The following is a 144,179-nucleotide window of genomic DNA, read 5'->3' as shown; positions in this document are numbered from 1 at the left end:
GCATGTTTTTGAGGTTTATGATCACCCGCTTAGCACCTTTAGAACATAGCGAGCTCTAGAGCTCCTCGATTCTGGAGGAGTCGGATGATGAACAACATATTCCCGAGCCGAGTGGATCGGTGCCAGATAAGGAAATGGGAGAAGACACTGCTGACACGAGCCAGGAGGCCCCTAGCTTGGATGATAATTCCAATGATGACTCTGATTCATCATCTTCTGATAGCGCTTCCATTGACTCGGCGCAGGCGCGCTAAAACTTGAACTCTTCTAGGGAATATTTGTCAATGGACAGGGGGAAGGATGAATGGAGCCGTCTGCTTTGCGCCAGCTGGAACATTCTCCTTATTATTTAATTTGCATGTTCCCAAAGGCATGCGGGAGAAAATGGCGGAGGACTTTGGGAAGTTCATTTCCAACCATGTCATGGGACATAAGTTTTTTCTCTCTGTGCCGGACGCTGAGGATACAATCGTCTAGCCAGAGAAGGCCAACTATGGTGACCAATACTTCGGCTGCTATGTGGCATCCATTCAAGCTGGTCTGCGCTTCCCTTTCCATTTGGCCATGGAGAGGATTCTAGACGGATACCAAATGGGTATCTGGAAACTATTCCTCAACTATTGGGTCAACATCATGGGCTATGTTGCCACCTGTAAAATGTTGGGAGTAACTCCCAGTTTTGAGGCATTTTCCTATATGCACTACTTGAGTAAAATGCCTAAATCAAGTAGTGACAGACGATTCACCTTGACCAGCCACAAGGGCTATATGATAACGTTGGGAAAGGAGAACAAATGGAAGTACTGGAGGAAGAAATTTTACATAGTATCCTCCCCTGACCGCCTGCTGAACAAGAGATATAATAAGTAGAACTAGAACCCTCCTCTCCTTGCAGGAAAGAAAGCCCTACCACTTGTCCCGAGGACGGCGTAGGTGGAGATACTAGATCAAGGCCTTACCGTGGCTGTTCGAACCAATGAGGAGACGGGGGAAAAGGAGGTTACCCCAAAGAGCTACATTCCCCGTCATGTGTGGCTATCTGACGAGACATAGTTGGTCGCTTGTTATATTTTACTTCGTTGATCTTGATTTTTTCTTTAGTTTCTAACTTTTTTTACTTTTTGTACCACTAGTAGAAAAATACAAAAAGGCAACCCCCAAATGGCACCGGTTCTGACCAAACCGGTGGAAAAAACCGCCCTAAAAATTGGTGGGATTTTAGACCAAGAGTAATTGCATCGGTTCAGCTCAAACCGGTGCCAAAAATACAAAAGACACCGTTTTGAATTGGTGCCACTAAACCCATACAACCTTTAAAAAAAAGGATCATTTATACCCTAAACCCCCTAATAACTTGGTTCTCTCCGCCTCCATTCCCTATTTCCTCTCCTCTCCTTCTCTCTCCTCTCCCTTCTCTCTCATCTCTCTCTCTTCGTTCTTCGTTCTTCTTTCTTCTTTCTTCTTCATCTTCTTCTTCTTTCATCTCCCTTTGATCTCCTCTCTCTCTCTCTTCGTTCTTCTTTCATCTCCCTTTGATCTCCTCTCCCCTTAGATCTGCAGCAACCAAAGCCGCAACCGCAACAACAGCCGCAACCACCACCACAAGGTTCGAGCACCACCACCGGCATCAACATCAACAACAATTTCTGGGATTTTTTTTCAAATTCTGGTTTTTTTTTTCGATTTTAATTGTTTTATTTTCGATTTAATTTTTTTGATTTTGGTTTTTTTTTCGTATTTAGTTTTTTTGTTCAATCTTGGTTTTCAAGGTTTTAATTTTGATTTTGGTTTTTATTTATTTTTTAACTTTTTTTCGATTTTTGGGATTTTGTTTTTGATTTTTATTTTTTAGGTATCAATTTAGATTTTGATTTTGATTTTTTATTTTGGTTTTTGTTTTCGATTTCTGGGATTTTGTTTTTGATTTTGCTTTTTTGGGTTTCAATTTTAATTGTTTTTTTTTTCGGTTTTGATTTTTTTTTCGATTTTTGGTTTTTTTTCGATTTCAATTTTGGTTTTTTTTTCCGATTTTGATATTTTTTAATTTTGATTTCAACATCTGTTTTTTTCCTTGGTTTAAATTAATGCTTTTTTTTTTCTGGGTTTGAATGGTTTGGATTGAATTTCTGGGTTTTTTTTATTTATTCTTAAGCTTATTTTAACAAGTTGATTTTTTTTTCAGTTTTAATTGGTGCAAGTACAGATTATACAAGAATATTGATGTATTCATATTGTTATTTTCTTTTTGATTCACGAGTATATTGTAATTTTTTTATGATTTATAATGTAATTTTTTAAATTTATTTATATGTTAGTTGTAATTGTTGTATATTTTAATTTTGGATTTGATTATATATTGTAAATTTTGGATTATATTGAAACCAATTCGATTTATATTGTGATGTTATTTTTTTTAGTTGATTTAATTGTAAAGTGAATACATTTTTGGCACCGGTTAACTGGTGCCAAAAGCAGGGATAAAATGTTTTTTTGAGTATTTTTGGCACCGGATAAAAAAGGGGGTAATTGGCACCCCCCTCATTGGCACCGGTTTAAACCGGTGCCTTAGGCCGGGTTTGAACCGGTGCCAATTTTATTTTTTCACGTAGTGTACAGACCAAGCAATGAAGAAGCTCTCGGCCGCAAAGAAGTCGGCCGCACATACTACAGCCTATTACCGTTCGTTGATTTTAGGCAAATGGACTAATGAGGAGCAGCCGACAGGCGGAACTCCTAAGGTGAGATACTTTCCCACTATACTCGGATGGAGACTCCTTGAGATCACAGGTATACTAACTTTTGTATTCTATGCATGGTGGTTCGTCCAAACCTTCTCCCTCCAAACAGCCGAATCCGAAGTTTCAAAAGCAGTCGGGTGGTGATGTTAGCACTTTTAGGAAGCCTAGGAAGCACATTTCCTATAAGCCTAAGATGGCCCATGACGGCTTCACCCCCATCAAGACAACCCTGAAGCTGGGTGCCCCTAGGGTATCAAAGTGTGGCAAGCCACTCAATACTGTTGTCGGCTCGACAGCAGGTAGATGCAAAACCTCCCGAGAGGAGGTGGCGGAAGATATAATCACTAACCTTCTACCTTAGGCTGTTGAGTAAAGTAAATAGGTGCCTGGTACATTAAAAAGCTCCAAACCCTTTGACTAATTTACTTACAATGTTTGATTATGCAGAGAGCCCCCAAAGGACGACTATCCTACAAATGGCCAAGAAGATGCTGGGGGCGCTTGATCTTGAGGATAAGGCGTCCGTGAGAAGAGTCGACACCCTTAACCTTGACATTATCTTGACGCTTCTCTATGAGGTAAGATGGTTGTGATTATTGTTTGTAATTTTTCTCCTTGGGTGATGCTTATGGCCGTTTAATGTTGACCATTCTTAATGTTGGTCGAATTTAGGCTACGCTGCGCGTAAGTGGGCTTAGAAAGCCACTCAACAACAAGTCCAAAAAGGTAAAGGCTGCTAAAGCCCAGGCCGCCTCCTCCTTAGACATTTCTTAGTTTGAGATTGCCCAAAATGAACTACTAACAATTGATATGATGTATTTTCCAAGGTGTTGTCCTATTTGCAGGCCAACTTGAATGCAACGAGGGGGCGGAATTCTGAGCTTTAGAAGGAGTTTCAGGGCCTCAATGACAAACTATAGCCCCTCTAAGTGGCAAAAAAGAAGGTCGACCACCTACTGGGGCAGGTTGATAAGCTCAAGGGGCAGCTGCATAACTAAGAGACCCAACTCAAGTCTAAATACATGTCCTTAGCCGAGGAAGAGAAAAAGGCCCTAGTTAAACGAATGATAGAGGGCTATTAATCTATTAGGCGGGTGGCTTGGGATTCATTACAGTTGGGCTCTGACTACCAAATTTGGAAAGCCAAGTTTGAGGTAGCTAGTGATGAGTTTAACAACCGGCTCATGAAGGAGGTGGAAGATGAGGCGGCTAGGGGCATTGAGGAATCTGACTCCTCACACGAGTCGTCCTCAGGGGATGATGAGGATCAGGAAGAGGATGGGTACGACAATGAGCAGCCGCAAAGGAACAACAAGGATGATGCGACCATTAATGCTGAAGACCTCCCCTGATCCTTTTAAGCTTGTTAGGTATCCTTTTGCGACCGGATGGCTAAATTTTTCAATTTTCGGCCTGCGTGCTGAGTATCCATGTATCTTTACTGACCAAGGATTGGGTAAATCAACAACTTCTTCTGATTTTACCGGCTAAATTTTCTAGTCGTCCACAGGGATGGCTGTTTTTCATTTTTCACTACTACAAAAATGGCCAAAGAGACCTGTCCAAATTAGCCAAAGAGACTGCCTTAGAGGCGCTCTATGGCTAAGCAGTCTCTTTGTCTAAGAGACTACTTGTAAAGAGGCAGTCTTAAGTTGCTATACCAGAGACCTATTATCTAAGAAAAACGGTCTCTTTAGCTAGGTTATATTTTAAAATTGTAGAAGCATAAGAGATCGTTTTTGTCAGTAAAGCGGTCTTTCGTATACCAAACTAAGACCACTTTTTTAACTTAGGCGGTCTCTATTTTTGAAATAACTAAGACCACTTTCATAGTTTGGCAGTTTATGTTAATTTTTATTTAAAAATTACAACATATGTGTAGAGACCTGCATGTATGATAACCGGTCTCACAATAGGTGTTTTTTTTATAATTTTATATTTTTTTTGGAATAATCAAATTTTTAAATCCTTCTGCATTAAATATTTGCGCCAAACATATAAAGTTCCTATATAAATCCTTTTTTTTTATCCAACATGTAATCACCAAAAATAATCTTGTATATATATATCCTACTCAATGTTATTAAATTGCACCAAAAATAATCCTTGAACCTGCTAATATATTATATACAAATAGCATTCAAAATATATATATATATATATATATATATATATATATATATATATATATACAAATAAATGTGTACTCCGAAATAGAAGGCATATATATGTGTGTATATATATATATGTATATATATATTTATATATATATATATATATATATATATTTATATGTATATATATATATGTATGTATATCCAACGCAGTACTAATATATGTACACAATACTAGCTAATTGCCAATGTATCAAAATACAAAATGTAGAGATTTTTCAAGTATCAAGACTAAAAACAATCATGCTATAATCACCAATCACTAAGGTTCTTCCGGCTCCTTATGATCAAGAACTTATTAAATCCATAAGTCTCTAATCTCGTCAATATCTTCTGAAGAATATGTGCAAGGATCTTTGGGAAATATCTACAACATATGCCATTACTTAATGAGTAAAGAAAGATATATAATTAAATAAAAGTTATGAAATAACAACAAATTAGATTACAAAATTAGTTTCAACACCGTTATTAGTTGCAACATGAACAAGGGCCTTTAATCAAGTTTTTTTTTTTTTTTTTTATTATTTTTTATTTGTTATTTTTTTTTTATAGACAAGGATCATCAATACAATGTTATCTTTTGGCACACTTAATTCTCTTTTTACTTGAAAGATATATTCAGGGTCTGCCGAGTTAATCTTTTTGGTATGCATAGATTTTACTATTTGGTAACTAAATGCCAGATCAGAAGCAAGAAAAGGGCAGGAAACTAGTGATTTTGGGGATCTCTTAGCTGCTTCTCCCTTAGGTTCTTTTGATGTGAGACTACGGTGGATGGCATCAAATGTGAACAAGGGTCGATTGGGTGTGTTTTCTTCTCTTACTTGGGCAATTTGGCATTGTAGGAATAACTGTATTTTCAAGGGTGAAAACAGTGTTGATGCTGTGCGTGTGGGGGTCGGGTTTGTGAAGCTTTTCTTTGACTATTGTACTTATAATGCTAAGGTGTGTGCTCCTGGTAGGGGGACAAGACCTATACTGAGAGCTTCGTGGCGTCCTCCATTTGATGGTAAGGTGAAAATCAATGTTGATGGCCGTATAATGCATACTCGTGGGGTAAAATTTGGTGTTGTTATCTGTGGGTCTTAGGGGCAAATTCTGGTGGCAGTAGTGAAGCACAAGGCTGTTAGATGGACACCCTTGATGGAAAAAGCAAGAGCTGCTAGATATGGCTTGAAGCTGGATCGAAGGCTGAGATTTTATGTTGTTTTCCTTGAGTATGACGCATTGCAAGTTTTTTGAACAATTCAGACAAAATAGAATGGCCGTGCACCAGTAATCCTTTTTTATGAAGACATTTCTTCAATTAGCTTCTCTCTTAGCTTTTTCCAATGTAAGCTTATTAAACATAGTGGTAATTCCTTGGTGCACCTAGTTGCTAGATGGGTTACGGAACCTGACTCGGAAGTTGTTTGTACGGATTCCTTTCCCCAAAGCCTTATAACTTTGGCGGAAATCGATTTGATATAAGTATGCTTACTTAGCCTAAAAAAAAGGCCAGCAAATGCTATTTAAGATTCAACAAGAGAAGGAAGAGCTTAACCTACCTCACTGAGTAAGACTATTGGTCCAAAGCAACTACCTGCCCAAAGCAACTACCTAGCTCGGTTGCTTTTTTGAAAAAAAACTAACTGGAGAAATCAGAGCATTTGCGTCTCTAACCTAAATTATAGTGAGAGATATATGATCACAGATTGCAGAAGCAATATTTGTTAATGGAAACTGCTGAGTTGAAACAGAACGAATGGCATTTGAGCAATTTGAAACAGAACAGATGGCATTTCAGATCAGATTCGAAAGATAGGAGTTGTATTGTCAGTTTACACTAATCTTCAATACAATTTATCAGTTTTGGGTGACAATTTTATCCCCTTTTCTGCTTAAAATTCAATGCTTTATACTGATTTCTAACAATTTGTTTAAGGAAGAATAGCACAGGGAAAGGATAAAGAGAATAACAACCATTTAGACCAGTTTCAACTTTTCTATCAAGAAAACAACCTAATAAGTTAAGTTTCCATATTCCATAGTGAATGCAGGATTTATATCCTTATATATAAATTATAATTAAAGCTTCTAAGAAAAAAAAAAAATTTAATGTCAATATTTGGTGTAACCAATCCAGTAGTGCAACCCCAAGGCTTCATCACTTACCAAAGGAAATGCAAGAAGAGGGAGAAGATAGAGGGGTTAACATATGCATGCATAAATAATACCAAGTTAAATGACATGTATGTTGAATATACCTGCTCAAAAATCCATAATACTCTGTTCTGTGTAATGTCCAGCATAAAGCGACATACAAAGTAACCACAATGCTTTTTGAATGCAGATTGTAGAGGGCACTGATACAAAAAAGTAACCATCAACACAGTTTTGGATCTGATTTTACACTACTAAGTATGAAATATGCTAAAAATAATAATGACTTACACGTGATTGCTTCCACCCTATTTTTGGATTCTTTTTTATTTTCTTGATATATTTTCGATGATCCATATTGAATTTAACTATTCCCCTACAAAATCATTTCAAGATGGCACGGTTGCATTATTTTTTATTAGACATTAAGAAAAGCACAAGAAGTTAACCATGTGAATATTTTAGTAGTAAATACTCATTGATGATTTTTTGTGCAAATGAGTTGATTTTGTTTTCCAGCTCCAAGTGGATCTAACCAATACACCAACCCATTCCATGGACTAATCACCGCTAACGTCCAATGCAAACTAGACATATTGTAAAATAAATACTTAGTAATGGAATCAATTAAAATTTGTGGATTTAACATAACTCAGATCTGTAAAAATAAATAAAAAGAAACTACACTTACTTGTCATTATAAGGAGCAAAGAATAATTGATTAACATTTTTCCCCACATTAGTTCAAAAAACATGGGCTAAGTAGTCAGATTGAACTTGCTCATCCGTTGTCGGTGTCAATGGTGAAAGAACATTACAGTAACAGAACCCATACATTGCTGAGATACCTTCTTTTTACAACGTTCTTTTAGGTGCCTTGTCCTATGAAAAGTCATATGAATATTAGTTAATGGGCCAAAAAAAAAAACATTAAAATTAGAACCTATACTATATGGAAACTTACTTCATGAAGACATTCATTTGCGATTCTCCGACCTCCCTTTGGAAACACCAATCAAGCAAGTCTTCAAAGTCAAGTGAAACATCACCCATTTTTGTTAAGAAACACGCTTTCCGGGATAGTTATGGAGATGGTATCACCCGTCTTTTGCAATCCTTAGCTTTTTTTCTCATAACACGCATCCAAGTAGACGTTAACTTCTCACTATCCTTGTCGGTAATAACATAGCTACGAGTGGTTGATCCTTGGGAAGATGTTGATCATGGGGATCATATTCAACTCCTTATCAAGTTGCATGTCCGCCTTAATAATATGGTTTCACACAAAAATAACACGCATGTAAGCTTTAGAAGAAGAAAACTTGCACATGAATCTAAAAGGGAAGACAAAAACAAAAGTTATGGCTGCTTCCCTTGCTAGCATAATCTATGCGTTGTTATCTACCTAGGACAACTACAACACAACAGAAGAACAATAACATACTAGCAGAATATGAAAAGAAAAACTAAAACTATAATAATGCACTACTTGAATAGGAAATGCAATCAGCTAGTGTACAACTTACTTTCTCAATAATAGATGATTTAACAGCATATAGCCTGCTGGTATAACTTACTGTCTCAATTTACATAAACCTAAATATTAAATTTTCATTTTGTTGAAACTACTTAACCTAATAAGTCTAAAAGAACAAGATCTCGCAATCAACATCCTTATGACAATAGGGCCAAGTACAAATAATGGCCAAGTTATCAAGTTTGTTTACATTAGAAGCATAAAATGAAGTTTTAAAAAAAGTGAAATGTTATGTAGTAAGGGACTAGGGTCGCATATAAGAATATCGAGTCTCGATGCTAAGAAGTAAGAAGGGACCAAGTTGTAAAGATAAAAGGAATGTCTGAACAAGGCATTTTTATTACTCACTTGATCAGCTAACAAGTATATATTTCTTGGGATCATATAAATTTTAGTCCAACCATTGTTTAAAAAAAAAGCACTTCTTTCGTAAGAGTGTAAAGTGCTTGTGTATAATGGTATGCATGGCACTGAAAAAGCTATTTTAGCTTCAATTCCTTTTTTTATTTTTTTGGTTGTGTAATTAGCTTAGTTAGCATCTTGAGTCTTGACTCGATTCTTTTTTCTATTGGCTAATTTTGCAGAATGAATTTTTCTTTCGAAAAAGTGACATAAGTTGATGGACGAATCATAAGTATGGACAAATTTTTGGCTCTTGATCTTATGCTATTTCACTGTTTCTATCTTTCTTTTTCATTCACTAACTTACATGCAAATTGTCTTGTTGTAGATTTTGCTTTTTTAAGGCTATTAGGGCATGCTAGTAATTTAAATGTACGACAACCGGTTATACTATCATGAGCAGCTTTCCTATGCACATCGCGCACATCTTAAACATTCAATGGCAAGCAGATGTGTGTTACAATTGTTACTTTAATACAACAATTCACAGAAATGTAATCTAAGGAATCAATTAAAATCTAGAAAAATTCATGTTTAACACACACACACATTTGAAACTTTCATAATTGGCAACCCTTACAGACCTTCCTCCAAAACGTCATGGTTTTACATGTCTACCTAAAAGTATGCACCAGATGCTTCCTTTTGCAATTCCTTGTTGTGACTCTTAATGTTGATGAGGGTAGACAAGAGTGTCAGCAAAAATTTTCAGCTGTCCCAGAGCTGACTTTACCAGATTGAGGTAGTTCTTGTCCATAACATTAAATAAACATGAAAAAAACCTACTCATGTCTATGCTAACAAGAAAGGGTAGCAGCAGAATGTAGAATCCAAATGCAGAATGCAGAAGCAGAATGTAGAATGCAGAAGCAACATGGAGCATTTCAAGGACTCTAGGGAAGATTCTATGATTACCATAATGCAGAATGCAGAAGCAGTATCAACATCATAGTAGCAAAAGAATGTAGATTTGCATCTTTACTTGCGGGGGGAGTTTCAAACGATTTGGCTAAGCTGTTAAAGCCATCTTAGCTTGACAAACAAATATTAATTCATCGTTGGGACATGGCAAGGGAGCAGAAGGCATTAAATCTTTTTTAATGGTTACTCGACGATGACCACGAGGCAACGATATGGTATGATTACCAAGAACTTCCGTGTTGTTTTCTATGTAGACTTTTCCGTTAGCAACAATTTGTAGCTCTTTGTCGCTTTCCTCAATTGCCAAGCGACAATCACTCCATCCCTGAAAACAAAAGGCTCAACCAGATATCAAACATGAAATCTCGCTTAAATGACCTTAGCATTATATGAGACTTGAAAACAAAGCCCATAATTCAAGCAGGTAATACCTCGGGAAATGTATAATTGCTTTTGGTATTCACAACATGACTTTGATTTGGGGGATTGGAGTATGCTCAACTGGATTCATATGGTTCACCTCAGGCTAAGGAACATGGTATGCCTCTACCTCTGCCGCTGTCTCGAGGTTCTGAAGTTGAGGATGGACCACGATTGTGGTTTTTATGTACTGAGGTTCTAAGTTTGTCGCAATTCTTTGCTCATTATAGGCTTGTTCGTAAGATTTATCCACAGGTGAATCATGTCCAAAGTGATACCCTTCAATGTCATGCCTTTCCATACCTCCCATCAAGAGATGTGTAAGAGGGACACCATTACCAAATGAGCTGTCTAAATGAGCAGCATCCAACCCATTTTCAGCTGCCCCTTGGCTACCAGAACCACTTATGTCACCAGAACCAAAATGGTTCCAAAAAGCACCAAGGAAACCACCCAAACCTGCTGCCTCCCCACCAAGCAGCCCACCTAAATTTGCAAGATCTCCACCAAAAACACCTTGCTGAGCACCACCAGCCATGAATGCTCCTAATTGCTCTTGGGTTAAGCATGACATCATGAAGGAAATTATAAAGTTTTGCTGCTTCCTCATTGTTGCCATCCTTGAGTTCATTGCATTCATTCTAGCATGTAATTCGCTAGGTGCGGTTGGTTTGTTGTATCCAAAGTACTCCTTGTTAGTTAGGCTTGATCCAACAGCCTTAACAGAACCTCCATGCTGTGGTTTGTTTAAAGCTCTTGACAAGATATCATCTCGACTTGTAGAAACTATTTCACCTTTTTGTACTTGGGCCTCCAATCTAATCTGTAAAACGAGGCCAAGGTCATAAAGGGTTAGTATCTATTTTTAGCCAAAAAGAACTTATATTACATTAGGGTGTTTACCAAAACACCAAGAAATTGCATCAGATTGTTGCTAACTTACTACTGCATCATGGATTTCTTTATTAGCGGGATTGTCAATAGTTGGAACTCCATTCTTGACGTGAGAATGAGCTTTAATCCAAGTAAAATGTCGAGGCACGTTTGAGACATGTATTCTTTGCTTTTCGAGATCTTTCTCCTACATTGTGAAAATACAAAATCATAAAATAATTTACTTTGAAAAATGTTTATACCTAACACAAACATGCAATAATCACTAAAGCAGAAAATATCAGAGTAATCCCCCTTCTCATACAATTCCAGTTTATTTACTTGAACTATATTGTTTCTTTGATGCATTTCATGGAGATACTGTTGGAAAGGATCTGAGAAATCCAAAGTTAAGAGGTAAGAGGCATTCTTTCACATCTTGTCTACTGGCTATGAAGATGTTGTGTGCATAACTTGATTCCTTAGTTTGATGAATTAAAACTGTTGAGAGAAAGCAAAATTTGCTGCTTTTTTAGTACTATGTTGCTCATTGGTAAGCACTCTGATGGAAGAAAGATGCTAGAAACCTTTTCAAATTTTACATCTGAGTAACCAAAATTTTACTAGCCATATCGACAATCATATAGGGACATTACCTTCTACAATTCAATGTGGGAACACAAAATTCACATGCTGCATAATGGTAGAGATGCAGGTATAAATCTAGCAACACCTAATCTCCAAACTAGAGATCCTAGTGACATAAAAACTTAGCCTACTTCATATTTCTCTACTGATCCTATTTCATACATTCGGGGAAGGGGGAATTCACCAATAGTGCAAGTTTATCATTCTATCATATTTTGTTCAACAAAATTTGATTAAAAGCAGTAAAGGATTCTACTAATGAGTTTACGATAGATATACTCCTATTTTCCTTCAGTCACATGAAGTTGCTTTTGAAGCTATACTTTAGATTTTACTTTTTTAAAAAAAAATTTAGATATATGAAGCAAGCACCATTAGAACCTACTTTTGAGGTTGAACAAAATAGCATATATTCAAGTTCCACTACTTCAGCTACAGGACCAGACCAGGACACTTTTTTTACAATGGACACTAATGAACTAAAGCAAACTAGAAAAAATGGCAGATATCATCAGTAGGAGTATGCATCATCTAACAAAATCAGTAGTGATATACATGTTAATTATCAACCTCGTTAAATTAAAATAGCAATACTATAGTTTCTACTTTGGAGTTAAATCAGAGTATACTTACAGCAGCAATAAGCAACTTGTACTTTTCATGAAGGAGTTAATATTAAGGGTTGTGTGTTGTCATGATAGATAATGCCAATAATAACCTAATGCGAATCAGAATCTAATGCCAATATTAACAAGCATAAAATCTAAACAAAGATGATTACCAGGTATAATGGAGAAAAACATGAGGCATATGAACTCAGGCATATCAAAGACTCACACTCAGCAGAGGCTTGATATTATACATATCACGCCTTATCAAAGATTTTAAGAAACAAAGTCTCTCTAGCTTTAGGGGGAACAAAAGAGCTATCCATATGCTTCTAACCTTAACAATATTAGCTAAACTTTCATGACCAAGATCAAGACACCTCCTATATGCTATGAAACTCTCATATATGATAATGCAACTCAATCAACCACATACAAAACAGGACAACAGGTGGCTGCAAATGTTAGTGACAACACGATAGCAAAACGATAGAATAAAAGCAAATTTTAGTGAGAGCAGGACAACAGAAATGTAGAAGGCTTAGTGACAGAAGGACACCAACAAGACAGAGGGGAAGTATAGCAAAAAGACAAAACAATCAAAATCACAACAGGCACTTTAGTATAGATTATATCAAGGGCAAAATAAAAGCAACATATACTTACAATTTCTTCTTCAAAATATTGATAGCCAAGTCTCCCACCTCGATATTTTGAGGTCTTCTTTTCAGAACTTTCACAATTACTTTCACTCAATTTATGCAATTAAGTTCACATTCAAAGTTATTTTACACAAACATTAAATTTCTAAAGGCATACAAAAAATAAAATAGAAAGGTAATGCCCCCCAATCATCTGGAGTTATAAAAGGATATTTCAAATGTGGTATTTTTAATTGATCCATCTTTGAGATACAACCACCTAATTCTTAGTATAGTCTTGAAAGCCCTCCATCGAACACAAGCTCGATTTAGTATCCATCGTTTGCGGCCTTCAAGGACATGAAACCCCCTTTACAATCATATAATGTCATATATATATATGTGTGTGTGTGTGTGTATGTATATATATACATATATATATGTATATATATGTGTATGTATATATGTATATATATATATATATATATATATATATATATATATATATATATATATGTGTCTATATATATACATACACACACACACACACACATATATATATATATATGTATGTATATGTATATAAGATTTTAATTTTTCAATTTTATTTGATATGCACATATTTTAGCTAAGTATTTAACTTGCCTGTATACTATGAAATTGTTTGTTTTACCTGATGTCCTTGCCCCTAACCGGATGTTTGCTTGGTTTCAAAAACGGGTTGATTGACTTAGAAATTATTAATACTTTAAAGAGTATGATTGGTTTCATAGTCAATCAATCACTATGGTGATTGCCCCTAACCAAGCGATAGACGGCCATCTTGAGCAAACAGGTAGGCACTTGAGAGTATCCGACCAAAGGCCTCAATCAGACATTTAGACACTATTAAGCCGCTATGTCCTTGAACATAGCTTTTTTTTAAAAGCATAATTTGTCAGCTTGTATTGCCCCAAAGTAATAATAGGCGGTGATACGTAAATAGTGTAGCCTTTAAAATGAAACAGTAGCCGCTTTCCGTCTGTATTAAAACAGTTGGAAAAACTAACACTTTTTAGATTTCAAATAAGATTACGTCAAACGGCTACAAGCGTCATCTTAATCCAAGTAGTCGGTAGGGCCGTTCGTTTTCGATTTATAGAGCAATGTACCAACCCAAATCGATGATGCTCTTGAATGTAAAAAGTAGGCATAATTTTTGAAAGAAGGCAGATTTTTTAATTAATGAGTTTGAATAAAAAAATTACAAAATTTCAGAAGTAGTACATTTTCAAGTTATCTACATTCCAAGTATTGGGTAGCTTCCTTCCGTCTTGTGTTTCCAAACTCTATGCCACCTCTTACTTCTTCATATATAGATTTGGTAGGGGCCTTTCCAATTTAGGGTTATCTTCCCTTGCTCATTCGACCTACCAAATGCCTCCATTTTTTGTAGCACAAAGTCCCCAACCTTAAGGGGCCGCTTGTGCACTCTCTTGTTGTAGGCTCTATTAATTCTCTGTTGGTAGATCTCATGGCGCAAGGGAGCATTGCCCCTGCGCTTTGGAAGCGAGTAAAATGCTAGCCGCATGGCCTCGTAATTGCCTCTTTGTCATACAACATGTCTCGAAGAGTCGGCTCCTAGTGTTCGATGGACAAGACGACCTTCCACCGTACACCATGAGGAATGGGGTCACTCAAATTGCCCCTTTTGTTGTTGTTCTGATGGCCCATAGGACGTGTGATAGTTCATTCGCCCATAGGCTGCCAGCTCTTTCGAATTTTTTTTTATGCTTTCTAAGATTAACTTGTTGAAGGCTTCACCCTTGTCGTTTGCTTTGGGTCGGCCGACTAATGCAAAGTAACTTAAGATCCCTTGATCTCCCAACCAAGTCTTGAGTGGAGGTGTCTCAAACTGAGGACCGCTTCTGCCTCTACCCATTTGGTGAAATAATCTATGGCAACAAAGATATACCGCCGTCCGCTTAACGCAGAAGTGTATGGCCCAAGGATGTCCATGCCCCACTTGGCGAATGGAACTGGGCTGTGAATAGTCGTCAGATCCATGGCAGGATGGTGTATAAGTTCGCCGAATTTCTGGCATTTGTCACACTTTTTCACCAATTTCATGGCGTCTTTCTCCAAGGTAGGCCAAAAATAGCCTTGCCTTTGGTCCTTTCAGCTAGAGACATGCCGCCTATATTTAAGGCACAAAAGCCCGCATGTAGGTCTTCCAGAATTTCCTACCCTTTTCGGGGGTGATGCATTTTAAGAGTAGTTGTATAGTAGGAACCCTTTCTTAAAAAGCTCTCTTTTACGAATTTTGAAATTAGCCGCACGTTTTTTCAGTGCGGCTTCTTTTGGAGTTGAATTCGTCAGCGTGTCGTCTAGCAAGTACGCCTGGATACTGTCCATTCAAGGAGAATTAAGTCAAGTACTCCAATGGGATCTTCTTAAATACCTTGTTTTTCCATTACTTCCCAGAAGACTAACCGATGTGTATCACATGAGGCGGATGATGCCATCTTAGATAGAGAATCCGCCTGGTTGTTTTTGGACCGAGGCACTTGACTTAGTTTGAAATCTTCAAGTGTCTCGCCTTAGCTTTGACAGCCTGCAAGTATTTGATCATTGTCGGACGGGTGGCTTCAATCACCATGGTATTAGCTCACGACCAACTGAGAGTCAAAGCAGGCGTCAATCATAGTTGCCCCTGCCACCTTGCACATGCGGATGCCGGCGACCAGGGCTTCATACTCTGCCTCATTTTTTTAAATTTCTATAACATTAGTGCATGCTCGTACTTATCCCCCTTAAGGGAATGATATATAACTCCTACACCAAAGTAGTTCATAGGTGAGCTCACGTCCACATATACTTTCCATACCTGATAAGTGTTATCCGGCGCAACCGGCCTTCTCATTTCCACAATAAAGTCGGTAAATGCATGCCCCATTATTGTCTTCCTTGGTTCGTAAGTGATTTTAAGACCATGTAATTCAATATACCACTTGAGCATTCGGCCTGATAATTCTAGGGTCATCATTTGACGCTTGATCGGTTGGTCCGTGTGGACAACTGACGGATGTGCTAAGAAGTAAGATTTTAACTTCTTGACAGCCATGTAAAGAACAAGGCCAAAATTTTCAACCGTGGGGTACAGAAGCTCCGCGTTTCGAGAACGTGGCTAATGAAATAGACTTGGAGCTGGGTGTCCTCTCTTTCAGCAAGGAGAACGACACTGAGGGCATGATTTGAGATAATCAAGTACATGTAGATCATCCCTTTGGGCATAGGGCTGACCAGCCTTTGCAAAAAGTGCAAATGTTGCTTCAATTTTTTGGAAGGCCGCCTCATCATCATCCCCCCATTTAAACATAGTCTTCTTTCTTGTCGCCTGGAAGAAGTAGAGGAACTTGTCACCTAACCGGCTATGGAATCTCCCCAGGGCCGCTAGAGAACCTGTTAGTTTTTGTACTTCTTTGATAGTGTGGGGTGGCTACATGTCAATGACCACCTGTATATTTTCAAGGTTGGCCTCTATCCCCCTTTGATCAATTAGGAATCCGAGAAACTTCCCAAGCTTAACACCAAGATTGAGCATGACCATGTGCTGCCTAAGTGTGGAAAATTTTTCATGGAGGACAGTGTAGACACATACTTTTGGCCTCTTGTCCCGAAAGGAAGTACGATGATGTTACAAAAACCCGTTCTTCATGCTAGATCAAAGTTGAAGTGTTTATGGTCAATGAAAAGCATTATGAAGTAAGTTAAAACCCATATTTGAGACCAATTTATCTTAGAGCCTTGTTTTATTACTAATTAGGCCTAAAACGTTTTCATACATGTTTAAAAATGATTAATAACGGACCCAAATGCGTCAAATGAAGTGATTAGATTCAACGGAACCTACATTGTTGAAAATTGAGCCAAATAGATAAATCAACCATCAAATTCCCATGAAAGGCCTATACATATGGATATCCATTTTAAAGGGATTTCCAACAGTATATTATAAGCCTAATTCCGAGCCAAAATGAAGAAGTTAGTATCAAAAAACTAAACCGGGCCCTAAAATCGACACCCTTTCACTCCAAGGACCATAACGCTTGATCCATAATATAATTGGAATGGCACTGGAAAGTAGACATTCAGAGCTTTCCAATAATATCTCACACTCCTTAATCCAACTCCACAATCAAAAGTTATGGAAGTTTGAAAAACGCGCTTTCGTAAAAGGCAAACCGCAAACCAGCGCAACTCAATCAATTGCGCGCGTCTGGCTTGCGCGACTCTGTTAGATGCGCGCGGCATCCAACACGACTCAGAGAGTTGCGCACGCCATCTGACGGCGCGGCTCGAAAACCGTAAAACTATATCCCTACGCCTATATATAGGGGTATTCGTTCAGCATTACGGGGACCGAAAAAATCATAATTAAAACCCTATTACTCTCAAAACCCAAATCTCTCTACTTCTCTTACTATCATACTACTTTTCCCTCTTTCTTCCCAACTACTCTTCAACCCTAATCCATCCATTGAAGCTCTTGAAGGTACGAAGAAGAAAGAAATTCCATAAACACATTAAACGGAGATTTAACATAAAAGTAGAACGGTTAGTTTCCTAAGCACTTAGATAAATCACTTTTCCTTTATTTTTCAAATAACTTTAATTGAATAAATGGTGTTGTTTGACCACTTTAAAAAAAATTTAATTAATTAATTCACATGGTATTCTTTTGTTAATTAAGCATAAAATTTGATAATTAATTGTTGTTTTATCACTTAAGACAAGGCGAATATTGTTTATTTTGTTCTTTTTAAGAATATTGATTAAACAAAGAAAAACGACTTTTGCAATGTAATTCCTACGTGATTAATGCTTGTAAATAAAATCAATTAACTTAGTCTTTAGGTGTCACATTACATATATTATTTGGTAATGAAATTGTGAAAAAGGAAGAGCTAGTAGAGGTCGTACTAGGGCTAGAATAGCGATTCCTCTCTAAAAGGAACGTTATTTTAGTACCCTCGCTCCCAAACTCATTTCTAGTTTGTGTAGACTGATTTGGGCATGGGTGAACTTACGTTTCGTGCTAATTATTCCATGAAATCCACATGGAAGAAAGGCATGAACGAGGTTTATGAGTTTTCCTAAAACTCATTGGCGACTCCTACTTGTTTCTTACAAAAAAGCGTAATGAGAGTATCATTTTTAATTCAAGTCTCCCAAAAAGTCAGGAATTCAAATCCTAATACACCATAACAAGTGTAAAGTCCTAGGCTTTTAAATGGCCATGGGCATACAAGGAAGGACCCCCCTACGATGGGATCACCGTCCTTATAGTGGTGACTTTACTAGGGACTTAGAGGTTACAAGATTAGTTCGTAGTTATGGTTCAAGGTTTCCAACACTAGGTTTCCTATGGATTGTAATGAGAACTAACTTGGATAATCAATAATTAGAGAGCGAGACTCGAACGCATAATATCTTCCTTTTTCACAAAAGTAAAAATCAAACAAGCAACATTGCATCATGCATAATCATAGCACAATTTAACCTTTGGGGATTAGCTCATTGACTAGGGGCTGCCAACACTAGGCTTCTATCCCAAAATCATGGACTAGAACCTACCAGGTGGCACGCGCATCTGTCAAAGTTGCGCGCACCCTCCAGGCGCAAGTTCAGAAGTTGCGTGCAGCACCTCCGCGCACCACTGTGTCTTGTATGCGCACACTGATATTAATGATTGTTCGTGATTTTTTTGACTTTGGTTCCATTAATGATTGTTTGTGAATTTTTTGACATTCTTCATCAACAAACTTCTTAAAGTGAATTCGTATTACAATGATTAAAAAAAAGAAATAAAACAATCATTTTGACTTTGGTTCATTGTTTAAATGCTTGGCAGAAAAGGTTTAAGTGAACACGCTCAATTTCTCGTGATACACATTACTAGATCATCTTCCACATTCGCATACTAGTCCAATTATGGGTGACAAAGAAGCATTGGAGAAACTTAGAGAGGAACTCCAAAACCTAAAGGCCTTATGAGAAGAAAAGCCCAAATGAAGGCTAATAAAAAAGCAAAAAAAGGCTAATATAAAAGCAGAAAAAGAAAAAGAAAACATTCTACAAGAAAAAGCAAGAGCCGAAAGAGTAGAGGCCTTGGAGAAACTTTTCCTTCGAGCTAACTCAGGGAATATGTACTTCAATTATGAGCTTGCACCACAACCTAGTGGCAAGACTCTCTCAAAAAAGTTCTTGACTACGGATTTTCCAACTTTTAAGGTTACAGACAATCTTAGGACTCACTTAATGAGCTTTATTAGAATTATGGCATTAAAAGGGGTTGAGCCAAGCTTATATGCCTGTACTTTTCCTCTTTCATTGGACCCAACTGCTAGATCATGGTTTTATAACCTCGATGCAAAACACACTTCCACTTGAAGTGACGTTGTAAAACCGTTTTTTACCCATTATGGAGATAACATCGAGCTCACAACTACCTTGCGCGATCTCGAATTGCTTAAGAGAGGGGAAGAAGAAGGCTTCATTGACTTCTTTTCTAGGGGGCGATCAAAGGTTGCTCTTATTCTACAAAGAACTCCGGATCCTGAACTCGTCCCAAAGTTCATAGACAATATATCTCCACCATACAAGTTCCATTTAAAATACCTTGGTTTACACACATTTCAAAAAGTCTATATTGTGGAAATATTAATTGAAAGGGACTTGATAAATTAAACCATGAATCATATAGATTATAGGGAATATTCAATCATTATCCCTAGGTTGAACCCCATTGTGATCATACACTTAATTATGGTGGCGTCCAAAGGGAAAGAAGCTAGAGCAAAAGAGTCGCCAACAAGCTTTAGGAATTTGTAAATCGTTCACGGGGTGAAGGTTACACCCCTTAACGATCTAGGAGATCTTCCACTCTAATAGGTCTAGAACCATGACTGGTAGTTTAGGGATGAAGGTACAAATCCAACCTAAAAGATATTGAACCACCCTAATAATAGGCCTCTACTTTATTCTGATCGTATTCATGTGCGCTTTCTGACTAACATGAAATAAATAGGTTTACCCTAAACCTGTTTATCTATGTTGGTTGAATATCATGCATAAATAAACTATTATTGCCGATCACTTGAATTATAATCAGATTAACCCTAAACAAGATTATTAATTATCATATTAAGCGTGATTACAAGTATAAAATCCCTTTAAACATGGATAAAAGGTGTGATCAAGCAATAACAATAAATATATAAAGAAACATAATAATAATCATCATAGATATAATAATCATGTTAAAGCATAATATTAATAGCAAGATCCTAGGCATGACACTAACAAGATTAATAACAAAACCCTAGCATGTCACTAATAAAAATCAAGGGTTTAACACTAACATGATACTAACATGCTATTAGGAAAGACAATAAAAGGCATCTTAGAAAGAAAAACATCCTAACATGATACTAGCAATCAAAATAACAACCTAGACATGATTTCCATATCATAATTACAATAAATCAATTAAGGCATTTACTTGGATGCCTCGTACCCCTTTCTAATAACAAAATACACGCATTAATAACTTCAAGGAAAATAATAAACAAATAATTAAATTAAATAATTGAAATAGAGATTTGGGACCAAACCCTAAGAAATTAAAACATTTCACGTCTAAGGCGAAGGCAACTTCGAACTTGGCTAGGTATTTCTAGATCTTGTGAATGCGGAATTTTGTGTGATAAAAGCTAGTTTAGAATAAGAGAGAGAGAGAGAGAGAATATCGATAAAAAAAAACAAAGTAGAGTTTCGACGACAATAAAACAGGTTAGCGTTAGACGCTAGACTTTAACGTCAGGCGCTAAGGCTAGCGCTAGACGCCAAGCATTAGCGCCAGGCGCTAATCCCTGTCGTCAGTCGCTAGTAATTAATTTCACGCGTTTTCTTAGTTTTGAAAAAATTTAGCCGTACAGAAGGGCAAAATCGTATTTTCCTCAAAAACAGTGTTTTATTCTGATTAAAACTCTAAAAATTCAACCAAAGTCAATTTATCAATGCTAATTGAATTAGGAATGAAATGAACCTTCTAGAAGAATCTAGAAGAATAAAATCAATTCTAATTGTATTAGGAATGATAAATCAATATTAGGCCATCCTCTAGATCATTGGGCCGCATATAAAAATCAAACCGGGCCCAGTTTAGTAATTTGGCCTTAACTTCCTTATTATTCATCCAAATTGGGCTAATAATATATCGTTGAAAAGATCATTTCAAGCCCCATCAAACTATTCCATTATTGGACCCTTTCCATGGATCAAACCAAATTAGATTGGTTGTTTTCTTAAAATAGGTTTTCAAAAAATAGAGAGAAAGAAAAGAAATAAAAAACTAATCGCAACACTAGACTTTGACTGATTTTTATGAAACGCAAGTTTCGAAAACAAAAAGCAAAGTATCGATAGGGACGGAGAATGATTTAGAATGTTTTGCGATCCTAAATCTCTCTTGTAATGTCAATACCTGCAAACTAACGTTATTTAAAACAAATAAAAGAGTTAAGAAACGCGTATCTTGCACCGCCGAGCACACGTCTCTAGAGGTAACCGATTTGTTGCTGCATTGTTGTTGTATTTGTGATAACCTTCCAAAATCTGTAGAACGCCATCTTGCTATTTTGATGTTCACTCGTTTCTGAACAATAGATCTTCTTTTGAGGATTGTTCACTCGTCTCTGAACAAAAGCTTTGAATAATATGCCCACGCGTCTCTGAGTAAAGAGCTTTAACGATATGCCCATGCGTCTCTGAACAAAAGAGCTTTTGATGATATGTCCACGCGTCTCTGAACAAAAGAGGTTTGATTATATTTCCGCGCATCTCTGAACAAAAGAGCTTTTGATGATATGTCCACGCGTCTCTGAACAAAAGAGCTTTGATGATATGTCCACGCGTCTCTAAATAATGGAGCTTTGATACTTGAATGTTTGTTGCGATAATATTCCGAAGAAAACTTCTGAAGACCAACGCTTGTTGATCTTTAAAGCTCGCTTGAACTTTGCTTCCGCTATGCCAGTACGTCGACGCTTTTGCTGCTTGTAAATTATGAACTAGTATGTCGGTTCTTTTGCTGTTTTTTGAACCAGTATGTCAGTGTCTTACGATGAGCCAATGTTTAGGTACTATAAGCTAAGTGAGAAGATCTTTTGTCAGGTCGATCACTTTATGCAATTGTAATCAAGCCGACCACTTAATCATGTCAAATTTCTTAGACGGGATAACTGGCGTACCAAGGAACCCGAAATTGTTGAAAGAGGTTGAAAAAAACTGCTCTGAGTGGTTGAGCGTTATGTCGCCGCTGCAATGCTTCTGGCGCCGCGATTTGGTTCTGTCGCCAGACGCTGGGATCTAGCACCAGGCGCTGAAATCTATTAGTAGACGCTAAATGTTGTCGTCTGCCGCTGGAGTAGGGTCTTCCCTACTCTACTCTTGCTGTTGCTGGGATGCACCTGTATTTATCTTTGACTATCGGACTTTGCTAATCTCTTAGCTGACCTAAGGTTTAATGTCTCTTGACTCATTAACTTGACACAACTCAAGGTATAAACTTGACTCGCTGTGATTGCCTCGAGGTTGACTCTACGCGACTGATTGACTTGAGGTTGACCCAAGGTGAATTGACACGTGTGACTCATGGCCCATGTATGCATTGTATTGTGATCGTGCGACTAGAAAATGCAAAAAAGTAAAAAATTTCCGTCATTTTTGTGGAGGGTACCGACTTTCTCCCGAAAAAGAAAGACACAAAAAAGAATTCAAGTGATGTTTTTGGAGGTGCATTTTGAATGAGCTTAACTCGTTAATGTTGTCTCTCACGGTATAAGGATTGCAACATCTTAGAATATCCTTATTGTTTCGATAATGAAAGTATTTAGGTTACTTAGGCGCGGAGGCTAAGCACTTCATACTTTGTGATGCAATGATGATTGATTGACGAGTGATGTTGATATGACAAGGCATGCTTCAGCGTTGTGTTAAGATTTGATGACAAAGGGTTCCTAAGGGAAATTATATTTGGTCATGCATCTGTGCGGTGTGTGAAAGTGACCCTGAAATTAGGCCGCAAAGGCTATGTGTGTGGGAAAATGTTATTTCAAGAAGAGTCAAATGATAGTGACTCTTTAGGCTAGGTAAGCTAATGTTGTAAGGATCAAGCCCCTAAGTCTAGCTTTAAGTAGATAGGGATGAGCATAGGAGATACCTAGATATCGTCAAGGTGTGTGAATGTGAATATGAATGCATTTTTATTACGGCCGCACCTCGATGTGAGGTTGCATACGTATCCGTTAAGAATCAGGCCGATCGTAGCTCTAGCCGAACCTCGCACAAGTGTGTGTATACCTCAAAAAGGTCTTTTTAAGGGTTGTAACGTGGTTAGGATAAAGGTTGAAGAAGAAAGGGATAAAGACTCAAGACCCTAGATAAGCCCCCAAGGTGTGCAACCTTGCTTTTGAATTTTTATCTTTTTACGCTTGAGGGTTTTAACACTTTTTTAGCTCTTTTTATTTTATTTTTGCTCTCTTGTTTTTTTTTGCTTTTGCATTTTTTTTACTTTTATAAGTGTGCGCAATCCCGATCATGTGGCTTATCACTCACTTGGCATTCATGTTTCTCAGGCACGGTACCGAGCACTCGATAAGAGACGCAATCTGAGACGTGTTCATATCGAAGACATTTTCATATCAAAGACATTGGAACACTTACCCTTTTGTACAATTTTATTATTTTTATTATTATTATTTGCTTATTTTTTGCTATTTTAATATTTTGAAGTCACTCAAGCCTTTTGAAGTTACATAAGTTACGCACCATCCCATCCCAAGGTTAGGTAGATGTAGGTTGAAAACTAAAAGGTCTATCGTTAGACAAGGCTTAAAGTGGTTTATGAAGAAAGGATTGTAAATTAGAAAGGTGAAAGGCAATATGATGTGGCTACAAGGGGTGCCTCAAATCATTGGAATACCTTGTGCTTAGTTTGACATGGAATTATTTTTTTTTTTTGCAATGCGATCAAATAAAATGCTCATTTTATTAAAAGGGTAAATAGAAAGAATCTTCAAAATTAATTTAAGGGAAAAGACAGGTGTCTATGCTAAACATATGGGGAAATGTTAAATAAAAAATAGAAAAAGACCATGAAATCTTGTCGTTGAAGCTTGCCTCTCGTCCCTTGGCTTATAATCACTTGGTTTTCTTGCCGCTAAAGATATTGGAAGCATGTTATTGTCGATCAAATATTGGATTGCTTCCTTTAGCTTCCACTAGCTCTCAGTAGTATGACCCCTACTTTGATGGTACTTGCAGCGTACATTTGGGTTCCAACTAGGCAATCTCCTCTCAAGTGGGGGATCTTGAATGGTTCCAATAGGAGTAATGAGTCCCTTTGCATGGAGTCGATCGAAAGCATTATCGTAGCTAATTCTAATAGGGTGAAATCCTTTCTTAGTTGCTTTCTAAATCCTAGATTATCCATGGCTAAGATTTCATTAAGGTCTAAAGTACCAACACTGTTACTAGAGTAGGTGTTTTCGAAAAAAGAAGGATAGTCGTTCTTCTTTCCTTTATAGCCACTGTTGTTATCGTTACTAATCTTGGCCTTCTTGTCACGCGGAGGAACATGAAGGAGATTTGAATCAATGAGGTCTTGAACACGATCTTTGAGAGGAAGACATACCTCGACAGTGTGACCACGACCTCTATGATCTCGACAATAAGATTTTGGGTTCCAATTGGGATACCGTTTTTTAGGCAGAGGGTCTTGACTAGGACAAACGAGGTGAATGAGACCTTGATCGTGAAGACAGTCAAAAGCTTCATTGTAAGTCATTCCTATTGGTGTGTATTCGTCAATGGTCTGTTTTGCTCGTGGCTTAGGAGCATTGAGTTCTTAATTTTGTTCAATAACTATCAACCGATTTGCTAATCCTTCTACCACATTCAAGAGCATGGTAATGACATCTTGAAGTTTTTTAACGTCCTCTTTTAGACTTGACGAGTCTTCCTTAGTATTATCTAAGAAAAGACTTTCATCCTCTTCAATCATGGCCACTTCATCAAGAGAGGTTATATAAGTTGTCTCGATCATGGGCTCACCTACAAGTGTGATAAGGAGTGAAGGATTGAAGGATGTTTGATCTTCTGCGATGGCTAGAATTCCGGAAGTTTTATTGTCATCAATCAGATCTTGAATAGCTTCTTTGAGTTTCCAACACTCCTCAGTGTTGTGACCCTTTCCTTGGTGATATTTTCAGTGCTTTTTAGGATCCCACTTGGGTGGTCTGGCTGCTGGAACTGGATCCTTGATGGGTCCTAAGGGCATTACTAGACCTTTGTGGTGTAGTTTTTCGAAAGCTGTTTCATAACTTATACCAAGTGGGTGAACACTCTTTTCAACCTTTGGATTTATGATTTAGAGGCGTTCGTAGCATGTACTTCATTAATGGGAGAGGAAGAAGAAGGTTGGTCGTTCTTCTTTTCTCTAGCACTATATTATACACATCCTTGAAAGTATTTAGGTTGTGTTGATATTTTAAATTCTTTGCATATTTTTCATGAAGGTTTTTGATGAACATCCTTAACCATATTAGCAGAAGTTTACCTCCATTTGTTAAAGAAAGAAATGAACCCTTCGTTTTTTTTTTAACATCTCAAGTTCTCTGGGGTCTATTTCGTCTTGAATGTTACACTTATATCTATCTATGAAAGCGTTTGTTATTGAATCCCAAGAAGAGATTTTCTCTTTGTCAAGAGAAAAGAACCATTGTTGACAAATGGTCTTGGGAGATAAAGAAAATAAGGAATGAAAGACCTCCCTAGCGATCCCCTTAATGTTCATTAATGTTTCAAAGGCTCGTAAGTGAAAGTAAGGATTATCTGTTGCCTTGAACTTAGGGATGTCATTGGCATTGAAATTATGCGGAAGACGTTCCTTGTCCAGCGAGACCTCTTGTGAACTAATGCCCTGAAATTTATAGTTACTAGATATCTTACTCAAGCTTTCTTGCATGAGCTCCATTTGTTGTTGCTTCATAGGGTCATTGATTTTGAGAGTTAAAGCCTTCAATGACTCAGTTACGTTAGTCAACTGATTCCTAAGTTCATTGACTTCTTCTTGACTTGCCATTATCTTCTTAGCTTCCCTCTTTTGACCAATCAATGTATCAAAAAGTAAGACTTGAACAAAGAGGTTGTCCTTGAATAATCGCCCTTCTTTCCTTGACTAAGTACTATGGAAAGGGAAATTAGGGATGTCGACTGTTAATTATTTGACTCAAACTCTATTCAACACGCATAGATGGGAGAAGGTAAGAAGAATGAAGGTTGTGATGTGAAGAAAGATTATGTAGATAGAGAGATATGAAGAAATTAGGAATAAACTGTACCCCCAACTTAAATGACGGAAAAAACCGACTCATGCATGAACCTAAGACATGGTCATGGTGACATATACTCAAAGTGTGTCTAAGACCAATGATTGTAATGAGTGTAGGTAAAATATTAAGACTCTTGTGTGAGACCATGTGGCTAGATTATGTGACTAGACTGAATTAAGGACTTAACGAGGAATAAAAATAATCGAATTGATTAGCAAATTGTTTAATTAGACACAAAGTGATGACTCAAGCATAATTCCGAACTGTCGCCAGAGTAACAGGATTGGCGCCACACTGTGTAGTGTAGCGCCAGACGACAGAGCTGTCGCCAGGCGCTAAACTCCACAGGGTGGCGCTACAGTCCAAATCGTGGCGCCATTGCTAGAACGTTGATCTGGAACTGCTTTTGATATTATTCCTTTACAGGGTATGCCTAAAGTTGTACTAAGTCAACTCTGATTAAATGATTAGACTTTAATTACTAAAAATTAATAAATTAAATAATTAATTAAACATAGTCCTTTTAGCCATTAAGCGGTTTATTTAATCTTAGCACAAGTCAAAAAAACTGTTACGAAAAACATATAGAGTATGCACAACAAATAATGCACAATTAGTTAAGTAGTCACAATATGATGCAATGAGTTTGCAACCTAACCATGGCTCTAGTTCTCTAAAGTTCGGGATATGGATTAGTCAAGGAGGGTCCATGGTTACTTGTCTTTATGCACCGCGCGGAAGCCTAACCGTGAAGGGTTGGCGCGAGTGGATGGGACACCGCAAGTTAAAAACTCGCTTCCATGGTTTGGTGAATTCAACATTCTCGGATTACGCTTTGTTGCATAGAGCGTTCAATCAGGTAGATAGAGCATGAATTCCTAGAGTGTTATGTCCATATGTAGAACACATATGGGTTTCAGAAAAGTGAGAAAAACTCAATCAGGTAGTAGGATCGAGAAAACAGTGCAAAAAACTGGTCAAAATTAGAACGCATATTTCTGGCTAGGTATTGGAAAAACTTAGCACCAGCAAACAGAGGCCGGCACAAAGATTAGGCTTTGGAGCGCCAGAGTCAAATCAGCGGCGTTAGACTCTGTTTTCTAATGCTAGTTCCTACATGCCTCAACAGCTTTCTGTGCTCGATAAAATTTTCCAGTTTCGCGCAGCATTATTCCGATTGTAGTTGAGAAAGATATTCCTTAAATTTCTTGCGTGTAAAAATCCTATTATTTTAACTCATTACGAACGGTCTTTCCATGCATATGACAATAATGTTAATCAAAATTTCGCACATGAAATACTTAGAACTTTTCAAGTCTCATCCACTCATTCTAAATCATTGCCGAAATAAATTTCAGGAATTAAAATAGAAATCATCCCCAGCGGAATTGCCTAAAACTGTAGGGAATATTTCAAGCATTATCCCTGGCTTTACCTTCACTGTGATCATACACTTAAGTACGGTGGCGTCCAAAGGGAAATAAGCTAGAGCAAAAGAGTGGCCAATAAGTTTGAAGAACTTATAAACTGTTCACGAGGTGAAGGTTACACTCCTTAACGATCTAGGAAATATTCAACTCCAATAGGTCTGGAACCATGGCTGGTGATCGGGGATAGATGAATGTACAAATCCAACCTAAAAGATATTGAACCTGCCCTAATAATCGGCCTCTACTTTATTCAGATCATATTCATGTGCGCTTTCAGACTAACATGCAATCAATAGGTTACCCTAAACTTGTTTATCTATGTTGGTTGAATATAATGCACAAATAAACTATTATTGGCGATAACTTGATTATAATCATATTAACCCTAAACAAGATTATTAATTATCTTATTAAGCGTGATTACAAGTACAAATTCCTTTTAAACATGCATAAAAGGTGTGATCAAGCAATAACAATAAACATATAGAGCAACATAATAATAATCATAAGAATAATCATCATAATTATAATAATCATGTTAAAGCATAATATTAATAGCAAGATCCTAGGCATGATACTAAAAATATTAATAACAAACGCTAGCATGTCACTAATAAAAATAAAAGCTTTAGCCCTAATATGATACTAACATGCTATTAGAAAAGACAATAAAAGGCATCATAGAAATCATAATTGACATTATTATTCTTTAGCCTAAACATGATACTAGGAACTTATTGTTGTCATTCTAAACACCGAAATAAGAAAAACATCCTAACATGATACTAGGAATCAAAATAACAATCTAGACATGATTTCCATATCATAATAACAATAAATCAATTAAGGCATTACTTGGATGCCTCGTACTCCTTCCTAATAACGAAATACACGCGTTAGTAACTTCAAGGAAAATAATAAGCAAAAAATTAAATTAAATAATTGAAATAGAGATTCGGGACCAAACCCTCATAAATTAAAACCTTTCATGTCTAGGGCGAAGGCAACTTCGAACTTGGCTAGGTGTTTCTAGATCTTGTAAATGCGGAATTTTGTGTGAGAAAATCTTGTTTAGAATAAGAGAGAGAGAGAGAGAATATCAAGAATTTTGTTGGTAAGAGTTGGTGATTGAAATCGGAGGTTTTAGGAGGCTATTTATAGAGAAAATCAGCCAGACGGATAAAAGAACAAAGCAGAGTTTCGACTAGAATAAAACTGGTTAAAACTCAATTTATCAATACTAATTGAATTAGAAATGAAAAGAACCGTCTAGAAGAATCGTCTACCAAAGTCAATTTATCAATACTAATTGAATTAGAAAAGAACCGTCTAGAAGAATCTAGAAGAATCTAGAAGACTAAAATCAATTCTAATTTCATTACGAATGATAAATCCATATTAGGCCCTCCTCTAGATCAATGGGTCGCATATAAAAATCAAATCGGGCCCAAAATAGTAATTTGGCCATAACTTCCTCATTATTCATCGGAATTGGGCTTATAATAAATCGTTGGAAAGATCTTTTCAAGCTTCATCAACCTATACAATTATTGGACCCTTGCCATGGACCAAACAAAAATAGATTGGCTGGTTTCTTAAAATAGGTTTTTAAAAAACAGAGAGAAAGAAAAAAAATAAAAAACTAACCGCAACACTAGACTTTCCACACTTTTACTTCATTCGATTAGGATTCGACGTGAGAGGTACTCATCACTGGGTTTGGTTTTGGGGAGACACAAATGGGTGTCTACATAGATGAACTTGAATTTTATAGAGGATTTCACCTACGTCGAAAACGGACAAAGCTCGAAGTTGTGATCTCAAGAAGTTGTCAACAATTCAAGATGTAGCACCCTGGGTCTTTTTTTGTTTCTTTCCTTTGTTTTTTTTATAGACTAAGTAATTCATGCTGTCGAATCTACTTATTTTGTACTCTCATTAATTAATGAATAAAAAATATATTTTCAAGTATGTTTATCCTGTTCTCCATTCAATCTCTTTATTGTTATTGGCTCACATTAAATAAAACGTATACTTACAAACATGCAATATCAAAAGGCATACATACTCAACACTTTAAGAATCTAGATAAGCTTTGGCTTACTAGATTTATCGAATGAAAAAAGGCCCGTCTTTAGCCCACAAAGAAAGGATATGATGATTTCACCAACACAGGAGGCAACTTGAAACTCCACAAATATAATTTCATGTTCTTAACCTTAGAGAAAATCCATCTTCTTGGCAGCCCTTTTCAGCCTCGTCAATTGAGCCTTTGTTATTCAACCTACATTATTCCATACCTTGGGATGGGAATGATGCAAAGATAAAAATAGGATGTTGGGGGAACGAGACATAAGAGGGGGACACAAAGTTAGTCTAAACCCAAAAGGAAAGATCAAATGAAAAAGAAAAAAGAAAAATCGTTCTAAAACCAAAACAAAACTTGTTGGAAAAAAAAACAAAAAAAAATTAAAACAAAAGAGATATGACAAGGAAAAGGCACCTAATGTAGGAAGTTGCCACACAAAGAAGAAAAGTGTAAATTTGAGAAGCACCAAAAGTAAGGGATTTTGGGAGTATACTTGAGCATGTCTATTGTTCGTAACCCCAAGCCTAGCAACCTTCGAAAGGCCCTCCTTGAGGTAGACCATAACCATATACCAAAATCATCATTCCATGAAAATATGGTCAATCTTAGGCCTTTGTATATATGAACCTACTTTTGAGTATTCATGCCCATATATAAAATGCATGAAGTGTTGAGTTACGATTTCAAGATCATATAAAAAAATTCAAATGATTTGGATGATTTGATAGTCATTGGCTTGATTACATCATGTTAGTAAAGCAATCGAATCAAACTAAATTTGATGTTTTCCATATCTTTTGCCAAAGAAAAATGAGATGATTATCACTTTAAAAAAAAAAAGAATCATCTTATTTTCTTTTAATAATAGGGATATTTATAACCAAGGTAATTCAAGATCTAAATACATTGCCTAGAAAGAAAAAGAATTAACACAATAAATTGATTTGATATATCGACAGCCTTGACGTCAACTTTAGATGTCTTTTACAACTCTTGAGCATTGGTCTTCTCACTTATCATGACCAATTAATATGTCCGCCTGCGTGGGATATCTCCATCTTCTCTAAGGGAGGAACATTGATTGAACATGATTGCTACATGGAAAAAAAGATAGTTATTGTTATCGCTATCACACGTATACCTCACTGCCAAGTCATCATGATGATTCAAATATTAAGTCAATAATCCTTGCTTTTCGAAAAACATGTTTAATTTTCTTTCTTTATTCTTCTAAGGGAAATTTGGATTCCCCTTCCTTTTTATACAAATCCGTTTTTTTTGTTCATTTCTTTTTTAGGGGGTAAGTCGGGATGATCCCTCCCATTTGGCAAGTAAAATACTCAAAAATAGTATGATTTTTCCGCACTTTGCCTCAAATTGGGGGCTTAAAAAAGCCAGGACTTCCCCACTTCTCTTTATTTACAGATTTGAACACGCAATTTATGCTGCGAAGTCAATGTCATGCAAAGCTTATTAAGAACCATCTTAATAACTTTAAATGGCAAAGGGAAGAATACAACTTCCTATTATTTGACAAAGATAATTAATTATGTTACTTGATTAAACAATTTATGATAAACATATGCAGTATTTCGCAAATCGAAAATACAAATCTTGGGGCCTTAAGTAAACATGAGGAACACCCCCCAGCATATGTATACATGAATTCTAAAAGCCATGTAAAGTCTACGCTAGGGGGCTTCAAATTAAAATATAGGTCTCACCTTAACTTTCATTTTAAAATGAGACCATATTTTAGAAAGTGATTTGAATGATTTTATAAATTATTCTAACACTTCACCAAACCTAGGTTTGATAACCATTCATTTTCAAACTACGGTACTTATTTAATTAAAAGAACTTCACTTTTAATTAGAAAAATACGGCAATGATGACAATAAAAAAAACATAAACAAAATTAGATATACGAATGTTTTTGTCACATTTTCATATCTTTGTTGAAATAAGTTGTAAATTACAACATACCTTCATAAATCCTAGACAAAAAAGTCATACTAAATTACGAGCTAGACTTTTCTTTCCATTTTGGGTCCAGTTTTGAAAATAATATGATTATGATTTTTTCCTACTAGAGAAAGTTGCTTTTTAAAACAAACTTTCGTTGGACCCTTTTCAAATTTTGAATTCTAATTCAAAACAACATGTTTTAATAAAAATAATATTCAAACTTTCCTTTCTGAATTTTTGTTTTCTCAAATAAATTTTCAAATTCTCAATAACCGATTGGATAATACATGTATGTACATAAATATTTAAAAAATGAATGAAATAAGATTCGACTTCTTCTTGACTCAAACTTGTTCTCTCTTAGTTATCCCATGAATATTGGCTAAGGGATGGTAAATGAACCACCTACAAGACCAAAATCAAATATTTATAAAAACAAAGAAAATATTTGATGTTCTAAAACAACTTTGAGAATAAAATCACCACAATGATCTTTATAAACTTTTAGACATTAGGTATGATATAATAAACCTTAAAAACAATTGTTTTGGTTTATAAACAAGCAAAGAACTAACTTTCTTACTCAAACATGACTTTAACTAAAATGTGAAAGCCATGTCATTGTCCTAAATATCTCAAAACAAAAATAGGACGTATACATATTTCCATCTCAATATCATGACTATATGAATGGCATATACAATAGCAAGTCATTAGAACTACCCAAAATTGGGGGTTCCAAGACTTGGGAAATATTAAGAATGCGCATAACCCGACACATGGGGACTTCAATATCCACAAAGGAATAAAATGAGATATATATGCCATTCGAGCTACTTCCGACAAACGCCTAAATAGTTGTAGATCTCGAGCCTTATAATTTTCAAATGCATCACAATGATTCTGTTCCTTTGAAAACTAAGTTTTCAACTGAACTTGGCCATGAAACAAGTTACATATTTGAGCCATTTTCAAGTTAAACTTCAAGAACTAATCTTAGTACATAATTGTTGTTTCAATACTTCAATTTACTCTAAAGATTAGAGAGTATGACTAGTATAGAGCAACAAAGTCATGATACTTGATCATATGAAAGTTTAGTACTCAATCATTCATCATGAAAATTATATCAAGACACATTATTAACATAAGACAAATAATTTCATAAGTTCGAATGTAAACAAAAGACTCCTAAATTCGAAATTAAGGAGTCTTCATTTAAAATTATTCTCCATTATTGCACACATTGGAATTTCGCAATAATTATTGCACACATTGGAATTTTGAAATAAGGATAACATCTACTTCCCCGAGCTTCGAAACATTGACAAAATTTGAAATCTAAAGAAAGAATTCAAAATTAGCAAGAATAGACGAAAAATATGAAAGACATTTCATTTTTCTCCTTTACTTGTTCTAATGAATAACCAATATTATTAGACTTGGAAACTTTCTTTGTTAAAACTATGAATGGTAAAAAAAACGTTTTAAACACACTAGCTTAATCGTTTCCAAGATCCTAGTTGTTATCATAATAAGACGAAACACGGGGTTTATAGACCCATTTTAAGCAACATGAAAGGGTCTAATTACTGACAACAAGCAAATCATCTAAGTCACCCTACACTGGGGGCTAGAATAACCGAAAATGTAAAATGGGAGCTTACGAACCCGAGATATAACCAAGCTACACCAGTTTGATGATTTGTTCAAGAATTTACTAAACTAACTAGTTTTGTGCAAATCTTGAAATCACGGTTTTATAAGTGAATAATAATAACCATCGGTTATTTTTATCATTGATAAAGCCAATTTTGCATCTTACGCATGAAAAAAATATATATGAGTCGCAAGAACAAATTCATGCTATTATTAAAGTTTAAAATTCCAATTATAAATTTAATGAATAATTGTTGTTACAAACACTTCAATTTACTTTAAAATTAACAAGTATAGTCTATGCGAGAAAAAAAAGAGTGAAATAAAGATCAAACACAAAGTCAAAATTAGAACGATAAAAAAAACACATATATGCTTGACATGCTCATACAGGATCAATACCTTATCACTTCACATGAAATTTGTTGCAATATATTTCTTAAACATGTGACAACTATAAACAAACAAATTCATGACAACAAATCGAATTGAAAACCCAAAAGTTGTCCAATTAAGCCAAAATCAAACGAAATTTAACAAAAAAACTTACATTTAATTATGGCAAATATGAATAAGGGACGAGATCTACTTCCTTTAGCTTAAATAAACAATAAAATCCGAGTTCTTTAGAGAGAGAAAGAGGCAAAATTCGTTAAGGAAGGAGAAAGAGAGAGCGAAATGAAGAATCGCGCTCTACGATTTTCTTTTTGCTGAAGTAAGTGTCGCGTGCAACTGAATCAGTTGTGCATGAAAGACCAGCGCCGCTCAGAATGATGTGCGTGACAGACCAGCGCCGCTCAGAATGATGCGCGCGCCTGGCCAGCGCGACCTACAGAGTTGCACGCGCATACTAGTCACTAAATGACTAGTATCTAGATTTTGATCCGTTTAATCATTTTCTAACGAACTTTGCTCGTTATTAGACTTAATGGCGCACAAATTATCAAAAAATTTTAAATTGCTTTGCATTTTGTAGTTTGTTTTTTTTTGGTTAGTTTTTTGCATCATTCTTGCATGCACACCGTGCTTTGTGCCTTCCTAAGCATACGTTTTGAACGTTTTTCGAAAGAGCGTCTTAAGACATTCCGTGGTGGTGCTTTACGTAAAAGCACCCATAGACAGGTTTGTCATTTTACTGAACTAACGTTATAAATGTAAAGATTTTCTTCTTTTTTCACGTCCGAAGCAAAAAGGAAGGCGTTGTTGTAGACACCCATTTGTGTCTCCCAAAAACAAAACCCAGTGATGAGTACCATTCACGTCGAATCATAATTCAATGAAGTGAAAGTGTGGAAAGTCTAGTATTGCGGTTAGTTTTTATTTCTTTTCTTTCTCTCTGTTTTTGAAAACCTATGTTTAAGAAAATAGCCAATCCAGTTTGGTTTGGTCTATGGCAACGGTCCAATAATAGTGTAGTTGGGTCGGGTTCAAAACGATCTTTCCAACGATATACTATAAGCCCATTTTCGATGAACAACGAGCAAGTTATGGCCAAAATACTAAACTAGGCCCGTTTTGATATTTATATGCGACCCAATGATCTAGAGGAGGGCCTAATATTGATTTATCATTCCTAATGCAATTAGAATTGATTATAGTCTTCTAGATGCTTTTAGAAGATTCTTTCCATTCCTAATTTAATTAGCATTGATAAATAGACTTTAGTTGCTTTTTAGAGTTTTAATCAGAATAAAAGAAGTGTTTTTAAGGAAAATACGATTTTGCCATCCTGTACGGCTAAATTTTATCAAATTAAGAAAACGAGTAGAAACTGTTTTCCAGCGCCTGACGACAGGACCAGCGCCTAGCGCCATGATTGGCGTCTTGCGCTAGACCTGGCGTCTGGCGCTAGGGTCTAGCGTTTGGCGCCAAGTTGTTTTTTTCTTTTCGAAACTTTGATTTGTTTTTTTTATCCATCCGGCTGATTTTCTCTATAAATAGCCTTCTAAAACCTCCGTTTTCAATCATCAACAACTATCAATTCTCATTAATCCTTTTCATCTAATTCTTCTCATCAACTCTCATCAAGAATTTCTTGATTCTCTCTCTCTTTCTAAACCAACCCTTTTACAAACACAATTCCTCATATATTAGCGCTAGACACACCTAGCCAAGTTCGAAGTTGCCTTCGCGCTAGATGTGAATGGTTTAACTTCTCAGGGTTTGGTCCCAAATCTCTATATCAATTATTTTTTAATTGTTTGTTTTTTTTTTCTTGAAGTTACTAACGCGTGTATTTTGTTATTAGAACGAGATAAGAGGCATCCAAGTAAGTGATTTAATTGGTTTATTGATATTATGATTTAAAAATCATGTCGAGATTGTTATTTTGATTCCTAGTATCATGTTAGGGCCTTTTGATCTTCCTAGTGTCATGTTTAGGGTAAAGAATAAGTTCCTTTGTCCAATTATGATTTGTATAATGCCTTTTATTGTCTTTCCTAATATCATGTTAGTATCATGTTAGGGTTAAAGCTTTGATTTTTATTGTTTAGTGACATGCTAGGGTTTGTTATTAATCTTGTTAGTATCATGCCTAGGATCTTGCTATTATTATTCTTTAACATGATTTTGATAATTATGATTATGATTGTTTTTATAATTGTTTTAATTATTGTTATGATGATTTTTATTATGTTGCTTGATATTTATTGTTATTGCTTGATCACACCTTTTATGCATGTTTAAAGGGAATTGGTACTTGTAATCACGCTTATTAAGATAATTAATAATCTTGTTTAGGTTAATTTGATTATAATTCAAGTGATCGCCAATAATAGTTTTATTTGTGCATTAATATTCAACCAACATAGATTAGACAAGTTTAGGGTTAATCCTATTGATTACATGTAGGCAGAAAGCGCCCATGAATACGATCATAATAAAGTAGAGACCTATTATTAGGGGAGGTTCAATCTCTTTTAGGTTGGATTTGTACCTTCATCCCCAAACTACCAGTCATGGTTCCAGATCTATTGGAGTTGACGATCTCCTGGGTCGTTAAGGGGTGTAACCTTCACCCCGTGAATGGTTTACAAGTTCCAAAAACTTGTTGGCGACTCTTTTGTTCTATCTTCTTTCCCTTTGGACGCCACTGTACTTTAGTGTATGATCATAGTGGGGTTCAAGTTTGGGGTAATGCTTGAAATATTACCTACAGTTTTTGGCAACTCACTTGGGGAGGATATATATTTTAATTCCTAAAATTTATTTTTGCAATGATTTAGAATGAGTGGATGAGACTCGAAAAGTTCTAAGTATTTCATGTGTGTAATTTTAATTAACATTATTGTCATATGCATAAAAAAGATCTCATTGGAAAGACCATCCGTAATGAGTTAAAAACGTAGGATTTTTACATGTAGGAAATTTGAGGAATATCTTTCACAACTAGAATCGAAATAATGTTGCGCAAAACTGGAAAATTTTATCGAGCACAGAAAGCTGCTGAGGCAAGTAGGAACTAGAGTCAGAAAACAGAGTCTAGCATTGAATATTTAACTCTGGCGCCAGGCGAAACTCCTGTCTCCAGTTGCCAGAGCCAAATTGCGGTGTTGGCCTCTATTTGCTTGCGCTAAGTTCTTCCAATACCGAGCCAGAAATATGCGTTCTATCTTTGACCAGTTTTTAGCACTATTTTCTCGATTCTACTTCCTGATTAAGTTTTTCTCACTTTTCTGAAACCCATATGTGTTCTACATATGGACATAACCCTCTTGGAATTCATGCTCCATCTACCTGATTGAACGCTCTATGCAACAAAGGGTACATCCGAGAATGGTGAATTCACAAAACCATGGAAGCGAGTTTTTTTTAACTTGCGGTGTCCCATCCACTCACGCCAACTCTTTAAAGGTAAGGCCTTCGCACGGTGCATCCGGACAATTAACCATGGACCCTCTTTGACTAACCCATATTCCGAACTTTAGATAACAAGAGCCATGGTTAGGTTGCGTACTCATTGCATCATATTGTGCCTACTTGACTAACTGTGCATTATTTGTTGTGCATACTCTATGTGTTTATCCTAATCGTTTGCTTGACTTGTGTTAAGACTAAATAAACTTATTAATTACTAAAATAATTTTTCATGATTAATTAATTAATTAATTAGAGTAATTAAAGTCTAATAATTTAATCAGAATCGACTTAGTACGACTTTAGGCATACCCTATAGAGTAATAATACCGTAAGCAGTCCCAGATTAACGTTCCAGCAATGGCGCCGAGATTTGGACTGCAGCTCCACAATGTGGAGTGTAGCGCCGGCGACCACTCTATCGTCTGGCGCTACACTGCAAAGTGCGATGCCAGTCTTGTCGTTTTCGCAACAGTTAGGTATGTTGCTCGAGTCATCACTTTGTGTCTAATTAAACAGTTTGCTAATCAATTCGATTGCTTTATTAATAGTAATACTTTGTTAAGTCCCTAATCGAGTCTAGGCACAAGTTCCATGGTCTTACACAAGAGTCAATGCATGTCACTTGCACTCACCATATAAAGCACACACTAATATGTATGTACACTTTGACCCATGTCTAAGAAAGTCTTGTATGCTTCTGTTTTCCGTCACTTTTTTAGGGGGTAAATTCGGATATTAATCCTCCAATAAAACTACTTGTTTGAACCCTATACTTGATTTCCGAAAATATACACCCTATTCTTGCTTTTTTCTTTTTCATTATAAACCCGTAAAGTCAAAGACAATTTGAGTCAAGTCATTAAAAACAAAAATGATTTAATTTACAGCGTGTGGTCAAGAAAGGAAGGGCGTTTGATCAAAGACAATCTTTTCATTCAAGTTCAACTTTTCGACAAACTAATCGCTCGAAAAAAGGAAATCTAAGAAGATAATGGCAACTCAAGAGGAAGTTAATGAACTTAGGAACCAATTGACTGATGTGACTGAGGCGTTTAAGGCTTTAACCCTCAAAATCAATGACCCTATGAAGCAACAATAGATGGACCTCATGCAAGAAAGTTCGAGCAAGCTATCTAGTGACTACAAGTTTCAAGCCATTAGGTCACAAAGGGTCTCGGTGGATAAGGAGCTTCTTCTGCAGAAGTTCAATGCCAACGACATCCCGAAATTCAAAGCAACTGACAACCCTTATTTTTATCTAAGAGCTTTTGAAACAATAATGAGTATTAAGGGTATTGATAAGAAAGTGTTTCCCTCTTTGTTTTTTCTATCTCTTAAAACCGTTTGCCAACAATGGTTCTTCTCCCTTGAAAAAGAGAGAATATCTACTTGGGAATCAATAGTGCAACATTAAAGTTGAAAGTGATTACAGAAAACTTGAAATACTCAAGCAGAAAGAGAATGAAGGCTTCACTTCTTTCTTACACAAATGGAGAGAAACCTCTGTTAGGATTATTGAAGTACCTGGCGTGAAATAATCTGTGAGGTTGTTCATCAATAACCTTCAAGAGAAGTACTCCCAGCATCTGAAGTATCAAAACAATCTACATACCTTCAAGGTCGTCTATGACATTGGAATTAATATTGAAGACGACCTGGCTAAGTTGAAAGCTGCTAACAGTAACTCCAACAGTGGCTGGAAAGGAAAGAAGAACAACAATCCTTCTTCTTCCAAAACCACCCACTCAAACAATGTTAGCACCTTTAATTTGAGTGAATTCCTTTCTATGAACAACCAAGGACAAAAGAAACCATTTAGGAAGAACTTTACTCCTATATGTATGAGTTATGACACCACATCTGACCGACTAAATGCAAATGGTCTTATAACTCCTATTAGACCATTTGGGAACCCACCAGTTGTGAAGAGGATGGCAAATTGGAACCCTAATGCACACTGCAAATATCACCAAGGTAGGGGCCATCTCATCGAAAATTGTTGGAAGCTTAAGGAAGCTATCCAAGATTTAATTAATAATAACAAACTACCATTGCCCCCTACCAACAAGAATCCAAGCATTGACAATGCACCTCTTGATCATTCCTTGACCATCTCTGATGAGGAAAATGAGGTTGATCCCTCATCTCTCATCGAGCCTATTAAAGAAACTCATGCTATCAAAGAAGAGGAGGAGATCTTTTTCGATGCCATTGATGACTTTCCTGAATCAGCAACCAAGGAAGATGTACGAATGCTTATATAGTCCATGTGGGAGGGAAAAGATTTGCTACGTGAGGCTCTCGAATTCGAAAAGAAACAAGCAGAGGAGCTTCAGAAAAATATTGATAAAATTCCACCCACAAAGAAGAAAGCATTCTCTCTACAAGTAATTGACGGACCCAAGAAGAGTATTAGACTCTATACTCCAATTGGGACTTAGTATGCTAAAATGTGCAAAATGCTCTCCGAGAATGGTAAGGTCAAACCTCTCGAACCGAGACCATTTGAATCGCTAAAAAGGACAGATAGATTATACTGTCAATACCATTAATCAGGGGGACACACTATTGAAAACTGTTTTAAATTTAAAGATTTAATTCAGAAAATGATTTATGATAAGAAGCTATTTCAAATCCCACAACAAGAAGACATAAGCATTAATGGGGTTTGGGATAGTGATGAAGAAGACGTGTATCTAAAAGACATGGAAGGACCTCCACCTTCAGTGTCATATTCAATAGATGATTTCTGGGTTGAAGAGGATTCACCTATAGACGTCCTCACAAGCTCAGGGAGAACACAACCTCCCATCTCAACACAACCTATGCCGACTAGCAAGTTCCCATACCTATCATAGAAGACAATGATATTGTCAAACAATTCAAGAAGACCAAGGTCGAGATGAACGTATGGAAGCTTCTAGCTACATCTTTTGAACATAGGTTGGAAGTGATGAATAACTTGAATAAGATAGGGATAGATTCTGACACAATTCCTAAAGGGTTGGCTAACTTCCTTATGAGTGATCTCCCTAGTCCTATCAACATGATAACCTTTTCTGACAAAGATTTACCTCCAAAAGGTGACAAGAATTATAAGGCACTAAACCTCACAGTAGATTGCAAGAGAATGAACGTCCCAATGACTCTTGTAGACAATGGATCGACAATTAATGTCTGTCCACTCAGAACTGCGAGAATATTAGGCATAAAGGATGAAGACTTAACCCCTTTAACACAAGGAATAAGAGCTTATGACAACACTCGTCTCTAAGCTCTTGGTAAGACTACCATGAATATAACGACAGGGGCAATAGAATATGCTATTACTTTTCAAGTGGTAGACATTAAGGCTTCATTCAACTTATTGTTGGGACGCCCTTGGCTTTATGACCTAAAGGTCGTCCCTTCATCTCTCCACCAACAAGTAAGATCTATAGTTGAAGGAATTCCTATCACGTTCGATGCTTCACCCATGAGGATTAAAGCTATAGAAAATCCAATCATTAACGTGGAGCACGATAAAGACGATTAAGATTTGTAGGGCTTTAATAAAGAGGTTTCCTTAGTTGAGGAGGATGAAAGGACCCCTCTCTGCCACAACCCCCACTGTAATATGACGATAAATGATATTCTTAAGAAACAAGGTCATTTTCCTGGAATGACTCTAGGAAAGAAGAAGGGAATACAAATCAGCTGGAATTACCTAGCCTGCCTAAGTTAGACACTTTCGGACTTGGTTTCAAACCGACTCAGGAAGATCTTAAGCAAGCCCAGGAAAGGTCTAAGGCGCGTAGGAACCCTCGCATCCAAAAGAAAGCAATCCTAATGGATCGATATCCTCTTACTCTCAATGGACAATTCATAAAAGAAGGAGAGGACTATCCATGATATGAATTTCCCGAACCTTTGGTTGTAAATGGCATAAGGCAACCGGGATTCGAAATTTTCTTAGATTGCTACTTTCTGGATAAAATCCCAACTCCTATCCACAAGGAGAAAGCACCCACATGCTTTGACTTTTATGTCATGGGATTACTATTTGGGCGAGAAAAATATGAGCCTAAGTACATAGAGGATAACTCTATGCTCATCCAAACGGTCTTACAAAGCGAGAACTTTGACCCCTCAAAGCTCATCACTCCAGCAGAAGGATTAGTACAAGGGTGGCGCAAGACAATCAAGGTGACTACTCTTTGTGGAAGGAAAATCTCCATAACGACAGGGCAAGGACCGATGTTTGAAGAGTCGTCTGAGTCAGAGTCAGATTCAGAGTCTTTTCCTGTAGAGTCATCCAAGTCCTTAGTTGTATCACCCCCTCTTTCTTCTATTTCATATCCTAGGATAGTTAGTAATCCAGTCCCTAAGGACATCTCCCTTTTTGATGTAATGATTTTCGAATTCAATAATCTATCTTCTTCTGCTTACTCCTCGTGTTTTTCTTTAACCCAAGATGATGAGAATTGCTTAACTAACAATGAAAATTTCAAAGAAATTATTAAAGTAATGGAAACACTTGAAAAGAAAACACCGATAATTGAGGAAAAAGAGACGGTTGATATCTCAAATGATTTAACCATTAAAAGAGAGGTTAAAATCAGATTAACACTTAATGAACAAGAAAGAACCGGTTTAATTCATCTACTTAAAGAATTTATCAATGTATTTGCTTGGTGATATGAAGATATGCCAGGTATTAATAGAGAAATAGCTCAAAGCGCTATACCACTAACTCCAGGAATGAAACTTGTAAAACAAAAGTTGCGTCGAATGAAATCCGACGTCGCTCTTAAAATAAAAGAAGAAGTTCAAAAACAAATAACAGTAGGTTTTATCAGGGTATCAAAATACCCCGAATGGGTGGCAAACGTCGTTCCAGTTCCGAAGAAAGATTGAAGGGTAAGAATGTGTGTCAACCATCGATACTTAAATAAGGCAAGTCCAAAGGACGACTTCCCTTTACCACACATCGATATTCTGGTAGATAATACAGCGAACCATGCACTTCTCTCATTCATGGATGGATACGCATAATACAATCAGATTCTCATGGCAGAAGAAGACATGAAGAAAACAACTTTCATAACACCATGGGGTACTTACTGTTACACGATAATGCCATTCAGGTTGAAAAACGTGGGTGCTACTTACCAACGAGCAACGACTGCCTTACTCCATGAAATGATGCACAAAGAAGTTGAAGTATATGTGGACGATATGATTGTAAAGTCAAAAGATTGTCCAGACCATCAAGCAGCCTTGAGAAAATTCTTTGAAAGCATAAGGAAATACAACTTGAGGTTGAATCAAACCAAGTGTGCTTTTGGAGTCACCTCAGGCAAGCTTTTGGGATATGTCATAACCTCTAGAGGAATAGAGATAGACCCAACCAAGATCAAGGCAATCATGTCAATGCCACCGCCCAAACCCGAGAAATAAATTCGAGGATTTATTGGCCGGTTGCAATATATAAGTAGGTTCATATCCAAATTAACAACAATATGTGAACCAATATTTAAAAAGCTCAAAAAGAGTGTGCCAGTAATATGGGACGATGAGTGTCAAAAAGCCTTTGAAAAGAACAAAGTTTATCTCGCAAATCCTCCCGTATTAGCACCAGCAGTTCCGGGAATACCTCTTAGGTTGTATCTAACAGTCACCAAGGAGACAATGGGATCCATGCTTGCACAAGAAGTAGAAGGTAAAGAAAATGCAATCTACTATCTAAGAAAAAAGATACTCGAGTATGAAGTACGCTATACACCGCTTGAGAAATTGTGCCTCGCATTGGTGTGGGCCACAACCAAGTTAAGACATTACATGCTCGTGCATACAGTCTTTGTAGTCTCTTGAATGGATCCACTTAAGTATTTATTCGAGAAGTCTACACTCAATGGGCACATATCAAGATGGATAGTTAACTTAGCCTAGTTCGATGAAAGATTCATGCCTCAAAAGGCTATTAAAGGATCTGTGGTCTCGGATTTCCTAGTAGATTTTCCACTAGAAGATTCAACGCCCAATACACGACAATGAATTTCCAAACGAAGACTTGGTGGTCACAGAAGACGATACTTGGACATTATACTTCGATGGGGCCTCAAACCAAAAGGGATGTGCCGTTGGAGTATTATTAGTATCACCCAAAGAGAAGCATGTTCCAATTTCCATAAAGCTAGATTTCGACGTTACCAACAACGCTGCTGAATATGAATCATGTGTGGTAGGCCTTCAAACAGCTTTGGCACTGGGAGTGAAAAAATTACGAATATTCGGGGACTCTTCATTGATCATCAACCAGATTTCTAAAAGATGGAAAGTAAGGAGCGAAAATCTAGCCACTTACCAAACTTATCTAGAAACTCTCACCAATTATTTAGAAAAGGTAGAATACACATATCTACCTAGAGAGGAAACCCAATTTTCCAATGCCTTGGCAAGACTGGCCTCAATGGTTAGGACTCCTACGGAAATCGAGAAAATGCCTCTAACTATAGAGAAAAGACAGAAATAGGCTTATATTCAAGCTATAGAAGACGATGAAGTAATCCAAGATAAAGAAGAAGAAGAAGAAGAAGAAGAAGAACCGTGGTACATAGATATACTTAACTATGTCACCAAAGGAGAATACCCTCCTCATGCCAAAAAAAGAACAAACGAGCATTAAGACTTTTGGCTTCCCAATACGTACTCATAGACAGCGATTTACATAAAAGGGTACCTAAGGGTCGAGCTCTCTTATGTGTAGGGAAAAAGGATGCTCAAATAGCTATGAGGATAGTCCACGAAGGCATTTGTGGAACCCATGTTAATGGCAAGATGCTAGTCCAAAAGATAATGCGAGAAGGATACTATTGGACTACCATGAATAGGGATTATCATCAATATGTAAAAAGATGCCCTAAATGCCAAATCTACGCTAATTTACAACATGTTGCTCCATCTCTACTCTACACCTACACTTCACCATGGCCATTCTGTACATGGGGAATTGATATTATTGATAAAATTACTCCTCCAGGAACAGGCGGTCACGAATACATCCTAGTAGCAATTGATTACTTCACAAAGTGGGTTGAAGCACAATCATATGCTAAACTCACTGCAAAACATGTAGCGCTCTTTATCAAAAGGAATATTATTTGTCGATATGGAGTCCCACGTGAAATGATAAGTGACAATGGAACTCACTTCCAAGCTGTGTGTGAAGAATTGTTACAAAAATATGGCATTCAACACCATCATCTTCTCCTTATAGACCTCAAGCAAATGGAGCGGTTGAAGCAGCTAATAAAAATCTAAAGACTATCATCCAGAAAATGACAGAAAATTACAAGGATTGGCCTGACAAACTCTATTCCGCACTTTGGAGTTATCGCACGTCAATTCGCACATCAACAAGAAATACCCCATTCTTCTTGGTTTATGGAATGGATATCGTACAACCTGTGGAGAAAGAGATACCATCTCTACGCATTGCACTAGAAAGTAAACTCGATGAAGTCGAATGGACTAGAGCGAGATATGAAGAGCTAATTCGTATGGCTAGGCATTTTAATAAGAAGGTGAAGACAATGAACATCAAAGTAGGAGACTTGGTGTTAAAAGCATTAAGGACAAATGTTTTGGATCCAAGAGGCTAATTTAGGCCTAAATTGTCCGAACCTTATATTGTCAAAACAATCCTATTAGGAGGTGCAGCAAAATTAACTGATATGGATGGCAAAGAGTTCTCGAACATGACAAATCTTGACCAACTTAAAAATTACTGACCATAATTACGTGAGTAAGATACTCAAGAGAGCTACGTTTGGCTTGATTCCTTAAGAAAGGATACATAGGCAACCCTTTACGGGTGCAACCACTTTAATTTTCGCAAACCTCGCATCCCAGGTATAAAAAGAAATTTGACAAAAATTCGACGAAACATCGGCGTCACACAAAAGACCTTGTTTTCGGACGATGGATTGCAGTGTCGGGCGACGGAGCCTGTCGCCAGACAACAAACACCAGTAGCCGGCACCATTCGTACAGTAGCGACGCCGTACTTCTGGGAGTAGCTAGGCATATTTCAATGTTTTTCGGAAAATTTTCGTCTTTCGTACTCGAAAAATTTTCTGGAATAATAAATTTTTTTGTTTTCATTGCTTTAATAAATTAAATTCAAAGAAGTTTATTTAATTAAAAAGCTGAAATTTCTTTAATAAACTAAAAATTACATTATTAATGGAATTTAAATAAATCTTAACAAAACAAATTAACTTTAAATTTAAAACTAAGTCTAATAAATTGAAAGTTAAGCGATGCTTCAATCTTTTTTCTCTTTCTTGGCTTTCTTCCAATTTTTTCTGCATCCTCTTCATCGTCCATGGCTTTAGCTAGTAGGCATCTTTTAGAGAACCTACATTCAATTTTGGAGTAAATAGTTTCTCCCTTAGCTAGGACTCCATGTTTCTTCTCTACCCAAGCCTTCTTCTCTGAAGTGTCAGCTTTTCTTTTCCCTTTATCTTTTGTAGAGCTCTTCTTCTTAGGCATCATAGGTGTTTTGAATACAATCTATTCACCCAAGCGTTCCTTAATAGCAATCTCCTTGTCACCTAGACGACTCTTCACATTAGTTTTACTCTGATTTTTCTTCATGTCCTTTGAAGGTTTTTTGAGAAGCCACCTCTTTTCATTGGGCAAGGAAGGAGGAACTTTTTGGGAAATCACTTCCCATAAAGGTCTAGCTCTCCAATATGTATCAAATTTTTCTATTTCTTGTGACATAGGGAATTCATAGGGACGACAAAGATTCCCAGAAGGAATTGTTTGAAGTAGGCCGTACTGTCTTTTTACCCTACATGGATAATAAAAAGTCATCTTGGTTAAGCTTGGAAAACGATAGAAAGGTTGCAAGGTTGGGCCACATCTGCAAAATTTCAATGCAAATAAATTAATATTACTATACAAAAATATGTTTTTGATTTCTGTAACTAAAAATATTATTATTCTACCTGTAATAAAATTGGAGAGCCCCGAAAAGATGCTTTTGGATTTCTCTTCAATTCATCAAGACTAAGCATAGTCCCTCCAACAATTAATGGCATTGGGTTTCTCCCAGATTCGATCTGCTCCAAAACAGTTAAGCATGAAAAAGAGAAAAGCCCTTCTTCTATAAACATAAAAAGATTCAGAATAAGGTCTATCAAGGTAATGGCATGCAAATTCTTTCAAATTAACTATGCTACCATCTACAATATTTGTTAGAACTTTGTCTCTAAAATTAAAGAAGCGCTCAAAATCTTTATAATAATATTCATTTATTCTAGGGATTACTACAAGATCCGATCCAGGGAAGCCTAAGATAGCACCGAATTCTTCCGGTAAAGGGCTAATTTCATCATACCCTAGTTTAAAACAATGAGAATTCGTATCCCAATATTCTAAGGCGGTATGAATGAAGTTTATATTAAGATCTACCCCCTTAACACCATGGATACCTCCAATATGAAAATGTCTAATTCTTTTCTCTCTTTGGTAGTTAAAGATCGACACCATTCATGAGTGAAGTTGGTAAAACTCTTAGTAATTAAAGACATGATTATTTTTTCAAAAACTAAGACTATGTTTAACCTGTTGAAATTATGAAGAAAATCGGCAGACCAGGGGGCTATTTATACATAACATCGATATAGTTTCAATCTGGAAAGGATTCGGAGTCGGCGCTCTCCAGCGCCAAACCACGGTTCTGTCATCTAGCGCCAGAGTCTGGCGCCAAGCGAGCTATTTTAAAACCGCATTTTTTCGGCTACGATTCAAACCTTTACGATGGCTTTACGATTTTATCCCTTCTTATACCCTTATAAATTAATTCCATATATTAAATTCAATTTTTTCCTTTTACGGATTTTATTCAGACTTAATTTTAAGTTTGTTGTAATTCCAATTTTTATTTTTCATTTTTTTCGTTTTTGGGGGAGAAAGTCGGATACCCTCCATCAATAATAAGTTGACGAAATTTTTGCGCAAAAATAATTAATTATCACAATTCTTTGCACACACAAATATGCACATAAAAATGAAAAATAAATGCAGGCTAAATAAATAAAGTCATAATAAATAGATAATGATATGTATATACAAATATGTCTAAATAAATGAATCAATTAGACAAAGTTCTATACAAGTCAAGAAAAAACAAAACACAGGTATAAACTACGGCGCTGGAGGACGCAACTGATGAGAGACGCCCATCATATCATAGAACTGCGCAGTACGAGGAGTATGCTCTCCACCAGCTCCATCTCCAATCTCCCCGGGAGGAGGAAAACTCAGCACAGGACCCGTCCACCCAAGGTCGCCCTGAGGCTCAAACTGCGGAGGCTGCTGCAATAACGAGCCGACCTCATACATCCCACCACCTCTAGAAGCTGAGGTAGCCTCTACCTGGACTACCGACTCAGCACGTGCGCCCTCAGATGAAGAGCCCGAGCCCTCCACTGCCTAAGTCCGGGCAGCCTCATAACGACCACCCCGAACGCCATAACCAGTACGACGACGTCTCGAGCTAGACCTCGCCGAATCTCTCCGGACCTCAGGTCTCGTCCGGGTACGAGAAGGAACGGGCTGACCTTGCAAGAAGAAACCAAGTCAAAGACAATCAAAATAGAAGCATAACAATACAGAAATAAGGAGAAAAGGCTACCTCCTGAATAGCGTCTTTGAGACGACACGTAGCCACATTCCTCATTCGGACGAGCTGGCTTCGAAAGGCATCTATACGCCGTGCCATCGCCATGACCACCTCGCGTGAGAAATGTCAATGAAATAAAGTCAATAACAATGCATAACAGATATGAACAAATTGCAAATAAATGAACTTACCTGATTCTGCTGGCGAGGAATCGACCGCTCCACGAAGCGCTGATCTTTAGGAGCAGGAGGAATCATCTCCTCGATAGGCCTGTATGTCCCCTGGTAATGGATGGACATACGAGGTCGCACGAACTCAATAGGCCCAGCCTAACCAAAATAAATCAAAGTTAGTAAAATATCACTTGGGGGCTACTTAGCAAAAGGTAAAAGATGAAAATCATACCGTTGCCTCCTCACACAAAACAAGGGTTTGAGCTAACAATGGCCGCATCTCCTCCTCATAGCACTGCCCTAGGACCGCATGAGATCGCCAAGGGGTACCAGCCCTCTCCGACATGCTTAGTAGCCTCGCGTCATTGAACATATGACACGGCTGAGGAGTAGCAACAACAAAAGCATATGAGGATTGCTAAATAGAAACCCCCTCTCCAAGGTATGCAACAACTCCATACGTCCCTAAGAAGTAGCGACACTCAGCAGTGTACTACGTGGCTAACCCCGGGACAACCAAGTCGTTCCACGGCCAGTACTACACATCAGGCTCCTACGAACAATGCCTATGGGATGAGAATCTACCAAAGTAATAAAAAAGTTTTTAACTATGCAAGAAACCATACCGAGAGGATCTGCTCTCGAACATAGGCGGTAGACATCCGAACATGGCGGCCTCCCCAGCAGGCGCTCACGGGAAACCCGCGAGGCGAAGGTATCGTCGGCGCGACTTAAGGTAAATACTTGTAGAACTAGATCTACAAAGGATAAAAAAGTATCATCAAATTCTAACAAAAGCTTAGAGCTAACTTTATAGGAGATAAAGTATACCTCTACGACTCTCCAGAGGTGGATAGAGCGACATTCCCCGTGTAGGACCGATGTCGACACGAGTGTCGCAACGCCCGAACAAAATCAGCATAAGCCCGATCACGTAAAGATCACAGACTGCAGGCAGGTAGTAAAGCAGCACTCTACGACCCTTGTTAGGGGAAAACATCCCTGACAACAAGATAAGCGCAAAGATGCACACCCACTGCTCTCGGGTGGTCGCATCATCCTCAAAACTGCCGCCAGAGTTGACCGGGGAATACCCTTGGCACTGAAATGCGCTGACTCCACCTTAGCACGATCCCGAACATCAATCGGACCCAGCAGCTCCTCAACCTCAGGAGAGTAGACGCTGATGTTGTTGTCGAACGACAGCGTAGTAGATCTCATCTCCAGCCCCGTAATGATACTGAAATCGGTTGGGGTGACCATCATCTTAACCCAAGGAAAGTGAAAGCGTTGGTTGTGTCCTAGAAGTACTGCACTAGGGCGCGAGCCATGCGGTGACCCCCGTAAGAAGAACTCATGGCCTCTGTAGCCTCAAACAGCACAGTCAGCCCATAAGACTCCCAGAGAAGTCTCAACTCTCCGTCGACGCTGATGTACATCCTATACAGGTCGCCCAGAGTATCGTTGCCCGAACCATGGCAACGCGTCCTACCATGTAATTCCACGACGCACCCTCTCAGAAATGTGGTGGTCAGGGGAAAAGTACAAAGTCCGCTCATCCCACTCAAGGAGGGGACGAGAGAAGTTGATGGGTCGGTGTCTTCCTCTACGGGCTCGTGCTCCCGTCGTGTGTCTCGAGACCGTGAACCCAAACCTTGCTGTCTAGCCATACTACATTGTGCAAAATCAAAATAAATTAAGGTTTTATAGTATCTAAGGTTCGCCTAGCCGCATGATACTATGTTAAAAAAAGAAGAGTACAAGTACTAAAACATAGCACAATTTCAATATGAGCATATACGGCATTTTTCAAGCATCCAAACAATTTCTTGCAATACTATGGTAATTATTCTGATAAATTGGAAAAGATTTGCTAGCAAAAACATCAAGAACAAGCCACATTGTCTTCCCGAACTTAAGAGGTCTAACAATTGTGATTTGTTCGTTTCTTCACCAAATTGAGTTAAACAAGTCTCAAAATACTCCCAAGGCAATATATTAACATAATCAAGCAATTTCATGGCATAAAATTTGACAAACAAAGCGAATTAAGAAATTTAAGGTTTGAATTTTTCAAAAATAATGAACAAGAATGTCAAATTCATCAAAAACTGGAGTGAGTTTGAAGAAAACTTACATAGATCGGGAAAGTAGATGAGAAAAGCTTCGATTTGCAACATATTTGGGAAAATTTGGTTGAGAAACGAGCAAGAACGACTAAAGAGAAGTTTCGCGGCGATTTTACGAAGAAGAGCAACAGTAGCGGCGAAATGAGGAAGAAAGGGGATAAATACGGAAATCCCAACACTGGAGCCAAACGACAACTTCGGCGCCAGACGCTAGAGTTCGGCGCCTGGTGCTAGATCCAGCGTCTGGTGCCAGAGTCAAATCATGGCGCCAGCAACTTTTCAGTGGAGACAGAACAGAACGGTTATTTCGACCTCTTATAGCAATTTTGGGTTCTTTGGTATGCCAGTTAGCCTCTCTAAGAAATTTGACATGATCTAGTAATCGGCTAGATTACAATTGCATTAAGTGATCAACCTGATGAATGATTGTCTCACTTAGCTTAAAGCGCCTAATCATTGGCTCCTCAGAGGCACCGACCTATTGGTTCATAAACATTAGAGGCACCGACGTAATGGTTCATAAACAGCGGAAGCACCGACGTAATGGTTCACAAGAAGTAAAAGCGTCGACGTACTTGATAACGGAAGCAAAGCTCAAGCGAGCTTTTAAAACATCGACAGGCATTGGTCTTCGGTAATTTTCTTCGGAATATTTTCGCAACAAATGAGGATGACTTCAGGCGAGGATATCTTTAACAGCATTTCCTAGCTTGCGGGGGTTGTCAAAAACAACTAGAGGTTAGTTTCAGGCGAAGCAATCTTCGATCGTGTTCCCTGGCTTGCGAAAAATGGTCACAAAGCGCTAGAAGGTCGTTTCAGGCGAAGCAATCTTCTATGGGGTTCTCTAGCTTGCAGAATTTTATCACAACGGAATTGGAGGCAATTACAAGCGTAGCAGTCTTCAAGCAGTATTCTCTAGCTTGCCGAAGATCGTCAAACCAAGCAGCAGGATGGCGTTACCTAGCTTGCGGAAGGTTGTCACAACAACAGCAAATGCAACAATCGGTTACCCCCAGAGACGTGTGCTCGACGATGCAAGATACGGGTTTCTTAAACTCTCTTACCTGTTTAACTAATGCTAGATATGCAGGTATCGGCGTTACAAGAATGATTTAGCATCGTCGAACGTTTTGAATCATTCTCCGTCCCTATCGATACTTTGACTTTTGTTTTCGAAACTTGCGTTTCTCCAAACTCAGTCAAAGTGGGGGCTTCTATAGACACCCATTTGTGTCTCCCCAAAAACAAACCTAGTGATGAGTACCTTTCACGTTGAATCATAATAGAATGAAGTGAAAGTGTGGAAAGTCTAGTGTTGCGATTAGTTTTTATTTCTTTTATTTCTCTTTGTTATTAAAAACCAATTTTTAAGAAAACAGTCAATCCAGTTTGGTTTAGTCCATGGAAAGGGTCCAATAATAGTGTATTTGGGTCGGGTTCGAAAAGAGCTTTCCAACGATATATTATAAGTCCAATTCTGATGAATAATGAGGAAGTTATGGCCAAAATACTAAACTAGGTTCGGTTTGATATTTAAATACGGCCCAATCATCTAGAAGAGGATCTAATATTGATTTATCATTCCTAATGCAATTAGAATTGATTATAGTCTTCTAGATGCTTCTAGAAGATTCTTTTCATTCCTAATGTCATTAGCATTGATAAATTGACTTTAGGTTGACTTGTTAGGGTTTTAATCAGAATAAAAGAAGTATTTTTAAGGAAAATACGATTTTACCCTCCTGTACGGCTATATTTTATCAAATTAAGAAAATGCATGGAAATTGTTTTCCGGTGCCTGACGACAAGACCACCGCCTGCCGCCAGGATTGGCGTGTGGCGCTAGACCTGGCATGGCGTCTGGCGCTAGGGTCCAACGTTTGGCGCCAAGCCATTTTATTCTATTCGAAACTCTGATTCGTTTTTTTAACCATCCGGCTGATTTTTTCTATAAATAGCTTCCTAAATCCTCCGTTTTCAATCATCAACAACTATCAATTCTCATCAATCCTTTTCATCTAATTCTTCTCATCAACTTTCATCAAGAATTTCTTGATTCTCTCTCTCTTTCTAAACCAATCATTTTACAAATACAATTCCTCATACATTAGCACTAGACACACCTAGCCAAGTTCAAAGTTGTCTTCGCCCTAGACATGAAAGGTTTAATTTCTCAGGGTTTGGTCCCAAATCTCTATTTCAATTATTTAATTAAATTGTTTGTTTTTTTTATTTTCCATGAACTTACTAAATTGTGTATTTTGTTATTAAAAAGATATACGAGGCATCCAAGTAAGTGCTTTAATTGGTTTATTGATATTATGTTTTAGAAATCATGTCTAGATTGTTATTTTGATTCCTAGTATCATGTTAGGGAGTTTTGATCTTCCTAGTATCATGTTTAGGGTAAAGAATAAGTTCCTTATATCAATTATGATTTCTATGATGCCTTTTATTGTCTTTCCTAATATCATGTTAGTATCATGTTAGGGTTAAAGCTTTAATTTTTTTTTTATTTAGTGACATGCTAGGGTTTGTTATTAATCTTGTTAGTATCATGCTTAGGATCTTGCTATTATTATGCTTTAACATCATTATGATAATTATGATTATGATTATTTTTATAATTGTCATAATTATTGTTATGATCATTGTTATTATGATTATTATTGATTATTATTATGTTGCTTAATATTTATTGTTATTGCTTGATCACACCTTTTATGCATGTTTAAAGGGAATTGGTACTTGTAATCACGCTTAATGAGATAATTAATAATCTTGTTTAGGATAATTTGATTATAATTCAAGTGATCGCCAATAATAGTTTTATTTGTGCATTAATATTTAACCAACATAGATTAAACAGGTTTAGGGTTAATCCTATTGATTGCATGTTAGTCAGAAAAATACAATCTGAATAAAGTAAAAGCTATTATTAGGGAAGGTTCAGTCTCTTTTAGGTTGGATTTGTACCTTGATCCCCGAACTACCAGTCATGGTTCCAAACCTATTAGAGTTTACGATCTCCTAGGTCGTTAAGGGGTGCAACCTTCATCTCGTGAACGGTTTACAAGTTCCTAAAACTTGTTGGTGACTCTGTTTCTCTATCTTCTTTCCCTTTGGACGCCACCGTACTTTAGTGTATGATCACAGTGGGGTTCAAGTTTGAGGTAATGCTTGAAATATTCCCTACAGTTGTCATGCAACGTAAAAATGCAAAAGGTGTATCGTACGGCACAAAATTGTATGGCGTAGGTGTTGCGTAAAATTTCCCTTCAGCCTAAGATTTACGAGATCTACCTCTCGGAACTAAAAGGTAGAAGATTACTTTAGGCAGTAGCTCACGAGTCGACAGCCGCGGCGAACCATCAGGAACAAGCACTTCTTGATTGGAAGCGAATAATGTAGTTAGTGAGCTTATTAGCTTACCGGACACTTATGGTGTCCGTTCACCCCCTGTATAAACAAGCAACGAGACGATGTCGCGCCTATGTAGTCACGTGCCCCCATTCCTAAGGCACGTGTACTCATCTTGTGGACAAAACTACTAAGAGAGTTGTTGACTTTTTTCCCTTTCACTATATTTGGATATATGCCTCCAGTCCTGAGACATGTATATCTATCTTGTGGACATCCGGCTCGAATACCGGACCATTTCGACTCGAACACCAAAAACACCTTTTTCATCTTTTTACTTGTTAAAGTTAGGCTAAAGTTTCAATGACATATCGAGGGACTTTAGACCAACGATGACACGATTGAGAGGAAATAATCCTCTTTTATTCTTTTTTATAACTGATCTCTTCTCATGACTTGACATCACCCAGAACACCTTTACTTATAAAATTGTTCTACAATTGCAAAGGATCAATCTAGATTCTTTAGCGCGTTAAAACAAGGAAAAAACTTTTCCTAACCTTAATAGCTACTTGTTTCGAACACTTAGCGAACAAAGGATTGATTCCACATCCTTAACATGTCTAAAAGATTCTCTATTGTTTGAGATCTTCGCGGAATGAGTCTCGTATTTATTTCCTTGACTACTTTGATAATTTTCTATTCTAGACTTGATCAAAGTGGGCGATAAATGTAGACATCTACTTTTGGCCTCTAGTCCCGAAAGGAAGTGTGATGATGTTACAAAAACCCGTTCTTCATGCTAGATCAAAGTTGAAGTGTTTATGGACTATGATAAAGAATTTTGAAGTAATTTAAAACCCATATTTGAGACAAATTTATCTTAGCGCCTTGTCTGATTAATAATTAGGCGTAAAACGTTATCATACATGTTTAAACTTGATTAATAACGGACCCAACTGCGTCAAATGCAGTGATTGGATCCAATGGAACCTACATTGTTGGAAAACGAGCCAAATAGATAAACTAACCATCAAATTCCCATAAGAGGCCTATACAAATGGATATCCGTTTTAAAGATCTTTCCAACGATATATTATAAGCCCAATTCCGAGCCAAAATGAAGAAGTTATGATCAAAACACTAAACCGGGCCCTAAAACCGAAACCTTTCACTCCAACGTCCATAAAATTAAATCCATAACATATTTTAACCTAATTGCAACGGCCTTGGAAAGTAAACATTTAGAGCTTTCCAATGATATCTCACACGCCTTAATTCGACCCCACAATCAAAAGTTATGGAAGTTTGAAAAACGCGCTTTAGCATAAGGCCAACCGCAAACCAGCGCAACTCAATCAATTGTGCGAGCCACGACTCATTAAGATGCGCGCGACACCCAGCGCGACTCAGAGATTTAAAACCCTATCAGGTGCGTGCGGCAAACCAGCGCAACTCAATCAGTTTCCTGAACATTTAGATAAATCACTTTTCCTTTATTGTTTTAATAACTTTAATTGAATAAATAGTGTTGTTTGACCACTTTAAACAAACTTTAAATTAATTAATTTACATAGTATTATTTAATTTTTTTTTTTGGTTATTAAGAGATTTTATTGCCAAAAAACTTTGAACACTTTACAACCAAGTTCCAAAGAGGAACAAAACTAGACTAGGAAAACCTAGTAACAACAAAGCTAAATTAGTATTGTTTTGTTAATTAAGAATAGAATTTGATAATAAATTGTTGTTTTATCACTTAAGATAAGGCGAATATTGTTTATTTTGTTCTTTACACGAATATTGATTAAACAAAGAATAACGACTTTTGCAATGTAATTCCTACGTGATTAATGCTTGTAAATAAAATCAACTAACTTAGTCTTTAGGTATCACGTTACATATATTGCTTGTAATGAAATTTTAAAAAAGGAAGAACTAGTAGAGGCCGTACTAGGGCTAGAATAGCGATTCCTCTCTAAAAGGAACGTTATTTTAGTACCCTCGCTCCCGAACTCATTTCTGGTTTATGTAGACCAATTTGGGCATGGGTAAACTTACGATTCGTGCTAATTATTCCATGAACTCCACATGGAAGAAAGGCATGAACGAGGTTTATGAGTTTTCCTAAAACTCATTAGCGACTCCTACTTGTTTCTTACAAAAAGTGTGATGAGAGTATCATTTCTAATTCAAGGTCTCACAAACAGCCAGGAATTCAAATCCTAATACACCATAACAAGTGTATAGTCCTAGACTTTTAAATGGCCATGGGGATACAAGTAAGGACCCCCCTACGATGGGATCACTCACCTTACAGTGGTGACTTTACTGGGGACTTAGAGGTTACAAGATTAGTTCGTAGTTATGGTTCAAGGTTTCCAACACTAGGTTGCCTATGGATTGTAACGAGAACTAACTCTGATACTCTCTAGTTAGAGAGCGAGACTGGAACGCATAATATCTTCCTTTTTCACAAAAGAAAAAATCAAAAAAGAAACATTGCATCATGCATAATCATAGCACAGTTTAACCATTGGGGATTGGCTCATTGACTAGAGGTTGTCAACACTAGGCTTCTATCCCAAAATCAACAACAATCATCTCACCCTTATCGCTAACAAAATGTTGGAAGGGCTATATCGTGGGACAACACGTTGAGAGATTGATTCTTGCATCGTCCCTTAAGATATGGTACCGTTGGACACCCAAGCCTTGACCTTAGAATGACATTGTATGCTTTGACGGTTCCTTTTATGTGCTGATGTGACTACATGAATATGTGCTTCATGTCTAATCTAACTAATTCCAACTTGTTACCTAGAGATATAATAAAAATAAAATCGCAAAAATTATGGTTCGAAAAAAAAGGTTTTTTTTTTATCGTTCTTTTTGCGTTTTGATAAAAAAAAATGTCGAATCTACCACGTGGCACGCGCAACTGTCAAAGTTGTGCGCACCCTCCTAACGCAAGTTCAAAAGTTGCGCGCGGCACCTCCGCTCAACACTGTGTCTTGCGCGCGCCAACTGTTCAACGTTGACTTTGACTCGTTACGAGCAATATCATATGGAGAAAACGATACTACCACTTCAAGGTTAATCGTTAAGTAGGTTTTAAAAATATCTCTTTGGCTAACAATGTTGTCTAACTTTTACTATGATCGTCTTTTTTCGAAAAAACACGTTTTTTTTTATCTTTCTTATTGCGTTTTCGAAAAAACAAAATATATATTATCGTTCTTTTTGCGTGTTCGCAAAAAATAAATAAAAAAAAAACGTATGTGGCAGATGCTACTCTTGAAGTTGCACTTTCCACCTTAGCGCAAGATGGAAAAATGCGTGCGATACTATTTTTTATTATGATGATTCATTTAGGTACTTTATAATCGAGCTAATGACATTACTTATTATGAGGTTCGTCATTAGAAGTTCGCATCTCTTAATAAGACGTCATCAATATGTTTATTCTTAAACGTGCCTATTTTCGTGTTCATCATTTTTTTTAAGTTGTAGTTGGTCAACCTTTATTTAAGAGTATAATTTATTTACCTCTTCTATGGTTTAAAAAGAAAATCCCGAGAACTTTACTTGGGGTGATTGCCTCACACAAAAAAAAAGAGAGAAATAGAACGGAAAAAAAAAAGAAATGATTTATTTATTTCTTGGATTTCACATTCGGAGGTCGTCATTCTTTTTAAGCAAATAGTAAAATATTACCCTTTAAAGATGAGAAATATGAGAATCATAATTAAAAAAAAATGATCTAGATCTCTATTACAATCTAAGTGATCAACAAATAGCATAGTATATTTGATCATTTTAAGGAGTATGTTCGGGTTGATTAAAATTCCTAAAATTTGATGAGCATTTTCAGTCCAACTTTTTTAACTTTCTCTTCTACCTTAGATGACTACCTTGTTGAAAGCAACAAAAATCATGACATTCCATTAATGATTGTTCGTGAATTTTTTGACATTCTTCATCAACAAACTTCTTAAAGTGAATTCGTATTACAAGGATTAAAAAAAAAGAAATAAAACAATTATTTTGAATTTGGTTCATTGTTTGAATGCTTGGCAGAAAAGGTTTAAGTGAACGCGCTCAATTTCTTGTGATACACATTACTATATCATCTTCCACATTCGCATACTAGTCTAATCATGGGTGACAAAGCATTATTGGAGAAACATAGAGAGGAACTCCAAAACCTAAAGGCCCTACGAGAAGAAGAAGCTCAAATGAAGGATCATAAAAAAGCAGAAAAAGGCTAAAATAAAAGCAGAAAAAGAAAAAGAAAACATTCAGCAAGAAAAAGCAAGAGCCGAAAGAGTAGAGGTCCTTGGAGAAACTTGTCCTTCGAGCTAACTTAGGGAATAAGTACTTTAATTATGAGCTTGCACCACAACCTAGTGGCAAGACTCTCCCAAAAAAGTTCTTGACTACGGATTTGCCAACCTTTAAGATTACAGACAATCTTAGGACTCACTTAATGAGCTTTACTGGAATTATGGAATTGAAAGGGGTAGAGCCAAGCTTATATGCATGTACTTTTCCTTTTTTATTAGACCCAGCTGCTAGATCATGGTTTTATAACCTTGATGCAAAACAAACTTCCACTTGGAGTGACGTTGTAAAACCGTTTTTAACACAATATGGAGATAACATCGAGCTCACAACTACCTTGCGCGATCTCAAATTGCTTAAGCAAGGGGAAGAAGAAGGCTTCATTGACTTCTTTTCTAGAGGGCGATCAAAGGTTTCTCTTATTCCACAAAGACCTCCGGATCATGAACTCGTCCCAAAGTTCATAGACAATATGTCTCAACCATACAAGTGCCATTTACAATACCTTGGTTTAGAATAATTTCAAAAAGTCTATAATGCGGGAATATTAATTGAAAGGGACTTGATAAATGAAACCATAAATCATATAGATGGACTTGATTTTTAGAGAGGATTTCACCTACGTCGGAAACGGACAAAGCTCGAAGACGCGATCTCAAGAACTTGTCAACAATTAAAGATGTAGCACCCTAGGTCTTGTTTTGTTTCTTTCCTTTGTTTTTTATGGTAGACTAAGAAATTCATGTTGTCGAATCTACTTATTTTGTACTCTCATTAATTAATGAATAAAAATATATATTTCCAAGTACGTCTATCTTGTTCTCCTTTCAATCTCTTTATTGTTATTGGCTCACATTAAATAAAACGTATACATACAAACATGCAATATCATAAGGCATACATACTCAACACTTTCAGAATCTTGATAAACTTTGGCTTACTAGATTTATTGAACAAAAAGAGGCCCGTCTTTAGCCTACAAGGAAAGGATATGATGATTTCACCAACACAGGAGGCAACTTGAAACTCCACAAATATAATCCCATGTTCTTAACCTTAGAGAAAATCCATCTTTTTGGCAGCCCTTTTAAGCCTCATCAACTGAGCCTTAGTTATTCAACCTACATTATTCCATAACTTGGGATGGGAATGGTGCAAAGATACAAATAGGAAGTTGGGGGAACGAAACATAAGAGGGGGACACAAAGTTAGTCTAAACTCAAAAGGAAAGATCAAATGAAAAAGAAAAAAGAAAAATTGTTCTAAAACCAAAACAAAACTTGTTGGAAAAAAAAACAAAAAAAAAATTAAAACAAAAGAGAGATGACAAGGAAAAGGCACCTAATGTAGGAAGTTTCCACACAAAGAAGAAAAGTGTAAATTTGAGAAGCACCAAAAGTAAGGGATTTTGGGAGTATACTTGAGCATGTCCATTGGTCATAACCCCAAGCCTAGCAACCTGGGAAAGGCCCTCCTTGAGGTAGACCATAACCATATACCAAAATCATCATTCCATGAAAATATGGCCAATCTTAGGCCTTTGAATATATGAACCTACTATTGAGTATTCATGCCCATATATAAAATGCATGAAGTGTTGAGTTACGATTTCAAGATCATATAAAAAAAAAAATTCAAATGATTTGGATGATTTAATAGTCATTGGCTTGATTATATCATGTTAGTAAAGCAATCGAATCAAACTAAATTTGATGTTTTCCATATCTTTTGCCAAAGAAAAATGAGATGATTATCACTTTTTTTAAAAAAATCATCTTATTTTCTTTTAATAATAGGGATATTTATTACCAAGGCAATTCAGGTTCTATATACATTGCCTAGAAAGAAAAAGAGTTAACACAATAAATTGATTTGATATATCGACAGCCTTGACGTCAACTTTAGATGTCTTTCACAACTCTTGAGCATTGGTCTTCTCAAAAATCATGAGCAACTAATATGTCCGCCTGCATGGGATATCTCCATCTTCTTTAAGCGAGGAACATTGATTGAACATGACAGCTACATGAAAAAAATTATCGTTATCGCTATCACACGTATACCTCATTGCCAAGTCATCACGATGATTAAAATATTAAGTCAATAATCCTTGTTTTTCGAAAACATGTCTAATTTTCTTTCTTTATTCTTCTATAGGAAAGTTGGATTCCCCTTCCTTTTTATACAAATCCGTCATTTTTGTTCATTTCTTTTTTAGGGGGTAAGTCGGGATGATCCCTCCCATTTGGAAACTAAAATACTCGAAAATAGTATAATTTTTCCGCTCTTTGCCTGAAATTGGGGGCTTAAAATAGCCAAGACATCCCCACTTCTCTTTATTTACAGATTTGAACACGCTATTTATGCTGCGAAATCAATGTCAAGCAAAGCTTATTACGAACCATCTTAATAAATTTAAATGACAAAGGGAAGAATACAACTTCCTATTATTTTACGAAGATAATTAATTATGTTACTTGATCAAACAATTTATGATAAACATATGCAGTATTCCGCAAATCAAAAATACAAATCTTTGGGCCTTAAGTAAACATGAGGAACATTCCCCAGCATATGTATACATGAATTCCAAAAGCCACCTAAAGTCTACGCTAAGGGGCTTCAAATTAAAAGTATAGGTCTCACCTTCACTTTCATTTTAAAATGAGACCATATTTTAGAAAGTGATTCGAATGATTTTATAAATTATTCTAACAATTCACCAAACCTAGGTATGATAAACATTCATTTTCAAACTACGGTGCTTATTTAATTTAAAGAACTTCACTTTTAATTAGAAAAATATTGCAATGATGACAAGCAAAAAAACATAAATAAAATCAGATATACGAAAGTTTGCTCACATTTTCATATCTTTGTTGAAATAAGTTGCAAATTACAACTTACCTTCATCAATCTTGGACAAAAAAAGTCATACTCAATTACGAGTTAGACTTTTCTTTCCATTTTGGGTCCAGTTTTGAAAATAATATGATTATGATTTTTTCCTACTAGAAAAAGTTGCTTTTTTAAACAAACTTTCATTTGACCCTTTTCAAATTTTAAATTCTAATTCGAAACAACATGTTCCTAAAAAAATGGTATTCAAAATTTCCTTTCTGAATTTTTGTTTCTCAAAAATAAATTTTCAGATTCTTAATAACCAATTGGATAATACATGTATATACATAAATATTTCTAAAATGAATGAAATAAGATTCGACTTCTTCTTAACTCGAACTTGTTCTCTCTTAGTTCTCCCGCGAATATTGGCTAAGGGATGGTAAACAAACCACCTACAAGACCAAAATCAAAGATTGATAAGAACACAGAAAATATTTGATGTTCTAAATCAACTTTGAGAATAAAATCACCACAATGATCTTTACAAACGTTTAGACATTAGGTATGATATAATAAACCTTAAACACAATTGTTTTGGTTTATAAACAAGCAAAGAAATAACTTGCTTTCTGAAACATGACTTTAACTAAAATGTGAAAGCCATGTATGTCATTGTCCTAAATATCTCAAAACAAAAATAGGACGTATACATATTTCCATCTCAATATCATGACTATATGAATGGAATATACAATAGCAAGTCATTAGAACTACCCAAAATTGGGGGCTCCAAGACTTGAGAAATATTAAGAATGCGCATAACCCGACACATGGGGACTTCAATATCCACAAAGAAATAAAATGAGATATATATGCCATTCGAGCTACTTCCGAGAATTGCCTAAATAGTTGTAGATCTCGAGCCTTATAATTTTCAAATGCATCACAATGATTTTGTTCCTTTGAAAACTAAGTTTGCAACTGAACTTAGCCATGAAACTAGATACATATTCGAGCCATTTTCAAGTTCAACTTCAAGAACTAATCTTAGTGCATAATTGTTGTTTCAATACTTCAATTTACTCTAGAAATTAGAGAGTATGACTAGTATAGATCAACAAAGTCATGATACTTGCCCATACGAAAGTTTAGTACTCAATCATTCATCATGAAAATTTTATCAAGACACATTATTAACATAAGACAAACAATTTCATGATTTAGAATGTAAGACTCCTAAATTCGAAATTAAGGAGTCTTCATTTAAAATTATTCTCCATTATTGCACACATTGGAGTTTCGTAATGAGGATAACATCTACTTCCCCGAGCTTCAAAACAGTGACAAAATTTGAACTCAAAAGAAAGAATTCAAAATTAGCAAGAATAGATGAAAAATTTGAACATTTCATTTTTCCCCTTGTTCTAATGAATGACCAATATTACTAGACTTGGCAAATTTCTTTGTTAAAACTATATGGTCACAAAACGGTTTAAACACACTAGTTTAATTGTTTCCAAGATCCTAGTTGTTATTATAATAAGACGAAACACAGGGTTTATAGACCCATTTTAAGCAACATGAAAGGGTCTAATTATTGACAACAAGCAAATCATCAAAGTCACCCAACAATGGGGGCTACAACATTCAAAAATGTAAAATGGGGGCTTACGAACCCGAGATATAACCAAGCTACACACCAGTTCGATGATCTCTTCAAGAATTTCCTAAACTAACTAGTTTTGTGCAAATCTTGAAATCACAGCTTTATAAGTGAATAATAATAACAATCGGTTATTTTTATCATTGATAAAGCCAATTTTGCAACTTACACATGAAAAAAAATATATATGAGTCGCAAGAACAAATTCATGCTATTATAAAAGTTCAAAATTCCATTTATAATTTTAATGCATAATTGTTGCTCTAAACACTTCAATATACATTAAAATTAACAAGTATAGTCTATGCGAGAAAAAAAAAGAGAAATAAAGATCAAGCACAAAGTCAAAATTAGAATGTACCAAAAAAAAAAAAAAAAAAAAAAAAACACATATAAGCTTGACATGCTCATACAGGATCAATACTTTATCACTTCACATGAAATTTTTTGCAATATATTTCTTAAACATGTCACAACAACAAACAAACATATTCATGATGACAAATCGAATCGAAAACCCCCAAATTCAAAATTTGCGGTATAACGATTCGAAAATCGTCCAATTAAGCCAAAATCAAACGAAATTTAACAAAAGACTTACATTAAAGTATGGAAAATATGAATAAGGGACGACATCTACTTCCTTTAGCTTCAAAAAACAAGAAAATACGAGTTCTTTAGAGACAGAAAGAGACGAAAACCATGAAGGAAGGAGAAAGAGAGAGCGAAATGAAGAATCGCGCTCTGCGATTTTCTTTTTGCTGAACTAAGTGTCGCGTGCAACTGAATTAGTTGTGCGTGACACACCAGCACAACTCAAAATGATGCGCGCGACTGGCCAGCGCGACCTACTGAGTTGCGCGCGGATACTGGTCACTAAATGACTAGTATCCAGATTTTTGATCCGTTTGATCAATTTCTAACGGATTTTGCTCGGTATTAGACGTAATGGAGCGCAAATTATCAAAATCTTTTAAATTGCATTGCATTTTGTAGTTTGTTTTTTTCTTTCTTAGTTTTTTGAATCATTCTTGCATGCACACCGTGCTTTGTGCCTTCCCTAAGCATAAGTTTTGAACGTTTTTCGTAAAAGTGTCTTAAGACGTTACGTGGTGGTGCTTTACGTAAAAGTACCCATTGACATTTTGTCATTTTACTATACTAACGTTATAAATGTCCAACTTTTCTTCTTTTTTCACGTCCAAAGCAAAAAGGAAGGCGTTGTCATGCAGCGTAGAAATGCAAAAGGTGTATCGTACGACGCAAAATTGTACGGCGTAGGTGTTGCGTAAAATTTCACTTCAGCCTAAGCTTTGCGTGATTTACCTCTCGGAACTTTAGGCGTTAGCTCACAAGTAGACAGGCGCGCCAAACCATCAGGAATAGACACTTTTTTATTGGAAGCAAATACGGTAGTTAGTGAGCTTAGTAGCTTACCGGACAGTTAGGGTGTTTGTCCACCCCCTGTATAAAGAAGCGACGATACGATGTCGCGCCTATGTAGTCCCGTGCCCCTAGTTCAAAGACACGTGTATTCATCTTATGGACAAAACTGCTAAGAGAGTTTCTGACTTTCTTCCCTTTCACTAGATTTGGATGTATGCCTCCAGACCTGAGACATGTATTTATATCGTGTAGACATCCGGCTTGAATACCGAACCATTTCGGTTTGAATACCAAAAACACCTTTTTCATCTTTTTACTTTGATAAAGTCAGGCTAAAGTTTCAATGAAATATCGAGGGACTTTAGACCAACAATGACACGATTGAGAGGAAATCATCCCCTTTTATTCTTTTTTAAAACCGATCTCTTCTCATGACTTGACATCACCCAGAACACCATTACTTGTAAAAGCGTTCTACAATTGCAAAGGATCAATCTAGATTCTTTTGCATGTTAATAATAGGGAAAAAAATTTCCTAGCCTTAATAGCTACTTGTTTCGAACAGTTAGCGAACCAAGGATTTTTTCCACATCCTTAACATTTCTAAAAGATTCTCTATTCTTTGAGAAATTCGCGGACTGAGTCTCTGATTTATATATTTGACTAGTTTAATCATTGTTTTTTCTAGACTCAATCAAAATGTGGGCTAACTGTAGACACCTAATTTTGGCCTCTTGTCCCGAAAAGAGGTGCGATGATGTTACAAAAACCCGTTCTTTTTGCTAGATCAAAATTGAAGTGTTTATGGACTATGAAAAGCATTATGAAGTAAGTTAAAACCTATATTTGAGACCAATTTATCTTAGAGCCTTATTTTAATACTAATTAGGCCTAAAATATGTTCATACATGTTTAAACTTGATTAATAACGAACCTAAATGCGTCAAATGCAGTGATTGGATCCAATGGAACCTACATTGTTGAAAATCGAGACAAATAGATAAACCAACCATAACATTCCCGTACAAGGCCTATACGGATGGATATCCCTTTTAAAGAGCTTTCCAACGGTATATTATATGCCCAATTACGAGAAAAAAATGAAGAAGTTTTGATCAAAACACTAAATCGGGCCCTAAAACTGAAACCCTTTCACTTTAACGGCCAAAACTTTTGATTCATAACATATTTTAACATAACTACAACGACATTAGAAAGTAGACATTCAGACTTTCCAATGATATCTCACACGCCTTAATCCGACTCCGCAATCAAAAAGTTATGGAAGTTTTTAAAACGCGCTTTCGTATAAGGCGAACCGCAAACTAGCGTAACTCATAACATATTCATTAAGATACGCGCGGAACCAAGCGCGACTCAAAGAGTGTCGCGCGCCACCTGACGGCGCGGCTCTAAAACCCTAAACCTAGATCCCTACGCCTACAAATAGGGGTCTTCGTTTGGCATTACGTGGACCTGAAAAATCAGAATTAAAACCCTATTATTTTCAAAACCCTAATCTCTCTACTTCTCTTACTATCATACTACTTTTCCCTCTTTCTTCCCAACTACTCTTCAACCCTAATCCATCCATTGAAGCTCTTGAAGGTACGAAGAAGAAAGAAAGTCCATAAACACATTAAATGGTGATTTAGCATAAAAGAATAACGGTTAGTTTCCTGAGCACTTAGATAAATCACTTTTCCTTTATTGTTTAATTTACTTTAATTGAATAAATAGTGTTGTTTGACCACTTTAAAAAAAATTAATTAATTAATTCACATAGTATTCTTTTGTTAATTAAGAATAGAATTTGATAATTAATTGTTGTTTTATCACTTAAGACAAGCCGAATATTGTTTATTTTGTTCTTTTCACGAATATTGATTAAACAAAGAATAACGACTTTTGCAATGTAATTCCTACGTGATTAATGCTTGTAAATAAAATCAACTAACTTAGTATTTAGGTATCACGTTACATATATTGTTTGGTTATGAAATTGTGAAAAGGGAAGAGCTAGTAGAGGTCGTGCTAGGGCTAGAATAGCGATTCCTCTCTAAAAGGAACGTTATTATAATACCCTCGCTCCCGAACTCATTTCTGGTTTATGTAGACCAATTTGGGCATGGGTAAACTTATGATTCGTGCTAATTATTTAATGAACTCCACATGGAAGAAAGGCATGAACGAGGTTTATGAGTTTTCCTAAAACTCATTGGCGACTCCTACTTATTTCTTACAAAAAGCGTGATGAGAGTATCATTTCTAATTTAAGGTCTCCCAAACAATCAGGAATTCAAATCCTAATACACATAACAAGTGTAAAGTCCTAGGCTTTTAAATTTCCATGGGCATACAAGGAAGGACCCCCCATACGATGGAATCACCCCCCATCTGATTAATGATGACTGTATTAATCATTTGTTGGAAAGTAGCAGGCGCATTCTTCAAGCCAAACGACATCACAGTGTAATAGAATAACCCCTGATCGGTGATGACTGCCGTCTCTTCTTGATCCTTTTTCCACAGGGGAATCTAGTGGAAGCCTGAGTAAGTGTCCATAAAGCTCATTAGGGCATGTCCGGCTGTAGAGTCGACTAGAATGTCAATCTTTGGAAGTGGATAACTATCCTTCGAACATGCTCTGTCCAAGTCACTGTAGTCAACGCATATGGGTAAGGTACCATTCGGCTTCTTCACGAGCACAACATTCGCAACCCATTCAGGGAAATTACATGAAAAAATGAACTCAGCGTCTAATAGCTTTTTCACCTCGGCGGCTGCTGCCTATCTTCTCTCCTCGGCGTGATTTCTTTTCATTTGCCAGATGGGCTTCTTTTTTAGATCCACAACGAGTTTGTGGACAACAAGATCCGGGCTGATGCTAGGCATCTCTTCCACTTCAAATGCAAAAATGTTTTTGAATTCTTTCATTAGATGGTGCAAGTCTACACCCATCTTTACAAAGGCAATCGTCCCCGCCTTAACAGTTTATTCTGGACGGTTGTCGTCTAGAGGAATATCAATGTACTCACCAGCCGATTGGGGACGGAGGTCATCTGGTTGTTCCCCGATTAGTAATTGCTATTGCTTTTCTTTTTTGACCACCACCAGCTGATCTGTCTTCCTTTCTTTGAGGCTAGTGGGGCCGGATGGTCATCCTTGATGTATCAAGGTCTATTCGATCCTTCCCCTGTCCGGCTCCAGCAGCCGTAGGCTTGATGTCCGAGAGATACACTCTCTAGTCGTCTTCTAATCCCTGTTCAGGGAGCCAATAGTGTTATCATCCCTCTCATACTTAACCAGCTTCGGATGATGACGGCCTTGCACTCGTTTAGAGTGGGTTGATGAGCGTCATTTATGGCGCCCAAAAGAATCAGATTTAGGTTCATTTTCTATATTTTCTTTTATTATTTTCATATAATTTTCTTATTTTTTTTATTTTCCGTTTTAATAGCTCTTTTTCGGTTTTCGATTAGTTTTTACGAATTTTTCATCTTTTTAGTTCTTAATCCGTCGTTTTAGTTTAGTTTTATTTAATTAGCGTCTTTTGTAGGTGATTGTTCGGGGGTCGAGTTGTGTGTTTCAAGTCTATTTGCAAGTTCAAGTCGTCGCGCTCTCATGATTGCGCTCTCGTTGATTTTGGTGATGAACACGCAAATTTTTTGATATTGGGGCTGCCTTGCTCGTGAGAATCACATGAGCCCAACAGTCGAGAGCGCAGACAAGCCACACCAACTCTCATTGACGCAATTCCCCTGCTCCTGCAATTGACACCAAACGTCATGCCAAAAAAGGGGACTATAGAGTCGACACTCGGGTTGTGCTAAAAGATGTGTGGGAGTTTTGGTTGCCACAAGATTGAATAGGTCCTCCTATGTTAGATAGGATGGGTTTCTTGGCCTCTTGAAGAATGAGAATTGAAAATGCATGGCCGTGCTCAAATGGATCATAAGACGATAATTTGTTTAACAATTCAAACTCGGATTACAAGAAATAATTTGAACGCTGGTATGGATAACATAGAGATGTGATCATACTATCAAATTAGACTCTAAGAGACTTAAGGAATTTGAATATTGCATACTTGTCTCGGACAAGTGGGAGATTGAAGGAAATGTGTCCTCGACTTTAGTGCAATTACTTAATATAATTAAGGATCGTATTATGGAGATAGTAATTCGTTTATTTGGGTCGTCTATATGTCTTGCTAGAGAATGCTATAGAACATTGGGTTAGTAAGTAACAAACCCGTAGCCCACCTAAACGGATCCTACAAGGTCACACATTAGGATTGGATCAATAAAGAAACCCGAAGCCCAAAGTGGGCCTTAGGGTGACCGGCCAAATAGGGAAAGGGGAGAGAAAACCCTAACCTAATTAATAATAATAAGATTATATATTAATTAGTTAGGGATAATTAAAATACACATTATTCAGTTTTCTGAAAAACAACGTAAGTTTTCTCTCAATATTTTCTCTCTAAAATTGTTTCTCAACTCCAAGAAAGGTGAAAGGTTTTTCCCGTCCAACTAGCATTGGTGGAGTGTTGATTCAATCCGGTGCACCAAATAGAGGAGTTGCAATTGAGGCTCTTTATCTCCGGTAGAGAAGAAGATTGCTAAGAGAATTCACGCTTCAAAGGTTAATTCTAAACTATTATGTGATCTTTATTTGTATATGTATGAGATCCTATTTAGGTGCGTATGAATGTGATTCATGAAATTCCGCTTAGACTACCTAAAACCCTACATTGGTATCAGTTAGCCCCTTGCATATAATTTACTGATCACAATAATATGATTATTTTGATGTGTGAATTAGGCTAATTTTAATTTGATTAAGGGGAGGAATTGTATTGTAGATTAAAATAACCTTATTAAAATATGATTTTAATTGATTGGAATTGATTAAATTGTGAATTTAATTGCTCAAATAGCCTCTAACCATATTTTTTTTAAAGAACCCTAAAGCCCCAAAATTTCGAATTTGATGGTTATAAACTCTAATTTTCGATTTTTATTGTTAAATTCATATAATATAATCTATTTTTCATATTTAAAATTGTTTAGATATGATTAATTAATTCATGTAAAATTGGTTTTATTTGAATTGGGGATTATTTTATATAAAAAGCCCTAATTAATTAAAATGGAGATTTTGATTAATTTTTCTGAAATTATGCATAAAGGAGTTTGTGTTTAATTATAATTAGAGCACCAAAATTAATTTTGCAAAAGTTGTGAAATTAATTTAACTCAAACAAAAAAAAAAGGAATTAAATTAAAGCTTGAAGGAGCAGCCACGGCTGGGTGGCAGAACAGCCACAGTGGCTGCTCCGGTGGTCGGAAAGGGCGTAGGGGCAGCGGCAGATGAACGGTGAGGGCAGGAGCAGAGCTGAACCTGCAACTGTTGCACGGTTTCAGCTTTGCTCGAGCTCATAGGGGTGCTGGGCAGCAGCCTGGTGCGCCGCTGTGGATGGGCGGTTGCCTGGCTGCGGCGGGCAGCTGCTGCGGTGGCTGGGCTCCGGCCTGACTGCTGCAGTGGCTGTGACGTGGCTGGGCAGCAGCTCAGTCATGCAGCCTGTTTTTCATTCTTAAAAAAAATTGATAAAAAAAAATTAAAAAACAAAATTCTGATTTTATTTATTTTGGATAGTATTGAAAAACTGATTTTAAGGGGATATTGAGCAATTCCAATTAAGGTTGTTTTGAATTGATTATAAGATAATTACATAATTTTATTTTTTAATCTAATTAAAATTAGTTGGTTAGCTTATTTTTAGGATAAAATCTTTTAAGGTTGTTAGGATTTCAGTTTATCAAATATGATTTATATTCTAGGATTTCCTAATTAATTGATTTATCCACTTGACATAATTAAGAATATCTGATATTTTAATTATTGGCAAGTATAATATGTGATATTATTATGTGGCATTTTAATATATATGATATATTATTTCTATAAATGACTAGTGTGGCCCTAGATTTAAATTATAAATACGATCTGCGTATCGTTATGTATTTTTGTAATTTAAATACGATCTGTGTATCGTTAAGTATTTTTGTAATTGTATTTAAATATGAATTAGTTTAATTATTTAAATTCTTAATTAATCCAAAGAAGAGCCCAGATGAGAAGGCCCATGATGAAGGTGGATGGAGATCCATGAAGAGTCCAAGGAGGTGCCCATTAAGGCATAGTTCTTAGGATTAGGGGCCATACTAGCTCATATTTAATTTTGCATTTTATTATTATTCTTAAAATTCTTATAAGTTTATTGTATGTAAGTTATCAATGCGCTAGAGTTTACTAATTAATAACGACATAATAAACTTAGGTCCCGCAAATATTGAGGTTTGCTTTTCCAAATATAAAGTACTTATTAACCCTTAATTAATAGTAATAGGTCATGCCTCTGCAGGGTATTGTTATTAATTTTGGGAGGTGAGGTGAAATTGCGAATTTTGCACACTTAATTTGGTTAACCTCAACAAAATCATCAAAAGCGTTTTGGATTTTGAAGCAAAGGGACATATAAGCATGAGATGTTTTTCTGTCTAACCAAGAATTATAAATGTTGTAATTAGTAAAGAGTTTACTTACCTTGAAAATGAAATTTTAAGAAAAGGCCTTCGTCTGCTTAACGTTGCATGTTGATAGGATCTTGGAATCACTTATTCAAATAGGGACATTAAAATTGAATAGAGTGCTAAGTAACCTAGAAACTATTGCATGTTTTAGGTGCTTTTATAAACATAAATTGAACTTTGCCTTTTTCTGTTTGTAGATATCATGACTAATAACAACAACAACTCGATTTTTAGCGTCCGTCCCTTCCTTGAGAAGGACAGGCTGAACGGAGAAAACTTCATCACTTGGGAAAGGACCCTAAGACTTCTTTTAAAGTCAGAGGGTAAAGAAGATATCTTAGAAAACCCACTTCCAGTAGTGACTAATGAATCATCTGATGCTGATAAACGTCGTGCTAAGTAGGCTAATGATAGGTCTACTCCAATCACTTGCTTCATGGTGGCGGCTATGGAACCGAACCTCCAAAGAAGGTTTGAGACCAAAGATGCTTACACCATTATGCAAGAGCTTAAGGCCATGTTTCAGAAACAGGCCGGGATTGAGAGATATGAGATCAATAAGGAGATTTTGGAATGCAAGATGGAAAATGGTGAATCTGTTTGCCAACATGCTTTCAAAATGATAGGTCTTTTTGAAAGCATGGAACGTCTTGGATTCCCTTATAGCCAACAATTGGCTACTGATATCATTCTCCATTCATTGCCTGACAGCTTTAATCAGTTCAGGATGACTTTCAACATGAATGAGTCTGAAAAGACTTTGACTCAATTGCATAAGATGCTTGTCAATGCTGAAAGGAACATTCCCAAAGAACCAAAGAAAGAGGTTTTGATGTTTCAAAAGGGAAAGGGTTTCAAAAAGAAGGGGGCAGGGAAGAAAAACAAAGGCAAGAAAGTTGTCAAAAATTCTGAAAAGCCAAAGCAGACCGCTAAACCAAAAGTTGCTGCGGAAAGCAAATGTTTCTACTGTGAAAAGATAGGTCACTGGAAGAGAAACTTCCCCAAGTACTTGGAGGATAAGAAGTCAGATGCTTCTACTTCAGGTATTTATGTTATAGAAGTTAATTTGACTTCTACTTCTTTATGGGTATTTGATACCGGTTGTGGTTCTCACATAGTTAATGATGTACAGGGACTAAAAAGAAGTAGAAAACTAGAAAAAGGCAAGGTGGAGCTTCGCGTCGGAAATGAAGCAAGAGTTGCTGCACTTGCCGTCGGAAGTTATAGTCTGCATTTACCGTCTGGATTAATTTTAGAACTTAATAATTGTTATTTCGTTCCGTCAATTACTAAGAACATTATTTCTGTTTCAGTTTTGGATAATGAAGGTTTTTGTTTTGAGATTAAGAACAAATGTTGTTCCATTTCTTACAATAACATGTTCTATGCTAGTGCAAAATTGATTAATGGATTATATGTACTTGATAGGACAGTACAAGTTTATAACATAAATAGCAAGAAACAAAAGTCAAATGATTTAAACCCAACATATCTATGGCATTTCCGGATGGGTCATATAAACCAAAAGCGTATCCAAAAGTTACAAAAGGATGGAATCCTTACATCATTCGATTATGAATCATTTGATGTATGTGAATCATGCTTGTTGGGGAAAATGACAAAGTCACCTTTCACTGGAAAGGGTGAAAGAGCCAATGATCTCTTGGCACTTATACATACAGATGTTTGTGGGCCTATGAGTTCAAAGGAAAGAGGTGAGTTTAGTTACTTCATCACTTTTTCTGATGATTTAAGTCGATATGGGTATATCTACTTAATGAAGCATAAGTCGGAATCATTTGAAAAGTTCAAAGAATTCCAAAATGAAGTACAGAATCAACTTGGCAAAACAATAAAAGCATTACGATTTGATCATGGTGGCAAATATTTGACCCAAGAATTTGATGATCATCTAAAGGATTGTGGAATAGTTTCACAGTTGACTCCACAAGGGACGCCACAGTTAAACGGTGTGTCTGAAAGGAGGAATCGAACTTTACTGGATATGGTTCGATCAATGATGAGTCTTGCTGATCTTCTAATTTCTTTTGGGGATATGCTCTACAAAGAGCTGCACACACACTAAATAGAAGCCCGTTAAAGGCTGTAGAAAAGACTCCATATGAGATGTTGAATGGAAAAGTTCCAAACTTATCTTTTCTTAAAATCTGGGGTTGTGAGGTCTATGTAAAACGTTTACTGTCAGACAAACTTGCACCCAAATCAGATAAATGTCTCTTTGTGGGATACCCAAAGAAGACAAGGGGTTACTACTTCTATAACCGTCAACAAAACAGAGTGTTTGTTGCTCGTGATGGTGTCTTTCTTGAAAAGGAGTTTATTTCCAGAAAGACAAGTGGGAGTAAAATAGTTCTCGAAGAAATTCAACATGAGAAACAAATGGATATGGATCAAACCACATCAAAGGCGAGGGCGCATGAATCTGCTATGACAGGTCAGATGTCGGAGCAAGCTAATTCATTAGGCGAGACTCTTGTCGTCCCACTTGAATCTAATTCATGCGAAAATATTCAAGATGTTGAAGAGAATATTTCTATTGATGCTCAAGCCCCACCTAGGTCGAGTAGAACAAGGATCCCAAACAAGCAGTTGGTCGAGCCCAGACTCTGAGAAATGGCTTGAGGGCATGAAATCTGAAATGGACTCCATGTCTGAGAACAAAGTTTGGACCCTAGTCGACTTGCCTGATGAGGTCAAACCTATTGGATGCAAGTGGGTGTTCAAAATAAAAACAGACAAGAATGGAAATTTCTATATCTATAAAGCAAGACTGGTTGCAAAAGGATTCAAACAAATACATGGTATAGACTATGATGAAACCTTTTCTCCAGTTGCAAAGATTAAGTCAATTCGGATACTTTTGGCGATTGCTGCACATTACAATTATGAAATTTGGCAGATGGATGTCAAAACCGCCTTCTTGAATGGGTTCTTGATGGAGGATGTGTACATGACACAACCTGAGGATTTTGAGGATCCAGAAAATCCCAAAAGAGTTTGCAAGCTTCAGATATCCATTTATGGATTGAAGCAAGCGTCTCGGAGCTGGAATCTTCGATTTGATAAGGCAATCAAACAGTTTGGTTTTCTCAAGAGTGAAGAAGAATCTTGTGTTTACAAGAAATATAGTGAGAGTAGCTTAGTCTTCTTGGTTTTGTATGTAGATGACATACTACTCATCGAAAATGACATACCAATGCTTGAGTCAGTCAAGGAATGGTTGAGAAGTTGTTTTTCCATGAAAGACCTTGGAGAAGCTGAGTACATTTTGGGAATCAAAATCCATAGAGATAGGTCTCGAAGGATGCTTGGACTGAACCAAGAGACTTATATTGAAAAGGTTCTTGCAAGGTTCAATATGGAAAACTCTAAGAGAGGATTCATTCCCATGTCACATGGCATTTCGCTTAGCAAAAGTCAGTGCCCATCGAAGCCTGATGAGTTGAAGCGAATGAGTAGCATACCTTACACCTCGGCTATAGGTTCTATCATGTATGCCATGATATGCACTCGACCGGATGTTACATTTTCTTTGAGCTTATGCAGCTGATTCCAAGCAAATCCAGGTGAAGCACACTGGACTGCGGCTAAGAACATCCTAAAGTACTTGAGAAGGACTAAAGGAATGTTTTTGGTCTATGGAGGAGTAAATGAGGTGGTTGTTAAAGGTTATACTGATGCAGGTTTCCAGACCGACAGAGGTGATTACCGCTCGCAATGAGGGTACATCTTTTGTCTGAATGGAGGAGCAGTGAGCTAGAAGAGTTCAAAGCAAGGCACTGTAGCAGACTCTACGACAAAATCAGAATATTTAGCGGCGGTAGAAGCGGCTAAGGAAGTTGTTTGGATAAAGAAGTTCCTAATAGAGCTAGGGATCGTACCTAGTGTTCTAGAAGGAATTGAGTTTTTTTTTGTGATAATAATGGAGCTATTGCGCAAGAAAAAGAACCAAGATTAAACGACAAATCCAAGCATGTAATGAGGAAGTATTATCTCACTCGCGAGATTGTAGACAGGAATGATGTCAAGATCTGCAAAGTTCACACGGATCAGAATGTTGCTAATCCACTCACTAAATCTCTCCCTCAACCCAAGCATGAACGTCACGCTAGGGCTGTAGGGTTGAAGCAAGTGTTAGAGTGGCTTTAAATTGTTTTTGTTTAGAGAAACTTGTTACAAGTTAAAGACATGATTTCATGTTTTATGTTTATATAATATGAATTTTTCATTTTATTTTATTTTGGTTTAGTATTAAATAAAATGTCCAACATATTTATTGAATTTAATGGGCTTGTCAAATACGTGATTTGATGAATGAAACCCCATAAGTGAACTGGATTCATAAAATATTTAAGTTCCTAATCTGAGTTGTTAATTTGGAAATAAATGACTCAATAAAAGGATTAGCATATAAGATTTATTGATGGTGTCGTTTCATGCGCTATGGAAACATGGAGATGTTTAGTCAAATCATATGGATATGTATAGTCGATACATGATCGAACAGACCTATTTAGAAGTTCTAAAACTTCACAAATTATATTAGCGGATTCCTTAGACATGAGTGGAACACTACTCAATTTAATGATTAGTGTAACCTTGATGTTGTCAAACGTCATGCCGTAAAAGGGGACTATAGAGTTGACACTCGGGCTGTGCTAAAAGTTGAGTGGGAGTTTTGGTTGCCACAAGATTGAATAGGTCCTCCTATGTTACATAGGATGGGTGTCTTGGCCTCTTGAAGAGTAAGAATTGAAAATGCATGGCCGTGCTCAAATGGATCATAAGATGATCATTTGTTTAGCAATTCAAACTCGGATTACAAGAAATAATTTGAACGCTGGTATGGATAACATAGAGATGTGATCATACTATCAAATTAGACACTAAGAGACTTAAGGAATTTGAATATTGCATACTTGTCTCGGACAAGTGGGAGATTGAAGGAAATGTATCCTCGATTTTAGTGCAATTACTTAATATAATTATGGATCGTATTATGGAGATAGTAATTCGTTTATTTGGGTCGTCTATACGTCTTGCTAGAGAATGCTATAGAACTTTGGGTTAGTAAGTAACAAACGCGAAGCCCGCCTAAACGAATCCTACAAGGTCACACATTAGGATTGAATCAATAAAGAAACCCGAAGCCCAAAGTGGGCCTTAGGGTGACCGGCCAAATAGGGAAAGGGGAGAGAAAACCCTAACCTAATTAATAATAATATGATTATATATTAATTAGTTAGGGATAATTAAAATACACATTATTCAGTTTTCTGAAAAACAACGTAAGTTTTCTCTTAATATTTTCTCTCTAAATTTGGTTCTCAACTCCAAGAAAGGTGAAAGGTTTTTCCCGTCCAACTAGCATTGGTGGAGTGTTGATTCAATCCGGTGGACCAAATAGAGGAGTTGCAATTGAGGCTCTTTATCTCCGGTAGAGAAGAAGATTGCTAAGAGAATTCACGCTTCAAAGGTTAATTCTAAACTATTATGTGATCTTTATTTGTATATGTATGAGATCCTATTTAGGTGCGTATGAATGTGATTCATGAAATTCCGCTTAGAGTACCTAAAACCCTACAACCACTTCAGTAGTTCGCCACCCACAACAACCACCAATCAGCCACAAGCTATACCCCCGTAATTACCAGATTTACCACCTTCTACCGCAACACAAACACCTCCAACAACAACAGATTCTCCACCGCAACCAGCCAAGACCCGCATCAAAACCGCCGGCAGCCCACTCATCTCCAACAACAACCGTATCTTCGGCTTGCAGCCCCGCAAACACCGCCGTGACCAACACTAGCAATGCTTCTAATACCCACTGACGCACGCGCGAAGATTCTTCGTTGTGTGTGCACAAATTGGGTCATTGATCTTGATTAATCTAGGCGATCGAATGGCGATGACGATGGTGATTTGGTTGATGTGCGAAACAGGGGATAAAACCCCTTATAAGAGCAGCCCAAATCGAAAGTCCACTAACTTTCAATTTTTAATTAATTTTCTTTTTTATTTTCCTTTTATTTTCTATTTTCTTTTTACTCTCTTTTTGTTTTGTTTTGTTATTTTATTTTATTTTCATTCTCCTTTTATTTTATTTTTCTTTTCTCTTTTATTTTCTTTTAACCTTGTAAATATAAATACCCATTTTGGGGTAGAATTAGAGAAAAAAAATTTAGGACAATTAGAATCCAATTTTAGATCATATTTCTTAGCTTAGGTTAGGTGCTTCTCTCTATCTGGGTTAGTTTAGGAGTAGTTTTAGAGAGAGAAAGTGAGGGATATCAATGGTTATTTGAGAGATTGAAAATTCATGATGACAATTGTATTGAAGATCTCCATTATCAATCAATGAGGATTTTTCACTCTCTCTCCTCTTTATTGGTTTGTTTAATTTCATGTTTGTTTGGTTTGATTTTAATGTTTGATTCTTGATTAGTGTATTTATTCTTAATCTTTTGTTTATTCTTGATTTTTATTGTTGATTATTTATAGATGCTGATTCTTGAGTAGTTGTTTGGCTAAGAATTGGGTGAGACTTGTATGATTGATTGATTGTGATTAATTTGGGAATTGTGTTGATTGTTGAGATTAAAGTGATTAATGAAGGTTTGCATGTGTGTAATTGGATTGGCCTTGAGAATTATGCTATATTGCATTGTAATTCCTAATGACACGACCAATTGATTTAGGAATTGCAATTATCGATTGGTTTGGATTGTGATTCCCTTAGTTTATTATTCATAGTGAACCCTAGCTTAACTATTAAGAGATAGCTCTTTGATTCCGATTGATAGCTCTTATCATTAGTCTTCAAAACATTCGATTATCATGATCTTCCCAAGTTGTCGCAATTGTCATGATCACTTGTTAATCCTCATTCCTAGTTTTATTATTTATTTGTTTGGTTCTTTGTTTGTTAGTAGTTAGTGTTTCTTCTTCACCTCCGACTTTGGCCTAGCTTAGGGGTATAATTGAGAGTGCTTGAACATGACCTTTCCTTTGGGTTTGACCCTTGACTTACCTTTGTACTCTTATTTAGGTTTGTTAAGTGTTTATAAATTTGTTTGGCTCTAGCAAAGATTAGATAACGGCCTACTCTCTATGTCATGGGTTGGCCGAGAATGAGATTGTAGGCGGTCAGCTCTTCGACCACTAGGAATCAGATAGTCATGTTCCTACCGTTGCCCTTTTATCCTAGTGAGACAAGAAGATCTATCCGTCCGATTGGGTGCACCACGCCTTCCCTAAATCCAACAAGCGGATGGGAGACATCATGCATGCTATCGGGCCTATATTTGAGGTTGGATAGGCATTTGCGACTGATGATATCGGAGGAGCTACCTATGTCAGTCAGGATGCGGCCAACCTTTTGGTTGGCCACTTTGCATTCTATGACCATAGGGACATAATGCAGCCGATGCATTTTGCCCCAGTCCTTCTCCGTGATGAAGACTTCAAGGAAGACGGATGTGCCAGCCGCCTGTCCCTCTTCAATGGAATGGACCCTCTTTCTCAGATGGTCCTTGGTGCCCCGAATTGTTAAACCACCTCGGCGGATCTGCCTACTATAGTGTAGACAAGCTCCTCATCAGTTTTGAAAGTATCAATAGGCTGGGAGTCTTTTTGGAGGACTGCCCCGGATTTGCTTTTAGAAGTTACTTTTGACTTCACGTAGGATTTCAGCACTCATTTGTCAGTCAGACGGTCAAGTGTTCGCTTAAGGCTGAAAAAGTCATTGGTGTCATGGCCGACGTCCTCATGGTAATGGCAATATTTGTTTTTGTTCCGATTTTCAGCGGAACCTTTCATTGGAGTTTGCTTCTCTAGGGTCAGCTGATCCTTTATCTCCATGAGGATGGAGTAGATGTCCTTATGGAACTCGTACCTCGAAATGTACGGTTTTCATTATTTTTTCTTATTTTGGGTCGGCGGATCGGACTTATCAACCGCCCAAATCTCTTTTTTCTTCTTGCTCTCTTCAGGTATTAGAGCCGGTTGAGCAGGCCGACTCCCCTTCTGCCTGTCAGACTTTTTAGTTACTGGCTGCTTATTTAAGGAGCATAGTTCGGTCATGGTAGAACTTGAAAGTCGACCCGTTCTTCAGACCCTTGCAGAAGTATATATAGGCTACCTCGTTAGACAGCCCTTAAATCTGGATTATCACCAGATTGAACCGCCTAACGTAGGAGCGCAGTCCTTCTCTATCTCCCTGCTGCACATTGCTCAGGTCGAGACTTGTTTTCTTTGCGGGGATGCTCATAGAGAAGTTGGAAACAAACAAGAACGCAAGGGTCTTGAAGCTATTTATGCATCCAACCGGCAGGTTGCCGAATCACTGTTGGGCAATTCCCTTCAGGGTAGCTGGGAAGCAGTCACACCATGCAGCATCATCCAACCCCTGTAGATACATGATGTGGGTGTATGCTAAAAGGTGATTTTCGTGGTTGGAGGTACCATCATAGGTCCCTACAAACACATTCTTCACCTTGCCCGACTGTTCGGCCTCAGATTTTTCCCTAGAGAACGCAGAGCGTAGTTCTCCAAGGTTTTGTAGCCAAAGCTGCCAGTTCATAGGCTGGTAATTGTATGCCGCTTGTCCTCCGAAGAAGGCAGGCTTGATGTAGGGCAAAGCAGGCGGCCTGTATAATGGCTTGGCCACATACTGTTCCGAGTTGATTACATCGGGATCCGTATGAACATATTGCAGATTTCTCACTAAGTTATTCTTGAAGCTATCAGGATAGGTCAACGTGGATGCCAACTCAGAAAGCTGTTGGTTATTCTTCTACTCAATATAATGTCGAGCATAAAAGAATGTCTTTTTTCTTCCGTCCGACTGCACATGCCGAATGGCCTTTCTCGTTGTCGTTTTAGGGAAACGAAATTTGGAGAGATCAATTTGGGGCCGAGCCTTCTCCATCATATTAGGGTAAGGAGTAGGTTGTCGGTCCCTAACTGGCCGATTTTGCATTCTCAGCTTGAGCTGGTTTTTTGGCTATTCGTTCCTTCCTAGGATCAGCTGTCCTATAAGTGATTAATTCATTGATTTCATCCTTGAAACTCGTCATGAATTTCATGAGCTCGTCTTGGGGGACTAGGGCTGATCATGCCGCCTTAGTTGGATCAGACGGCTGCCTAGGAGGCTTGCTTGTCTGCCCATGGGGCTTGCTTGTACCCGCCTGGTTAATGTTCCGCTTTCGTCTCTTTTTGTGACAAATGCGCTTAGAGATCAATAACCCATCATAAGCCACATATGTTTCTACTTCACGGTTATCACTAGAGTCATGGTCCAAATGGACCTCTCCATCAACCGGAGGTTGTCGGTCTCTAGAGGTCGTACAGGTTCTTGTGAATCCATCTTTGAGGTACTCTCCGCATAGACGGCGCCAAATGTTAAGTTAGTAGGATTCAGACCTGGAAAAGAATGAACCTCTTGATGTTCGAAGGCCCGCCTCCGAATATTAAGTTAGTACGGATTCAGGGTAAAGCATGCGAAAAGTAAATATATTCTTGGATTCCGAGATCATGTGTTCTCTGTTTTTTAGAACAATAAATGATGTAATGATTAAGGTGTGCCCCAATAAATGGGGGAATCTCCCTATTTATAGGGTCCTTAAAAGGTGTGCCTTGTCCTAGGGTTTGATGACCAAGGATTTAGGGCAGAGTCGTTTTACGGCTCCTTGTGATTTGGGCCTTGAAGGCCATCACTCCCAGGGGCCATATCTGCGTGACATGTGTCATCATCTAGGAAGTCCATTTAAACGCCTCTTTTTGTTACACGTGTCGTACTCTTATTGGGCCACTTGGCGGGGTAGAAATACCCAAATCAGGTCTTGGTTGGGTTTTGGTTTTTGCATGGTGTTTGGAACATCGTAAAAACCTATAGGTATAATCTTTAGCTGGAGTAAAGTATGTAATGTGATTAATGGTTTGAATTATACATGGACCTAGCGTAGGGTTTCTTTTAGCATTTGTAATTTTTTTTGATAAGTAACAAATTTTATAAATTTCCAAAATCAGAAATACACCTTAACCCCTAAGGCAAAATAATGCAGGCTAAAATAGCACAAATAGCTATACAATAAGAAAAACTATACACTTAAGACCTCAACCATCTATTCTTTACATTTAACTTTCTTCCATTCTATAGCTAAGCATTTATGCCTGACCGTATATTTAAAAATCTATACAATAACTAGGATATCTACAATTTTCTTCTCCTAAAAGGCTATATTCCTAACTCTCTAAATCTTATATATAACATACAAGCTGTCATCAAAGACATCTGAAAGCTATGCTTCAGTATGCTGCAAGTTCTGACCAGGATGTCTAGTTTAAGGGCCTGTTCACTTCAGCTTAATTTCATTTCTTTTCACTTCAGTTCAGCTCCAATTAGTTCATTTCATTTCAATTTAGTCCAGTTTAACTCCTAATTTCTTTTTCTCGTAAAATATTAATTTGAGCTCTAATCAGTTCAGCTCAGGTCCAATCAATTCAGTTCATTTTAGCTCGGTTTAGTAAATGTGAACAACCCCTAAGTTTTTTTGGACCTACCCTAATCCAGTCTCTGATTCCTTCCTAAATTTTTCTGTTGTACTTGTAATAAAAAAAAAAAAACAAGTGCTTGTGTGATTCCTCAACATCATCACACAGAAGACACTTCTTTTCACTCTGTTGCACTTGAAGATGAATTCTATCTTTTATCCTTAATCTTTGTTAAACAACAAGCCAAGCAATGAATTCATGCTTAGGCTAAGATATCCTCTCCCGTACCATCTTATTCCATTTGAAATTTTATCTTTCTTCCTAGAATAGTTCATAAAACTTCTTTATCTTATATGGACACTGCCTTAAAGAACCAGGAGAAATAACACTTTTCAGTCTATATTTTACCCTACACAATTGCTTCCAATGCTAGCTACTATTGGCATTAGGTTCATAAGTCCACCAATTTCTACCTTTTAAGTATAAGGAATTCACCCATCAAAACCCAAAGGTTATCTTGCTTCTGTGTAATAGCCCAAACATGCTTCCCCATAGCTGCAAAGTTCTAGATACCAGCATTAATAATGCCTAAACCTCCTTTCATTTTCCTATAACAGACTTTTTCCCATGGTATATAACATGGTTTATCTCTTATATCACCATGCCACAAAAACCTTCTACAAATCATGTTTATTTTCTCTAGTAAAACTTTTGGCAGCAGCATGATTTGTGCCCAATAAATCTGTATGCTCATAAGCACAGAGTTGGCTAAAGTTGACCTAGCTATAAAACACAAATTCCTTGAACCCCATATTTTTATTATAGCACATATTTTTCCAATAGTTGATCATACTCAACATTGGATATTTTCACGGAGCAAATAGGCACTCCCAGGTATTTGAAAGGCATATTACCCTTTTATAAAGTCTATGACAAACAAAATATCATGCACAATCTACTCAATCTTCCTAGAGCAGTATATAGATTTTTTTTTTATTTTTTGGATTTTAAACTAGTAGCTTCAGAGAAAGCTTGGAAACCTCTCGCCATCAATTTTACATAATTAATTAATCTCACCTTTACAATAGAGGATCAGATCATCTGCAAAACACGGGTGAGTCAACCCAATAACACTACATCTTGGGTGGAATTTGAAACCCTAAGTTTCACTAACAACCTTTAATATTCTAGAGAGGTACTCAATACAGAGAACAAAAAGAAAGAGAAAGAGGGGGCTCCCCTTTCTTAAACCTCTCTTAGAACTAAAAAATCCATGGAGAGTTCCATTGCCCATAATGGAGAATTTAGGAGTTATCACACATATCATCAATAAATCAATGAAATTCCTAGGAAATTAGAGAGCTTTAGGCATTTCCCCAATAAAATCCCATTCAACAGTACTACATGCCTTCTTAAGATCCAACTTCATCAAACATCCAACTGGTGTAGTAGACCTTCCATGTTTCCTCACAAGGTCCTGGCATACCATGATATTATGCCCTATGTATCTACTATGCACAAAGGCACTTTTATTTTAAAAGATAACTTCAAGGAGTACATTATTCCTTAGCCTCTCATAAATCACTTTAGAAATGCACTTATATGTGACATTGTAACATGGAAATAGGCTTGAAATCTGTCACACTCCCCAGACATTTGCTTTTGGGCACCAAAGTGATGGAGGTGTTCTTTATTTCCCTTAGAATCTTATGCTTCTAGAGAAAGTCAAGTTCAAAATTACTCAATAATAGCTCCTTAATACTGTAGAACAAGATAGGTATTTGACTTGTTGGTAAAGAACAATATCTACCTCAACACATGACAAATGTGTCGTATTATGACTCAATTGGCGTATCATTGTAAATCATCAATTTTTTCTGCTTTTTTTAATCATAATGTTTGATTTTAAACTCGGGATAAGGAACATACTATACCATTGGGAAACTCTAGTTATCTACTTTGTAACTCATTTATAATTTGTTAATTATATTTTTTAGATATTATGATATGGAAAAAATAGTGCAAGTGTATTGGTTTTGGGCCAAGTTTAGTATTTTACTAGTATGTAAACATGCACTAGTACTTAACCATGTCCCTATATTGGGTTATGCCCTCTCTTGAATGCTTTTATGGCTAGCTGATATTCTTTATGGACACCTTCTCCTTGATTGTTAAATTTGGACCATATGCACTTATGGTCTCTTTTGGTACTTTCATGATGTATTAAAGTTCGCCGATTTGCTTGTCAAAATATCTACTACTTTCAAAATGGGAATGAAATTTCAACAATGGGAAACTAGTAAGGTTACTTAGATATACTTTTTCGAGCCATTTAAGGGCTGGTCATAACAAGGTTGCTTTGAATAGATTGCACATGCATTCCTCATAGAATTCAAAGGGGATTGACGCCTGTTACATCCATATCTTATAATACTCAACAAGATATTTTGGACATGTGGTCCTTTACAACATCATGATGGTCGACAATGTTAGTCTTCTCGGGATCCTGATATGGCACTCATAGGATAGATTTCTTCCTAGATTTATGCTTGTTCTTAGCCTTTTTACTCGTGTTTTCATGAAATAAAAATTGATTTGCGTGCTTGTGTGTGAGTTTAGAGAAAGGCATTCTTTTAGTGGTTTTCTTATTATTTTATGCATTTCTCGACTATTCTCTTGCTTCTCCGTTTCTTTGACTTGTTTTGTAGGTGTATCGGGTTTTTCGGTATTCAAATATATCGTGGAGGAAGCTCAAATGCAACCAAGTTTGGGAAACCAAGCAAGCAAGAAATCAAAACCAAACAGTCCCCTTTTGCCCGAGCAGCCTTTATCATCGAGCAGTAGTATCTGCACCAAGAAGCAAGTAGCACAGCAGTAGCATAAGGCTTAGTAAAGCCAACTGTGGCGCGGCATAGACATCGTGGTGCGGTAGACACTGCCATGGTGCAGTGGTTATTGTCGTGGTGCGGTGTTCAACATCGTGTCATGGTGGGAAACGGTGTGTCACGGTAGTGTTTGCTGTGGCGCGGTGTACAGTGCCATGTTGCAGCTTTATCCTCGCAGGCGCGGCGACTTTGTCCGCATCCGCCACCTTTGTTCTTGTCATTTGTGCAACTTTCGATCAAGAACGAACTCCCCGATATTTTGCAAGCGCGGTCGATGTTTCCCTGAGCGTGGGATATTGTTCCCGCAGACGCGGCTCTTGCGAAGACATCCCGCGACGTCTGTTACTTTCCCCATACCCATTTTTTCGCGCCCGTGCAACTTTAAAGAGAGGGCGTAACTGTCTGCTTTTTCTTCTTTGGTTATTTATACTCTTGTAATTCCTTTGGGAAAGCCACTTTTAGACTAGCTTAGAATTTCTCTCTCATATTCTTAGCTTAAGTTGAGAACTTCTCTCTCTAGAATAGGTTAGTTTCGGAGTAGGTTTAGAGAGAGAAATTGAGAGAGTTCATTGGTGATTTAAGTGATTGAAAATTCAAGATGACAATTGTATTGAATATCTCCATAATAAATCAATGAGGATTTCTAATTCTATCACATTTCATTGTTTTGTTTAAATTCATGTTTGTTTTGTTTGGTTTTAATGATTGGTTCTTGATCAGTGTAGTTGTTCTTCAATATTTTGTTAATCCTTGATTTCTATTACTTAGCTTTCTTGTTGATTATATGATGATTTTTAAGTAGTTGGTTTGCTAGGGATTGGGTAAACATGTATGATTGATTAATTGAGATTGATTTGAGAATTTTAGTAGTTCTTGTGTTGTAATTAAATTGATTAATAGAGGTTTGCATGTTGTCTAGTTTGATTGGAGTAGCTAACCATGATGCTAAACTTGATTGCATGATTGAATTGATTGACATGACCACTTGATATCGATTTGATCATAATTGGTTGAGAATGTAATTATGTTTATTCTTATTATTTAGCACTAGAAAAATCTAGGTTAGAGAGTATGAAAATGATTGATTAGATGCTCCTAATTGCTCCTACTATTTATCTTTATATTGCTTGCATTACTTGATTACCTAATTAGCTTGATTATCATGAATGCATGATGATCCTCCCTCTCTAGTGTTTCATTGTTTGTTTCTCGTTTCGTTAGTATATTAGTGTTACCTCTTCTCCTCTTGACTTCCACCTAGCTTAGGCATTGATTGCAAATACTTGAACATAACCCTTCGTAGTGGTTCGACCCTTGACTTACCTCTTTACTTGTATCTAGGTTTGTTAAGTGATTATAAATTTGTTTGACTCTAGGGAGGATTAGTCAACGACCTTCTTTTCCCCACGTCAGATCCAAGTCTTGGCAATTGTTGGGGTAGTATGTATATGCATACATCTTAATATGAAACTTACACACAACTCTTGAAATAAACATTTGATGATATAAAAATGAATATTTGTTGTAACACGAATAAACAAAAATGGACATTCGATGACGCAATACTCATAACAAAAATGATTTGAACGTAGTAATCCTAATAAATAAATTTGCTCTCATTTTTTTTAATAGAAAATTCTTAAAATTCAATTCAAAATATAAATTAATTTGAACAAAAAGCTCCTTGTTATAAAAATGAACATTCTTATGATATACAAAAGAACATTTACCAATACATAAATAAACATTTTATAAAAATTTGCAGAAAATTCGTAAATAAAAAGGTGAGGGAAGAACACGCGTAGAGGGTGGAGAGGGGGGAGGGGGAAGAGCAGGCAGTGCTCCCTACCGTAGGGTTGGGTAAAAATTTGTAGAGTAATTTATGATTCAACAATCTGCTTAAAACTAAGAGGAAAACAAGTAGAAGGATCTTTGACCCATTGATTGAACAACATAGAAAATGCAGCTTCTGTTGGATGATAACCGTCCCAAAAGATGTATTTGCTGGGGTCCGGACAAGGTGATTGTTCCGGAACACATGTGAGCATGTCATTCCACCATGTCGTGCAGCATGAGTTGCTTCTATCACTAAACCCTGTATTAAATTAACTTTTATGATAATATCCTAGTTACAAACTTAAAGGTTTTTTTTTTTGAAAAATTACCTTATGTACTTTAAATTTTTTGAAAAACTATCTTATAAAAACTAAATATTGTAAGTTATTGTCATGTACACGATTTAACAATGAAAGAGAAGGGCACTTAGGGGTTATAAAGGGGCTATGGGGAAATTAGTGGGAAAAGGAGAATAAAAATGATTGAAGTTGAGTCAATAACCGTCCTTTATTCAATGCAATAATCCGACAAAAGATAGTATTTTTATAATATTAAGTGTTTTATAATGTAATTTCTTACAAAAAAAAATTTATCAAGGTATTTTTTAACAAAAACATAAATATAGGAAATTTTGACATTTGCTACCGGGGAATCTACCTTGCTTTACATTTGCTACCGGGGAATCCACCTCGCTTCACATTTGCTACCGGTTTAATTTTTTTTTTTTTTTTACACTTTGCTACCACCTAAATCAGAGTTTGTTAAAAATCACTACCATTTGAATTCAAAAATAAAAAATAAAAAAACCAGCTATCTTTAAAAAAAACCTAGCCCCTCTCATTAGCCACCCTCCCCCCTCTCCCTGCCGGTGGCCGAGGCCCACAGCTGCGGCCAACGCTGGCGACCCCACCAGAATCGAACTTCTCCCCTTCCCCCTCCCTAAAACTGGCACCCCTAACCCTAAACCACCTGCTCGAAACCACCCTAAAGGGTTTTAGGGTTTCTCTTATGGTGGTTTTGGGTGGCAAGGGAACTCCTTCACGTGGCCCCGCTTTTCTCCCCCAGCCCCTGAACCACTTAATATGCGGACTGCTCTATTACAGTGAAGAGAGGCTATAGTAGCTGATTGGTGGGCATGCGGGTTGGTGGCTAATTATTTCCGTATGATTTGCGGACTCGCGAAGAGGGTATGGTGGCTAATTTGCGGACTCGCGAACAGGGTATGGTGGCTGATTTGCGGACTTGCGAAGAGGGTAGCGACGGCGTTTGGTTGTTACGAGTTGAAATTGCTAAAATTGGTCGTTTTTGGCATGGTAGGATGTAAGTTTAGGGGATAGGAGAGAATAGGGGTAGTGGGAGTGGGATGAGGTGGGTCGGCTGGCGCGACTAAGGGTGTCTGAGGCACTGGCTGAGGGTGGGGTTGGGGAAAAATGGAATGGCTGAAAGTGCAGTGAGGTGGTTGGGGGAGGAGTGGTGGCTGGACAGTGGTTGGTAGCCACAAATGGAAATTGTAACGGTGTAAGACATTATGTAGTGATTTTTAACAAACACTGATTTATATGGTAGCAAAGTAAAAAAATAAAATATATATATATTAAACCGGTAACAAATGTGAAGCGAGCTGTTTTCCCTGATAGCAAATGTCAAAATTTCCTTAAATGTATAATATAGTATTTCTTCACAAAAAGTCCTAACTTAAATTAATGGATATTATGAAATGCTAAGTTGTAAATATCTAACATAAAATAAAAGAACTAGTTGTAAAACTTACGTACCATATATAGAAGGATCCATAATGACATCATAACTGAAGGTATTAACTGCAGCAATGGTGAATAGTGATTCTGGGAGTGTTGAAGTCAAATTCTCAATCATAAAAGGTAGCTGATTGTTAAAGGAAGAGACTATGTTATTTGCACCTTCGTCACACATTCCATTATTGTTTCCTTGTAGGTTAATCATACGACTTGGATTTTTTGCGACGGATGGAGTACAACCAAGTGGACCGATCTCCGTTACTATTACCTTCCTAGCACCTAACTCATACAACCTCTGTAAATGAAACACCAACATAGTGTCGTGTTACTCTTTCTAACCTAATGTAGTTTTCTTTTCGTTCCTTTGCTATTGTCAAAAAAAAAACAAAAAAAAAAGAAACACCAACAAGAAAATCAGTAATAAAACAACTTTCCCTGTTAATTGAATTTTGTAGAGAAAATTGTAAATAGGTTGATATATAAAGGGGTGTTTGGTATAAAAATTTTAGATGTAGGATATAAATTTACATAAGTGTTTCCATACCTAGTTGTTTGGTATGAGTTAAAAGTAACGGTTATCATTTTTAGAAGGTAACAAATTCCCTTACTCAAGCACAGTCTAATTAACTTGTTTTCATCCCATTAGGATATCAAATATATAGTGAAGACAACATTTATCATTTTCTTTTACCCTATTTTTTGTAACGAAAATAAGTTAAAAAGGTCTTTTTAACTGGTCGACTTTGTAAAAAACGTCCCTTTATAAAAACAAAAGGTGCAAAAAAGGTCATAATATCCCATTTAAGTTGTTAGGTCTTTGATCGAATTCGGGCGATTGGCTTATATTTTTTCGGCCTTTGTTTTTATTTTGTCTTTTTTTTTTCTTCCCTTTTCCTCTTTTCCCTCCAATTTCAACTGGCCCTAATTCTTCCCTTCTTATTTTTGCTTCCTCTCTCCAATTAGCGAACCCTATTTTTCACGTAGTAGCTTGTTCTCTCCAACATATTAGAGAGTTGAAGGAGAAATAAGGGGATAATAAGGTTGGAATTGGAGGGAAAAATGAGAAAAGACAAAAAAAAAGTTTATTTTTAAAAATGATGGTCAATGGCCGAAAAATAAAGTTAATCACTGAAAATTAGTGAATGGTCCCTCCTAACAATGGAAATGGGATATAGAGACCTTTTTTTACAACATTTTTTTTTATACAAGGACATTTCTTACAAAGTTGATCACTTAAAATAATGATATTTCTCACAAATTTTCCTTTATCTAATCCTTTCATTTCATTTACGATGTATATACCAAACACCCCTTTCTAGTTCAAAATAGGTTTCTATCGAGAAAAATATATGATCATAATATTATTTTTGTTCTTGATATGCAAATTAACAATAACTTAATACTAAAACTGACATCGAGAGTGGCACGTATCACGTCCTGGTGCTGTTTTTTCCCTTAAAAACTCCCTTTCCCTTTTTACCTTTTTTCGGTTATCATTAGATTCTACAACAATATCATTCTAATTATTTTATGTTTTTTTATGACAATTTTATTTTATTTATTTATTTTTTATTCTATAATAATATCATTCCAAATCTTTTATATTGTTTTTATGACAAATATATTCCTTTATTTTATTTGGTGTTCATAAGTTTTCTATACATAATCCTTTTTAATTGTCTTTCAAATAGAGTATTTTTAAATTTTGCAAAAAAGTAATAATAAATTGATTCATATAAGATGTTAAAGAAATTACTTTAAAAAAATAATGTTTTTTTTTCCAATTCCACTAGCTAATATTTTATTTCAATTTTAATATGACTATAAATTCAGATTAATTATAATTTTGTTTCTGAGATTTTACTATTATGTATATATTATTACAAATTATGGACTTATAGAGTATAGTATAACTACAAAATAAATGTTGTGTTTATATTTTTTTACTTTTTTTAAAACTGTTTAACAATTACATGATATGTCTGATTCTAGGAAAAGGTAAAATATCAATTAATTTTAGTCTAATATTATGAAAAGGTAAAATATCATATATTGTTTGATTAATTTTTGATGTTTATTAAAAGTTTATTAAAAATAAGTATTGCTAGGCTCGATTAGATCAAACCAACGCTCGCCTGAAAAAATTCTCGGATTTAGGCAGCCTAAAAAATCCATTTTTGTTTAATTTTTTGCTTGCCTCTTAATATAGATTATGACATTTATAATTTCTATGTTTGATGTTTATGTTTTATCAAATTTTATTTGTTGATTATTCTTACAAAAGTTAAACTTACCGTGCATGGCACGGACCTTAAGCTAGTTATAGGCTAATATTACTCCATAAAGAGATACCATATAATATATTTTGGGGAAAATATTTCTTACTAATATTATCTTTTGTAATTCCCGTCAAAAAAAATATTATCTTTTTTAATTAAGTTAACTTCCTAATATTGGGTTAGGAAGATTGTAAAGATTATATATTTTGCAAGTCATTCAATAAGAAGCTAATCTATTCAATTATATTTTCTCCCTAATTTTTCATGTTATCAAGACTTCAAGAGCAGGTTGATTTTTATTCATAAACAACCATCATCAGCGCTGATAAACCACCACCACCGCAACCATCCAAAATCGAACCAAATTCTCCCTATTTTTTTGGTCTCTAAGACCGACCAGGGTGATAGAATATGAAACACTTCATATTATGTAATTATAGTTGTGTAATTATGTAGAGATTATACTCTTAATTATGCTTGTATATTTCCTATTTATATTGAAGCAATGAGCATACATCTCTCAAGGAGATTTACACCATCATACATGGTATCACAACAAATAGGATTTTTTTCCTAACTCCTAGATCCTGGGGCATTCTCGTAGCATCCTTCCCTGGCTTCACGTCACCGTGCCTGGTGATGATGAACCCCTCCCTCCTCCTCCCTCTTACACACCCTTTCACCCCGCATTCGCTATCTCAAATATCAAGAATCTCATGCCCATAACCCTTGATAATGAAAAGAGACACTACGCTACATGGGTCGAACACTTCTAAATACATGCTTGTGCTTTCAATGTCCTGCATCACATTGACGGTTCGATTTCCCGACCTTCTGACATCGATGACGCTACCTGGAAACGCTTGGATGCCATTGTTAAGAAATGGATATTTGGGAAAATTTCAAAGGACCTTGTTCACACAATTATGAAGCCCGGTGCAACCGTCCTTGAGCTTTGGAAGAGATTAGAGGAGCTTTTCTATTACAATAAGCACACCCGTGCGGTTTACTTGGAGGAACAATTCAACGCAACTCGTCTTGAGAACTTCACTAACATATCTGAATACACAAAACACATAAAACTCCTTGCTGATCAACTTGGTAACGTCGGGAACCCGGTCTCGGAAATCAAGATGGTGCTTCAAATGATTACCGCCTTACCCAAAGGTGAGTATGACACCGTTGCTGCCATGATATAGCAGTCTGATCCTCTTCCGAGTTTTGATCAAGCTTAATCGCGATATCTTTTGGAGGAGACAAGATAATAAAAGTAGGAGGAGCATAGCCAACATGCTTTGGTGGCACAAAATAGCTCCGGCTCAGCCCCTTCTTCGCCGCAACAAGCCAACGACCAGCCACGTGGGAGTGGTGGTCGTTGCGAAGGTGCAGTCGGCCGTAGGCGCGGTCGCGGCAACCCTAAGGGAGGTAAAGCCAAAGGGCGTGGAAAGCCTCCTAATACCGCACCTATTGGCCACCAACAAGACCATCAACATCACCAACCCAATCAAAATTGGTCCAACCAGCAACAATCCTCCCAAGGCCAACATCAATGGGCCGGTCCAGCACAAGGAGGGTGGGCTTCACCTCCTTGTCCCTTTCCTACACAACCGGCAGCATTCTCCTAAAGAGGTCAAGAATCCATTCTGGGCCCACACCCGGCCCAACAAGCATACTTTGCTCCAGTCCAATACCAGCAAGGGTACGGGCCTCTAATGTCTCCTACGGAATTGGGTCAAGCATATAGTTCAATGAGCTTGCAGTCACCTAATGACGGGTGGTACATGGACATCGGCGCCACCTCTCACCTTATTCATAATGCCGGTAATCTTCCTAAACTGTGTAATTTGAGAATTCCTCAATTTATTTTAGTTAGTGATGGCAAACGCATTCCAATTTAGGGATACGGTCATACATCGACACCCCCACCACACATCCCCCCTTTAAACTAAAAAATGTCCTTTATGCTCCTAACATTATCAAGAACCTTATCTTTGTTAGGAAATTTATATGTGACAATTCTGTTTCTCTTGAGTTTGACCCTTTTGGTTTTTCTGTGAAGGACCTTCATTCGGGGACAATTCTAGCGAGGTGCAATAGTGTGGGGGACCTATATCCTTTCTCTTCGATTTCCGCTGCAAGAGAACATCCACATCTCTCATTTGCTGCTATTTCTCCTTCCATCTGGCATAGTAAACTTGGACACCCAGGAGCTCCTGTTTTTAATTTTCTTAGAAATAATGGTTTGATAAATTGTAATAAGGGGAATAATAATACCCATCTTTGCTACTCTTGTCCTTTGAGAAAGCATACTAGACTTCCTTTTAAATCATCTATGAGTGTTACTTTTTCTCTCTTTGATATCATTCATGATGATTTATGGACTTCTCCGATTAAAAGAAAATTGAGTCACAAATATTACTTGATGCTCCTCAATGATTTCTCACATTTTATTTGGATTTTCCCTCTTAAATTTAAATCTCAAGTCTACTCTCTTTTCTTGCAATTTAAAACATATATCCAAACTATTCAAATTGATAACAGTCGCGAGTTCAATAACACTCCTTTTCACACCTTTTGTGCGGATAATGGTATACGTTTCCGTTTCTCTTGCCCAAACACATCTTCCCAAAATGGTAAGGCCGAGATAATAATTCGCACAATTAACAATATACAGGGGATTTGACAAATTCAATAGAAACTCTTGCCTTTCTCATTCACAACTTAAATATATATAGTTACATAGATATTCCTAACCCTAACATAATTAGGAATAAGATAAAATTTTAACATAACTAGGAAATCTAAATATATTATACAATATTTTCTAATATTATCTTAACATCCCCCCTCAAGATGGAGCATGTAGATCTCGAATGCCCATCTTGCCAAGTAAGAATTCAAATTGAGCCTTTCCTAATGCCTTTGTAAAAATATCCGCCAACTGAATCTTCGTGGAAACATACGATGGCTTAATCTCACCTTCTTTAATGGCATACCCTAATAAAATGACAATCTACCTCAATCTGTTTTCTCCTCTCATGGAACACCGGATTATTAGCAATGTGAAGAGCCGATTGACTATCACAATAGATGTTCATACCTTGTTTATGTTCTACACCCAAAGACCGAAGAAGTTGTTTCAAGTGTTTGAACTCACCTTGCAACCCTGTCATTGCCCGATACTCGGCCTCTGTGGAACTTGTAGCAACTGTTGGTTGCTTTTTAGTCTTCCAGGACTCAGGTGACAACCCAAGTAATACAAACCAACCGGTCAACGACCTACGAGTCAAAGGACAACTCGCCCAATCCGAATCACACCATCCTTCCAATTGAGTGCACTATCTGATCTCAAAAGAATGCCTTGACCTGGACATTTCTTCAAGTATCTAACTACTCTCAATGTCGCCTCCCAATGTTCCTCTTTCGGACATTGCATAAATTGTGACAAAATATGCACCGAATAAGCCAAATTTGGCCTTGTAACTACCAAATATATAAGGCGACCAATAAATCTCCTATATCGTTCACCATCTGCGAACTCCTTCCCCTATGCTAAAGCAAGTTTGTGATTTTGCACCATCGAAAAGTCTGTCGACTTTGCTCCTAGTAACCCTGTCTCCAAAATAATATCTAAAGCATACTTACGTTGGCATACATAGAAACCATGTTTACTACGTGCCACTTCTAGCCCCAAAAAATATTTCACGGCACCCAGATCTTTCATTTTAAAACATTTACACAAGTATGCCTTAAAACTCTCCAATGCAATTGTATTATTTCCTGCAATTATCATATCATCTACATAAACCAAGACACTCAACTGCATTCCACCTTTCGAAAGAGTGAATAATGAATAGTCAGAATATTACTGTTTAAATCCATATTTCTTCAAGGATATAGACAATTTTTCAAACCAACATCTAGGAGCTTGCTTCAATCCATATAAGGACTTATTCATCTTGCAGACCTTATCTGAATTACCTTTTTGAAATCCTGGTGGTACTTTCATATAAATCTCCTTCTCCAAATCACTGTGCAAGAAAGCATTATGTACATCCATTTGATGTACATCCCAATTTTTAATTGCTGATACTGCTAACAAAGTATGTACCGTAGTCATTTTAGCCACTGGCGCAAATGTTTCATTGTAATCGATCCCTTCTTTCTGATGATTACCAAACACCACAAATCTTGCTTTTAATCGTAACAAGTTACCAGCTTCATCTCTCTTCTCAGTATACACCCACTTGCTCCCAAGGGCCTTCTAGTGCTTTTATCTCGGATGACATAGCATCCCTCCACCCTCGGTTTTTCATTGCTTCCTTAAACGATCTCGGAATTCGAGCCTCCGTCACTGCAGCAATATAATTTCTATGTTTCGAAGAAAATTGATCATAATTAACAAAATAGGTTATAGGATAGCAAGTACCTGAGAAAGATGATTCTGCGGATGACCCCGACAAGACTTTATTTTTTCGAATGGTATGTGTGACACAATCTCGAAGCTTTGTCGAAGGAAATTTTACACGCTTTCCCCGGCCTAACTCTTCTTCACCCATATCTACTCTCAAATTCTCCTCATTCTCCTCTTCAAGCGGCTGTACAGTAGCTTCCGCAGGCTGCACGCAGTCTGCTGGGTTCTCCCGCGGCCTACCTGCGGAGTGACCTGCTTAGGGCTACTGTATAGTGCCCTCCACAGGTTGCCCGCGGTCTGCTGAGCTCTCCCGCGGCCTACCTGCGGAGTGGCCTGCTTGGGGCTGCTGAGCAGTGCCTGCCGCAGCTGGCTGGGCAATGGCTTGGCCACTTTGTTGCTGCTACCCAGCAGCTTGCATTGGTGTCTGCTCACTCTCCTCATGCACCCCAACATATGCACCCATCTGCCACTCTTTTATGCCATCATCATTTTCAAATAAATCATCCCCACCATTCACCTCACACACTGCTGAATTGTCATTCTTTTCCTCCCCAAACGAAAAAACCCGTTCAAGAAATTTAACATCTCTAGACACAAAAAATTCCCGAGTCTATAAGTCAAACAATTGCCACCCTTTCTTTCCAAATGGATAACCAAGAAACACACATTTTCGACTTCGAGAATCAAATTTATCACCCTTACTCCATTGATTATATGCATAGCACAAACACCCAAAAACCCGAATAGACTCATAAGACGAGATTTTACCAAACAACATCTCATACGAAGTTTTATTTTTAAGCAGAGGACCTGGAGTACGATTAATCAAATAACAAGCCGTTAATACACACTCCCCCCAAAATTTAATGGGTAATCTACGTTGAAATCTCAATCCTCTAGCCACATTTAAAATATGTTGATGTTTTCTTTCCACTCTCCCGTTTTGTTGAGGATTACTAACACAAGAAGACTCAAAAACAATTCCGTTTCTAACAAAATACTCTTTAAGGTGATTAAACTCGGTACCATTGTCACTCCTAACCACCTTAATATCTCTACCAAATTGGCGTTTTATCAAGGCCATAAAATTGAGAAAAGTAAGCTCAACATCAGTTTTATTGCGAATTAAATAAATCCAAACACCTCTAGAAAAATCATCAACTATTGTCAAAAATAATTTTGAACCACAAGACGATGCTACCTTTTAAGGACCCCACAAGTAATTATGAACTAAATCAATCAAACCACTAGCATTATTCTCACTAACAGGATATCTATCTCTAGATTGTTTAGCCCGAGGGCATACATCACACACATTATTATTCTTCCTAGTAGAGTTACTCACAGGGGGAATTAACTTTAAAACCTTCTCCGACGGATGTCCCATTCGTTAAAGCCAAAGATCCACCATACAATCCACTTCTAACACCTTCACTTGCGACACACCTCAGAAAAAATAAAGTTCGTCTTGTCGTTCACCCACACCAATCACCGTCCTCGTCGACTGGTCCTGAATAACACAAATTTTGTAAGTAAATTGTACATTACAATGCAACTCATCACTCAGTTGAGTAACGGAAATCAAGTTACAATTCAAGTAAGGTACAAATAAAACATTATGAATCACCAAACCACCATATTTGTATCGTTTTAATATTTTTCATGATTGATAGGTCATTAGTAACATGGTTAGAGGCTCCTGTATCCACAATCCATAAGCCACTTGTATTACCTTCTAAACGAGCCTTGGGTTTCGATAGTATGTCGATTATTTGTTGTGCTTGCTCTGACGACACACCCGCAAGTCCTTGTATAGAGATTGCCAAAGAAGATGAATTGCCTGCATTCTGAGACTATCCACCTTGCACCGCATTAGCACGAGCTGCAGCAAGGGCGTTTGATGAACCATTGCCACGCTCCCCCCCCACTGCCTCGACCACCATGACCTCTTCGGTTGGTTGAGCCTCCTCTTCCACGACCTCTACCTCCTTTCCGATTCTCATCCCATTCGGACGAAAAGCCAATAATTTGATAGCAGCCCTTCTTCTCATGTCCCATACAATTACAGTGATTACAAAACGGCCGATCTCCATCATTCGTGTCACTCCTTGTACGGGAATCCACATTGAACGCCATAACATTCTCCTTCGGGTTTCTATCTCGAACACGTAATCTCTCCGTATTAATTACCGTTTGGTAAGCACTATCAACCAAAGGCAAAGGTGATTGTGCTAATAATTGTGCTCGAATTGCTTCATACGGATCATCAAGACCCATCAAAAAATAATGGAGATAATCCTCTTCTCGAATTTCTGTAACTTGTCGAGCAATGTTACACTTGCAACCACCACACGAACACTTCGGGACACGACAGTATTGCACCAATTCCTTCCAAATTTTGGATAACCTACCAAAATAGTCCGTCACTGACTCAGAAGGGGTCTGCTTACACTCCCCTAAAGATTGTTTAAGTTGGCGAATTCGTGTACCACTCACTACACAGTACCTTTGTTTAAGATGAATCCACATGTCACTTGCAATATCAAAATCCTCAATTTGAGAACGCAAGCCATCGTCAAGGGTATTAGTAATCCACGACACAAGCATGGAATTCACAGCCACCCAATGCTTCTTCTTTAAATCATCTTCCGGCTCTAATATAGAACCATCAACAAAACCAAACTTGAATTTTGCAATCATCGATCGACGTATCTCTTTAGCCCACTCATCATAGTTTGGCCCTTTCAATTTTACCGGAGTAATAACCACACCCGGATGATCGCTTGACCCTAGAGAATATTCTAGGTCCACCGGCAGTGGTGGTGGCGGAACATCATCATCCTTGGCCATTACTCACGACCCTCTTTGTTTTTCACAAAAAAAATTTCTTAATCTAAGCTCTTGATACCATGACAAGTTCAATAGAAACTATTGTCTTTCTCATTCACAACTCAAGAATATATATAGTTACATAAGATATTCCTAACCCTAACATAATTAGGAATAAGAAAAATATTAACATAACTAGGAAATCTAAAGATATTATACAATATTTCCTAATATTATCTTAACAGGAATGTATCGCACCAACTCATCTCAAAGGAGACAATTATGAAGAATGGGCGGCTGATATTCAAACCGCACTCGAAGCAAGACGTAAATTTGATTTCTTACATTGAACTATCACGGAGCTGCTACCTCCCTGTACAAAGTCCAATTGAACAGCCACTAACGCCTTGTTAATTTCATGGATCACTATTACTATTGATGCCAAGGTCAAGTCCTCTTTTTCTAGATTTCGAGATGTTAAACCATTTAAGGATCACCTCAAGAAGAGATTTGCGCATACCAATAGACCGAGAGTAGAACATCTTTGTTCTTCCCTAGCCAAGTGCGAGCAAACTAAGACCATGTATGTGTCCGTTTATTATGGAAATTACTTGCCCTATGGCAAGAGCTAGACCATCATGAACCCTTAATCTATTATAGTTGTTATACTAGTTGCACGGTGGGTCGTTTACATGAGGTTAGATGAGAGCAATCTAAACTTAATGATTTTTTGATGGGCTTATACGCTGGTTATTATTCTTCCTTGCGGACTAACATCTTGTTGCAAGATCCTTTGCCCAGCCTAGATGGGACTTATCAGCTTATGACTCAAGAAGAAAGGGTGTGTACGGCCAAGAAAGAAATCGAGGAAAAGCAGCTGACCAAGGCCCTTAATTGGTTTTGCTGTTTGTGATTCCTCTAATGGAGGGCGTGGCGTCAAAACTTGTTCTCATTGTAAGAAACAGGGTCATGAAGTCTCTAGTTACATACTCCATGTCCTCATTGTCAGAAGAAAAGTCACAACCCAAGCAAATGTTATGAAATCACTGGGTATCCCGAGGGTCGGACACCTCGCAATTGAGGGGGGGTGGCTCATGCTAATGCAACCATGGTAGACTCATATTTTCTCCATTGGGGCAATTCATTTCCACCGAGCAACGGAAGGCACTAGTCGGTTTTATGCGTGAGACAAAAATTCTCGAAAATCTCCTAAATGGTAATTTTGATGATACTAGTTAGATTATCAATGCCGGATCAACCCATCATGTAACCAGTAACAATTCTTGGCTATTTGAAACTCACAATGTTGATTGTTTAGTTGGGTTACCTAATGGTGACAGTGTTGTAGCTACTCTAGCTAGTTCTATTTTCTTAATTGATAAAATTACTGTATATATATCTGGGGTATTATATTTTTTGTTCCGTATTTGAATTGGAATTTAGTTTTCGCCTCTTAACTTAGAGACTAGTTCCAAGTTGTTCAATTAACTCATATGTGCGTGCTATACAGGACCAAATGAAAGAGCTGATTGGAACGGGACTTAGGCCAAACAGACTCTATTATCTTAGCAAATCGAATGTAGTGCAACGTGTGTCTATGGTTGAAGCAACATTTGATTTGGATCTTTGGCACAGAAGAACAACCATCCTTCGGAGATAGTGGTTAAGTTGCTTCCTCATATTAGCAATAAAAAAAACAGTTTAGCAAAAGGATATGAAGTGTGTTGTCGTGCTCAACATCCTAGAGACAACTATCCTTTAAGTCACAATAAAGCATCTAGAATCTTTGAAAAAATGTATTGTGATTTATGTGGCACATATATATAGACATGATTCTTCATGTTGAGCTTGTTATTTTTTTTACCATTGTTGATGATTATTTAAGAGTCGTTTGAATTAATTTGCTGATTGATAAGACATAAGTTTTTCAGATGTTTATGGCATTTGTTGCTATGGTTGATAGGCAATTTAATCAAACAATTAGAATTATGCAAAGTTGTAATGGTACCAAATTTAATTGTTTGAATGATTATTTTTTTTCCAACTAGTATTCTTTTCCAAACCCCGTGTGTAGGGAACAAATTAAAACGGGTAACTTGTTATCAAGTTGAAAAGAGGCTGGGCGGGACCAATAAAAGTGAATACCCCCTAAGTTAAAGTTGGGATTATTTAAATTAAATTTGCCAAAGTCGGAATTATTAGAATCATTCATTCCTAAATAAATGTTGAACAAACTACCTAAAATATGGTAAAATATTGTAAGATACTACCTTTGGCCAAATTTCCACCATTAACCTAATTTTATGGCGTTGATCCACCTAAAACATCCCGAAAACCACTTTAGAGGGTTGGTTATCACGGTGGTAAGGTTATTTTTGGGGTGGTTAGAGGATATTTTGAATCGGTGAAGGTAATTTTGTAATTTAGGATGTTGGTTTTTGGGGCTATAAGTGGTAGTCTTGGGGTTGGAAAGTGGATTTGGCGTGATAGAGGCAATTTCAAACAGACTGCGTTAGTTTTCGGGTGAAAGCGATAGTTTTGAGGGTTATATTGATGGTCTATGGTGGATTTCCATCTTTAGCTTTTATTAGACAATTTCTTATAAAAAAATTTAACATGTAGTTTCTCATTAATAAATTAAATTTGGGCTTTATTAGTTAGTTTTTGGCTAAAGAAATCCTATTTTAAATTTATTTATAGACATATGCAATACATTCTCCTTGGGGTCGTTTAGTTGGAATTACAGTCCATTACATCCATATTATTGTTTAATTAGTGATAAACGGGCCTAAGCCACACTCGTCACAGCCTTGCACTTTATACGACAAAGAAGGTTCCACCTCAAAATTATATGACAATGAGGGCAGTAGCCCCTTAGCCTAATAAAGTGGACATAACTTTCTTATTTCTTCAATATGGAATACATAACCTAATACAAACTCCCACTTATAAACTCAACCAATGTGGGACAACACACCACTCACATGTGAGTTTTTTCATGGGCTCAACACTCCCCCTCACATGTGAGTTGTCCATAATATTGGCCCGGATCAACACAACCCAACCTGGCTTTGATACCATGATAAACGGGCCGACCAAGGAGGTTCCACTTCCAAACCATATGGCAATGAGGGGACTAGCCCCTTAGCCTTATAAAATGGACACAAATTTCTCATGATAAACGGGTTTGGGCCACACACGTCACAACTGTCCACTTTATACGACCAAGGATGTTCCACCTCAAAAACCATATGACAATGAGGGGAGTAGTCCCTTAGCCTTATAAAGTGGACACAATTTTCTTAATTTTTCAATGTGGGATACACATCTCAATACAAACTCTCACTTATAAACTCAACGAATGTGGGACAACACACCACTCACATGTGGGTTTTCTCATTGGCTCAATAGTTAGGAAAATTAATTTATGAAATCTCACACCATGGGGTTCTATTTCCACCCCATCCCCTTAAAATCTCATACCCCATCTTACCCCCAAAAATTCATAATCCATTCTTTTAATGAGTTGTAAAACATGTGCTTTCCAATATTTAGTATTTCATATTTGTTATCTCATACCAAGGGGTTCTATTTATGCACCCACCAATCGCTCTCTTCCATGTGCTTTCCAATATTTAGTATTTGTAATGCATTTGCAAATGCATAACAAAACTACATTACTACTTGCTCGCTATTTTATTACTACACATATACAATGAGGCGTTACTTCCTCTATTATGTACATTGCTAATTCTACAGATTATATAACAAGATTATAATTACCTTCAGCTGCTGAGATAGTTTATCAACCAAGAGTTGAGCAAATTTAGGTGGATTGTATAGTTTGCTCGAGGGAAAAAGTGTTTGAAAGTAGTTTTGAAGATAATCGCTGTTGCCCGCACAAATAAAAAATATAGACTTGGACAGGTGTTGTAAAAGTTCTCCGGGACTTTTGAAGACAGGAGCCAATTCATAATCAATAGATCTTTTGAACATTCCAATCTGTTCATCCATGGGAAAGCATTTTCCCTACAATAAACTTTCTTTCAGTAGTAGTATATCACGCATTTACACCTAATATATATATTAAGTATGAAATATTATGCTCTATCCCAAATACAAATTTTTATTTACTTACATGAAAAATGCAATTGTACACTTAAAGTTTGTTCGGTTGATATAGATATGTAAAACATAAAGGTGTATAGGAGTTAGAATTTCTTAAACATTAATTAGCTAATGTAGAGGCAGTATAGCAGCGGTTTAAAATAATTTTACCCATATCACGTGGGCCAACCTGAAGGCGACACGTGTCAATCTAGTATTAGCCCCTTAAAGGATCAATCCCTACTTGACATGTGGTGCTCCAAAAGAGTGGGAAAAAAAGCGGTCATCAAGGCCCAAATCCCGAGAAAAGCTGCAATGCGGCGCAATCTATCAGAATTAGGTTAGAGTAACTTAAGAACGGGCATGCATTTCAATGACCGAATAAATAGGGAGATTCCACCCATTTAGGGGACATCTACAATTCATTTATTACAGCCTACCCTACATTCTCTCACATCAGAAAAAAAACTTATCTCGGAATCCGAGAAGATCTTACTTTAACCTTTTGACACTTTTTACTTTCTCCGACGCGTTCTAACTTGATCGTCGGAGGCAGAGCTCCAACCAACTCGAGTCTCCGTGTTTTGCAGGTACAGACCTCCATATGTGGGGAGAGTACCTTAAAGAAGGTAAAGAGTATGTACCTCTGCCAGACCCTAACATTCCTACGGTTGACGGGGAGGTCTTTACAGATCATGAAGATGACCACGACGTGGACGTCGAGACATACATGGTCGCTGATGGGTCACTCATTTCTAAGTGCATCCGTTCTAGGGATAAACCTGAGCGGACAAACAATGAAGTTGGTACAAGCAAGACTGTTGGACCACCGCTTGGTAACACCAAGGCGGCAGGGGGTCAGGCTCCAGTAACCCAAGACGAACTCATGAAATTTATAACAAGTTTCAAGGGTGAAATCAAGGACCAGATCAACAAGAGGACGCTTGTCTCTAGCAAAGGGCAGTCGGCAAAGAAGACTCCTTAAGCTGAGAGGAGGAAATCAGTCAGAGACAGGAAACCTACTCCACATCCAAAGGAGAAGACTACGCTTTTCATTGACTGGTCCAAGATCCTTCTACCCCAGACGGGCAAAAGGAAGGTCATCCGAGCTGTTTAGTCGGATGGCAGCAAGAAAACCTTCACCAATGCTCGACACGTCATCAAGAAAAAAAAGCCTCTACATCGACTTTCCAAATAATTTCAAAAATACCTCTACAAGTAATTCCCAATCTTTGCGTGAAAGTCATACATGCATCAAGTCCGTCCATACTAGCCCTCAAATGATTGGATCTTCCCAGTATTTGCCTCATATGCCATACGAAATATGCCCTACCATAATGAATTCCTAATCCTTGCATGAGATCCATAAAGGCATCAAGTTCGTTCAACTTCTCATTGAAAATCCCTGCAAAGAAAACAAGTCTCGACTTGAGCACCATTAACCAGGGAGAGAGAGAAGGACTCCGCTCCTATTTCTAGCGGTTCAATCTGATAAGAATTCAGATTCAAGGGCTGTCTGACAAAGTAGCTTTTGTAGAGTTTTTCAAGGGTCTGAAGGACAGGTCAACGTTTAAGTTCGACCTCGTCAGAAAGAGGGTTTTCAGCCTTCAAGAGGCGCTGATAGAGGCGGAAAGCTATATACAAGAAACCGACCTCTGTTCGCCCAGCAACCAGTCGGACTCAAAGAAGTCTAACAATCAAAAAGAGAGTTGGTCAGCTCAACCAGCTCCCAAAGCGGAAGAGAGAAAAAGGAGAAAAGAAGTCTGAGCGGTCAATGAATCTGACCATCCATCTAGAAAAAGAAAAAAGAGTTTAAATCGCACGTTCCAAAGTACAAATTTAACAAAGACTAATACTCCATCCTCATGGAGATCAAGGATCAGCTTACTATTGAGAAGCCAAATCCAATGAAGAGTTCCGTCTAGTTGCGGAAAAAAAAATTGTCACTTCCATGAGGGAGTCAGTTATGACACCAACGGCTGCTATGGTCTCAAGTGGACGTTGAATCGTCTGGCTGACAAGGGAGTGCTGAAATCATATATTCTGAAGTCCAAAGTGAATGTCAGAACAAATCCTGGACAGTCGTCCAGGAATGATGACCAACCTGCTAGTAGCTCGGACATAGGCAAAGAGTCGGTCTGCACAATAGCAGGTGGATTTGCAAGCTGTGACTCGACCATCTAGGGCGTCAAGGATCATCTAAAGAAGAAGATCCATTTTGTTGATTATGGACAGGCATCTGCAAGTGGTACTTTCCCGGACATCCTCGTCACTAAGAAATATGGGGGCAAAGTCCACTGACCGCATAATGACTCGGTCGTAATTGAATGCAAGGTCGCGAACCAGCTGGTTGGTCGGATCCTTATAGACACTGGTAGCTCCTCTGACCTCATCAGCTACAAGTGTCTTTTCATACTGAAATACAAGCTGGACAACCTACGGGATGTCTCCCATCCTCTTGTCGGTTTTGGAGGAGGGGTCATGCACCTAGTCGGACAAATTGACTTACCAATCCGACTGGGGGGAAAATAAGAAAAGGGTAACACATGATCATTTGTCTTTTTGTGGTTGAAGAGCTAACTAGCCAACCCACTTTGAATGAGTGTAAGGTCGTCATCATCCCAGCTCTCATGTTGTTAAAATATGAAAAGGATGATGGCTATGTTGGCTCCCTAAACGGGGAACAAAGGATGGCTAGGGAGTGTTACCTCTCAAACAACAAACCAACAGCAGCTGCAGTCGGTCATCTGAAGAAGCCAATAGACTTTGAAAATGTCAAGGACTCTAACCCAGCCCAACCAATTGGAAAGAAAAGAAAGGTTGATCAGTTGCTGGAGTAAAGAAAGAGAAGAAATATCAATCACTGACCGAGGAACGGTCAGATGAGCTCTGTCCCTAATCGGTTGGTGATCACATTGATATTCCTTTGGACGACAGGCGTTTAGAGCAAACAAGTAAGGTGGGGACGACTGCCTTTGAAAGATTGGGTGCAGATTTGCATCTACTGCACCTACTGCTGAAAGAATTCAAAGACATTTTTGCCTTTTAAGTGGATCAAAAAAGGCAAAAGAACATAAATCACGGCGAGGAGAAAAGTCAGGCGGCAGTTGCCGAGGTTAAAAAGCTGTTAGACACTGGGTTCATTCAGCCATGTAACTTCCTAGATTGGGTAGCGAATGTTATGCTTGTGAAGAAACCGAATGGTACCTGGCACATGTGTATTGATTACAATGACTTGTACAAGGCATGTTCAAAGGACAGTTACCCGCTTCCAAAGATCGACAGCCTTGTTGACTCTACACCCGGTCTTGCCTTGATGAGCTTTATGGATACCTATTCAGGCTTTCATCAGATTCCCATGTGGAAAAAAGATCAAGAGAAGACGTCCTTCGCCACTAATCAGGGGTTATTTTATTTTACTATGATGTCGTTTGGCTTGAAGAATGCACCTGCTAATTTCCAACGGATGATTAATACAGATTGAGAGGAATGTAGAGGCATAAATTGATGACATGATAGTTAAATCCAAGCTACATACTGATCATCTTGCTGATCTCCGAGAAACCTTCACCACTCTCACGCGGCATAAGGTCATGTTAAATCCTAAAAAATATGTTTTTGGTGTTGAGTCTGGGAAGTTTCTCGGATTCCTTATTGATCAAACGAGAATAGAGGCTAACCCCTAAAAGATACAGGCGGTAATTTACCTGAAGTCATCCCGCACTATCAAGGAAGTTCAAAAGCTCACTAGTTGCCTGGCGGCGTTGGGAAGTTTTCTCAGCCGGTAAGGTGACAAGTGTCTATATTTCTTCCAAGAAAGCAGGAAGAAGAGTAGATTTGTTTGGGGGGATGATGCTGAGGCTGCCTTTAAAAAATTTAAAGAGAACTTACACTCTTTGCCAAGGCTTGTTAATCCTCTCCCCAAGGAGGCTCTTTACATGTAATTAATCGTCTCAGATCATGCCCTCAACGCTATTCTCCTTGCAGAGAGAGATGACATTCAGCTCTCGATCTATTTTATTAGCCATACCCAATGGTTGAAAAATTCAGTCTTGCTCTTTATATGGATGCAAAGAAGTTGAAACCATACTTCCTGGCATAACCGGTTGTCGTCTACAAAGAACAACCTCTCAAGCTGCCAATGACAACCTTGGAGTCATTCGGTAGAATGCTCAAGTGGGCTATTGAAATGCAAAGTCTCAAAATCACTTACGAACCAAGAAAAGTAGTGAAGAGTCAAGCGTTTGCCGACTTCATTGTCGAAATGACAAAGTCGGTTGCTCCGGATTATCCTTATCAGGTTTGGAAAGTGTATGTTGACGGGAGGTCTATTATGAACGACTGTGGTGCAGGTATAATCTTTCAGTCTCCTGGAAGGGACAAATATGAGTATGCACTACGGTTCAAGTTCCAGGCCTCAAATAATGATGCAGAATATGAAGCCTTGCTAGCCGGTCTTCACAAGTGCAAGGCGGTAGGGGCAACAAAAATTAACGCCTGCTTGGACTCCTAGTTGGTCTTTAGCCAATACCATGGTGACTATGAAGCCAGTAACCCAGCAATGATCAAATATCTTCAGGCAGTTAAAGCTAAGGCTAGAACACTTAAAGTCTTTAATCTAAGTCAAGTTCCTAGTTCTGAAAACAACCAGGCGGATGCACTGTAAAAATGGGCATCCTCCACCACTTGTGATACGCCTCGTTCTGTCTTCTGGGAAGTTATGGAAAAATGAATTATTACTGAAGAAGAGCTCGTTGGAGTTCTTGGCCGAAGCTTTACATAGATGGATGGCATCAGAGCATATCTGATCTTCAAGACGGCACGCTACCTGAATCACCATAGTAAGCTCTACAGAGATGGATGCCATTATAAAGAGTTAGGCAAAAATTCAAGTATATATATGCAAAATTCAAACGCAAAATCAAACATAAAAGACAAGAAAAACCGACTCAGTCGGTATTGTCATAAATTAATAACCTAACCAAAACGGCTTGGTGGAATAATGTTGATCAGACAACCATCCGGGAAAAAAAATAAAATATTATTGGATTAACCGACTCCTCAGTCGGTAAAATTACAGAAATTCGCGACATACAGGTCGAAGAAAACATAAATGGCATTTTTCCACTAAAAACTATTAGATGCTGGGGAGGAGGCACCTGCTCAGATTGGTTTGGCTTGAGATCAGCCTTAATTGGGTCAATCGGGGCTTGCTTCTTTGTCCCTTCTTCACTCTCCTCGTTAGAGTGAATCTCAACCGCTTATCCGGGTGCAGGCCAAGCAGGCTCCTCAACTTCAGTATTTCCCAAGGTGGCAAATGATTCAGGCTCTAGTAGGCCTTTCTTTCTCAGGTACACAAAGTCCTCATCATATTGCAAATCCAGCGCCCAAATACCATACTCTTTACCCGGATATAGCGCATCCCATGCAATCTTCATCCGATTGTCATAATCGGTCTCGTTCTCAGCAATAAGGCGGTCTTGCTTTGCCTCCAAGGTGGCCTTGAAGTTGTTCAGGGCCCGGGTTGCCTCTTTCTTCAGACGTTCAACATCTGCCTTAAGATTAGTGTTTTTCCTAAGCAACACCCTTAAGAGTCTTGAGGTCCGCCTAAGCCATTTTTAGGGAGGTGTCAACATCGCTGGCCCTCTTCTTGGCAGTCTCCAGAGCAGTAGACAAGTTCCTGATGGCCTCCGCCTGCTTCAGTTCCACGGATTTAGATTCAAGTTCATTTATTATACATTGATATTGTGCAACGTCGTGAGAATCCCTAGCTGATTTATTGGCTTGTTTTACGTCCTCTCTCTTCCGAGTGTATGGCCGCTTTAATCCATCATCCCTCAGCATAGCCTGTAGACACAAACGGTGTTAAAAATACAAGCAAAAGTTTACTTGCTATTTTGCAAAAAGAAATTATACCTCAGACAGGAAGACCATATATGTTACATGTTGAACATATCTATGCCTGGAATGTCGTCCTTTTCCCTTTTCCGGATGGGCTCGAGCATAGCCTTGGCATGTGCCTGCACATTTGGCCATCAGGGTGATTGATCTGCACCATATGTAATAGTGTGTGAGTGAGCTATATAGGCAGCAGCAACTTCTTTTCGGCTATCCAACAAAGAGGTCTGTTGAGAGTGAGATTTCGCTTGCAAAGTAAATCCAAGCTCATGTGGGGTTTCGAAAGGATTAGCCATACCTTCGGTAACCAATAGGTTAGCATCACCTACAGGCGTAGCACGACAAGCTGAAGTTAGAGCACCTTTGGCCAGGTCCAAGCCAAGGCGGAAGCCTCCTAGTGTGATGCTCTTACCCCCGATGCGCATGCGGCCTTTCCCATACGAAGCATCTTGAGCCGTCCGGGTGGACGAAGCTTTCTGAGATTAGCAGGGGTGGAGGCGTTGTCGTCTCATCCTCGTTTGAGTAGCTTGTTAAAGGATCTGGGAACCTCCCCACCCTGCAAATGAAGTTGTTTATCAATCATACAACTGGTGCATCATCTTTATAAAGTGAATTTAATGTAGTAGAGGGTTAGACAGGGTTTTACTTTGGCCCTTATTTGGGATGCTTTAGCCTCCTCAAGATCCTTGTGAATTTGGGTGGAGGACCTTTTGGGGGTCTTGTCTTATGAGAGCATTTCCAAAGCGTCTTCTACAAAAAACAAAGAAATATTCAGTTTAATAGAATAAGATGGACATGGATATAATACAGACAGAAAATTATCTAGATGTGCAATAAACCTACACTTTGTAAACATTGTGCTCAACCCGCAGGCGGATAAGAACGCCTCGTCTCTAAACCATGCACTCATGGGTAACCAACTTTTTGGAACCTTTATTACTTCCTCGGTTGAAAGAGTGTCTTTTGTGAGTTTAAAAAATTTCAATTCTATGATCTTCTCATATTTCTCCTCCGGAATTCAGGGGAAGGCACACTTCTGACCTAGAAGGTCAGGTTTCTTATTATACCGACGTGACACCCAATTTTCACACCGAGTGGGGGCACACAATAGATATAACTAATGTTTCCATTTATCATATTTGGACACTTTGTCCAAAGTCATCTGATACTTAGGGTAAGTGGTCAAAGTGTAGTACACCTTCTAGCCGCCTGGGTTGTGGCTAAGATAAATCATGTAGGAGAACGCCTCCCAGTCGCGATGCAAACTTGCATCTCGCAGGCAGCGACGTACCCAGAAATATTAAACCAAGAGTTTGGGGACAATTGCCAGATGCCTAGGTCATAATCCCGCAAGATGGCTTTTATAGCATCGTAGAGGAGGAACCATAGGCTAGTCAGAAACACCGCCTCATAGCAGCCGAAATAGGCATTGGCGTTCTCTTGGTCGACCTTCTAAGAAATGGTGCCCAACTCAGGCAACACCTTGATCTTGTATCCTTTGAGTTTAAAATCCTTAAGCCCCTTCTCCATACTTTCCCTCTCCTTAGAAGAGACGTGGATTTTGAAGAAATCTGCCTTCTCGCTCCATTTTTTCCTCTACTTAACCTCGCTATCCTCAAGCGGGGATAAGGGATCATCTCTTCTTTTTGAGCTGGAGGCGGTGTCACCCCTGTCTTTCTCAGAGGAAGCCTCATCATCCGGAAAGCCAGACATATAGGAGGCTTCTTCACTGTTTCCCTGTTCCGATTCCTCCAAGATAGAATCACCTAGAGTTGGCGGAGAACCCGCATGAGATCTGTTTTCCTCTATAGCCGGGTTTGTCCCCTCAGCAGAATCCTCCTAAGGCGGGAGCCTGTCTATGCTTTCCTCTCGATAGTCTGGATCTCGGACCGTCCACATAATCTGAGCCATTGTGTCCTGCACAGACACAGAGACGGTCGGATTCGGAGAAGCACAAGGGTGGTCCCAACACCTAGAGGTGGCACTCTTAGTCCAAGACTTAGCTGCACCTTGAGACCGGCTGGATCCAAAGGTAGGTTGTTTCGTGTGTGTTGGTGATGCAACCATTTATTGCAAGAAATATATACAAGCAGAAAAAATAAGAAATAAGTGAGAGGGGCAGAGACGGTACCTTAAGATTTAAAATCTAAAGGTGTTAGGTGTTGACCGGTTGTATTTGACAGGCGCGAACTCAGTTGTTTGTATTTTATGCAAACGGTGTGCATAGTCTCTCTCTCTCTCTCTAGAGCTTGCTTACTTTATCTTTCTAAAACTTTTTACAAACGTGCAAAAAGGAGGGGTGTAAATTGCATATTTATAGAGGGGTAAATACAAGGGTATCCTTGTGATTTCCCTAGAAGGTGAATAGTAAAAAATTCACAGTCAAAATTCAACCAATGGCAGCGTGACACGTTTCACAGATGCCACATGGCATGCAACGTCACATCTGTGAGGGGTAAATGTTTAGGGTAATTTACCCATACCACGTGGGCCAACCAGGATGCAATACGTGTCAACCTAGTATTATCCCTTTAAGGACCAATCCCTACTTGAAACGTGGTGCTCTAAAAGAGTGGGAAAAAAGGCGGCCATCAAGGACCAAATCCCGAGAAAAGTCGCAATGCGGTGCAGCCCATCAGAATTAGGTAAGAGTGACCTAAGAACGGGCACGCTTTTCAATGACCCTATAGGTAGGGAGATTCCACCCATTTTGGGGACATCTAGAATTCATTTATTACAGCCTACCCTATATTATCTCGCATTAGAGAAAAACACCTGATCTCGGAATCCTAGAATAACTTACTTAGACCTTTCTGCACTTTTTACTTTCTCCAACGCGTTCTAACTTGATCGTCGGAGGTGAAGCTCCAACCAACCGAAGTCTCCATGTTTTGCAAGTACAGACCGCCTCAGACAAGTCTTGGTGACGTAACTCTCCCGAGGGACAAAAACACCCAAAACAGCAGCTAACTACACAAAGAATTGTTTACCTATGCTACTTTGATCTTTATAACATTTAACATTATAATTAACATTTCTATGACAAATTTTTATTATTTTTAATCATGAATTATTTTTAAATCAATCTTTGATGGAATAAACTCTACCATTCTCATTAATATATGTTATTTGAAATTATGCAATAGAAATTATGCCATAAATTACAAGAAAAATGAAATGAAAAATAATGACAATTTATCATATATAAATTATTTCAAAATATATGACTAAACAAAATAGGAAAGCTGTAAAATAAATTATTCCTAATCTATTTTTCTTATAAGCATAATTGTAATGAACTAATATCATTAAAATTTTAAAAATAGTTAAATCTTTTATCTTTATATTTGTTTTTCAATAAATAGTATTTTTCTTTTTAAAAATTACTCATTTTTGTGGTTGAAGAGTCAAAGAATAAACACCCATTAATTAGGGTAATTTAAAAACAGGTAAATAATATTCTACAAACTTCACTTATAAATGTTAGCTTACATGCATACAAAGAATCACACACACATCGCGTGCATAAAAGGATAAAATACTTGAATGAAACCCTTTATACAAGGGAATTGATAGATTGTGAAAGTGTAAAGTTACTCACTAAGAAGGTTCCAGTTTCTGGTAAAATGCCACATGCTGCAGAGGCGTAATTCCTGCCTTTTGATGAGTTTTCTTTGACTAAATTAGTATCTGATGACCCATTCCAATTTGTTCTGGTCGTGCTTGCATATGGTCTAGGATATGGTAACTCCAAATACTCCGCTACACATTGCAGAAAAGTTTGATTTTGTATTTGTAATTGGCATTAGCGATCGGTAATACTTTTTGACATTTTTATTGTATTAAGTTAATAATAGGATTTATTAGATTTTACAACCCATAAATTACCCACTTTTCAAACTAACCAATTCCGTTATTATTATTATTTTGAATTTACCACCTAAAAAGAGTAATAAAAAATTGCGTTTTACCACCAATTAACACAGTTCGTCAAGAAAACTGTTAAACCTAACTTTATAAAAATAAAATTCAATTTTTGTCCCAAAACATGCATATTCTTTAGAGGTTTTGGGTGTTATTTTGGCCTTGGAGGATCTAATTTAAGGACCTAAATGCCAAAATATTAATAATAAATACCTCGTTTTGCAAATTTTAAAAATACCTTTGTTGGTAGGATGTGTGTAAAACGCGACATTTCCATAATATTTTTTTTTTTGTCATTTTTGACCTTACATCGGACCCTTTAAAACATAAATGACCCCTAAAACCTTGATAGAACAAGTTCAAAAGAAAATCGATGATATTTTTAAAAATATATACAACTTAGAGGTTTCCTTGGAAAAAGTATTAAGAGGTTGTGAGATCAATTTTATTTTTTTATTTTTTTTGTAAAAAGAAAGAAAGAAAGATGGTTTGTTAAAAAACAAGTGGTCAATTTTGGGTGGTAAAATTCATTAAAATTTATAGATATCCTAAATTCTTATTTACCTTTACTTTTTAAATAAAAGAGTTTGAAATTTTTAAATTAGTCTAAATTGTTTGTCAAGCTATGACTATTTTTGTTGGAGGTATTTCAAAGGGATAACCACTATTTATGTTCTCATACATAATGTTGAGTAACAGAGTAAGTACACGTATACATGTGAAAATGCATATCATAAAGACATGTACCATTAGGCGATTAAATAATACCATTGAATATTAAGTGGTACGATATATGCATGTAGTGGTATTGTATTTGTATGAACTATGCAATGGTACTTTATTTGTATGCAATAGTTCTAAATGTATGCACTATGCAATGGTCCTAAATTTGTATTGAATACCCAATTGTATTATATAATCTTGCAGCAGTACAATAAGGTTGAAGTTCCCATCACATGATAACAATCGGATTAACAAATAGGTGGGATCCAGTGGTCCACCCACTTAGCTCTCTCTTACTTTCTTTGTCATCCTTTCTCTCTTTTGCCCGTGCTTTTACAATATTTTATGTTTGTTATGTATTTACAAATACATAACTTAATTCCATTTATTATACTTCCTTGTTTTCTTGCATTGTACGATCTTATGAATGTTATATTTCGAGTCATTTGTAAAAACAACGTAAATAAGTAACGTTTCGACCTATTAGTTAAGACGAGAGTGTATATATATATATATATATGTATATATATATATATATATATATATATATATATATATATATATATATATAGTTGGTAATTATTTCCTACTATTATATATAACTTAGGTTGTGTTAATTTGAAATAATCCATATGTCGTTTTATATTTGAAAGACCGCTGAAAGGTTGTATTATTTTTGGCAAATTTTTTAATTAATAACATTTTAGAAAATATTTTATAATGTAATCTAACACACTTGAGGTGCTCATTTACAAGATCATAATAATTATAACAAAATTAAAAATAGTTTCAATTAAATTGTCCTAAAAGACCTTGTTTTTCTCTCACAAAATAATTAGGTTTAACATTGCAGAAGATTTGTCAATTTTCATTTTACCTTATACCAAAATAAACCCTTTTATTTCACTTATCTCTCCAATCTATGTGATTTTCACTTTACTACTAATTATCTTTTCTAACATTGTTTCTTCAAATTTGATATATATAATTAACGTATTACCTTCCTTATTTTAATAAAAAAATACAAATTTTTTTCCACTATATACCATAAAAACGTATACTATTTAAGTCTATATTCTAAAAGTGTGTGGTTAAGCCTAATAAACGTGCTTAAACCTAAGAGTATGTATTTTAAACTCTAACATATTTGTTGACCTTTAAGGAATTTTAATTATATATGATGAGAAAAGAAAACTTCAACTAATGAAGTTTTTCTAGTGTTGGAATAGTTTGCACGTGACGTAGACTTAGAGAGTGGAAGAGTAATCTGAGCTCGAAGAATACAATAGAAGTAAAAGAAAGCATGAAAAAAATAGAAGAAGAGTTCCATAAGGAATTAGACTAGTGATCCTTAAAAGGAACATAGTGAGAAGCTTTCTAATAGGAGTAAGACAAAAGCTAAACTGACCAGCTTGGTCTGCGTTGAAGACATGAAGTTCTAGAGGAACTTAGGCTGCGACTTCTAGCAAGACGCTGAAGAAGAGAAGACAGTATAGTAGGATTCTAATCCTACCTGGTCTGCAAAGAACTTAAGCTCCTATAAGAAACACAGAGTTCAATGGATGCAATATGATGATAGGCTGAAGACTTTTATTAAGATATATGATAAGTTTATTTTGCTATAGGATTGCTGTAAATATGTGGTAGATTAATATGCATAAAACTTATTAGAAACATGATAAAGCCGAAAGGTAATAAAATCAGAAGTATTATACTTCCTTCATTCTATTAATATTGCAATACTGGACTTTTTTGTACAATTCATCACTCTTGTTTGACCATATAATAAGATTTATATATTATGCAAAATATAGTCATGTAGGTTCTTGTAGAATTTGTCTCATTAAATAATTTAACAATATCAACTTTTTATAATTTTTAGAGTGTTTGACAATTACCGCCTACTATTGTTGTTGTCTTAGTAATGACCACATATATTTTTTATTTTTGTATTTTATCACCTACTATTTTTAAAAACATGAAAATTTCCCACCTGATTACCTACATAATGTCATTGTGAGCCCTACCGACATATATTTTTTTTTTTTCAATTTCACTCCTTTTTCTAACCTTTTTCTTTGATTTTTTGAATTGCAAATCTAAATTATGCAAACAAACCACTAAATTAGGTACCTAATTTTAAAAAAATGGGGCTAACTATAAGATAGTATTCATCATTTAGGGTTTTGAAATGAAATTAGGAGTTTGTTATTTAGTGATTCATATAAAAAATTGGGATTATTTTGCATCGATCTAATGTATTATGTGTTCAGTGAATACCGAAACTGATTTTTATCGTTAAGAAATTATTACTAATTGTTGATATTAAAAAATTAGGGTTTATATGTATTTTAGGGATATTTCAAAATCAAATGTTTTTCTAAATTATGATTTACAATAAAAAAAAATTCACGATATATATTAATTTTATGTAGAGTTAATCGATACAAATAATGCTAAATTTGAAAAATTCCAAAAATTTGGGATAAACCCTAAATGAAGAACAACAAATTATAATTGACACATATACCTATATTAGTGACTTAATTATGTTCATGTGAACTTGAATTATGTTAAATCGACTTTAAATGCTTTTCCCTAATCTTATTTTAATTTATATTGAAAAAAAAATCACTGAACATGAGAATCGAGGAAGAAGAAGGCATGATGACGGCCTGGGAAATCTGGTGGGAAGTTTATATTTATAAAAATAGTAGGTGGTACAATACACAAAAAAAAAAGTAAAAAAATTAAAAAAAAATAAAATAAATTGTAGGTTATATATAGACTCTCAGTACTAGGTTAGAACCCGTGCGATGCACGGTTTATATAAAGTCTATTTTTAATTTGTATATTTTAAAAATAAATTGCTATTATTTATGAATATAAATAAAAATGAATTCTGTATATTTCGTAATTTTAATTTTTTTTTAATTTTAATCAAAATTATGATAATGAAATCTGTTCAACGTTGTCTAATTTATAGTTCAATATAGGAGGTCGTTTATTAGTGTACTATTTAAAATTGTTTCAATTTCCTACGATAAATTGATAGGTTTTAGTTGTAATGTAGAAGCTTCCAATATTTAAATGTTAAATATGACAGCTTTACACAAAAAAAAAAAAAAAAAAAAAAAAAAAAAAAAAAACAGTACATGACATCATCGTTGCATTTAGGCAGGAAATTTTTTATTGAGAAAGCGACACGTGGGCAATGGTTGTGTAAGCAAGTTCTGTTTTAGTAATAGTTAATAGATTCTCCTAATTTAATCCCTAAATTATCCTCAATTTTTACTAATTTTTTGTGCCAAATATTTTGACATTTATTAATCAACCAACATATGTTCTCTCTCCTCATTGTTCTTCCTCTTCTTCTTTTTAGGTACTTCTTCTTCTTTTTGGCATTTATTAACCTCTTTTTTCTTTTTCTCTCACTTGTTATTTAATGCACTTAATGTACTTTGATACTTCCAATCACAAGGTTGTAGGAATCTACAAAAAATACCTTAATTCCCGTGAAAATGAGAAATGGCACTCTAATAAAAGAGCGAAGGGAGTTTTTTTTTTCTTCTCAAATTCTTAAAACTAATGGCATTGTCAATATATGAATAATACAGTTTTAAATACGAGTAGTTGTTGTAAACATTTCACTCCTATATATGTATATATTTTCCTATCAAATGTTTAATTTAACTTGCACTCTTCTCGTTTAGAATGAGTTTTTCTTAAATTTTTCTTATGTATGAAAAAAAGGAAAATGTGATCATAATAGACATTGTACATAAAATGAAAGGAATATTATTCAAGTTAAATTTAAGTTCAAGTTTCTAAGGGTCTGTTCACATTTACTGAATTGAACTGAACTAATTACAGCTAGACTGAACTGAATTGAACTAAACTGATTGGAGTTGAACTGAACTGAACTGAACTGAATAGAACTGAAATGAATATTTAATGAGAGAAGAAAGGAGTTGAATTGAACTGAACTGTATTGAACTGAACTTAACTAATTGGAGCTGAACTGAACTGATTACAGCTAAATTGAACTAAAATTTAGCTGAAGCGAACAAGCCCTAAATTTTTTCTTAAAGCGACATTTCAGCTTAATATAAGATACATAGTTACACTATAAAATTCATTGAGTACCACTTAAGAATAACTATACCCAAAGTATTATTTATTACTAAAAATAAAATACAAAAGTTTGTTAGGAAATCATGAATATCTTATGCATGTATAGAACTTGTTTTTTATTGATAGATTTAAGTTTGAAGTTTAACAAAAACAATTATGCTTGAATATGTAAATAATAATTATTAGAAATATTTATATAAATAAGACAAGCAAATGAGAGAGTGATATTTGTAAATTTCACATTGAGGTGCTTGTCTTTTAGTATAGTATACAGATAGATTTAAGTTCAATAAAAATAATTTAAGTTAAAAAAAAAAAATTGAAGTCCAGTAAAAAATAATGTCAATTCAATGAAAATAATTTTAGTTCAGCAAAAATAAGATAAAGTGCACAGGGTCTTACACTCAAACTTAGATCAAAATACAGCTAGTTTCAGCTTACCTTTTAAAATATTATTGGAAAATTTTATTTTATTTATATAACCGTTTCCCCATTTCAATCTAATAATCAAAACCTTTGCCCCATTTAAATAATGAACCTTATTTAAATTATTATTTTTCACCTTTGAATTATGTATATAAAGGTTATTTAATTTTTTTATAATTTTTTTTCATATAATTATTCTATACTCACTTTACATAACTATCCCTAACTTTATTAGATGAGATGGTATATTAAAATTGATTCTTATATTTATAAAGGTTATTTAATTTTTATTTATTTATTTATTTCTTATAATTTTGATATACTCACTTTACATAACTATCCCTAACTTTATTAGATGAGATTGTATATTAAAATCGAACTCTATTAATCAACAGAAGGTTTCTGGTATGACAAGTTGTAGACACCAAAAAATGTCTCCCCGAAACCAAACCCGATAATGAACAACCTTTCACCGCCATTATTGGTTGGGTTGAGTATTTAATCTTGGAGTGCTTAAATCCATATTTTTATTTCATAAAACCAACCCAACTCCTATCCCATTTCCCCAAACCATAACTTATTTTCCTCTTTTCGTGCCTTTAAACCCAAAATAATTCATTTCGTGTCCTTTAAAATCATTCATTTTGTGTCCTTTTTATAAAAATGTTTATTCCAGTTTATTTTGGTCTGTTAACTGGGTTAAATGACTGAATATTTGGATGGGGCTTTAAAAGAGCTTTCCAACAATATATTATAAGCCCAAATCCGAGTTGTAACAAATAAGTTATGGCCAAAATATTAAATTGAGCTCAAACCTAACCTAAGCCCACCTTACCTACGACCCAATGATCATGTGGAGGGTCCAAATTATTTAACCCGATTCCTAAACAAATTATGATTAATAAGAAACTTCTATAAGTTTCTAAAATATCTTAATTATCCTTTTTGAACAGATAACATTAAAGAGTTTGAAATTGAATAAAACTTTTCTTTTTGAAAATCCTATTTCTATCCGAATTGAAAGATGTTCAAAGATAATCAGATATGATTAACGTGCCTCATATTTTCTATTCAAATTTTATATGGTTGGATATCCCTTGAAATTATCTTTCCAATGATATATTATATATCAATTCCAAGCTATAACAGAAAAGATATGAATAAAATGTCAAACTCTATCCAAAACTGACACCGTCTCACTATTTCGGACATATCTTTTATTCTACAAAATATTTTAATCTGATTCTAATTGGTTAAAAAATTATATTTCAATAGCTTTCCAAATATATCTCATTTATCTTTTTCATATTTCTGGATCAAAAGATATGATAAAAACAAAAACCGCAAAAACTGCAGTCTATCGAGTTTTATTCCGATTTAATTCAGATCTTATCTTGTTTTTCCGACCCTTCTTTTTTCTCTATAAATAGAGGTCATATCTCCCGTTTTTCAATAATCGACAAGCTTGATCAAAAAATAATTCTCTTCTCCCTCTTTAGCCTAAACACTAGCATCCCTATTCTTTCATTCCTTCTCCTAAGCACTCCAAGAAGTCCATACAATACCTGAAGTTCTATACTTTAACCAAGGCGTGAAAGGTATAATTCACTATGGGTTTGGATCAAACAAAATCTAATTTTTATTTAATTTAATTTCTATTTGATTTATATTTTTTTATTGAAGTTACTAAAAATTTATTCATGATGTAACAATTTAAAGGAAAGCGCGAAATGTGAATAATTAATTTAATTACTTATTTTTATTTTAATATTGCTAATATCATGATTAGGTTTATTATTATTTGATTTGAATAACACTATTATTTTTGAATTGCTTCCAATATTAATGTTTATTTTATTACTTTTATGATCGCCATATTGCATGTTTAAAAGGAATATGTAATAGATAATCACGCCCAATAAGATAATTTAGACAACCGATTTAGGTTCCTTTTTAATCTTGTTATTTAATCAAGTGATCATTAATTCTATAGAATTATATGGTGCATTAATATTCAACCAATTTAGTTTAATAATAGTTTAGAGCAAATTGAATCTCTGTTTGTATGCCTTTGAGATCGCAGGAATCTCTTTTCACTATAAGAATCGAGTAGAGGCCAATACGAGCGAATGTGACTCCATGACTCACTTCGTACCATCATCCCCGATCCTCCTTTCGTGGTTCTGAACCATATGGAGTAAGTAATCTCATGGATTATGAATGGGGTGTAACCTTCACGGGTCAATCGTAGTTACCTTTCGTTGTCCCTTATCGTGGTTGCCTTTTGTGATCCGTGAACGGTTTACAAGTTCCTTAAAAACTTGTTGGCGGCTCCCTACTTTCCTTGTCCTTAATCGTATTATGTTAATTCCCACTTCATATGAGTGCCAAGAATATTCACACATGCTTTAACGTAGGCGCACATCGAGCGACGCCTGCACCAACCACACATTGCGGTAGGGTACTACGTCAACAAACAAGTAGCCCTTAAACAAAGTAACCCCTGACTGACTTAGTAACCTCTGACCAAGTAACCCCTAACTGACCTAGTAACCCCCGACCTCGTAACCCCTGACCGACCTAGTAGCCCCTAACTGAACTAGTAACCCCTGACTGACCTAGTAACCCTTGACCTAGTAACCCCTAGTAACAGTAACCCCTAACCGACCTAGTGACCCTCGACCTAATAACCCCTAACCGACTAAGTAACCACTAATCAACTTAGTAACGTTGGACCAAGTAACCTTTCTGTACCCACTACCCCACGCCGCCAACAACCACGCCATCACCAACGAGCATACCACTGCCCTATGCGCCACCACGCCACCACCACATTTCATCAAACCTACAACCAAACAACACCTAAACCACACCCAACCACACTCGTACGGTACCACGATAGCATCCAAACCACACCCAAACTTTAGATGTAACCGAAACACTAACAAATCCCCACCACAAAAGTAACCAAATCTTACCCAACCCTTTTCCCACCACAACAGCAACCAAACATTACCCACCACAAGGTCCCCACCCAAACCACACCTAAACCACACCTACACCACAACAGCACAAACACAAAACAACCGTAAAAAAAATTACAAATCGTAAAAAAAAAAAATTAAAAAATTAAATGAACAAATACCTTAAAATTTAATAATTGCTTCAAATTTCACTTCGAATATGGTTAAAAGGCCTAATTCAACTATCAAAAATGTAGATCTAGAGTTTTCATGGCTGAATTTGGCCTTAAAAACCTCTAGCTAGTTTTCCGGCGACGGAGTACGAAGAGCTCCACCGTTACCATTGGTGCACCAAATAACTTGTTTGGATGAGCTAATTGGAGAAGAAGAAAAGAGGAGAGAGAAAGAGGAGAGAGAAAGAGCATGAAGCTCGGTGAAAGGAATGGGTTTGGGTGGGCTGACTAGAGAAAAGAGGAGAGAGAAAAAAGAGAGATGAAGAATAAAAAAAATTGTACGTAACTGGCCGTACAATACGGTCAGCCGCATATGAAACTTTGTAATTACTCAATTATATATCTTAAATTCTATATGTAAACTTCAATTTCTATTCCTATATATTAGTAATTAATTTCTTGTATGTAAATACTATATATTGTGACAAGCCCCCTTAAGTGACTTGTATATTCTCTATAAACTACTAGTATATATTAATATTGTTACACTTACCATTTATGAATGAGTAGGTCCAAAAAAAAAAATGGAAAAAATTACAATAATATTAAGCCCAGAATAATTGACAAAGTGAAATTTAGAACACACGACAATGTAATTGTTTGACCTGAAATATATATAATTAAATACAAGTATACAATATTAAAAACTTGATGATATAAAACATTAAATTAATTACTAATTAACAAATTATATTTCAAGATAATTTTTTTTTTTCCAATACCTTACTCAAAAAACTGGGTTAAAGTTAGTATGTTAATAGTAAAAAAAATGCCCAATATATATGTTAAGTATTATAGGACGAGGGTAGTATAATACATAAAGTTTGAAGTTGGCCAATTTATAAAATTGGTAAAAAAAAAAAAGACTTCATGCCACAAATTGATAAAAATAATTGCTCATGTGTTTCCCGACAACAATTTACCCAAAAAATTGATCAAATTTGAAGGAAGTCAACACGTGTAGTTCACACCTCCGTTCTAATATTATCTTTTTTGCATAATTTTTTTGGCCCTCATAAACTTTAAATCTCAACTCAATGACTCATCTTATTCAACTTCCACAAAATTAAAAAAAGACTTTTTTTTCGTTATTAGCGTTTGATTTTGTTCACCTTATTTTCACTTATTTCAGTTATAATAAGTTTAGATAAGTTAAGTTTAGGAAAAATAAGTTTTGATAAGGGTTGTTTAAGTTCAAATTACAACTAAAAAAAGTTTTAATAAATTTATATAAGTTCAGTTAAATTCAAATAAGTTTAGATAAGTTAAGTTAAGTTCAAATAAATAAAAATTAGGTGAATAAAACACACCCTTTTAGTGTGAGGAAAACTTTCCATCTACATTGAAGTGATGACAAAGAAAAACAAATCAATTTCGTACATAAAAAAGCAAGAAGTCATCAAATTGTTGAAGACCCACAAAATTAGTTTTATAGAGAAGGTAAGTCTTAATTAATTATTGTTAGTTTTATAGAGAAGGTAAGTCTTAATTAATTATTGTTATTTCTTGTATGTCTAATCTAATTGATAAGTTAATTTCGTACTTGCTAGTTGCTACCATTATTATCAATTTAATTGAATAATGTACTCTTTTACTGTACATTAATAGGCACCTATACACTAACTAGTAACAATCTAGTTAATAGTTACTCCATTTGTCTCATAATACAATATCTCTTTGTGTTTTTACACGGGAATAAATAAATTATAAATTCGTTAAAATTAATGATTAGAATTACATATGTACAAATGGGGTTAGAGGGAGATAGAGAAAAAGAAAAAGAAGTAGGGAACAATAAATAGATAAACAGAGAAAGTTTTGGAAATTAATGTTAAAAGTGCAAAACAAAAAAAACCAAAAGAAAAAGGAAAAAAAAATACAACTCATTAGAAAGAGAGTAAAAATTGTTAAAAAGTACAACCTTAAAATAGAAAGAGACATTACATTACCAAATACGAAAAAAGATATTGTATTACTTCTTTTTTGGTGTAAAAAGAGACATTGTATTATGAGATGGAGGGAGTAATATATAAGCAAAAAGTTCATATATAACGAACTAATAATAAAGCTTCAATAAATATAAACTGCATAGTTCAATAAACATGTTATGCTAAAATAAATATTGGGTAATAGAGAAAGTAAATATGTAAAAGGAACATTATAGTAGTTAAGGGTTTAAGTATTAAAAATTAGAACTTTTTGTAAGAAACTATCTAATAAAGCCTAAATTTTGTGAGAAATTACCTAATAAAAAAATGTTGTAAGAAAGTACCTAATAAAAGATAAAATAGTGTAAGATACGGAATACTACCTTTGACCAAAATTCCACCGTTACTTAATTTTACGACATTGATCCACCTTAAAACACGTCCGAAATCATCGTGAGGGTTATTTTTCAAGTTGGTAAGATAATTTCGGGGTGATTAGAGGATATTCCGAGTTGGTGAGGATAGATTAGTGTTTCGGGAAGGTGGTTTTGGGGTTCAAAGGTGGTTAAGATGTGGTGGAGACAATTTCAAGCAAATTGTGTTAGTTTTGGGAGTGTTTTAAGGTCAATCAATAGTAGAATTTCGGTTTAAGTAGTATTTTACAACATTTTACGTTTTCTTAGGTATTTTTTTAAATAACATTTTACCTTTATTAACTAGTTTATTACAACATTATTTTTTATTAGGTAGTTTCTTGCAAAATTTGAGTTTTATTGCCTAGTTTTTTTTGACAAAAAGCCCTAAAAATTATTGTTTTTTTTTTTGACCAAAACTAATTAGGGGAATGAAAAAAGTGGGAAAATATGCAAACAAGGGAATAAAAGCACAATAAGTTGGTGTGAATTACACGTGTTGACTTTCGTCATGTCTGATCAGTATTTTGGCCTTATTGTCCCCGAGGCTATTTTAAATTACTCATATGTTGTCTGAGCAATTTTTTTTACTAATTTGTTACACAAGGTCTTTATGTTTTACCAATTTGTTCAATTGACCGCATAAACTTAGAAGAAAAACAAAAAAGAGAGAAATACGTATGCTCTACATTTAATTTGTAAGGAAACTAGGATCGATCAATATACTATATACCGGCTAACATTTCGAGTTGTTACACACAACAGAACAAAGCAATAAATTACCATACATATATTGATAGAGACAAAGCATATGTGATACATGGTGATATGAACGCACCTATAAAATCTGTTACAGTTCTGCCATTGTTAAATCTTCCTAAGGGAATTTTGCCTGGAAAGTTGACACTATAAGGGGCGTAATTCGCCCTAGCAAATGTGGGCAACATATTGTTATTGCCACTATCCACCAAAGAGTCTCCCAAGACATACAAGGCTGGGACTAGAGGAGATGATTGGGTTAACAGAAAACGGGTGAAAATTAAAATTATTAAGTTGAGAATTTTTGGGTGCAACATTTTTGAAGCTAATCAAGAAAAACTAATTACTTGAGAATATTCACCAAAAAGATGACTTGAAAATAATCAGATGTATGAAGGGGGAACGTGATTGCCACGATTATAGGTACTTGAAATCACGTAGGATGAGTTCATTATATTTATGAAATATAATGCATGCTATAATTTTAAAGTTGTTGCTCATGAATATAGAAATTTAATTTAATATGTTGTGGACATTAAACAAAATATTGCATGATTTGATTAAATATACTATAGACTATAATTAAAACCGCAAAAGATGATGACCGAATTCTTGAGGGATATATCTCAAAAGGACTTCTATTTTCTCTTTCAACTTATTAAAGAATCAAACTAGATAACAACAGATTAGAGCAAACTAATGGTTTCATATGTATCAGAAAATCTTTAGTGGACCTGGTTCACAATAATATTATTGTGGACCTAAGGTTTATTCATACGTAATTGACATTATATTCAATACGGTGACCTTTATTTTTAAGATAGTAACCTTATTTTTAACATAGTAACTTTGTTTAAAATTTTGAGAGACCTTTAATGTTATTATGAACTTAGAGTACAACATTATGTTGAATTGTGACCTAATTTTAATATAGTGATATTTATTATTCATATTGACCATTATATTAAAAACTTTAATACAAAAATAACCTTTTATAGCTTTTAAAATATCACAATAACTTTTATTTCAACATATAAATTTTAATATAGTAATCTTTTTTTTTTAATAATAAAACAACATATTATCTCTAATGTTCATGGTCCATAATAAATTAGTGTAAAACAGGTCCATTTAAAAATTTGTACATATTTATTTCCTTACTACTCTATTGGTTATTTGATCCGTATTTAGTTTGCAACTTTTTAAAAAAATTTGTAAAGACATTTTTTTAGGGGCATGTTTTTCCTATAAGAAATGTATGGTTGTTGAAATATTTAATTTTATTTAAGATTTGATTACGTTTTGTTTCTGAAAACAGAATGCTCCTGGGAGTCTTAAGGTTGTTGAACCATGTCTGAGCTATGCCCTTGAGAGTAGTAGGGAAGAACCTACACCATGAGGCCTCACACCCGGTTTGGACTCCCATCTGTGCTTTGTAAGCATTCAGATGGTCTGTCGGGTCTGTCTTTCCATCATAAGGGTCCAATGTAGAGATCTTGACCTTGGGAGGAATAGGGGTATTCATTATCTCCTAGCTGAAGGGGGTGATGTTCTTGACAATCCCGAGCCTCCGTGGGCTGGGGGAGGAAGGACGCTCGGGGCTTTTTCATACTGAACGAGCGGGCTGATTAGTTCCTCTTCTTGGTCTGGAGGTAGCTGAGTGAATCATGCTATCTCGGTACCTTGTTGACCCATGTCGAGAGTGAACTCTAGTTCGACCTTTCTGGGGGGTTGTTATCTTCCTTGGAGTTCTCCCTCTTGGAGTTGATTATTTCTCGGGCATCTAGAGTGCCATCCATCATCCTTCGGTCATTGATAATCTCTCTAGCATCTCTTGGCCTGCTTGGCTGCCTTGTCTCCCGCTGGGGGTCATGGGACTGATCGGGCTGAGAGCGAAGAGATGTCTGATGCTGAGGCCGAGAGGAGGCTTGATGGATAAGGGATACGTGAGGTAGAGGATTAGGATGCGGAGCGCTCCCCAGCCTGCCTTGCCCCACCCCTTGGTTGATAAGTGCCCTGAGGCTTTCCTCCAAGTTTCTGTTGATTTGGACTGCCAGCTGGTCCAAGTCTCGGCGAGTGACCACCTGGGGGCTGTTCACATCTCTCTCAGGTTCACTACGAGCCCTAGGTACAATCTCCTCGACTATGTGAGGGTTCCTAGCCGAGAGAATTGGAGCTAGCCTAATAGCATCTTGATGAGTGTTGCGGGGACGCCTAGTGTTCACCATGACTTTTTGTTTGTTTTCCCCACAGACGACGCCACCTGTTTCTAAAAACAGAATGCTCTTGGGAGTCTTAAGGTAGTAAGGTATCAAGATGTCGTAGAACTAGGTCCAATGTATGTCCGAATTTCCCTCCGTTATGCCTTACTGTCCGAGAGCTAGGCCTGCAAAAGAGAAAGAAGGTTAACTGCTCCGGGGGTGTGACCTGGGAAAGCCCCTCCGATGCTTAAGTCAGTGAATGTACTTTCTAGAGATAGAAAGTAGAGAGAGAAAGAGTACTTTAGAGAGAGAAAGTAGAGAGAGAAGGTTCGAGAATTAGGAAAAAGTTACCATCATCAATGATTGGAGAGCTATTTATAGATGTACTTTCAGGTGGCAGAAGTTGTACTTAATTGGACAGATTAGGGGTAAATCCGTACTTTGCTCTGACTAATGATGGGCTGGATCATGGAGGGGTATTTTTGTAATTCCAGGTCACTGGGCATAGGACAATGGACTAGGCCCAAACACGTTTCATTACTCGGCACAAGATAGATTTTTAAAAATATTTTTCTTAGGGCTCGTTTGACATCATTGTGTTTTTATGTTTTTTTGGTTTTTTGTTTTATTTTTTTTAAATCATATGATATATATCACATAATGAATAAAAAATTTGTTCAACTTATTAAAATCATAATAATTTTGAAAATTGACAACCAAAAAGTGGAAATGTTTTTTTTCTTGTTTCTTATTTTTTGTTTTTAGTTTTAAAAAATACAAAAAACGATACCAAACAAGCCCTTAGCTTGTGATAGTTTTTTGTATGTTTTATCATATCCCTTAGTGTGTATATATATATATATATATGGGCTAAAAACAACAAATACAACTAAAGTTTTTGCCTCTCATTTATTTTACATGGTATTAGAGTCCGGCCACGATTTGCGACCTTTAATGATTGTATTAGGGTCTGGTCTCTTGGCCATTGAATGGTCCATGTGGGGTTTGTGTGAAAATGCACTCCGGACCCATGAAAAATCACATGTGACTAGATTGAAAAAGGACCTTACACATAAGAGGGAGTTTTGAGGAATGACCTTTCCAAACAACACAGTTAAGTGTCCTACTTTAATAAATATTGAGAGATAATCACTACATAAGGAAAACGCGAAACTCTTATCGCCATATGGATTGAAGATGAAACCTCATTGGACTTGTGATTTAACATGGACAAATCTGTAAAAGGGTAAGGGTTTCTTCAATCCTACTTTGATTATCCTTTGTTATATCGCGCTATCCGTAATGGGAAAAATTTAGTCTATCCATAATAGGCGGTGACCGTTACATATGTGGCCATTATGGATAGACAATGTTATTTGTAACGGGCTTTTACCCGATAAAAATAACCCCATTATTTGTGAAGGGCATCCAAACTCCCGTTACAAATAATCCCGTTATTCATAATGGCACCAAAAAGCCCGTTACATATAACCCTTTTATTCATAACGGGCAAGATATCTGCCCGTTACAAATAGTGTGTGCCCCAAATAAAAAAATAAAAAAATTCTAGCACATGCTGGACCTCTTGCTTGCACAATCATTTTATCAATTAATTAGTAATTAGTATACAAATCATGTACAATTAGCAAAAAGCTTACATTCATTATCACCTAATAACTAAAAAAAAAAGAGTAACTTTTGTCACTACTACAAAAAAGGCCTTAGAGAACTGTTAGAATAGGCTTTATAGATCTTCTTAGGGTCGTTATTCTTCTAAGCAATGTATAAAGTATAGAGAACGAGTCATTTTTATAATAACAAATAGGGAACGGTTGTGACTCACAACCGTACTTCTTTTTTCCCTTCTTAAATTCTTACACTAAGGAAGGAATAAAGAATGGTTTAGGCCACTTAACCGTTATATTTGTAGTGCAACAGAGAACGGTTATGTTAAATAACAATTCTTTAATTTTTTTTTAATTCGGCCATAATTATTCGAATTATCCTTTTTACGTATTTTATATTGTATTAATGCTGTATTTTAATAATCTGTATTATTTTTGTATTTCATTTTAGACGTATATTTGTTGTATTCATGTTTTGTATCTTGTAAGAAAATCCATGATCTTGTATACGTGCAATATAAATTTCTGTATAAAAAATTAACAAAAATATTTCCAGATATGACGAAAGCCATCAAAATATATTTCATATATATAATTTAAAACATCCAACCAGAATTAAATTGAATCATTCATAAAAAAAATTTCACTATACAAACAAATACGTGAGTTAAATATCAAAACACCATTCTAGTTAATATTGATTTAAAAAAAATCATGCTTAGATATACCAATACCATATTGATCTACAATTCACATAAATCATCGTTGTCGTCATTTGGTTGATGGTATCCGGTAGCATATGAAATCCACCTTTCCCTAAGCTCGTCGATCATTTGTTGATAATATGTAGGAGGAACTTGCTTAAAATATGATGAGTGTCATTTATGGCACTCATTTGGTTCTTTTTAGGATGAATTTCATGATATTCTATAGCTCTTTTACTTAGATTTTCCTTGATTTACCCTTTATTTCTTTTAGTTTGCATTTTCTTAGTTTGATTTCTTCCTTTATGCATTTCTTGGTTTATTTTGTTATTTTCTCTTTTATTTGCTTGTTTTCCTTTATTTTTCAGGTTAAGATCGTTTTCCAGGTTTCCCGATCCTCTTCCCGAGTTTGGCATTGATTAGGATTCTTAGTGGTCTCCATTTGAAGCTCAAGCATGGAGAAGTGCAAGTTCCTAAAGATTTTGAGCTGTGCATTCAAGCCGTGGGGGCATGATTTCTTGTCTTGAACCCCTAAACATGGAGTTTAGAAGCTGCAAGGTTCCGTGCTTATCAAGAGAATTAAGTGGAATGCACGAGGAGCATCGGAATGATAGGGAAGAGGGCTCCCCTTCTCCCAGGCTCGGGCGCGCGCGACCATGGCGCGGACGCGCCTATCTGGGTCCTTGTTCCGTGCCCTGTTTTACGCGGCCGCGCTCCCCTTATGGTTGGCCGCACCTGTATGGGTTTATTTGGGGACGATATAACTAACTTCTCTTAGTTAGTTTTACTATATATAGATTTTTCTTTCTATTTTGAGAGAGAGAGAATAATTAGAAAATAATTACAGAATTAATTCAGAAATTAGGCTAGAATTTTAGAGAGAGAAACTCTAGATTGTAGAGAGAGAAGTTCTGAGTGTTGATTGATGATTGAAGATTGTTAATTCTAGCATATCCTCCATTGATTTGAAGCAAGTTTGTAAGGATTTCTTTTACTTGAATGCAATTTTCAGCTTATCATTTCAATTGTTTTGTTGATTGTTCAAGTTTGAATTGAATTTGTGATTGAATTAGTTCTATTGATATGATGATGATGAAATTGTTGATTAGCTTATTTTTTATCTTAATATCAATGGATTGTGAGTATACTCTTGCTAGGGAATGGTGAAGCAAGTATGAGTGATGGATTGATGCTAATTGGGGGAAATTGATGGAGTTGATGTTGTGATTAAATTGGTTGATTAATTAAGTGCATGTGTGTGATTAATTGAAGAGTATCTAACTTTGATTTGTTGCACTAGAATGCATTGTAGGCTTCCATTGATACTGAAAATTGATATGTGGCTTGCTTTTGTCGATTGAGTAGGTTTGCAAGGCTGCTAGTTAGAGTCTCTCATAGTAGGCGCTAGCTTGACCTATAGGAGATTCGCCTACCTTACTCTCTTCATTGCTTAGTTGATTTTCCCTCGCAACACTTGACTTAGTAATCTCCAATCCCAATTAGCTATGTCCATTCCGAGTACATGCGGATCCTAACCTTAGTGCTTGTTAAATTTGATTTCATTTGATTGTTTTGAATACACACACCTCACTTTATTGCTTCGAAATAGCTTAGCTTTGACTTTAGCTTTCATTTCCTATTCCTAGTGGTTCGACCCTCGACTTACTCTATGATTTGTGTAGGGATGTGTTGAGAGATTATAATTTTGTTTTGACAAAGGGTAGATTAGTTTTCAACGACCTAATCTCGCCTACGGGCAAAAAATGGCGCCATTGCCGGGGAATGTCGTAGATGATTGCTATTGTTGTTGACTCTATTCCACCTTAATCTAAAAATTACAAAAAAGATTTTCTTCTTAATGCTACATTTGTAGCCGTGCTACTAATAATTTGTTTGAGATTGTGTAAGCAAGTGAACATGGGAGAAGCTCAAAGGGTTACATTGAAGGAGTTGGGTACTCCGGGTGCATACAAGTATGAGAGCGGGATTGCTTCATTGGTGATTCCAGATAGTGATTTTGAAATTAAGTCGGAAATGATTACCTTGATTGAGAGGCGACAATATAGTGTTGCATCGAATGAAAGTCCTCTCAACCACCTTAAGGAATTCAAGAAATATTGCAACACTATTAGGGTGAGTGGGGTAGCACAAGAGTTTATAAGGCTCAAATTGTTCCCTTTTTCCCTCATAGGGCGAGCCTTGGAATGGTTGGACAAGGAGGTCAAGCCGAATTCTTTAAGAAAATGGGACGATGTTACCAATGGATTCTTATCCCGTTTCTACCCTCAAAAGAAAACGGCGGAAGCTAGAGCTTTGATCCAAAATTTCAAGCAAAGGCCTAATGAAAATCTCTATGAAGCATGACAGAGGTACAAAGAGTATCAAAGAGAGTGCCCTCACCACGGAATTCCAACTTACCAAACAATTCAAAATTTCTATGGTGGTTTGAGTCCTCAAGGTAGGTCGAGCTTAGATGCCGGAGCCGGAGGCCCAATCATGAACAAGACGGTGGAAGAGGTTGTTGATGTAATAGATGATGTAGTGAGGAACTACATGAGTTGGCAAGAGGTTGAGGAAGAGTCAACAAACGAGTGTGCCTCGGTTGATCAAGTCAATGCCATCAACAAATTGTCTACTCTAATTTCGGACTTAGGGAAGGAGGTGGCTTCTATCAAAGCTAAGCTTGAAAATTCATCTTCACAAGCACAAGATCTTCCCTCCCAATTTAAGGGAGAGGTACATCTTGTTAATCTAACCCTCTTTTCGCTTCTTGTTGCATGATTAGAGAATGTTTGGCTTGTGATTTATGCAGAATAAATGATCGTGATGCTTCTAATTGTCCAAATGTTCCTTGTGATGGATGTGATGAATACGATGAAAATGAAAATTTTCATGTGAATTATATTGGTAATAGTGGTTTTGGATCTAGAGTTAATGCTCAAAAGAATGTTGGAAATAGGAACTATCACAACCATCGGAGCTACGATAATTATAACCAAAATAGTGGTTATTGGAACGAAGTAACCCAAGGGTTTCATGGTAACCATAACAACTTTGGTTGTAATGATCAAAGCTACGACCAAGAATATGGGGATCATAACCAAGGTTATGGTAATCATAGTCTAAATTCTTGATAAGGGTAATTGGAGTAACCAAAGTAGAGGAAATTTTCAAAATGATGCTCAAAGGGGTTTCTCACCCAAATGTACTCCAATATAATAAGTCAATGCCAAAGTGATGATTCCTATGATCAACAATCTCAATTTATGAGTAAGCTAGAGAATTTCATGGTAGATTAAGCTAAGAAGTTGGACGATTACATAGCCTCTAGTGACAAAATGTTTCATGGCCTATTAACTCATGGAAAGATGCTTGAGAACTGTAGGCGTCGCTCGAAGTGCGCCTACGTTAAAGCATGTTGTGAATATGCTAACACTCATAGGAAGTGGGAATTGACATATACGATTAGGGACAAGGAAAGTACGGAGACGCCAACATGTTTTTAAGGAACTTGTAAAACGTTCATGGATCATAAAAGGCAAACACGATAAAGGGACAACGAAGGAAACAACGATTGACCCGAGAAGGATACACCCCATTCATAATCCATGAGATTACTAACTCTATATGGTTTGGAAACACAAAAGGAGGATCGGGGAAAATGGTACGAAGTGAGTCATGGAGTCACATTCGCCTGTATTGGCCTCTACTCGATTCTTATCCTTGAAAAGTGATTCAATTTGCTCCAAACTATTATTAAGCTAAATTGGTTGAATATTAATGCAACATATAATTCTAAAAAATTTAGTGATCACTTGATTAAACAACAAGATTAAAAAGGAACCTAAACCGATTGTCCAAATTATCTTATTAGGCGTGATTTTCAATTACATATTTCCCTTAACATGCAATATGGTGATCAATAAAAAATAATAGAATAAACATTAATATTGGAAGAAATTTAACAATAATAGTGTTAGCCAAATCAAATAATAATAATAACAACCCTAATCATGATACTAGAAATATTAAAAATAAAATAAGAGTAATTAATTAATTACTCACATTCTGCGCGTTCCTTTAAATTGCTACATCATGAATAAACTGTTAGTAACTTCAATAAAAATATAAATTAAATGGAAATTAAATTAAATTAAAAGTAGAGTTGATTTGGTCCAAACCCTCAGTCAATTATACCTTTCACGCCTTGGTTCAAGTATAGAACTTATGGTATTGTATGGACTCCTTGGAGTGCTTAGGGGAAGTATATATTATGGAAGAATAGGGAGGCTAGTGTTTAGGCTAAAGAGGGAGAAGAGAATTATTTGATGATCAAGCTCGTTGATGATTGGAAAAGGGAGATATGACCTCTATTTATAGAGAAAAAAGAAGGTCGAAGAATCAAGAAAAGATGAGAATTCGAATCGGATAAAACTCTTGCGATAGACAGCAGTTTTTGCGGTTTTTGTTTTTATCATATCTTTTGATCCAGAAATATAAATAAGATGAATAAAATATCGTTGGAAATCTCTTGAAGTGTAATTTCTAACACAATTAAAATCAGATTAAAATATTTTGTAGAATAAAAGATATGGATGAAATAGTGAGATGGTGTCAGTTTTTGATAGAGTTTGACATTTTATTCATATCTTTTCCGTTATAGCTCGGAATTGATATTATAATATATCATTGGAAAGATAATTTCAAGGGATATCCAACCATATAAAATTAAGATAAAAAATATGAGGCAAGAAATTCATATCTGTCTTTCTTTGAACGTCTCTCAATTCGGATAGAAATAGGATTTTCAAAAAGAAAACTTTTATTCAATTTCAAACTCTTTAATCTTATCTTTTTAAAAAGGATAATTAAGATCTTTTAGAAACTTGTAGAAGCTTACAATTAATCCTAATTGGTTTAGGAATGAGATTAAATAATTTGGACCCTCCACATGATCATTGGGTGGTAGGTAAGGTGGGCTTAGGTTTGGTTTGGGCCCGATTCAATATTTTGGTCATAACTTAATCGTTATAACTTGGATTTGGCTTATAATATATCTTTGGAAAGATATTTTCAAGTCCCATCCAAATATTTAATCATTGGACCCATATTATGGACCAAAATAAACTGGATTAAACGTTTTTATAAAAAGGACACGAAATGAATGATTTTAAAGGACATGAAATGAATTATTTTGGGTTTAAAGGCACGAAAAGAGGAAAATAAGTTATGTTTTGGGGAAATAGGCTAGGAATTGGTTTGTTTTTATGAAATGGAAATATGGATTTAAGCACTCCAAGATTAAATACGCAACTCGACCAATAATGGCGGTGAAAGGTTGTTCATCATCGGGTTTGGTTTTGGGGAGACATTTTTAGGTGTCTACAGAAGCCCCCACTTTGATTGAGTTTGTAGAAACGTCAGTTTTGAAAACGATATTCAAAGTAGTTGATAGGGACGGAGAATGATTTAAGACGTTCTGGGATCCTAAATCACTCTGTATACGCTGATACCTGCAAAAAATGTTAATTCCATAGATAAAAGAGTAAAGGAATAGAACGCTTATCTGACACCAGTGTATCGGTGACAAATAAGTTTGGTATTTTCCTATGCTTGAAGGAATCCACCGGATGACGTTTGTTGAAATGCTTTCCATGCGTGAGGAAAGCCGACAGATGAGTTTGGTATTTTCCTATGCTTGAAGGAATCCACCGGATGACGTTTGTTGAAATGCTTTCCATGCTTGAGGAAAGCGGACAGATGAGTTTGGTAGCTTTCTAAGCCTTAAGAAACCTACCGGATGATACTTTCCATGCTTGAGGAAAGTCGACATATGATTTTGGCGTTTTTCTATGCTTGGAGAAATCCACCGTTAATGCTTTCCATGCTTGAGGAAACGACAAAGGAATTTGGCGGTTTTCTATGCTTGAAGAAATCAACCTCATAATACTTTTCATGCTTGAGGAAAGTCGACAGATGATGAGATTGCAAGTCTCTGTGTATCGAGAACCTTGCGTCATGAAATGATGGTGGTTTGTTTAACCCCGAACGTGGGCTGTAGATGGTCCGCTTGTCCCCGAACGTGGGCTGTAAATGGTTCGCTTGTCCCCAAACGTGGGCTGTAAATGGTTCGCTTGTCCCCGAACGTGGGCTGTTGATGGTCCGCTTGTCCCTGGACGTGGGCTGTAGATGGTCCGCTTGTCCCCGAACGTGGGCTGTAGATGGTCCGCTTATCCCCGGACGTGGGCTGTAGATGGTCTGCTTGTCCCCGAACGTGGGTTGTAGATGAGACCTGCAAAAATAAATTTGCCAATGGACTCGTATGTATTGTGATTGACTTAACCACTTACTTGACCACGTTCAACTTGTTGTGACATGACATGTGTATGACTTATGAGTGTGTGTGTGCAAAAGAAAAAATTTTCCGTCAATTTTTGTCATGAGTGGAGGGTACCGACTTTCTCTCGAAAAAGAAAGATGTGAAAACTGAACTTTTATTTTCGAACTTCCCTTGATGAGAAAATTTAGAAAAAGTTTTTTTAAACTTCCCCAAAAGAAAAGACGCGAAAAAAGGAAAGAAGTTTTGAACTTCCTCGTTGAGCAAGACAAAATGAATCGCATGGATTGAATTGCTTTTCTTGAAAGTAATGTATGCATGATGCATGTCCTTAGGCAATGAGGCTAAGGGCCATTACATCATGTGACACGATGAATGAACTTAGGTCAAGGAGCTAAGCATCATATATGGTGTAAAGAAACGATCTTGAACGTCACTTAGGTCTGGAAGCTAAGCACGTATACAGATGAAGTGATTATTGCATAATGAACGTTGCTTAGGTCAAGGAGCTAAGCACGATATGCTTTGTATGATTCAAAATCATTGATATATAAATGTTTCTCAGAACATTATGCGTTGCATGAAACAATGAATAATTCTTAGGTCAGGAAGCTAAGCAAGTATACAATGTTTCTTCTAATGAATGTTGTCTTGAAACATGCACAGTGTTGAAACAAGATTTCATCATAAAGGGCTCTTAAAGGGAAGGATGATTGATATGGATATGGATGTGTGAGTGAAGTGTGTGAATTTGATACTAAGGCTGGCTGCAAAGGTTATGGTGATGGAAATATATGTGAGAAGAATCAAAGATGATGACTCTTTAGGCTGGGTAGGCTAAATGATGTGGGTTCAAGCCCCCAAGTCTAGCTCTAAATGGGTAGGGGTAAGCATTGGATATTCTTTGATTCGATCATGCATGCATATGAATATGAATGTGGCCGCACCTCAACTTGAGGTTACCTACGTATCCGTTAGGAATCAGGCCGAACGTAGCTCTAACCAAACTTTGCACAAGTGTATGCACACCTCAAAGTGGTCTTTAAAAGGTTGTAATGTGGTTAAGCTGAAGGTTTAAGGAAGAAAGGGGTACAAGGCTCAAGACCCGAGAGAATCCCCAAGATGTGTAATTATGAATTTGAAAATTTTGAATTTTGCAAGTTTATTTTCATATATTTTTTCTTTAATTTTTTTTTCATTCTTTTGAATCAATGTAAGCAATCTCAGATCATGCGATCCATCCACTCACTTAGCTTTCATGTTTCTCAAGCACGATACCAAGTACTCGATGAGAGACGCAATTTGAGCCGTGTTAATATCAAAGACATTGGAACACTTGCCTTTAGACATTGTTTTATTGTTGCTTTGCTGCTTTTTTTTTAACTTGCTTTTTGAATGTTATACAATTACACATCTTCCAAACCCAAGGTTAAGTGAATGTGGGTTGAAGAAATGAAGGCCAAACGTTAGACGAGGCTCAAAGTGGTTGATGTAGAAATGGAATGTGATTGAATGGTTAACAGGGAATGACAGGATTGCAAAGGTGCCTGAAATCATTGGTGTACCTTGTGTTTAGTTCGGTAATTGATTTTTTTTTCTTTTAATCACATGATGAATGTAAGAAAGAGATGCTCATTTATGAAGAAGGTAAGAAATGTGACACATAGACACATGGATAAGGAGAACCTATGCTAGACTTTTTAGGGGGAAGGGTTTGAAACAAAAGAAGAAGAAAACATGAAATCTTGTTGAGAAGCTTACATCGTGCTTTGTCTTCATGACTTTTTATGAGTTACTTTTAGCTGCCCGCTGAGGAAAATAGTTTCTTGTTGTTTATGCTTTGATTGGAAGGAAAGAAGGAAGGAGTGACGTTCCCCTTATTCTTCCAACTATTGTCTAGTTATTTTAGACTCAAGTACTGTGTAAGGAAGAACTCACTTAATGCATTCACTCAATACTCAGATTGAAAAGGAAGAGTGTATGAAACGATTTTGAAAACTGATGAGAATACTCCACTCATTCCTATTACGACGGAAAACAATGCATGCATGGTCCTAGTATACGATCATAAACAATATAGTGCATTACTCGAAGACAAAGTGTGTGAAATGACTCAACATGTGTGATTAGGTGAGTATATTAAGACTCGTGGTATGATCGCATGGCTAGACATGAGGAAGTTGTGAAAAACAAAGGACCTAATGACCAAATAGCACGGAAGACTAAAAGACAAACTAACTTGATTAATTTTGTCCATTTTTAATGTTTATGCTATTTACTAGGTGAAAACGGTCCATTGGAAATCGTTAGTCATAAATAAGATCAACCACAATCAAAGACAAAGAACACATGTTAAGGTTAGCACAAAACTCGATCACAAGAAACTAGGAAGAGGACTAGAATTCTAGAAGAGTTAAGACTCATGGGTATAAAAAAATCTATAATCCTATGTTATACGAGTTGAAACGGATTAAAGGACTTGGCTAAGACTAGCTTGACACGATTTTTTTTTTTTTTTTTTTTTTTTTTTTTTTTTTTTTGTAAATAAAATAAAAAAGGTTACATTAAAAAGACACCTAAACTGGATAGATTGTAGTATATCAGTTATAACTTTTGATCTGTGACTCTGATTAGGACGAAACTAACGCCAAATGAAAGATAAAACCCGGGGCTACATATCCATAGGTGGCACGATACGTAACTTTTTATAGAACTCCGGCTATGACCAAAACAAATTGACTCTTGTACAGTATACGAGAATTAAAATCCGGGTGACTCAAAAATTAAAAAAAAATCTATGGCTCGACTCTAATAATAAAAAAGGGGTTTGATAAGAGAAAAAAAATAATTAAAAAAAAGGTCAATAAAAAAAATGCACACATAAGCATATAGTCACGCATGATGCAATGAAGTTCGCAACCTAAAGTCAAGTTCTATGTTCGACTATGGTCAAGCGTTTTGGTGTCAAAGGGTACCATGGTTAAGAGTTTGGACGCGTTAGCACGGCAGCCTCCCTTAAGGGTGTATGCCAACGGGCGGCTCCGCGAGTTCGTGATGAAATCGAACTCGACTCCGTGTTTTGGGTGGATTTAAAAACTCGGATGAACCCTTATTGCCATGAGCGTTTTCGGGTTGATAGAACATAAATCCCTTGGGCTAGCCACATACGTAGAACACGTACTATTGTGGCAAAATAGGTAACCTAAAAAAATCATATGCATATGTGACAATGCCAATTAAATCGCAGGAATACATTTCAAGAATCTTTCAAGTCTCATCCACTCATCTTAATTAAATACCGACCACTCAAATCGATAAATAACCAAGAATCCTCCCCAGTGGAGTTGCCAAATTGCAGGCGTCGTTTGAAGTGCGCCTACGTTAAAGCATGTGCTGAATATGCTTGGCACTCTTTCTTTTGAAGTGCGCCTACGTTAAAAGGGTTTTTCTTTTTAAAAATCAAATCTTTATTACCCAAAACTAATCTATGCTATAGTCTAATTATAAATTATGAGTTTGGAGATTTAATTTTGATGTTTGGTTATTGTAATTGTGTTAATTAATTTTCAGATTAGGTTTTTAATTAAAAAGCCCCAATTTTTGAAACCCTAGGTTCTTGATTCATGATTTATTGAAAGATTATGATGTTTTATAGAGTGGGCCTTTTTTTTAAGTGTTTTAAAACTTAATTACAACAAGTTTTAATTATAATAAAGTGCTGGAATTTTATGTAGAACACTTGATATTATGTTTCTTGAAGAAATTTTAATTACCCATTAATTGGGACTTAATTTATGGTGTTTAAATATAATTTCAGCTTATTCTAATTAAATTATGAAGGGTTTTAAAATAGTATATATAGCTGGATATTTGTTTAGAGTGGATATTAATACTCTATTATGGATTTTATGTGTAGGAGACTTTGAAGTAAGCAATTTCTACTAGTCGTGGCAGTTTTAATAACGTACTCAAGGTACGTACGCGTACTTAGCATATTTTGGTGATGTAGAATCATGCTAGGTTTAATTTCAATTAATTACAAGTAGTATCATGCTAAGGTTTAGGTATGAAATTGTGAATTTATGATGTTTGTGATTGAATTTGGAAGCATGAATTATTTGTGATGGTTATAGATTGGAAGATTATATTTTGGGCATGTTGTGTTTGAACCACATTTTTATTTATGGCATGTTATAAATCATGATTAATTAAACTACATGTTTAATTATGTTTGGAATATTGAAAAGGAATTTTATTATGGTACAAATAATTTTTATTGATGCTTTAAGCATGAGGAAGGAGGTATATAATTGTCTATGTACACAAGAAATAAATTGTATGTTAGTGCCTTGTGCACTTAAGGTGTTTTTAACACCAAGGGTTAGGATTTTGGCGCATTATGCGTTTAAGGTGTCTTTGACACTGAGGTAGAATTAAAAAGGGTTCAACAATAAATAATATGTGGTCACTAATTCAAGAATTAAATTGGTATGTTTGTTTGATTGAATAATTATTGTTGATTGACTTATTATGCTTTGAGAGTCATCAGCAAGTCTAATAATATGTAAATAACGTAAAGTGAAAGAGATTACGCACCAAAACTCTTGGAACGTATATACCTTGAGTATGAACAATGGGGGGAGTTATGGGGTTTTATATTTAACCATAACTTCTAATGGAGTACAGGACGCTGTATATTCCTTTCTTTTTATTTATTATTATGCGCAGGAATTCCGCCACCTTTGTGGTTTTGTCGCTGACACGGTTAGCTCCCGTGCCAGTTAACCTCAAATTTATTTGGGGGAGGTTAGGAGGTGGAAACCCGTTCGATGCGTAATCAATGCAAAATGAATTAATTAGTGTCTAGTCATTGTGTTTTGTTGATTTGGTGTGTGTGCTTATGAACAGGTGCAATGAGGTAAGTGTGTGTTGATAGGTAAAAGCATGTTAGTGTGGCTAATTTACGCTTATGTACTCAGCTTTGCTGATTTTGTGTTTTTGTGTATTTGGCCATGTCTTTATCTTGGCCCTATGATGACCAATTTTTAATGGAGAGTAGTGGAAACAAGTAGAAATAAACTTTTCAGGTATTGAAGCATAATCATGATGGGGCATGAGTGAAAAGTGAATCCTACTAGTTTTCTTTAGGTTACTAGGTGTTTTATGCTTTATTTATTTGTGAGATATTTGGTGTGAACTAACACAAAGGTTTAGTTTTGGGAACGATTTTTGAATAAGGGCCTTTAATGGTTCCAAGATGTAGTTTGATTTTACTGAATTGTTCGTTTGGTTTTTAAAACTTCATTTTCGTTTGGTTGACTTTGGGTTGACTTGTTTAATACGTTTTTAATCTTGAGTCTTCCGCTGTATATCTTTTATAATTGGCTTAGCCGTTTTCACGGTGGCAGTAATATCTTTGTTATTCCTAAATCGTATTTTTAAAAGAGTAGAATGGGTTTTTTAAAGGAAAGGAATTTCTAGGGTGTTACAAAGTGGTATCAGAGCTTAGGTTGAGATTTTAAATTACCACTAACCGAAAAAAAAATTTCTTACTTGATTTAAACTTGGCCAAGTGTTAATTTAATTATTTAACGGTAATTGTCCCGATTTTATACATATAAATTTTTTTATAAAAAAATATAAAAAGGGCCGAAATTTTTTTAAAATTATTTATTTATTTATGATCCGAATTTTTTTTAAGAACACTCGAGTTTTTTTTTGTGTCGGAAATTATTTTTTTTATTAGGGCCGAAATTTTGGCTCTCTTTTTTTTTAGGGTAAATATGTATCCTTTATTTTTATGTATTGCAGGGAGCAAGGATTGAGGTAAGTATTATGTGTTAAAAACTTTTATTAACATGTTGGTGAGCTTGGGTAGGAAAAAGAAAGGGCATATAGGCTAAGATTTAAAGATTTAAATTATTTCCTATGTGCATAATTTTATTTTGAGTGATCAAGCATGTGATTTGACTAGGTGTTTGTTGATGAAAGCATGAAAAATGTGTATTATTCTATGTGAACCCTAAAGATTGTATGATTGAACACTGAACTTAATCTCCTACAAAACCGTATTATTTATTTTATTTTATTTCTTTAGGGAAGGGAAATCTTTTCTAAGCCTTTTTCTCTACAGGATGCCAATCTTTCCTAGCAAGTTTACACAAATGGGATCTCGTAATGAAAAATAATGAACACCCTTATGACTTTGTAGAAAAGATCAGATACTTTTGTTCCTACCTGAGCAATGTCTTAAGAGAGAGAGTTTATGACACCCCTGATCATATTTCCACAATGATTGTCCATTTCCTTTCTAGAGGAGCCCCCCTACATTGCTTTCAAATAGAAATTTTCTGACTTTTACCTTCCAGGAGACGTTCCAAATTACCATAAATATAGAGACTTTTATGGCTAGTGGTATCCAGATTATATTTTCTTAACTAAATATCTCGTAAGGGTGGAGAAAGCTCATCGTCAACACTTAAACCTTCCCTACCCTGACTACTACTATGATAACCCAGTAGGGAACAATCCTCCTCCTAATCAACAACCAGGAAATTCTGCTTCTTCTTCGTCAGGGGGTGGTCAAGCAGAGAATGGAGAACAACAAGAGGGTAATAGTTCACTTATGGACATTTCTGATCCAAATCCACATCCAACTCCAATAATTATAGATATTTCATCGGATGAGGAGGAAGAAGGGGAGTTTGTACAAGTAGAATCTGAACCTGAGTCACCTGAACTAATGGAAGAGTCAAATGATTCTAATTTCAATCCTTCAAGCGACAAGCAATCCACCGAAAAAAGGGACGACGTTCGAAAGGATTAGATCTTATAACTTTCCTCGACACGAATTCATAGTCTTTATTTTTAAATTATTTGTTATTTTAGTTTTAAACGTAATAAGTGGCATGACCACATAAGTTCCTGGAACACTATTTTATTTTAGTATTTTCAGTCTATTTTTAATTAATAAGACCTTATTTATTTCTTTGATAATTTTTTTTTAATAAATTCATTTGTTTTCCAAATCTCCCATTTCACACCACTATTCCAATAATCACCATTCCAAGCAACTTATCTCCAACAAAAATTTATAAATTGTGAACGGCTATGGGAATTATTTTTTTTTTATATATGTGATGCTTTATTAAATGCATGGTTGGTTAGCAATCAATAATTAATTGATAAAGCTACATTAAGGGAATTCTTAGCAATCGCTATCCCAAATTGTTAGCTTCAAATTCTCCTGTAAATGTTTAAGGGTCGTTAGGTAATAGACGAATGTACGTCTTGAGAGCTAAACCTAGCCATTTCTAATATAAATCCTTGTCCTATATTCAGGAGAAACAAAATGGCAAGGGGAAGAAGTTCAAGTAGTGGTGGAAACGATTTGAATGAAGTAGTGAGGCAATTGGCAGCAGTTGCCCAACAATTGGCAAGAAACTCAACTGGTAATGGGGATGCTCAAGGGGATCTCTTTAAAAAGGTGGCACCAAGCAAGCCACTAACCTATCAAGGCGATCCTGACCCTATTTTATTGGAAAACTGGTTAAGGGAATTTGAGAAACTATTTGGAGCTGTGGGATGCCCTGAAAACTCAAAAGTGAGTTGTGCTACTTACTACATGAGGGGTGAAGCTGACCTTTGGTGGCAACAAAACCAGGCTACCATTAGAGCGTTACCTGGGTTTATCTGGACAAAATTCCAAGAGAAAGTGAGAGACAAGTTTTATCCTAACATTTTGCAGAAGCAGAAGGCTGAGGAATTCTCAAACCTTAGGATGGACAAGATTACAATTACGGAATACTACACCAAGTTTATTGAATTATCCCGTTTTGTTGAAGGGTCTGTCTCTACGGAGAAAGAAAAAGCTAGGAAGTTTGAGAGTGGGTTAACTACTAACTTGCAGTTAAAACTATGTGGATGAAGTATATGGAAGGGCCGCACACCTTTATGCTCTAGAAGAAAAGAAGAAGAAAGAGTTAGCTGAAGTAGAAGGAAGAGAGAAGAGGAAGGAAGTGGGGCAAGTTTCTAGAAACCAACAGGGAAACCAAAATGGTTTTAAGAAGCAGAAATACCACCATAACAATAACTTCCACAACAACAACAACTTCCATGGTAATAACCGTCAAGGGAACCGTAACAACAATGGAGGAGCTAGAAACAATAACCAGGGAAATAACAGGAATGGGAGAGTTTATTTTTGCAAGAGGTGCAAGAATAACCACCCTGGAAAGGATTGCGAGGGAAATATGGTCACTTGTCGTTTTTGTAATAAGCTCGGGCATAGAGAATATGAGTGTTTCTCCAAAAATAGTAATGGGAACAGGCAAAACAATAATAATTCAGGGGGAAACCAGAGGAATTTCCAACAGAACAACAACAACTTTGCTGGGAGCAAGGGAGTGCAACAAAATGGAGCAAGGAACAGTAACAACACCAGTAAGAATAGCCAACAGAAGAGTGGTACTGCAGGGAAATTGAATGTTGTGAGTAAACATGAGGCAGATGCTACGAAAGATGTTATCACTAGTACTTTTTCTATTAACTCTATTCCTGTTAAAGTATTGTTTGATTCTGGTGAAACTTTTTCCTTTATTTTTAAGGCTGTTGTTTCAAAACTTAAAGACTGTTTAAAGACAGTAGAGGTAATAGATTTACCCATAACCATCCCGACAGGTGGGGTAGTGATTTATACCAAAACTTTTAGAAATAGAAGGAAAGATATTTCCGTCTGAACTCATTGAATTTAGTCTGAGCGAATTTGACCTTATTTTGGGGATGGACTAGTTGAGTAAGTATAATGCTGAGATTAGTTGTAGATCACATAAAGTGAAGATGGTCACAAGTGGAAATGAATCAGTGACTTACTAGATGAAGGTAAAACCAAGTGCCCAAGGGTAATATCAGTGCTAAATTTAGCAAAGTACATGAAGAAGGGACATACAGTATATTTCTGTAGTGTTAGGGATATGAACCATGAATAAGTGGAAAATCCAGAAAATATAGAAGTGGTCAATGAATTCCTGGATGTATTTCCGGAGGAGATCCCTAGGATGCCACCTAAGAGGGCAATCGACTTTATAATATATTTAGTTCCCGGAACAGCCCCAATATCCAAAGCACCATATCGAATAGAACCTGCAGAAATGAGTGAATTAAAGGAGCAATTACAAGATCTATTAGACAAAGGGTACATTAGAACAAGTGCTTCTCCTTGGGGAGCACCAGTTCTGTTTGTGAAAAAGAAGGATGGAAGTATGAGGTTGTGCATTGACTACAGGGAACTAAATAAAGTAACCATAAAGAATAAGTTTCCCTTACCAAGAATCGATGATCTGTTTGACCAGCTAAAGGGGTGCCACAGTGTTTTCAAAGATTGACTTGAGATCAGGGTATCACCAATTGAGGATTGCCGATGAAGACATTCCAAAAACCGCATTTAGGATAAGATATGGACATTACGAATTAACAGTCATGCTGTTTGGATTGACCAATGCCCCAACAATCTTTATGGATTTGATGAATAGGGTATTTCATCAATTTATGGATAAGTTTGTAGTTGTATTCATAGATGACATACTGGTGTACTCGAAGAGTAAAGAAGAGCACGCAGAACACCTAAGGGCAATTCTGCAAACACTAAGAGAAAACCAACTCTACGCAAAATTCTCTAAATGTGAGTTTTGGTTGGAAAAGGTAGCCTTCTTGGGACATTACGTGTCTAAAGACGGAGTAGAGGTAGATCCAACCAAAATAGAAGCAGTTAAGGGTTGGCCTACACCCAAGACAGTATCTAACGTGAGAAGTTTCTTAGGCTTAGTAGGGTATTATAGGCGTTTTGTTAAGGATTTTTCCAAAATTGCTAAACCAATGACCACTTTGATGAAGAAGGACAAGAAGTTTGAGTGGGACGATAAATGTGAAGAAGCGTTCCAACTCTTGAAACAAAAACTAATCACAGCACCAGTACTTACACTCCCGAATGATAGTGGACTATATGATGTGTACAACGACGCATCAAAGAATGGCTTAGGTGCGTTCTTATGCAAAATGGGAAGGTGATTTCATATGCATCGAGACAGTTAAAGAAACATGAAGTAAACTATACCACCCATGATTTGGAATTAGCTGCAATCATTTTTGCACTAAAAATTTGGCGCCATTATTTGTATGGGGTGAAATGTAGAATTTACACATATCACAAAAGCTTAAAATACATTTTCACCCAAAAGGACTTAAACTCCCGTCAGCGAAGATGGTTAGATTATATGACAGATTATGATTTAGACATGCAATACCACGAAGGGAAAGCGAATGTGGTTACGGACGCTCTAAGTCGTAAGACTAGTCATGGAATCAACTCGTTGGTAGTGGCTAATGAACTATGTAGAGAAATGATGAAATTGAATCTAGAGGTCATAGAATGGGGAGTACCAGCGGGTATTCTTGCGAATCTAAGCATCTAAGAAAATATATTTGACGAGATTCGAGTCAACCAAGAGGGGGATGTAAAGTTAGATAGGATTCGCGAGAAAATTAAGCAGGGAAGGACTACAG

The 144,179-nt window shown here is 36.5% G+C and overlaps 2 protein-coding genes across 2 annotated transcripts; one reads left to right on the top strand and one right to left on the bottom strand.

Annotated features, from left to right (window-relative positions):
- Positions 1 to 85,966: 85,966 nt before the first annotated feature.
- Positions 85,967 to 123,069, bottom strand: LOC110694872 (GDSL esterase/lipase 7-like). The gene is made up of 5 exons (XM_021872043.1): positions 122,832 to 123,069; positions 110,851 to 111,011; positions 101,028 to 101,273; positions 87,741 to 88,017; positions 85,967 to 86,224 (listed from the first exon to the last, which is right to left on the bottom strand). The coding sequence occupies exons 1-5, from the start codon at positions 123,067 to 123,069 to the stop codon at positions 86,010 to 86,012; spliced, it is 1,137 nt and encodes a 378-aa protein (XP_021727735.1). The 3' UTR covers positions 85,967 to 86,009.
- Positions 123,070 to 129,778: 6,709 nt separating this feature from the next.
- Positions 129,779 to 140,445, top strand: LOC110694908 (homeobox protein 2-like). The gene is made up of 5 exons (XM_021872111.1): positions 129,779 to 129,912; positions 130,095 to 130,393; positions 138,528 to 138,537; positions 139,431 to 139,445; positions 140,073 to 140,445. The coding sequence occupies exons 1-5, from the start codon at positions 129,779 to 129,781 to the stop codon at positions 140,443 to 140,445; spliced, it is 831 nt and encodes a 276-aa protein (XP_021727803.1).
- The last annotated feature ends 3,734 nt before the right edge of the window (positions 140,446 to 144,179 follow it).

This window comes from Chenopodium quinoa, unplaced genomic scaffold, assembly GCF_001683475.1.
Source record: "Chenopodium quinoa cultivar QQ74 unplaced genomic scaffold, ASM168347v1, whole genome shotgun sequence".
NCBI lineage: Eukaryota > Viridiplantae > Streptophyta > Magnoliopsida > Caryophyllales > Amaranthaceae > Chenopodium > Chenopodium quinoa.
This window is presented reverse-complemented; position numbering and strand designations above follow the sequence as displayed.

Bases quoted from the DNA above. Each gene is read 5' to 3' on its own strand.
- LOC110694908 (XM_021872111.1), top strand. From the start codon at position 129,779: ATGAACAAGACGGTGGAAGAGGTTGTTGATGTAATAGATGATGTAGTG. The intron at 129,913-130,094 runs GTCTACTCTAAT...TGATTTATGCAG, and splicing joins GTCAATGCCATCAACAAATT to AATAAATGATCGTGATGCTT.
- LOC110694872 (XM_021872043.1), bottom strand. From the start codon at position 123,069: ATGTTGCACCCAAAAATTCTCAACTTAATAATTTTAATTTTCACCCGT. The intron at 101,274-110,850 runs GTGAGTAACTTT...AGTTTATTGTAG, and splicing joins CAGAAACTGGAACCTTCTTA to GGAAAATGCTTTCCCATGGA. The intron at 86,225-87,740 runs GTACGTAAGTTT...AATTTAATACAG, and splicing joins TATGGATCCTTCTATATATG to GGTTTAGTGATAGAAGCAAC.